This window comes from Cuculus canorus, chromosome 3, assembly GCF_017976375.1.
Source record: "Cuculus canorus isolate bCucCan1 chromosome 3, bCucCan1.pri, whole genome shotgun sequence".
Taxonomy (NCBI): Eukaryota; Metazoa; Chordata; class Aves; order Cuculiformes; family Cuculidae; genus Cuculus; species Cuculus canorus.
The window spans coordinates 96,669,280-96,813,458 of record NC_071403.1 but is presented as its reverse complement, the minus strand read 5'-3'; the positions used below and the strand labels follow the sequence as shown (position 1 = coordinate 96,813,458).

Here is a 144,179-nt window from a genome sequence, read left to right as displayed (position 1 = left end):
TTTGAAATTTAAATGGAAATAATTTATTTATCCTCCTCCAGAGAAGGAAGGCTAAGAGAGAGCTGGAGCTGTTTTGAATATCCCAAAGCTTCTCAAGCTTTCCTGGGTTCATGACTTTCTAGTACGAACATGATTCTATGAGCATGGTGATAGCGGCTTGCCAGCTAAATATTCTGTACATTGCAGGAACATTTTTCTGTGAGGGCAGATGGTGTTCGATTGATAGTCAGAATAATACATGAACAGCAGAGAAGATGTGGGTTGATTAAATAATTAGCATACTGTGACATTCTATTGCTTCACTGTAACTTAAAGCTAGGTCAAAACGTTCGTCTATACTGCACCTCCCTCTCTCCTTTCTTTCTTCTCGTTGCTTTTGTGTTCACTCCAACGGGAAGTTTTAACAGAAATTAAATCCTTTCTTGGTAGCAACATGTAGGAATTTGTTACTTGGCCCTGCATGTTATGGAATAAAAATAATAACATAAAGGAAATGAAATTTTGCTAAGTGAATTTAAGTTGCCAGGCAACCCCTCATACCCAGTGTGGGATCTACTCAAGCATTATTGTGAAAAAGTGGTTTAATATGTGGCACAGATCAGTGTTTAGATGAAAATGGATGATCTCAGGAAGCCAGGGCAATGAGGAATAGCAAGAGGACTGAAGGCTGGTTTTGAGTCACCGTGTCTGTCTGCATAGCTCTTGGCCTTCACAGTTTGTTTGCATGTCCACTAGAAGTCTAATTAGTTAATCTTATCAATGCTACTCCTTCCTGTCCCCATGCTCTGTAATTGTACAATAACAATAATTACAGGCAGTTTTCTGTCAACCGAGGAATAAACACAGAAAACATGCTTCTCTCAGCAAGGATATCATTATTCACTGACTAAATACAACCCACTAAATTACTCATCCTCCTTTCTAAGTCCTGTCATCTATTCTGGGGCTTTGGAGACTTTCTGTGAATAAAAATGAAAGAAGTTGCCCCACTAAGAAATCACCATCCTGTGAAACATTAGTGATGACTGAAAAAAGAGCGGTGTCTTCGGCTGCTGTAAAATCACTGGCCAGGGTGTAGGAGAGAAGTTGCCATAGGACTTCACAGGTTTGTGTGTCTGAGACATTGGATGGTGGTGTACCTCTACTGGGAATAAAAATGAAAGAAATGAAGTCATTGCTTCCCTGTAAGAATTAGTTTTGTCTCCAGAGTAGTCTTCTGGATGTGCCCAGTGGTGTAGCTCTGGTGTCTTATAATGTCCAGGGAGAGATTTACCACAAAGCTGGTAAATCTCATTTTCTTGTTTTGCTATGAAATTAATGCTTTCCTTGCTGCTGTCAGTCTTGAAGGTGAGGGTTAAAACTTCATATTGAGAATAATCATGGTTAAATTGATGGGGGGAGAGAGTTCATGACCTCTTCTAAGGTGGGCTGACACTGAAGAAAGAGCAATAGCACTCATGAAGCAGCTTGAGAGGATGTATGTACTCTCTCCAGCATCTCTCTAAAGAAAAAAATTTAATATTTTTGTGTCAAAGTACTGCAAACCCAAACTATGTAAGAAATGCTTATGTCAATGGGCCCCTTCAGAGATTAAACCTGGAAATCAAATTTCTTGAAGTTCTTCTGCTAGTTTAGAGAAACAATGTTCAAATGTGATCTTGAAACAATCCAGTAAATTTATATTAAGTTCTCTGGAAGATATTTTAATACAAATTGTATAGGTAACCGTTTTTATCTCTATGAGTAAACACAAAATATTTATATTGTGTAGAAGTAGAGTGTCAACCAAAAGTAACATAAAAAGAAATCGCACGCTCCCAAACATGTTTTGGGAAGAAGGCAACTGCCACTATTAATGCCATAGGATTGATAGAGCCTTCCCCTGTGCGACTCACAGCTGAACACAAGACTGATTTGCCACCTCCTAAAGTCTGCAGAACCTTTTGCTGCTCTGGTGTGTGGTGTGAAGACTAGTTGCTACTCCTGAAGACACTTTCTGCCTCACAGATTTCTGAGTGACCCTTTATTTGGAAATTATGTTCTTTGATTCCTGTGCTAAACTGGTAGTACTTGCTTCTTTGTGCTAAGCAGTTGCTTAGTTCTTGGAAGAGATTAAATTCCTCTGCTGGGTGTAATTATTCCAATATACTCCTGTTTATCTTACAAAATATTACATAGCTTAATAAATGCGTATTTTCAGGATCTTTGGGTAATTACTAATATTATTATTATTATTTTTCAAGTAGCTTATTAATATAACTATGCCGTGAGGTTGGAATCATTGTCAATTTATGCCCTCCCTGCTCTTAAACTGAAGGAATGACTTTGATGAAGAAACTGTTTTACTTGAGTACTGAGACACACAGCTGCTTTTCAAAATGTAGGATAAATGGACTTAAGTCACATACCTCAAATTCATTCACTTGTTTAGGTTATAAAATCCACATTGAAAAACGTATTTGCTTAATGCAAAATGTCAAAGTCAGATAAAGAGGACTGGACTAGATGAGAACAAACAAATCAAGACAGGCATCCCTTTAGCTCAGTCACAAGCTGCAAAATGACAGCACTCCTAAAGTTCTTATTTACCAGATGAGTTATTGGATTAATTTTCTTGCTAAGCTAATGGAAGGAAGAAATCCAATTACATTCAGATTCCTCAGCAAGAACAGGTGTAACTTTTTTACCTAGTTTTTAACATTTCCAACTGTCATCCAACAGATTGTTTGGTAGTACAGCAAACCCTTGTTCCTTCTTGAGCTCTGGAGGGCCTGAAAATGTCAGGTATACATTATTTGCTATCAATAAAACATAAATGGAAACAGTAAAGTTTATACCAAGGTGCTTAGATGCTGATAGTGAAGTGCACAAGCTTTGAGTACAAAGCAGATTATTTTTTTTGAGTACATATACAGTTAGAAAATTATGTTTATAGCACTGAGTTGTGATTCCAAAGGTCTGGGAGGGCTATGGATACTCAAATTCAATTGAAAGTCAGTGGAAATGTTGCCATGTCTAGCATACTCTAACTCAGCTAGAGTTGCCTATCTCAATTTTATAACAAAGCCCAAAACAGGGACATAGACTTATATAGAACAACATGCTTGCAAAGATCCAGATGTAAATGACTCTCTGCTCTCATTGTCACAATTTTACATTATCATTTAACTATGTTTTTATAATAAATGTGAGGAGGTATCGTGTTAGAGGGTTATGAGGGTGGGTTAGAACTGAACGACATCACTTGGTTTGAGAGACCCCTGAGACATGCAGTAATGCAGTCATAGTCCACACAGGCAAAGTGGTAGCAACAAGCTTTAAAAACCATAAATGTTTGGTGTTTGAGTGTTATACAAGTAAAGTAAATCATGCACCATATGAAATTTAGCAAGCTCTATCGGATATCTTCCTTTAATCTGAAGGAATTAACTGGAAGAAAATTTCAAAGGATGAGATTGAATAAAAAACTCACAAAAAATACCAGTTACAGTGTACATGAGTCCTGACAAGTCTCCATTTTCCTCTAGATACTGAACAAATTTAAGTAAATCTCTTTTGATGGGAACCTGATCTTGAGATTATTTCCCAGGGCAAAAATACTGAGCAAAGAAACACATGCTTGTTTTTTGTTTTGTTTGTTTGTTTAATAAAATTCCCATTTTCCTTATAAACAAAAGCACTATTTTGAAGCTCCTGTGGCCCTGGGACCCAAGTGATGCTCTTATACTTCTTTCCTAGTGCATACAAACTACAGTGAAAAGGAGTTAATTCTTCTTTGTTGTATCTGCCTATATTTTTTTTTCTCCATCAATTTAGAATATTCCTATTTGGCTACCACAAATGTTCCTTGCTGGATAATCTCTTTCTTATTTCCAGTTAATTGTTTGTCTTAATTATAAAGGAGAGGTTGCTATCTCCTGATACAAAATACATTTGATCAAGAGCATCACTAAAACCTGTTAAAAACCAAAGGAATTTTAAGGTTGCATTCTGGATTTTATCATCCATCTTCTGATCTACTGTGAGAAGGTAAATAATGTGTATGAAGCATATGGATGATGTAGTGTTCTGAAAGATGCTGTGACTACAAGTGCTGAAACACGAGATGCTGACTCAAAGGTGAATTTATATATATAATTATATTTGTTTGGGTTTGTTTCAAATAATGGTGTAATGAATTTGAAAAGCTGCTCTTTCTATCTAGTTGAAAGAACAAAAACATTCAAAAACATCTTCAACTTGTTGCCTTTCTTTGGCATTGGCAAAAACTATTTTTTTCCCAGTAAAATTAGAAAACTTCCTGGTGCTTTAATTTGTGCAATCCAAAAGTCTTTATTGAACTCCTGCTGTGCAGTAAAGTATTCCCCTCCCTCTCTGAAACTGATGTGGGCTTCATGAGAAGCTGAGCAGCTTGATGGTCCTCATGATCCAGTTCTGCTAGAGACCTCACCAGATAGCTATGGAAAGTCTCCAAAGGTAAATTTAACACTCCCCAGTTGTTCATCGGCTTTGTGCAGGTCTAGTCTCCCTGAATAATTTAGAAACGTTTTAAGTTACTCTTGTTGCAAATAGCCTTCAAAAGGAAAACAAGGACTTGGACTGGCTGGGCTGAAAAATACCCGTGATGTGTCCCTGAACACGTCTCCATTCATTTCCTTTCTGCTAGCAGGAAGGAGGTAACACAAGGCTTCCTTTACATGTTTGGGCACAATTTTGTGTTCAAGTAGCAAGTTTATTTTAGTATGTTAGGGTAGATACGCTGATGTCCAAAGGAAAGATACACACTTGGAGGCTGCTCTGCATTTATTATATTAATCCTGCTTCCGTCCAGAAAATTTGCTTGAAAAAAGACAGTAGGTCAGGTCCCACATCGTAGTTGTACTTTGTCTGCAGTTGCATTGTTCTATAATGCCTTTAGCCATGTGGTTTTGTGCATTTAATTATTCATGTGGTGTTCATACATTTTTGGACCTGTAAGTTGGATATAAAATGTTAAAGCCGGACATTACAGTTTTTGTGGCTGTGGAAAATTATATGAAAGCTGTTTCATAATGATAAACTATACCAAAACTGGTACGCTATAGTTACTTTTCCAAGATATAATTATGAGTTTACTACTAGTATCTTCAATGCAGTCTTGATCGATTGTATAAGTTTAGTGTCTGCAAACATGAAACCATTTTCTTACACGAGTTTGGGGTATTTTTTTAAATACCTGTGCATGTGAGGTTGATACAAGTGCTGTGCTGGTGCCAAACTGAAGTTTGAACTTGTGGAGTCTGATTGAAGAAGAGAGATTGAGGCTTTAGGGATTGACGCTATCTAAAATTTTAATTATGTCATATATTTTACTTGTAACATTTCATGTCAGTATTTTCAAAATGTAAGTATGTAGCAATAAAAGCTTTCCATTAATAAATCTCCATAAATCAATAACTTTTACTTTCCTTTATTTCTCATCATGATAATGAGTTTCAAAGATTACTAATGACCTAATTTGTTGATTTTCAAAAAGCCAGGACAGCAAGCAAATTTATTACATTGATTAATTACCTACACAATATCTGTGGATCTTTGTGTTCTGCATATTTGAAAAAAATAATCCCAGGATTTCCATGTTAAGATAAATTTATTTGCAAAGCATTGATTTCAACCACCAGTACCTAAAGGTGACTGGAAAAAACTCCATGTATGTAGAGGTCACTGTGATACAAATCTCTGGAAATACAATCTGTTTTGCAGGATACTTTGGAATATTGAAAACTGTTACAGATTTTCAAGACATCAGTCCCCAGAAATCAATACTTGAATATTATCATAAGACTTGTTTATTTCTTGCTCTCCATAAAGCATTTACTAGAGATCTTTTCAACTTGGGACAGCTCTATAATTAATGTTACCATCAATGATACGCTGTCAGCCAGCAGAGCAAAAGAAAAAACAGTAAACAGCCCATGGCATATGCAGGATCACAGCCACCCATTAATGAATCTATGTCTTCATTATTAACAAATCTTCAATAAGACTGGGAGATGCCAGTGTGTTTACTACACTGGAGAGGGGAGCTCAGGCACAAATCTGTATGTGACACTGCTAATGTAGATGTAAAGATGTAAGAAACCTGTCTCACAAATTCTTTCACGGGCTAAACCTCAGTTTACTGGAGTCAGCATCTCCTCAGGATCTTGCCTCCATTAATTCTTTAATGGAATAGTTGTCTCTATGTTTTTAATTTGTAACTTAGATTAGAAACTATAGGATAAGATAAAGAGGGGAAAAAAGGGAAAGGAAAGAGAGATTCACTTCAGAGTGAAAATCTTTGTCTTGTGCATAAATGATATGGTGGAGCTCTGGAAAAGAGCATTCTCTATTTTTGTGGCTTCTGTTTTGGACTTCAAGACCTATATTGTGTTTGGAGACAATACATAATTGGTAAGATGTAATACTGACTTGATACATTTCTGGTGCTCTCTGTATACTCTGGGTAATTGAGATAAATTGTTTAACCAAGAGCTGGGAGGCCACAAGAGAATTAATGCCTGCCTTGTTCACCCTGAGCCCACAAAAACTAGGAGCTGCATTTTCAGGTATTGTTTCTGTGTGTCTGGAGAAGGTTCACCCACTCACTGTGAGCAGCATGCAGATGCAAGAGCATTCAAAAGAGACCTGTATATGAATGCATAAATTAATACTCTCTGACCACATGGAAGGCTGATTTCTAATTCAATATAAAGCTCTTATCTTAAACAAATACTTTAATTGCAGTAATCTTGGTACCTGAGAATGATAGGTAGCCTTTGGGGGTCATATTCAGCAACATGTTCCCTGCATTACAATGTTGTTTAAATCCAGAGCGGTGCTTGCAACAATTAATGTAAAGGAAGCTTTTTCTGACAAAGTAAATGAAAGGAAGGTCAGATTCAGATACAAATAACTGTCTTATCCCAAAGGAACTGTAACGATTCTTTCAGTTATTTGGTGTCATTTAATTACAAGGGCAGTTGTGTAGAATAACACCTCAGATCACAACTTTTCTACCAGGAAAAAGTGGATTTAAGACATTTTCTGTGAACACCATAAGCTCTTTACAGTAGACTTGTGCTTAGGTTAGGAAGGCCATAGGTTAGGAAGATCGTTTGTCTCCTGGAAGGGATGTTAGTTTTTTGGAGATTGTCCCTTTGTTTGCAAAAAAACAGTTGTCTTGTGATTTGTTGGTGGCATCCTCTACTGTACCCATCTAATTTGTGTCTCTGGCCCTTGATTTCTGGGTGCAGCACCTTCTTTCTGAGTTACTTGATGTGCATCAAAATGCTGTAGAAGATGTGGAGATTGGAAAACAGAGGACTGCATGAGAGGAAATGGACACCTAGGGTTTATCAGCTGGAAAATGGCTGTACAGGATGGACAGGTATGTTGAGGGAAGGATTTGTTCCTATACCCAAAACAGTTTTTGGTGTCCTTGGGGATAGGAATAGGGCACCTCTTCTGTCTGGGAAATAGAAAAAGAGAATCCTAAAAAGAATTACTGCTATATCTAGGGAACTGGAGCTTAAAAGCATTGATTTAAGTACTGCATAGCTTACTTGTGATTTATGAATACATTTCTAGCATCATCTTACAAGCATTCTTACCTTATGTAGACGACTTACCAGTCAGAAACTCGTTATGGAAGTCATTTTACAAATGCTGATGTTTTCTTGTGGGTGTAGCCTTTAAGTGCCTTAGTGTTTTTCTGGAAGTTTTCCATTAGGAAAATATTTACCATCTTAATTCTAATATAATTAGGTGTTTTGTTTGTGAATTTACATGGTTGCTAATTAGGTTTATACTGATCATTAGAACATAAAATTAATTTCCCTTAGTATTAAAATTAACCACATGCTTAAAGCTAAATTATGTTAATCAACAGTAAGAATGAACAATGGCCACATTTCTAATTACACTGTCTCAAGGTTTCCCAAAAAAACCCTTTACTTACATAATAGAAATGGACCACATGTGTGTTTCAATAACTATCCATCAGTAATAAACTAATTAGAGGGTAAAGAAGAACAAGGGCTGACATGCCAGAAGATGTGAGGGGAACATTTTAATCATTTTTTGAGATGCAGAGGGAATTTGTTTTCACTTATATGTTTTTGTTTCTTCTTTGCTGAACAAAAATGACCAAGGACGTCTGAAGAGTTAAACCTCCTCAGCATTGCTCAGCAAATGAGGTCCTCTATGTCTGTCAATGTCCTTGTGCCATTGAGGAGATAGCACTTCTAGACATGCTTTCTGCACCTGGCTATCTGGTGTTGCTTGGACAGCCCTCCACCGTCAGGTTCCACAGAAAAGATAGTGGTGTGCCTTCTACAGCCTTGTCAATTGCCCTGCACCCAGCTTTTATGGCAGAGTTTGAACCCTGGATTGTTTTTATTGATTGGGTCCGGTGGATACATCCAGAGGGGTTTCAGACCGAAGAGGATCAGCAAAGCTAAATATTGTTGCTTTAGTAAAGTTCCTGTCCTGATCCATTCTGATCCTCCAGCTTCCTACAACTGGTGAAATAGGAAAAAACTCAAAAGCCACAGCTTCCTCAGGTCTTCCCCCACTGGAACTGGTATGAGAAAAGCTTTAGAGACCTTTCTTCGCGTGTAGTCTCATCACATGGTTCTTTATCTTGGAGGTGGAGAAATCGCTCTCAGGATTTAATAGAAAATGTAATTAGAGTTAACCTGAATTTAAATAACTGTTCAACTATTAAATAGCTATTAACATGCCCTATCATTTGCTATCAGAGAAATGCAAATACGTGTCACTGCATCAATTCACGAGAACAAAGATTGGAAGCTGATAATTGTTACTGTAGTTCCTCACCCCAGAGACCCAGGAGGTTTTGTTCTTACATTCCAAACCACAGCACATGCAATAACCTCTCTGTTAGCAGCAGTAAACTAAGGTGGGTGTAGCAGAAATATAAAGAAATATTCATCTGCATTTGCAAAACAGATTCACCTTCTGTGGTGCAAAATAGAATATATCCAGAATCAAAGCTCTTTGGGTTTTTTGTATTGTTTTATAGTAACGATCTCATCCTGCTTCTGTCTAATGTTCTATTTTATTGAACATTGGATGGAAAGATCTTTTGGCCTGGGGTCTAGAAAGGCACCGCTGTCTAAAAAAAATCCCCGTTATTAAGAATAACTGCAGTCAAATGTAGGATTATGTAAGTCCCATGCAAAAGCTTGGAAGTTATATGTTTAACTTCATCTTCCCGAGCTGTAAAAGGGCCCCACAACAGCAGTTTCTCTTGCCTTGCTGAGCTATGAAATTAACACCATAAAGCTGTGGAATAGATGATTCAAAATAAAGCAGTGTGTAGAAACATTGTGTCTTGTTATGTGCATTAATTACTTCCAACAAGAACTGACTATCAGGTGATTAGTTATTTCTCTTTTTTAGATAAGAATACATCTGTTTTAGTAGTTCTATAGAGTATTGATCCTAGGATAAAATTCAGGAGGCAAGTCTAAGCCGTGACTATTTTTACATGAAGTCCTTGATTTCAAGAACACTGTCACTGTGTTGAAAATATGGTTTGATCTGCCTCTTTAAAATCACATTTCTTTGAATATAAATTAAATTTCTTTTCTTGGCATTTATTCTTGTGCCACCAGTGTCAAAACAGAAACCACAGGCATTGTGACAAAAGAAAAATTATTTCATTTCTCTGCAGCTTCTGTAATTGCCGTTGTGTCCTTTTTTTGAACTGCCGTTCTGTAACTTCTCAGAACCAGTCCCTTCAGTGAATAGCAGTTCACGGTACTGAACTTCTATGCCCCTTATGGCAACAGGACCTTAAAATGCAGTAGAAAGGCTCTGACGTTTCCAAGTTGTGTGTTAGCAAATAAACTGATTATTTCTCTCCATTCATATTAATAGATTTTGCTCTCGGAGCTTAATTCTGTTCACTGCCCCAAGCAAAAATGTGAGTGCTTAGCAGAGGTACACTGTGTTGGTGATAAAACCGCCCCCGATCCTTTCCCAGGTTGGGCGTAATTAGCATAAGTACTCCTTGCACACAGCTGCAGCCTTCAGTGTACAGGAGCTTCTACATCAGCTTCCCTTTCCCGAGAGGGGATTTTGCCAATGGAATGACACTGGCATGGATTCATCAGCCATACGCCTCCTCTCGCTTCCTACGCATTCTTTTGTACTGTCACCATGGATCAGTGTAGAAGCACAGCTTCACAGGTCAAAGCATGGTTAGACTCTGCTGAACACGTTTCCTAAGTGTTGTTCTCTCCCTGTCCCCAGACAGCAGAATCTATTTCTTTGGGCAAAATGTAAGCCAGATGGGATAATGCGTTTGAAAGCTTGAAAGTCAGATTCTTTGAATTTTTTTTTGCTTTATGATCTTAATTTATGCACATATGAAAGTGAAATGTTTTTTTTTTCTTTCTCTCCTTGTCTCTTTTTCATTCAAAGCATAAAAAAAATCAATCTTTTCCAATAATACTTTTTTATTGTTTTTGAAATTGAGAAAATCTGGAAAGACAACACATGAAAAACTGTTCGAACAAACAATTTTAAAACAAACTTTTATTTTTTCTTTCCCTTATCAGCTGTATAAGGACTATCTGTCTAAAAAATCTTGATTTGTCTAGCATAGTATGAGCAGCATGTGGTAGAGCTGGCAATAAAACACAGTTCTCCAGTGCCTGCCCAGTTCTTTATTGAGAAAACTATTCTTTCTCTCCCTGCAGCTCCTCCTCTATTACAGTATGCATCTTACAGTTTCTGAAATGAAGGATATGAGTTTTACAGAGAAGACTTCCCTTAAAAAAATAAGCAGGATTCTGGTTTAAGAATTCTGTTCAGTCTGCACTCTCAATCGGAGAAGGCTCTAATGAAAACAAGCATGTACCAGGCAACAAAGACCAACTCCCTATGTGTTTTGGTGCCTTTGGTTACTTCAGAACAATGTAGGCATATTTAATGAAATGCAGTGACATTTTCAGAGCAAACTTTCAGATTCTGCTGCTGCTTTGCAAATAGTAGTTTACCGTGACTTCCACAGGGGACCACCAAGGTATGTTAAATTCAGACTTTGATTTGTTAGAAAACCCTGTATTGAATCTGGGAAGTAGTAGACCCAACAGGCAAAGGAAAGGTAAGATGATATTTGATGTTATTGAAATAAACTTTTCCGGCTTCTCACAAACCACAAAAACTTTGTCTAAACTTTCCAAAATTTTACTCTTAAAGCTGGCGCTAAGGATGGAAAACATTGGGCAAATGTTTCATATTTGGCAACTCTACATGCACTTGAAAACAAGATATTATAGGTAAAGTCAGGCAACCAAAATAATTGAGTGCTAAAAGGCTCACCCTATTAGAGTTATTACTAAAAAGTCTGTATGTTCATTTGCAAACAGCGATGGCAAATGTTTACTTATTTCCTTTCCAGAAGGAGAAAATTTTAGAGGATAGCATTTAACTAATAAAATAGCTCAGTGCATTTTTTTTATAGAATGATAGATTTATCACTGGAGTCACTCTGGACTGTTCTCTGCCTTCTGAACATCAGCATGTAATTGCAGACTTTCTGCTCAATCACGTATTACTGGCTCATTTAGGACACAGAGCAGTGTATTATCTTTAAAAATAAATGTCTGACCATTAACTCAGAAGATAAATGATACTTATTTTACTGATCTGACTGGTCTCATACGGTTGTGATATGCTGGCTTGAAACAAATGCAGAATTTTAGACCAGTATGCTTTATAGCCAAACTTGTAAGCGGGACTTTTACAGCACAGATTTTATTTTGCGTAAAGTTGGGTTATCTCTACTCCTTTGGTCTTAATCGTGTCATATGGGGGTGTAATTCTGATAAAATTCCCCAGTATAAATACCTGCAGACAAGGAATAGATCAGTTAAGGACTTTCAACTGTTGAAACTGTAAATCTCTCCTTGAAATCATAGAAATTTTCTGTGTATAAACAGGACACTTAATCCATAGATCACAGTTGAAGCCTTGATCTCTAAGTTGTGGCCAAAGGTCACCAGCTCAGAGTAACTGAGTGGGAGATATTCAATGACTTGTTCATGGTCATACAGCGGGTTAGTGGCAGCAGCAGGAATACAGAGTCTTATGACTCGAATCTTATGCTCAGTGCATTAGGTAACAATTGTCTTATTTATATCCCTGTGGCTGGGTGTTCTTTTTTGTTGTTGTTGTTTTTTAGTCTAATACTTGTAAGTTAAATTGCTGGCTGCAATTAGAAATATATTTATCACTGACTCTGGCTCTCAACCAAGCACACTGTTATTTTTGCAACAGGACATCTTGTTCCTCTAATTCCAAGAAAAAGTTAATTATGAGTGGCAGAAGGGTATGTCGTGATTTTGTTGTGACCGGTTGTCCTCTATTGTGTCACTATTTCAAATGATAGTTCATTTCCTAATTCTCTTTTGGTGCACCAGCATTGACTTCAGTGGGCTATAGTTCAGTATGCTGATGAAACGAAGCAGGGGAGTGTTATGAAGCTGGTGACCAAAGGGAAGAAATAATCCTAATGGGCATGTCTTATAACTGAGAGGATGAGAAGACAAAAAAATCCCCACTGTTTATGCTTCAATAATCATCAGGTATCCTAGCTACGGGGTTTTTTGTTTTGATCAAATAAAAATATTTTGTGGTCTATAATCCACTACTCTGTCATAATATAAGGTTTAGTGTCTGTTTGCTGTGCTATCATTGTAGCAAAACTCTCCCACTTGAATGTTGTCTAGATTTAGGCAGTTTTGGCTTAAATAAGGAAATTGTACTCTGCTGCAAGGAAAAGGTCTGGTAGTACTGGTCATCTTGATGGATTAAATGATCGCAGTGGTGTGCTACATTGAATAAACTGGATTTCTGTCTGTTTCTGATAGCTATGTTAAATTATAGTTGAGTGGCAGTGTTTCCATGCAACATCAGGCCTCGTACGTTACCTTTATCTGCTCTTTAAGTTTGTATATTAACTCATTTAACCTAAGTTTATGAATTTTTGTAAGTTCACTAATTCAGTTTGTGTATTAATTTACAGTTTATGAGTTGTGAATCTTATCAACTTACTTTAATAGTTATATGAATAACTACTTGTTTCTGACCATATTTTAGGTTAGAAACATGTAATAGAAATAGCAGTGCACTTTTCTTGAAAGAATATTAGCTCAAGAGTTTCAGCCACCAGAGAAACATTGCTGAATATGAGATCTGTTTGAAAATAAATTCCCTAGTGGATCATAGAGACAACTTTTCCATAGAGAGAATGAGCAAAGACAAATTGTTTTTCAATAGTCTCATCTTCTGTGTTATGAATTGCCTGGTATCACTGTTGTGTTATCCATACCCTAAAATACAACTTCTAATGGGTAAATTTAGACTACTAGAGTATATCTAGACCACCCAGTAAGTTTATTTTAAGGGATAGAGATCCCTGCTTCAGGGAAAACAGTTCTTTAGCCTCATATAAAGCTTGTAAGCCACTTGTCACACCAAAATTCTTGCCAACGCGTGGTACAGAAAAACCTGTAGCAGGTTCCTGTGCCCTACATAGTTCTCCAACAGATTTCCAGCAGACTTTTCACCATTAACTATGTCTTTGTACCATCATAACGTGCCCGATGGCATGCAGCATGTACCCACATATCAATAAACACCATGAATACACACTCTGATGGACTGCTTGTAGCTCTTGCATAATTGGAGACATTTTGAGTAGAAAAAAAGTATGCATGTAATAATAATATCTTATGGTCACAGAGGCACTTCATGAGACCAAAAAAGAACTGGGATTCCTGCATGGAGTGGAGACATCCAGGCTGTAACAGCTACTGCCGGAGCCACAGGATGGTCTTTGGTCCTGTTTTAATGAGTCATGTGGTTACAACTTCTATATCACCATTATTTATCTGTAAAATAGAAGAAATTTCATTTCCTTAGTTTGCAATGGTATTGTGGGAATCAATTGAGTTAGGATGTAACCAAAGGAACTTAATTTCTCTTTGACCAAAATATCCTGTTATGCAACAAATGGTTATTCTCATTAAATAATTTAAATGAAGGCAAAATCCTGTCCTAAACTATAGTGATATAATTCCAATGGAATACTTTTCTCTTTTGGAGAGTCACACACGCTGAAGTTGGAAGAATATCAAAGGTGAAACTTGGGAGAAGGTTCGAATGAAATGCAGAGCCAAAGAATGACCTACCAAGGATGCTAAGTGCGTGTAGAGGAGAGGGAGTGTAGCACACAGATGATAACCAGCAACAACAACCAATGACTTTGTGAGAACTGGCAAAGAAAATGGTAGTGAAGAACACAGCTTTCACTTGGACCACCTCTCGGACTGAAAACAATTTTGGGAGCCAAAAAGAACTGCCAAGGCAAAGTAATTGTATAGATTGAGATCAGTAGTGGAGAGGTTCCAGATGCAGGGTAACATGTAGCTTGGAAGAATAAAAAATGTTTAATATTGGAAAGGGACAAAGAAAGCAGAAAGTTAGAAAACACCATTATAGACAGCTGTTGCCTCACAGTTTTAACAGTATTGTAATAAAAAACCCAGGACAGTAACTTTTTTGGTGTTTTTTTTTTTGTTTTTTTTTTTAAGTTTTGTAGTTGATTTGTAAGTATTTTTCACATTTCCTCTGAATTTTCCATTACCTTTTTCCCAAAGATACTTGTGTATCTACCTCTTAGAAAACATGGGAGTACTAGATGGACAATTAATACATCTGAAATTAAACATTGGTTTATTTCATTATGTCTACCTTAAGGTTTTTGAAAACCAGAGAGATTAAGATACATCTTCTCCTGAAAAACATTTAGATGGCTACAGTAAATTTATGCCAGAGTCAAACTCGCATCAAGCAGAAATAATAGTTTGAAAGCTATATGGTAAATGCATTACTACCCCATCATATGTTTCTGTACGGTACACACACACCTCCTCCATTCCCCTACTAAACCAATTCTACTCTAATGCTGGCAGCCCAGGGGGAATCATATTTACTTATCTGCTATTCCAGAGTTGGAGCTATTTCTCCATAGACAACCTCCTCAGTTAAATGTAAGTTTGCAGTGTTTGAATTTTTTATTACCTTGGGGTATCAGTAGGATCAGAGGATAATTCAGGCTGGAAGGGAATTAAGGAGGTCAGACTAGAATATGTATCACTGTATTTCTTCTAATGGAAGAATCTGGGCCTTGAGGAAGGAGAAGGGAGGTTGGTTCATTGTAGAATTGTAGAATCATAGAATGCTTTGGGTGGGAAGGAACTGTTTAGTCCAACGGCCTGCAGAAGCAGGGACACCTCCAACTAGATCAGGTTGCTCAGAGCCCCATCCAACCTGACCTTGAATGTTTCAGGGATGGAGCCTCCCCTGCCTTCCTGGGCAATTCATTCTAGTGTTTCACCACCCTCATTGTAAAATATTTCTTCCTTGTATCCTTGCTTAGTTTAAAACCATTACTCCTTGTCCTATCACAACAGGTCCTACTAAAATGTCTGTCCTCATCTTTCTTGGAGGCCCACTTTAAGTACGGGAAGGTTGCTGTAAGGCCTCCCTGCAGCCTTCTCTTCTCTCAGCCTGTCCTTGTAGGTGAGGTGCTCCAGCTCTCAGATAATTTTTGTGACCCTCCTCTGGACCCGCTCTAACAGCTCCGTGTCCTTCCTGTGCTGAGGTCTCACCAGAGTTGAGTAGAGTGGCAGAATCACCACTTCGACCTGTTGGCCACACTTTTTTTGATGCAGTCCAGTTGATCAGTTTTTAAACAGCTTGGGTTTCATACTCCAGCTGCAAACTGAATCTCTGATTGGTTCGTACTGAAGAAGTTTTTTTTTTGGGGTTTTTTTTTTTCATAATTTTTGTCTCTGTGAACTTTCCCATTGATGAGCGCTTGCATTTCAGAAATGGTTGTAGAAGATTCTACTAAAGAACAGCCAGACTGGAAATGAGGCAATTTTCAAAATGACATGCTTAAGCTAGCAAATATAAAATGGTTTTAATGAACTAATTCAATAGCTTTTTATTAATTAGTTTAAAAGATGTAGATAAAGCCCAAGTACTTCATACAAATAATACTTTAATTTTCTGATTCTACAGCTCTTTTCCAGAATTCTTTCTCTTGTTGTAATTGTATAAAGCAGTAATCTTTAAAAGAACCAGGACTATACTTGCAGTTTACATGTAATGTGCTTTTTTCATGGAAGGAACTGTTTTAATAAGGCAATAGAAATGTTAATCAAAAAATGAATTTAAATAGGTTCCTGCATATAACAGTGATTTTAACAATTCTGCAGGTTGCACACATTTTTATTAAAAATGTTTCTTTAGATTCAGTAGTGTCATTAATGCATCAATAGAATAGTTGTAGTGCCATCAGAATGAATGACATATTCTGGAAGCTATTTTAAAAGTAGGAACAGAACATATGTTCAGAAACAGCATTAAGAATAGCTCTGCGAAGTCAAAAAATCGGAGTAGATCATATGTTGCTCTATACCTTTGGAATATTTGAAATAATTAAAGGCAAGCTAAAGAGTCTGTCAGTAAAAAGAGGCATGAAATTAGCTGGATGCAGCTTTTTGAACCCTTATTACTTTTAAAATAACTTTTACAATACTCTTCTTAGGGGCTAAGTCCAATAAGAAAGGAAAGTACTGAGTACTCCACAGGCTTGAGCCCTCAGCTGTGCAGAAGCATACAAAATATAACTCATTGCAATTAGAAAGAAATTAAATGCAGATTATATACTCTGTACAAGCCTCCCAGTAGGAACTGCTAAGGATACCAATTTGTTCCAGAAAGACCCGAAGAGGTCTGGCTGCGGCTACAGCCTTATCTGGTTGCTAAGCAGTTGTCTGGTTTGTCAAGCGATTTCTTTTGTTAACAGATACTGTCATCCTGCTCTACAGAGACCAGTTTCTTCTCCTTTACATGCACAGCAAGTACACGAAAGTACTTCAGCAGCCCAGAAGTGGTGGCTTTGAGCTTACCAGGTTACAGGTGGGAGCGTTGAGAAACAAAGCAGAAGATCAGGGAGTGCACTAAAGGCAACTAAAGGGAGATGAAGAGTGAGAGTAAATGAAGCTGTTTCATGGCAACAGGAATGACTTCGTCAAGTTTAGCCAAGAACAGCAACTGTGGGTAGGTTTGGCCAGGGCTAGTCAATAAAGGGGACTGGCATACATTTGGTAAGTAACTAACACTGTAACCCACTTTGTGAATCTGTTATCATTTCCTATTCCTTGGAAGGATCATTAACTCCCTGTGCCACTGCCACCACCTATGCATCCACCACTTTCACAAGCTACCTGGGCCACAGGGAGGTGTATCTCTTCCACTCATTTTCTTAGCACTAGTTGGTGAGCCATCAGCTTTAGGAACACCTTGACAGAAAACACCTTGTCAGAAAACACCTTATACCATTCAAGCAATTTGAGATTAAGGTGTTTTAGTAACCAACGCTGTGACAATTTTAGCTCTGCCTCTGTGTGCACTATGGTTTTACAGCTTGATGAAGTTTATTCTCCATTCAAACAGTTTGTACCTTCTCATCTCTATCAGATCAGGTCGCGAGAGCAAGATCATTCATTTTGTGCTGGCATGAACCAGACCAGTATGTTCTGTTAATGTCCAGGTTCTTGTTCTTTCTAAAAATAGCCTTCTGGGAGAGCTGGATCACATCTTCCATTTTGATGTTTTAAGTATGAATAATGAAAAAGTGAAATTGGTTTTGTTCCATAGTATTATCTTTTTATGTATGACTTTATTCAAAAGTATGTCTTTTGAATGAAGAAGATTTATTCCATAAAAAAATATCCATGACTTTCTGAATGGCTGTTTGTTCATAGTTCTTATCTGCCTATTTCCATACCATTCTTATGTGCTATGGTTTCCTTAATTAGAAGTCTATAGAACTGTTCTGTAAGAAAGTACCGTAATTCCCATCTATTTATATGCTGAGAGATTCATATGGGATACTCGTCTTTGAACAAACAAGGTTTTTTTGTTGTTAATTTGTATCAAATGGTACGTATTATTTTGCAGGTGTAGCTGAATGGCTCCTTTTACATATTTTTCTGGAAATGTGTAGGCAATTTGCTAAGCTACGAGACTTTTAGCCAGATTTCCCAAGCAAATGAGGCTTATGTGAGCATGCTCTTTGTCAAATACTTCTACCTATCAAAGAAGAGGGAGGCTTTGGCTTCAAAACAGTTGGTCAAGTTCAGCAAGTCCCAGAAATAATTAGGTTTCTTCTAGTTTCATGGAAACTAACTTCTTTGTAGAGGAAAAAGAATGAAATTAGTGCCACGAATGAAGAAAAGGCCAGGAGAATGAATCAATTATGACAATTCATCGTTTATACTTTTTGTTTGGCAGCTTCTAGACTATTAAAACAGCATGTGCAAAGCTCCGGAATAATTGCAATGTACCCCATTATCACTGGGGATATAACACAGAATGTGATGGGGGTGAGCTAGGGATACCCCACTGAGGAGGGGTGGAGATAAGTGGTGAAACACTAAATCTGCAGGAAACCTGCTTCATTAGTTCAGCTTCTCAATGAAAAACTAGCACATCCTCACGGATTTTGGATTAATTTGGCACAGGGTTTTTTGGCTCAGATTTGGTTTATGATTTCTGTGGTTTGTATGAGCACACATACTCATTGATAGGCACATTTCTTTGTAATTACGCTTAACAGTCCTAGCTGTTCTTCATGGCGCATTTGTTTCGGAACAGCGCAAGGCAAGACAGCAAAATAATATTTACTCTGGTAATTTAGGCTAGTTAACATTTTTACTAGTGTATCAATAAGAGTCACTGTCTAATTTATCAAGCTCTGAAGTCTGCATGTGACTCGTGGCTAGCTGAACATTACCTAGAATAATAGGCACCAAAATTAATGGTTTTATTTGTGTTTTCAGTTTTCATTTCTGCGACAGATGAATTGCCCTTAGATTAATAATGTGAAACAGAACAAAAATATTTGCTCTTTGCCTTAGCTCATAGGACCTTTTCCAACTGTATCCTGGTTGGAAATGTGACCTTGTGGAGTCCCAAATTTGGCAGATGGAAGGTGCTGCTGGAAATACTCTTTTCCAGTTTCTCAATAATTTATTCATTAATATGAAGTTACGCACTGAGCCAAATAATTTGCTTCAAAACTCAGGTTTATGATCCTTTTCCAACAATTGCAGACTTCAGGATGTCCGGTAGATCAGTCTTACCAGATGCAGCTATACAATTTCAGACAGAGGGCCCAGGCTGTCTTTCCTGGCTTTCAAAAACTATGAGAAGCTAAGAGTAAGAGTCATGGATTATTTAGTTAGTGCCAACAACCTGATAATGAAAACCTTAATATTGAAGGGTCAGGAATTTAATGTCCTAATAAGGAACACTTTGTGTGAGAAACCAATCTGGATGGACATAGGTTGCAAATCTGATTGGCAGTGTTCACCAAATTGCTGCCAAAAAGTCTTAGGGAAAGACGTAACCTGATAACCCAGATCAGTTAGGGCACAGTGTTGTATTATAATTCTCAGCCATCTTTTCATGTGCTGGACCAATAATATCTTTGGGAGATATCTCCTGAAGATGTTCCAGAGGTCACATTTTAACTTCAGCATTATGAGTTAAGAGCTTTTGAGTTTGTTTTTTCCAACACTGCTGCACTAGATTTTTTTGGAATCTATGAATAATTCGCAAGAATAGAATATCCTAGAACTGCACATCATTCCACTTACTGCTGAGACTCTTGTAAAGCTCCTGGTTAAAAAAACGAGAATTTCAGTTCTGTGGGATTTTTTGATCTGTCCTTTCAAAATCTACTTCATTGCAGACTGAAATATAATCAGAGAAAAGGCATGTACAAACACACACACACACACAGAAGTGCAGGTGCACATATACACACACACTCTTAGAATGCTCTATTCAATGAAAGTTCAACTAAGGTTTGAGTTTTCTAACTGAAAGATTTTCTATTGATAAAATCAAGATAGCTCATTTAAATGTCAGTGTTATGTTAAAATATAACATGAAGTAGAAAGGCTTGAGGTTAAAAGTGGTTTTTTTTCTGAAATGAAAGACCTAGTATGTGATCTCAATTTCACCTCCCTCCTCAATGGCATTTCGGTGAAATCATGTTTCTGCAAAGTACCTACAGCAGAATGGAATGGTAGCATTCCACTGGAAAATTTGCATCCAGCTGTTTGAAGCTTTCTTCCACTATTCATTTAATTGTGAACCCATTTTGTTCGCATCATGACAATTATAAGATAACGTATCTGCCTGGCATCATAATTAGCACATTAGTAATCTAGGACTTCAACCTTTCTGGTTACTCATAGCCTGTGTTTTCCAATCCTCCAATTAGTGTTTTAATTCATATATGCTATGGTTTTCATATATTCTAGGTCTTCATTAAGTATAGGCTCCTTAATAATATCTGTTTTAATACTAAGAGTATGGCTAAGGTGGAACATAGCATGTGGTCATGTATTAAATGTGCACAGAATCAGTTTATAATGAGGATCAGATAACTCAGAATTATGAGGTAATCTCAAGTAAAGTGTTTGCCGTTTTTGAGAAAAATCAGTGCAGAGTTCTACTCAGAAAAAGCAAATATTTTTGTATAATAAACATACACACACAAAATGCATTATGAACAATGGCACCAAGGTGTGTTAAACAGACTTGATCTTAAAATGGAATTATTTCTCAAGATATATATGTAATATATCTCATATATATATAATATTCTGTTACTGTACTTGTTTTCCCAGTTACTGAGATCAACATAGTCTTGAATGTATTTATCCTCCTATGGTTGTCATACCAAAGTTTCCAGCACCTTTCAATTTTGATTGCCAAAGTGGCTTCACACGAGTGCAGTGGGAGAAGCTCCTCCGGTGTAGGCAGTTTGTTGAAAACTTTAGGGTTTACAGGATAAAATCTATCCTGTAAGTGTCAGTTAATTGTATCGCTGTCAGCAAATTGATTGTCATGACGATGGTAGTTCTTCCCTTTGACAGGAAACTCTTGAAAACTTGTGAACCGTTTGTACATTACTGATTTATCACGGTTACTTAAGGTCTTGTGCTGAGCTGTAGTCAGTTTGTGTGCAACTGTCCTCTGCAAATGGCAAACTTGTAGCATCACATGTAAATGATTTCAGCAGCATGAATTGCCCATTGGATTTAGTAGAAAGCCTCTGACACAGCCAGAACTGATCAGCTGTGCTCCGTTTTATGCAGGGAATGGATGAAGCTATAGCTTATATTAATGCAATTCTACCATGGGAACAAAGGCAAGATAGCTGAATTTTGGAAGTTTTTTCAAGATTTGTCCCTGCTGGTAATGTGGAAAGATGAGATTCTTACGGTGGTGGGCAGGAGTATCTGATGTTTGAATAAAGCTTAGGAATTTTAAACATGTGCTTGTGAAAGTAAAGCACATAGAACTGATTCGATTAAGCATAGCTTTGAAAAGTCGTGTTTTGGTTCCTCCTACTTTTCATACCGTCTCTTTGTTGATATGATATTTGTTACTCTTGTACTGAACCTGTTTTCCAAAGAGAGCAAATCACCGTTTCGGTAGAATTTGTGTGTTTCTTCTGTGTTTTTGAAAACCAAAAACCAATCACAATGTTGCTAATCTACAAATATATGTTGATACCTCACCCTCCAAAAGAGTTTGCCCTATTGGACATATGCATCCCACTGCATTAATTGCATACATTAATCACAGGAATGCGATGATATGAGAGGCTCTAAAAAAGTTTTAGATGACTTTTTAAACATCTCTCAAACTGAATCCTGGATTCTGTCTGGGTGAACGTCTGTGCCCTGGGAAGTTTTGCTGACATCAGTGACTGGCAATTCCTCTGTCTGGGAGTGCTGTCAAAAGCAGGGGGAGAAATAAAAAACAAAGTAGAGGAGAATAATAACTCTAACTATGTATTTGATCCCACAAGAACCTTCTTTCCTGTGCTCAGTACAGTAAAGAAAGATGGTTATCAAGACAAATTGTACAGATGTCAGTCCTGAAACACTTTCTAGGAACGAATAGAAAATCATCAGAGTATCTGAGGTAAATGTCACTGCTAGTATGGAGAAATATATTTGCCATTAAGCTCTGTTGACATTTTCTCTTTTAAGAGCCTTTTGTCGGTTGCTTCTCATGTGGATAAACGTCATACAGGCCTTGTGTTTTCCAAGATGGCCATTTTCCTTCAGGCTGACTCCGCTTTTACACTCTTGAGTTTTAAGTTGCTTTTCCTACCTGAGGTGAAGAATGAAATTGAGAAAACACATTGATTTTTCCATATGACAAAACATTTCTGAAGGCTGCTAGGCTCAAGGAGATTAATGTTTTCAGGATTTGAACAGTAACTTAATATTTGGCAGAAAGAATATATTGGTACCACAGATATCCCTCCAGACAATCTGTTGAACTTCTTCCTACATTTGGCCAGACCATGCATGTCTGAAAAACTTGTTTGCGTGTACTAAGGTCTTCTGTTTCCTTACAGCTCCAAATGCCAGCAAGACTTTCCTACACAGCAAGAGAGTTTCATGGGCTACTGAGGACCTGAGGGGTGGAAAGGAGGAGTCAATGAAGGGCGTAGCCAGAGGCAAGTGCCTGTCAGAGCCCAGCTTCAATGAGACAATGACCTGCCCACACCCTCGAAAACCCCTGTGTGAAGGGCTGCAGATCCATTAAACCCTTCTCAGTTCTTTCAATCCCTTTTAGCATTAGGCTCACCTCAAGTATTTACTGTAAATTTGAAAGTGTCAATTTCCTCTGAAGAAGCACGGTGTCCTTCTGAATGAGGCGCCCTTACAGGATGTTGCAGTTAGAAATGGAAGCCAACAAACTGGTGATTTACTGTATCTTTATTCCCCAGAGGATCCCAATTTGTTCTCAGATGTTATCTGTCTACCAAGTCAGTCAGAGGTACTATGAGAGGAAAAAGAGTCTGTGATCATGCAGCACCGTGTTGCATTGCACGATCTGTGCTGTGGAGCAAGATGAGACTGCACAGGCAATGTTGATTCTGACATATCCTCTCTTTCAGCTGCTTTATTTAGCAAACGCATGACCTTTTCCAGCATTTTACAGGGCTGTACTTGCACTCAGTGTTGTTGCACCTGTGAGCACAGGAAAGCTCCACACACTTGACTGCAAGTGCTGGGTGTTCTGGAGATCATAGAATCATAGAATATTTTTGTTTGGAAGGAACCTTGAAGACCATCTAGTTCCAACTCCCCTGCCATGGACAGGGACATCCCACTAGATCAGAGTGCCCAAGGCCCCATCCAGCCTGGCCTTGAACGCCTCCAAGGATGGGGCATGCACTACTTCCTTGGGCAACCCGTGCCAGTGCCTCACTGCTCTCATGATGAAGAAATTCTTCCTTATGTCTAGTCTAAATCTGCTCCTCGCCAGTTTATACACATTGCCCCTAGTCCTATCACTACAAGCCTTTGTGAACAGTCCCTCCCCAGCTTTCCTGTAGCCCCTTCAGATACTGGAAGGTCACTATAAGGTCTCTGAGCCTTCTCTTCTCCAGGCTGAACAACCCCAACTCTCTCAACTCCTCGTATGGGAGGTGCTCCAGCCCTCTGATCATCATAGAACGGTTTGGGTCGGAAGGGACCTTAAAGATCATCTACTTCCAACCCCTCTGCCACAGGCAGGGACGTTGGATCTCAGGCTGTTTGTGGACCGCTAGTCTGAAACTAGCGTTGCCCTGGCTTCGTTTGTCGTTCCAACTACCAGCCCTGGCTAGAAGCCCCACGAAACGGGACCATGGACAGCGACGGGCTCTGCCCTATGACGAGCATCACCATTCCCCCCTCTCCCTCCACCTAAACCCCGGGAGGTGCCTGGGACATCCCACCGCCGCCCTCCTCCAACTCTGGGGACAAGGAGCGGTTCGGGGGGCTCGGGTCTGGAGGGAGGGATGGATGGAGGAGGGCGGAGTCCCGCTCCCCGCCCCGCCCTCCCCGCCGCCCCCGCGCCGCTCCCGTCTCGCAGCCGCGGCGCCCGGCAGCGCCTGCCCTTCTCCTGCGTGCGCTCCGCCCGGCACGGCCCGCCCCGGGGATCATGGCGATTGATGGTAAGTAGGCCAATAACGGGCTCCCCTCGCCCCGAATCGCTCCCCCTCCCCACCTCCCCCCGCAGCCCACCTCTCCTCCCCCAGGGCACGGGGGAGGCGGGCGGCTCCCACCGCGGCGTGGGGTGGGGGCGCATCGAGCCGGGCGGCATCTCCGCCCGCCGTGCCCGCTCGGGTGGGCGCCTCCTCGTCTCTTCTCCTTCTACCGCTCTCCCCGCTTCCCTCTCCCCTCTCCCCCTTCTCTCTCCCTCCCCCTCCCTCTCTCCCTTTCCCTTCATCTCTCTCTTCCTCCCTCTCCCCTCCCTCTCCTTTCCCCCGTCTCCCTATCCCCCTCTCCCCGCTTCCCTTTCTCCTTCATCCCTCTTCCTCCCTCTCTTCTTTCCCCTCCCTCTCCTCTCCCCTCATCCCCGCTCCTCTCTCCCTCTCCTCTTTCCTCATCCATCCCCTCCTCTCCTCTTCCTCCTCTCCCTATTTCCTTCTCCCCGCCCTTCCCTGCTCCCCTCTCTCTCCCCCCTCTTCCCTTCTCCCCTCTATCCCCACTCCCTCTCCCCTCTCCCCTCCTAGCCCAGCGGCGGGGGCTGGAGTTTAGGGGCTGTTCCTTTCCCCGGGGGAGCCGTGAGCGTCGCTGCTCCCTCCTCGGTGCCTGGGAGCCGGGCAGGGGTACATAATCCCCGGCACGGTTGGCAGGCATCCTTCCTCTCCCTCCTCCTCCTCCACCGATGCCGGGCTCCGTGAAGGCAGCCTGGGGAGGACGAAGCCATCGTCTCCGTGCTGCGAGCAGCCCTCGCTCGGGGTGGGGAGGACAACCCGGCTGTGCCTGTGCAGCCTTCTCCATCCTCTCCGGAGAGACTTGGCCAACTGCTTTAAAAGTAATCGTCCCTCCTGGCCCTGAAAACCTCCGGGAACCGATTCCCCAGGCGAGGGAAGCTCCCTGCTCTCCTCGCTGCTGAGAGCTAACAGGCTGTCTGGGAGCTTGTGTCCGCAGATCTTTCTAGTCATCACCTAACAACAACAACAACAGAGGAGTGAGGTGTGCTAGACACTTGTTGGGTTTGTTTTGGAGATGATCATCTCAAAAGGCAGGGCTTCTGAACTTTATTTTGAAACATTTCCCCTTCGTTCTGAGGGTAATTTTACACATGTTTAAAAAAACTTGGAAAAAAAAATAAACCCCAGAACTTTCTTTCTGACAAAAGCAAGTATGCTGCTTCCTAGACCGGATCTGCTGCTTCCTTGACTATCATGTTTCTTTCTGACAGCATCTGTTGTTATAACTTAAAGAATCTAGGAAAACAGTTGTGGAGGGAAAACCAAGCGGTGATGGTTTGTTTGGTATGTGGGATGCTCCTATGCTGTCAATTTCCGTGACTTAGTAATTCAGGCCTCTGTAAGGAGAGCTTGCACTGCGCAAGCAAAGCTTGGTGTTCACCCTGCCTTGGAAGCTGTGCACACCAGGAGTCTTAAGTTGGCCAGCTCTAAGCTGGCCAGGTTCTTTTCTGCTGAGAAGCCCTCTTAATATTATCAAGAAGATAGCAAAAAAATTCTGCTGGGTATGGACTTTTTACGTAACGCAAGCTCAGAAAAAACAGTTTTGCTGTCCCTCAAAAACTGTTTCTGTTTTCGTTTTATGCTGTGATATCCCAGAAATCTGTGGGAATGTTAGATCTGAAAATATTCACAAAAAGTGAAGTTCACATTTAATAATTTCATAGGACTTAGGGTATTACATCTTAGAAGATGAAGCAAATACTTACGAGTGAATTAAGCAATCTAGCCTTTGAAAAGAATGCACACTTCTCATTAGGGCCAGACTTCAGAATAGCCCAACTGTCTTGTAAACACATGAAATCGACTTAAGTTCTTGAGAAAATTTGGTGCATAGAGAGGCAGGATAAAAAAAATACAACCATGATAGTGATCTGCTAGATTTAGATTTAGTGCTCTTCCTGAAGACAGTCAATACAAATGTATTTTTCCACTGTAGTCTGTAGCAGACATGCGGCATTCTCTTTGTTTTCGACTGGGTAGCTGATTGCTGTAGATTTGTTAGTAGACATTACAATTTGTTTTTCTCATCTTTGTGTTCTCACCCTTCTGTTCATGCAGTGATGCCTTGCTTGGACTGTGCTGTACAGCAATACTATTTCCTGGCCAGCAGTGTTATTAAAAATATGAGTGTGATTTGGGTGAATACTAACTCTTGAAGTCAGGATCAAACCATAGGTCTTCTAGTCTAAAGTGTCAAAATAACCAGTTTATGTTGTGTTCAAGTAAATTTGTAAGTGTATTTAATTAAGTAAACAGAGAAAATACTTTGCTCAGTTTTAAAAACCCTGTGGTTATCCAGATTTTTTTTTATTTTTTAATTTTTTTTTTTGGTCAAGGCATTGGAAATAAGCAAGATTGAAAACTTCTGTTTGAAGAATAAGTATAGAATAGTTCAAAACTCCTTCAGAGCAGGAAATGTGCAGTTGTATGTGAAGAGTGCACAAAATTGAAAGAGCTCAAATTAAAATAGGATTTGTTATCTACCAGATATTAAGTGCTTTTGGTTGTTCTTAAAAATCTGTAAGTACTGTTTCCAGTGTCACTTTGTCAGAAGACCAGTTTATGTTGATTTTAACACTAACCCCCACAGTTTTTTTATAAGCGAAGCTTTTTGTATCAAATGTTATAGAGAAGTAAGGAGCCACTGGTCATGACCAGTGACTATTGTTATTTTGTTCAGTGACAATGCTGTGTTACTTTTTTGCATTATGATCACTGATGGACTTTTAAAAGAGAAGTATTCTTCATGCGATCAAGTTCAAAGCCCAAATTTAGTGATTGCAGAATTTACATCTTCTCCTTTAGAAAGTTAATGTCGCATTGAAACATGTTCTTTTTTATTTCTTTAGGAAGACATCAGGTACATAGTTTTGCAGAGGTCAGGCAGTCTCAGATTTGTGAGGAAACAGCAGAGGCCAACCCTGTTGGAAAAGTTTTGGCTCAAATGAGATTAAAGAATTGCATTTACTGTTCTTACGTCTTTGTATTTCTTCTCCAAAACAAAAGTAGTTTTAGTATTAAGTAGGAGCTCTATTTTAAGTTGCAAATTTAATCATTGCATTATATTTCCATTTTTCATAGGGAAAGGTTAGATTAATCTAATATGGAGAGTATCAAAACAGGGAGGATGGCAAATACGGTAGAAAGTAAGGCCAAAGTGAAAGCAGTAGTAAGACCAGAATGGTAGGCAGTCTGAGATTAAGGTACTCTCACCTGCAGCTGCCCAGGCCTCGGGTCTTGTGGTAGTTTGCTGGGACTGTGAAGTGAGAGAGTTGAGGAGTCACATCTGAGAATCCTTCAGCATTGCTGTGGTAATATTCCACTTGGCAGTTTTAATTTGATTTCTTTATGCTGCTTTTCCTCTTTTGAGCAGTACCAAAACTTTGGCACCTACCTTAAAAGTTCTATTGAGTTGAAGTCTGGGTGAGGAGCTAGCAATGGAAATCTGTTGTGGTTTAACTGGGGGCAGGAGGGCAGTGAATGAGTGGCTTTCTGGTGCTTGGTTGCTGGCTGGGGTCAAACCATGACAAGATCACATTAAAGTTGTGTGGAGAAGGGAATAGAAATTTGAAGCTTGCAGTGGGATGCTTTGTAACCTAAGGCAGAATTACCTATCTTGTGTATGTTCATGCGTCTGCTTTAAACAGGGTTTTTAGGTGGCACTTGAATGCGCTGTAACGTGATATAGTCTATACAGAAGCATATGTTTCTCATGGAGGGGAATACATTTACGAGATGAACCCTTTCAGACTGAGTTAATTCCCTTTTAATTTAAACTCTTTACTGTGGTTTCTATTGGGAAGAGTGTAGTGTTAAGAACTGAGAAGTAGTATTGAAGAGAATAATGAGCTGTACAGGACAAAGATATCTTGTAGGGAAGAATGAATTACGGGGTGGTGCTGTCATCTAATAAGTTATTGCTAGAGTAATGAGACTGATGAATGTGGCTTCTCATAATTTTTCCCTGTGATCCTACCAATGTAACACTTGCACTTCCTCATGTAGTATGCCAAGGTCCTCTTTGTGTATCTAGGCTTGTAAATACTTCTGATTTAGTCCCTGCATCTCCTGAGTGTCTCAAAAGTGTCCTGAACACTTTGATGGTTCTGACAAGGTTGTCCTTCCCTCTCTTTCCTCATGGCCAGCTGTTCAGTTGGGAACAGGCAGCTGGAGCTGTGTGTGCTGGCAAAGGATTTGTTGGCTGCTTGTGTGTCCCTCTTCAGTGGGGTAGTGTTTGTGTTGTATTTGGCTGCTGATTGAGGAAACATTAACCATGAAAAATATTAAGTTCTTAAAACTTTTTGTCAATTTTGGCTTAAATTAGCTAGTGAATTAGTAAGCAGTAGAAGGATGGGGCAGGAAAACTAACTGTTTAATTATATAAACCTCATTTATTTGAGACACAAAGACAAGAATTACTAAGTGAACGTACTTTTTGTTTATGGATTTAAGAAGAGAGGATTTAGAAGGCTGCTTCGTATAAGTTATCTGATAACTATGCCTACCTGCAAATTTCTGGAATCCAGAAAGGAAAACAGAAGAGCAACAAGCTGTGTACAGTTCTTCGGTAGTAGTACCATATATGTGGCTCATTGATTGAATCTGGCCTAGGGAACAGTTTTACCTTGACTTCCAAGTTACCTGGGACATAGAGGTGTCACTGTGGCATGTACTAAAGGGTATAAGATGACACAGAGTTCCTCAAGCTAGCGCTGACCTGGATTGATAATAGTGCCTCTGAATCCTCATTGGTGTAGCCAGGACAGAGATTAAAGCATCAAACAGCATTAAATAAAACCTAAACATAAGAAACTGTGTTTTGTACGTACGCCCACTTTTAAATGCATTTGTTAAATGTGGGGTGGATCAAATGTGAGGGTATCGGATTTGATCAGCCACACAGAATCTCTTTAATGCTGTTTGATGCTTATTCACTGTCTGCTGTGGGAAATATTCAGTGAGTGTTATTAATTTTTTATAGTCATTGTAAGGATTATTCCCTGCATTATCTGCTGATGACAGTAAAAACTTATGCCATATACAATATTACTATTTTCCTGGTTGGATTTGTGTTTCTCCATCATCACTGTAGCATTATGGATCTGGTGAAATAAAGCAAGCTGTTGGGTCCTTGTCACCTTTTAGGTAATAGCGGCTACCTTTTTAAAAAAAAATTAAGCTCTAAGGCTGTACAGACTTCTTTTTGACAAGCTCACCATGGGCTGAGATGGAACTATCATACTTGATATAAGAACAGCTGATGCGTTCAGAGTGAAATTCTTATTGAGTTCTGTTTGCTTTTAATGCTTAGCACTTTTGCAAATTAGAACTCTTGGCATTCAAGAGGGGCACAGAGGAAAGCAAACATACAGTCACTACCCGATTAAAAAGGTTGGCTTATATTACTGCCCATCAAAATACAGGGGATCTGTAAGAGAGGGAAGAGGCTTGCTGTCTTCTTCACTGATTTAACCATTAGGTCATATTTTCTTCTCACCTTGTTCTCAGCCTGATTCATGTAGACTTCTTCCAGCTTTTGTAATGAATGATGAAAGGGATCCACAGCTGATACTCTCTGGCTTTTTCCTGACTGCTGTCAGGTTTTGAACTGCATGAGGCAAAGGTCCTGTGTTGCATATGAAACTAAATGTGCCCCTGGGGACTGAAGTGGATTTCAAGTCAACTTTTAATCTTTGTGCTTTCTACAAAAGAGCCTACAGGAAAGCTGAGGAGGGGCTCTTTATCACGGAGTGCAGTGTTAGGATGAGGGGCAACGATTTTAAGCTAAAAGAGGAGGGATTTAGATTAGATATTGTGAAGAAATTTTTTTACTGTGAGGGTCCTGAGGCACTGGAACAAGTTGCCCAGGGAAGCTGTGGATGCCCCATCCCAGGAGGTGTTGAAGGCCAGGTTGGATGGGGGTTTAAGCAGCTTGATCTGGTGGAAGCTGACTAGAGGGTTGGAACCGGAAGATCTTTAAGGTCCCTTCCAATCCAAACCATTCTAAGATAATGTTTGAATATTTAACTCTTGGAGGTAGGAGGTGTTTTCTGATTTCTGTGTAAGTCTGTCTCTAGAGTGACATGCAAAAGTTTGGCAGGGTTTTGAAATTTAATTGCAAGACAGCAAATTAGTGCTGAGTTTATGAACTAAAGGGCATGTTCTGCAGTGGAACATGTTCTTTGATGTGAAAAGTGTTAGGTTTGGTATGATTGACATGCACCTTACAGGTATTTTTGTTTTGCAGTCTGAAATAAGCTGTTTTCCTATTAACTGGAATCTTTTGAAATACAGTCTTCATAGTAATTTCCCTTTGTATCACAAACTTACTGTTTTATCTGAAATATGATAAATCCAGTTACTGATATTGTTTTTGTGAGAATAATTTCCTCACAATGTCTTTGAGTGACCGAAATTATTAAAATGTACAATTTTTAAATAAATTATCCACACAAGTCCTTAAGTCATTAATCATTTAAAAATATTTCTCAGCATATTTTTTGTTTTGAAACTTTGCTCTAGAAGGGTGTTTCACTGGTGTTAACTAAAAACTATAGGAATTAGCTAAAGGTCATAGTAATTTTTTATCCCTTCTTGGCTATACATTTTTGTTGTTGACTTCTTCCTTTTTATTTCCAGAACATTTTTGATAGAAGTGCACATTTCTTGGCAATGTATATTTAATCTTCTTGTCATTTGCGATGAAGTAACAATTCTTGTAACTGCTGGTTCTCTTTCTGCTCTTATTTAAGCTGTATCCACAGGTTTTGTATCAGATTAGAATAATTTATACTCAGCGTTTCTGTTGCTAGTTACATTTACTATATCTCATTAGTTACACTTATTAGACTTATCTGAAGTATTTGACTAAGAACAAGGTAAAAAAAAGTTCCAATCTTTTTTTTTGCTGCTAATTATATTTCAGTTGTCAGAAGAGTGGGGAGAGAGAAAAGTGTCTTGTCATCCTGAGTAGAAAGGAAGCTAAGATAATATTATTTTCATGATGGAGAAGGTCCCTGGGAACCTCTATACTTTTATGACAGCTTAGAAAATCTGTGCTATCTGCATTTCTTCTTGGTTTCTGTAAGCCAATGGAGATGCTTCCATTGGTGTGGTTATGATCAGATGAAAAATTTGATTGAGGAACAGAAATGGCTATGATGTTCTTGATTAATTGTCATTGATTGCTAATTCATTGATCAGTGTCATTGGTTCTGTTGATTACAAATATAATCAAAATGTAAATATTTTCCATGAGAAAAAGAGTTTTAATGTTTGTCACTGTTTTTAAGATTGCGTAATAACAAACAAAATATTCTTAACTTAAGCCAGGACAGGTAGATGACCTTGTCCTTAGGCTAAGAAATTAATAGATAGTAAGCATTTTAAATGGTCATAGCAGAGGAATCAGCCTTTACAGCTGGAGTTTGTATTATAAAACTAGAGTGCCGATTTCTGACTTTTACTCTTGAAAACTTCTGGTCTTGAACATATTTGCTGCTAATTTAATCAGGTACTTATTTCTCTTATTTCTGGGTTAGACAGTTAAGAATTGTTCTTTATTCATCTGCTTATATCCACCGTCTGTTGTATCTTTTTTCCAGGCTCAAGAGTCTTAGTCTGTTAAATCACTCCTCATGTGGAAAGTGTTTCTGGTTTAACCATTTTTATTGAGTTTTTTTCCGCCTTTCTCTGTGATCTCTGTGGTTCTATTTTATCTTTTGAGGTGGTGGGGCAGAGAGGAGACCAAAACTGCACAAAATATACAAGGTGTGGACATGTAATAAGTACATAAAAAGGCAAATTTGATTTTATTTGTTTTTTCACCTTGATGTCTCTTTCCTAATAAATGCAGACATTCAGCTTTAAACATGTCATTTTTTACATATGCAATATTGTTTGGAGACTGAAAATGTAATGAGCACAAAAAGAATGCAGAGGTGATTTTACACCATGGGTGAGGATGGGTTAATGAACACATCAAGCCTTTTCAGGAAAAATGCCATCCCGATGCCAGCTGTATAGCTGTGCTTTTTTGAAAGTCTCTTCAGCTTTGTTTACTTTCCTTTGCAGTTAGCTGTCTGTTCATCCAAAACCAGATTCTTCCTTAAAAATCAGTTCATGATATGAGACTATTTTTCAAGGATTGGATTTGTGGATATATGTAAGCGTGAATACTTTAATTATAGCTGTCTTTTAATTCTGAATTTATGGTATGTTATATGAAGCAGCTTAGAATAAGAACGGGTTCCCTAAGTATCTTATATTCATAGTGAAGACAGAACGTCCACATGCTTCAGACACTTTAACATTAACAGTGTGGTAGGCTTTTTCACTTGTATCCCATTTTATGTTTCTATTTTATGCCTTTGCTGCACAGCACGGTTGTTTTCTTCTTGTTTGATAATCCTGCATGCTCGAGGCAGGTGGCCGTCCTTACCTGGGATCTGTAGATTGACTATGACTGTCTGATGTGGGGTCACAGAGCAGGAGTGAAGGAGCTGTGCTGAAATGCATGTACCTTGCCATTGCTGTGCATGAGCAGTACTGTTCCTCCTCTGGAATTTGACAAGGTGGGATCTCAAGGACTGCAGTGAACGCTGTGCCCCTCACCCTGTTTGTGCTACTCTCTGTGTGGTATTGTTGTTCTGCACTGGAGTTTCATGGATTTGTCAAGGGAAAAATAATTGTCTCATGTTGAATAAAATGTTAGGTAAATGTTTGTTGAATGTAGTCCAAACTTATGAAAATGCTAATTAAAAGACAATCCTCAGCAGGAAAATAATTTATCCTTTAAGAAGTATGTCTCAAGTTATAACTGATGACAAAGACTTCTGTCATATGATCTCATGTTCTGCTGCAGCTACTAACACGGATTTGTTGCTGAACTGAAGAGTAATGTATTTTATTCGCACCACAGTATTGATGCTGGAGCTGAGACTGCATGACAAGTTTGTTGGAGGGATGGAACACACCCTCGCTGAGTTTGTGGGTGGTGCCAGCTAGGGGAGCAGCTAATATAGTGGAGCGCAAGGCTACTATATGACAGGTGCTCAGGAAGTTGAAAGAATGGGCTGAAGGGAACCGTATGAACTTCAGCCGAGACAAATAAAAAGTCTAAGCCCATGGTGCACCGCAAGCTCAGAACAGACTGACCAGGAGAAACTCTACACAAAAGAACCTGAGGATCCTGGTGAGGTAGACTGGTGGACCAGTCATGTGCCTCTGACGCAATGTAGACTGACCCTGCGTCCAGCTGTGTTAAGCCGGTGTGAGAGAGACTGACAGACTGGAGAGAGTCCAGCAGAGTGCTGCTAAGCTCCTGGGGAACTGGAGTACATGGCACATGAGGAGAGTCTTTGAAAATATGTTTGTGAAGTCTGGGTATACCTGAAGGGGACTCTTACTGCAGCCTTTTGCTATTTAAGGGGGGTCTAAGAAATAGACATGGGTTCTTCAGGTGCACGGTGAAAGCAGCTTGGGCAATGGGTGTGAAGTACATCAAGAGGAATCCTGATAACTATGGGAGAAAGTATCTCGTGGGATATGTGAAGTATGTGAGAAACGAGGAAGCAGAAGGGATAACAAAGAAATAAGGTGTACATCTCTAGCTGCAATCCTTGTCTTTATGTAGCCGTGGGAACTCTAGCTGTGGAATTTTACTGGGGTAGCTGTTAACGAGGCGGATTAGGGTATACAAGTCTTGTACTTTCACTCAATAAATGATTTCGTTTGCACCATGAACTGAGTCCAGGCCCTTAATCACCGCAGATAGCTATAAGGAGGAAAACTTCACAATGAGAGGGTGACACTTTCCCCGCCTTCTCCTTGGAAACGGTAGTGCCTGGAGAGGTCATGGAATCTCAGACCTTGCAGAACTTGGTTGGTTGAGGCCCAGAGGAGCCTCCCTTAAAGGTGGTCCTGCTCTGAAGTCTCTTAGAGCACCAGAGGTTGTTCCCAGCCTAGATCACTCTATGATAACGCTTGTGTTCGATTTCCTAGCTAATTATTTTCAGCACCTAGCAGTGGAATTTCAGCTGAAGTCCGAGCATAGTAGAACTTTGAATTTTGAATTGTACTAGTTTTAGAAAGACATAAAATTTTACAATTTTATCAATACAAAACGCAGGTGGTGCTTTATATTCTTTGATGTACAACTTTTCATCTTTTTAGTGTGATAGTCACCTTGGCAAATAGAGACTTGGTATACAAAACATCTGTCTTGTATAGAGAAAATTAAACTTCATCAGGTGTTTTACCTGCCTCTAAACCATCTGGCCATTCTGGTTGTGCTAATTATTTGAATGATTAAGATTTTAGGGGTATGAAATGTTTCTTCTTGGTCAAGCAAATTCAAATGTTTTGTTGAATGTGCAGTTCTAAAATTACATCATCTTTCATTATTTTTCATTTTATTTCCATTGTCTGAAATTATGAAAAGCTTTGTGTCCCCAGGTGGGTTTTCTGTGTTCTCAGATTACATAGTGGACAAAGTATTATGTAGTTTTATATGCAAATTAATTTAAAACTTTAAGCTGTTAAATAGGATATAATGTTCATAGTCAACATGAGAAAAATTATTAATTTGTATCTAAATCAAATTTTATTTAGCTATAAAATATTGTGACCTGCCACTATATTAAAATGAGTTACTATAAAGTAACATTTAAAGACTGTAAAATTCAAGAGGATCATAATGCTGAACCTCTGGGGTTTGTGGGCTGACACAAAACCAGTCTTTTCAGACTGAAATGCTAAATTAGCAGTTGACATCTTGCTGTCATGCGAAACATTTGCATATTTTCAGTTTGGTTTCTTTCAGTGAGTAGGTTATGCGAAGCTGAGGGACTTCTTAGGAGTTGGAAAGACAGAAAAACTCAAGTTCATTTGTTAATCTGTGAGTAAAAGGAAGGTGTCGATAGCATATTAGTTCCACAGTCTTGAAGAGCTCCAGGGAAAAGAAGAATCTGCCCAAGTCACTTGAGGATAATATTTCACGTGTTTGGTAAATTGGTTAATTCAAAATATAAAAATGCTTTCTTCAACTAGGTCACTTGATGTATTTTTATTTATGTTGTTTTCCTTCAAAAAACAGTTTGGAAAAAGAGTGGTAGATTAATTACCTATTTAATAAGAAATAACATTCAGCATTTTGTAACAAAATAAAAAGAAAAATCCTGAATGAATGCCTGTTAAATTATATGGATTTATTATGTGGCCTTGTGGTCAATAAAACTAACATGAGGATTATTGGAAAGGTTTCATTTAGTGCAACGCCATCATATTTTAGGATCTACATTTTTGAAAAAAAGATCTTTCTTTAGAAAACAACAGGTAACTGCAACATCCAATCCTAAAATCAGTATTTTATGATGATTTTTCAAGCTGGTCAATTTCACTGAGGGCAGTATACAATTAAAATATAATGCTGCTCACTGTTTTAGTCATTTCTAGGTGAATATTTTTAACTGTCTAGCATCTGTAATGAAAAATTCTTTACTTTTTTTCAGTAATTTCTGTTCTTTCTTCACTGCTGAACTTAAGTCTATGAGGGGAAGAAAATCTGAAGAGAAGAGTTTCGGTCACTCTTTTAGGTACTCTTTTGTAGTCTGAAGATGATTGCAAAGACTTTAGAGAACATTGTAATCTCCCAATGTTTGCTTTTTTTAAAAAAAAGGCCTTGTGGTCCTTAAGCCAGATTTTTTTAAAGCTAGTTTTTGTTATGTTTTCTTTCCAAAATGTTTTCTGAATGAAAGTTATATTGGCCAGCTTCTAGAATGCACTGAAAAGAGGGAGTTGTTATATTGTTATTGTAACGGTCATTAGTTTTGTAATTGTTACAACTATACAAAACTCATGGGATCATCAGACTCACTGATACTGGATTTCCCATTCAAGAGTGTCTTTGAGGCTTGTGTTTCATTTTACTGAATATGAAAAAAAAGTATGTTGACATAAAATGAGGATTCCTTTTATCTTCATACCTCACAGACATTTAATTTTATTTTAGAAGCTATGTCTTACCACATTTTTGGGGTCCATTTTATCCTTTATTTCCTCTGGAATATGCACTTCCTATGGTTATTTCTTTAAAACTTTTACAACACAATCATTCAATTCTAGTGTAAAATATTAGTTGATACTATAATATCCTTTATTATATGGCATAATTCTTTTATTATAGAATGAAGGAAAGTTATAAGTGCTGTGTAATGTGTTACCATAATTTTGAGACAGAAAGAATGTTGTCACCTGAAGCTTGTTTTAGAGTGTTGTGAAGCGTTTGGAGCCCTGTAGTGATTAATACATATGGAATAGCTGTTTCGTGAGGTTTCGGAACTATCTATTTTGTATTTTCATGAGGTTGCAGAGAACCGGGTACGAAAACCTAGGCAATTCCTTTCAGTTTTGTACTCATATAGAGGCAGTCTTTTGTTGTCAGTGGAAAAAGGCATAGTGGGCGTTCGGGCATGGTTAAGATAGGTCATAGCTTGGCGTAGCTTAGAATGTTAAGTTTTGACTGCAGGGACTATAATTCTGAAGTATATTCAATTAGAAGAGGTTCATGAATACTGCAAATGTATTCAATATAAACTAATCATAATAACAAAAATCAACTCTTCTGATAATTTCTAAATACCATTAAAAGCATCAGCAGTTTGTAACTGCCTGTTCCTCTTTCCTCAAGGCTTAGCAGTAGCTTGTTTCATATCCTGTCCCTGTATCACACCTTCCTCTTTCAACATGCTTAATTGAATGTGTTCTCCTTCCTTTGTGGATTCCTTCATTGACCTTACTAGGTATATTATGTATTAATGTTTTGTTTAGTCCTCTAATTCTAATAATAAAATGCAATATTTTTTTTTTCAAATTTAAACCAAAGCTGAATATTTCTAGCAACAATTCTGTTATTCTCGTATAAATGTCTCATATTCTGTAGAGCTGGGCTTTTTTTAATTAAAAAAGAAATTCGGAGTAAACCCAGCCTTTAGTAACAGGCTTTCTGGAGGATAATCGTAACATTATTTTGGCATTCTATTATGTTACAAATATTTTTGATATTTTGAGGATTCTCCTCTTCCCTTAGAACAGGAAATTATGTTTTGTACTTTGGAAATATTAGTGTGGCTTCAGTCAATTTGCTTATGTTTGTAATTTTATCTTTATAAATTCTTCAAACTGCACCATCATTAGCAATATTAGGCCAAAATTACCTTTATTGTTTTCTCCAAATGATATAATGTATAAATTGAAAACAAGCTAAATTAATCTTTTGCATTTTTATTAAATGACAAGTTTTTTTCAACTTTTACACTGTTTACAAGCCTTACTAAGAAGCCAGATAAATTTTACTTGTTAATATTTTCTAATGATTTATTTTCACGTAGGTGGAGAACGAACATGCGGTGTACATGAGCTAATCTGCATTAGAAAAGGTAAGCAATGATTTGTGAAAGTGAACTCCTTAGCTTGTGAGTGCTACTGGTGAGAAATCTGCTACCTATTGTTACCATCTGAACGTTTTCTGGATCTTCACATTGCATCTTTTGGTGCTGACACTGTCAATGAAAAAAAGAATGAAAAAAAAAAAGTGAAATTCCAAAATAAAACTTGAATTTTCTCAAGAAGGAAAAATGTACTCTTACAATATTCACTGAGTTATTCATACGTGGAATTTTTAATGTTCTTCAGCTGTGATAAGAAACCACAAACACTTCAATCGTTGCCTTGCCTAGATATTTGTAAGATTATTTGATTTTTAGCAGTAATAGAAAGTTGTGAGGATATTTTGAACGACTGATGTAATGAACTGCAATCTCTGCATGTGTTTTCAGTTCAGTCCCTAATGATGCAAACTTGTTTGAAAACAACTGTATCAGTAATGAAACCAGTAATTGATGGAGCATGAAACAGCTGTGCTAGAAGGACTTTTATAGGTTTAAAGCTGTTACAATGACGGAAGTTGGGAGTGTGACAGTACGGCTCAGTTGATCTAATGACTAGGTACAGTTCTGTTGTCTGTCCTCTTTGCCTGCTCTGCGCTCCTGTCTGTGGCATTGCTGTTGAATCTCTATGTTCTGGTCTGAAAGATAGCCTTAACCAAAAAGAAAAAAGTTTCTTCAAGGATTAGTTCCTTGCATTGACTTGCTGTTAGGTCAGGAGAGTCTCAGTGCTTTCAAAAGGAAAGGAGTAAGAAAGTGGGGTGGGAAAGAAAGAGCTGCTAGATGCTTGATAACTTAAGTTTTAGTCTGGCTCAGTAGTATTGTCAAACCACATCATACTTGGTAGGAGGAAATTTTGTTTGACCTCTGAATAGAGCTTACTTACCATTGCATTCACATAAAAGTTTTAGTGAAATCAGGGGTTCCTGAAGCAATTTACTTAATTTCTCCTAACCTTGCCTTAAGTCTGCCAGTTAAGGTGAAAAATAGCTTTATAGTCACAAGTTATCTTTTCCAAATATCTAATAAGAGTGCCTTGTGTGGTTTGACATTACTGTAGTTAAAAACAATTTTCTGCTTTTTTAAACTGTGAATAATTTTATCCTTGATTTATTTTTTTTTTCTTTCTCATTTTGAGAGGAGGTTAGGTTTTTTTTTTTTCTATGTTTTGGGTTTTTTTTTTGTTGTTGTTTGTAGGGTTTTTTTGAAAAAACTTCTTTATTGCTATCTCTGTTTTTCCATTGATGGATAAGTTGATACAGTGCTCTGTATCCCTTCTATAAGGGCTCTATTTTTCTTTCATAAATTATGAAATCCATTGGAAGTTCAGGAAGCCTACTGATAAAGTTTCAAAATCTATTAATCTTGCTAATCCCTATTTATTTCAGGGTACTATAGTGATTTTAAGAAAAACAAATTTTCTACATTCTTGGAGGCAGTGCTGTATGGTTTTGAATGTATTTTTGGGAAGGTAAATTGCAAAAATGTGCTTTCTCTCAAGGTTCTATATTATGTTTGAACACTAGATTCTAAGCTCTGTCATTGATCTGATACTATAAACATTATTTTTCATGACAGGTGCATGGAACCTGTGTTTTAGCATTGGTGGTTATAAATTAGCCTAAGCATAAGTGTGATTAAGAGATGTATCCTCTTAGTGTCATATACCTGCAATGTGTGGGGTTCCTTTTGTCTTCGTACGAGTTCCCATGTGTACTCTAACCTTATGTGCCCCTATGCCCACCCATGTGGTGTGTGAATGCATCTTGTCTGTCCTCTCTCCGTACTTAAGGTGGACAGGTAAAACAAAAGGTGCTTGCCATTGTACTAGCAAATTTTCCAGTCGTGTAGTATTTTGGTTACTTTATCTAAGACTTTATATCATCTGATGACCATCTGACTTTGTATGATATGATCACATTCAAAATGTTTTTAGTGTCTGACTAATGGCCAGACTTGTGAGCATTACTTGATCTGCCAGTTGTCCAGGCCTGCTTGTTTGCCGGGATCCGAGTGCATGCTCAAGATCTGTATTGACCTCCTCAGAATAGGAAGGGACTTCCAAACTGAGAATCCCTGGCTGCCAGCAGTCTGGAGCTGGTCAGATCAGACCTTCCAGCCCTGTCCTTAGGGCCACTGGGTACTCATTCCCAACCTATACAAGATCGACCTGAAAACATTTTGTGGCATAGAGGTCTTCCATTCACCGTCTCTTGGCTGTGCTGTGAAAGCCAAGTCTTTTTCAGTCCGTGAGCTCACTGTGGAATTTTGATGGTCGAAGTATTCACATTGACACATGGATAATTCCCTGTAGTCTTACCTGATGCTAGGGAAGTTTGCCCTGTCCCCCACTCTTTTTTCATCTATGCCTGTGTGACTGTGGCACCAGGAGAGGACACCCTGTCACTACTAGCATTCACTCGCTCTTTTTCATTGAACACTAGCAGTGAAGCTTTGAATTAGCGCAGTGTTTGACAAAATGTTTTTTGCTGTCTGCATTTGCTCTTTGCCCGGAAGCCTCAGATGCTTTCTGCTAGGTGGTGTAGGTTAACTGCAACTGCCAGGTGACTACAGTTACAGTGCCCATGTGGAATCTCTGAAAGAAAGATTAGTAGTAAATAGCCAGCATAAGTACCTAGAGTTCTTAAAGATGTCCAGTGTATGTTTGTGTCCATCCTTCTCATAGTCCTTCCAAGCACATTGTTGCTAAGAAGCAACTAGTATGATAAACAGCAACGTTCCCTCTTATTTATCCTGCAGTGAATAGGGAAAAGGGAAGAGCATGTAAGCAGGGAAGCATGTCTTCTATGAATAATGCAAAAGAAAATTTTCCAGTTTCAAGTGATGGAGGTGATTAGAATTTACGTGGGGATTATGCAACTTAAAGAACACCTGTTGCTGCTGATATTTTTTTCTTTCTGGTTGGCAAAGGAGCACATTCCTGAATTGTCTTTTTCTTGCCGGCCCATTCATTTTTGCTAGGAAAATAGGAACTTTGGGGTATTAGATGATGAAATGTGGAAAGAGACAAGAAAGGTCTGCAAGGCTATGTGTGACTACATCATTTAGCTCAAGTTATATGATGAAGAATTCTTGTCTATATATGAAGATGTAACTCTAAAACCAAAACCCAGAGATTAAAAAGGAAATGGCTGCTCTAAGAATATTCAGCTGTCAAAATGAAAACAACATCACTGTTTATTGTTTTTTGAATTTTGTATCTCTCAAATTAGAGAAAACCATGGAGGATTTTTTTTTACATTCATTATCTTCAAATTTTTAGATTCTCTAGGCTGCAGTACTGAGGACTACAAACGACTGTGTCTTTGTTTAAAAGCATCGTTAAAGCATCTTTGATGTTAACAATACTTCCACTGCAATAAATAAGACTAATTTGGTTTGTAGATTTATTTTTAGCTTTCTAAGACTCAAAGATTTGCAAGTACCCGGTTATAATGTTTATTGAGTGTCTGAGATTATCTGAATTCTAGTATAAATATAACAACAATACAGTGCCAATAGAGAATTCAGAACTGTTAACCAAAGGTGTAGCGATTGTCTAGCAGAGGGCCTGCTCCCTTGTCAAATAATGTTACAGCTTCATAGTTGTCCCAGACACTGTGCTGGGTCCACTTATAGTCTGCACAAGAAGGTTCACAGTACTTTTTATAATGTTTTGCTTGTTCAGTTTCCTTTTAGCAGATTCATACTTTTTTTTAGAAGAATCTGCAAAGAGCTGACCGGTGGTAAGAAGACTGGTAGGGTTTTCTGGAAAGCCTTAAAAGCTGATTTATGTGTATTATTAAATAGAGGCTTTGAAACATGTAAATACAGGAGAGGTGTGTCCTGAAAAATGTGCATATTTTGTGGCAGTTGTATAACAGCTGCAAGATATAGAACAAGTCACTTTCCAGATACAGAAAATAACTTTAAAGAAGTATGATCGGGTATTGCAGAAGTGCAGTAGTACAGCGCTTGAATTAATGACTCCTGTGTTTAAGGTAGCTATGCGGTTGAACTCTTTGTGTGGTTTTGTATCTCCACATTGTTCAAATCTGGAAGCTGGAAGAAGATAGTTTTGCTTTTACTATAAATGAACTTACTTTTTACTTCTATTATTCAAAGCAAGTTTATTTTATGCGCACATACACATTCAAATTCTTACCTCTCTGACAATACGAATTGAAGACTAAGGAAAGAAGAGTCCTGCTTAGTTCAGTTAGTAGCGACTGTCATTTCATTCTTCCACTTAGGCTCCCTGACAGCAAAGGAAGGTGACAGGGTTTATCTGAAATGACTCAGTTAAAGGTTTGGGGTTTTGCTGGTATTTTCCTAATACAGGTGGTTTTGAGAGAGTCACAAGAGTTACATCAAGTTGTTCCCTTGGTTATTTTCTGTGGACATAAAAGAACTGAAGAATCTTATGATCAGACTTAAGAAAAATGTATCTGTTTTGGCTCTGTAGTACACTGTAGCTAGGCTGCTGGTATAACTTGGAATTAGCTTTTGCTAGATGTGCTAATCTTTTAATTTCAGGTTCTGTTTGTACAGGTGAGAGGTACTTGTCATGAGAGTTTATGATACTGAGATCTAACTGAAGAAAACCCCTCTATAATATATTCTGATGTGTACAATACTCACAGTGTGACATGGAAGTTACGTTAAAGCAGACAATACATGACCATATTATTTTTAGGTCTCTTTCACCTTTTATTATTTATCTATGTATTTTTGAAGTAATGGGAAGTGCTACTTCTAACTTAGCAATGTATTTTGAATTTAAATAATGGAAACATAGATTGAGTATCTGAGCAAGGTCTGAGTTGTGCAGATTTTTAAAAATTATTTTTTAAGCCCTTTTTTCTTTTGCAAGATGTTCTCTTCTTTCTATTGTTGTGGCAGTCTTGCAAACAAAGGAAATTATTAAGCAAGCTGCCTTTATGAGTAATAATGGAATAGAAGTGCTCCTTAATATGCAAAAGAAAGAAGTTCCAACAAGACAATGCCTTTGACTGACAATGAAAATTTTGAAAAGATAAGGAGATATGAATTTTTGTTTTGTCAGAAGTATATTTTTAAATGGAACTCTGTCCTCTTTAATGTTCTGGACAACTATCCTAATCCATTTGTATGTAGCTGAATTTTAAGTTTTCACTTACATTTAATTACAGTGGGAAGAAAGAATATATATTAATAAGGTTCATTTTACAAGTAGAAACATTTTATTGCGGGTCAACTGTGCCTGATCTTTAAGTTCTATTACAGTTTTTATGATAGTCTACAATAAGTAAGTTCCTCTGAAAAAGAAGGAAGATGTTTTTCCGCTTTCTCTCTGCTGTCATCCAGTTAGAACTTTTTGTTCTTTGTCAAAAGCACCACAGATAGTAGCAAATTTCTTTAAATTAGGTAACCTCATATTAATGTAAAACACCATAAATATATGTTGTTCCTACTCATTTCAAGGTTCGGGTGTGGACAGTACAAAGTAAAGTGCATTTTCTCTTTTTTTTTTCAGATATAAGAATAAAAACTCTTCATTAAAAAGTATATACAAGTAAAGCTACTTTTACAGTATATGCTGAAAATAGTTATTAATCTGTTCATAATTGTGGACTAGTTAATCTTAAATGGACAAATACATATTGAAAGTAATAATGTTAGAATTAACGATGCCAACATATATGCTAAATTTTCACTCTATTGGAAAGCTAATCTGTATTTATACATTTTGGAGTAGAGAAAATTTAATATGAAGTAAATATTTTTCTTTGAGATTATTGATGCCTCTACAGGAAGTGGTTATATTTCTGTGTGTTCTCCTGTTTGAAGTCTTCTGGAAAGCAGCATCTACTCAAGTCACACTGCCTTTTCTTCCATAGCAAGTTTTGTACGTAGGAACTTTGCTATATCTGAAACCTGGCATTTTTTTTCACTTAAAATGTTCACATAATCATTTTTACTGCACAGTGCTTTGCTACGTATCCTAGTTAATCACTGTGTTGCTCAGAAATCTGGGTCCTGGATTGTCTCACACTTTCTTGTTAATTGTAGTGGCTGATAGGGAAAACATGGTTTTAGAAGATTTTTATTACATAGATTATTTTTTTTCCCCAATAGTGGACAGCTACTACTAGTAGCTATGAACTTTTAAACTGCAAGCTGCTTGCAGGTCTTTAATACTTTTGCACTGGGAATATTATTTGAGAGTGGCATTAAAATTAACTACAAGCACTTCTATTCTCTTACTCACTTCGTGGAGAATACAGTCTTATAATATGCAGTGTAATTGCAACAGATTATTGGGATTTGGAGATAATCAAGACAATTCCATGATCTATGTCTGTTCACAGTAGCAATGTTTGCTTTGCAGTTTCTTTTCAGAGATTTCTGCTGTGAGATACTACTTAATAGGAGATGAATTCCGTATTAGAGAGAAAAGACATTGAGGGACTGGTAAATCAGCAGGGGTGGCAGGCTGACAACTTCCTCAGCCTATAAGGATTTAGGAATTAAGAGATTTCTGTCAGAAGTTTAAATCTTCATCTCAGAGTGTGGCTTCTGTTATTTGTAAATTCTTTCTTAGAACAGTGATATTTAGGAGCTCAGGGTCCTCTTTTTCCTATAATTAAATTTGTCTCCAAAAGACAATTTCTGCATCGTATTTTAAAAGAAAGGGAAAAGAGTCCTGCGAATGACAAACTGCAGAGGCAGTACTGGAGCTGATATAAGTATTTTTGTGCAGTTGTGCATGTGATTAGATAACTTGCCGAACCAAACCCTTTTTAATACAAACTGTAATTTATGAAGTATATTGAATGCTATTTGATGTAAATATTAAGTCAAGTAATTTAATTGCTCATAATAAAATCAAATAAATGTAATTTTTTTAATTAAAATACATCCTAGACTTTCTTCCTGTTTGAAGGAAGTTCTGGAACCTAGATGTTACAATATATGCTTTCTTATTTGGCCCTGTAATTAGATTTTAAGAAAATGGGAGGGGGGAGATGGGGGAAAGTGGAGAATGTCCTGATTTATCTCCGTAGCATTGCAGAATATCCTTCAGCTGTGTGAAGTGACCTAAACCAAACAATGAAAAAAGTTGCTATTATTCCTGATGACTTTCCAATGGAATAAAAGCAACACTGGAGTAGGCCACTGTAGCTGTTGTCGTACAGTAATCCCAGTATTTTTTTTCGTGTAAACAGACACATTTATTTTTCCCTTAATGTTAGGTGTATAACATGTTGTATAAATTAACCTTTTAGTCTCATCATTTATCACTTCAAATAATGCAAGTTTTCCGTTTTCCTCAGTATTACTTTGAAAGGTTTACAAATAGAGTTTTTAAAGGGCATTGTTATTCCAAATAGAAAGTTAAATTAGCGCTTTTATCCTGATTTCATTCTGTCAGTCTTTCAGAACTTCTGAAGGGTTCATGTTACTAAAAATTATTAATAATTTTCTTATTTAGGAAATGCACTTTTCAGTTATGCGTTGAAATTCAGTTGGCATTTCTTGTTTATGTTCATTTAAAATTGCATGTCATTCAGGGTAATATACTGAATATAGATATTTAAAGTGTTGAAAAGCAGGTAGCTCATGTTGCACATTTGTGCCAGAGAGTGAGTAAACTTGCTGTATAGCAAAGTGCAAGATCCAGAGAAACAAACACATAGGGAGGGACATCATAAGACAGTAGAATAATGTGTATTTAACGTAATAAGCACACAAATTTAGCCATTATTAATGAATTACTTTAAGAAGTCTGTATGCCTGAAGAAAATCAAAACACAAATTTGAATTGAAGGGGGCAACGTCTTTATACAGAAAAATTTCAGTTTTAATGTTACCTAAATGTAGCTGAAAAATTAAAAGCATTATTAGGTAAAATGTAATTGTATGTTTTAAGGTGAGCTGAACTACTTTTCCTGATGCTTGTTTGGCAAAACGTAAAAGAAATAGATAAAATTGTAAAAAGGAATTACATAGTTCCAATGTTTTGTATGAGAGAAAGAAGAAAGACGAATACAAAGTAATATGGGAAGCATGGCTAATGTTTGGAATTTTGTCTTTTGACACGTTCAATAAAATGAGTAGAGGGTATTCTGAGTTCATTCTGTCACTGATGTTTAGCAGAAGCATCAGCTGATTAATTTTTGTGGTAAAGTTGCTTCTGTTTGTTTGTTTGTTTGTAAGTATTCTAATAGTCAAGTCAGCTGCCACATAGAGTTCATTGTGTTTGTAAAATAGTGCAGGTAGTCAAGAATTTAATTTTTTAAGACTTCAAACACAACACTAGAAAAATATCGCCCTCCTGTAGGTGTAGCATTCTGTCCAGGTAAACTAGATTTAATTCAGTTGGGATTGCTTCTTCAACTACTCCAGCAAACAAGAAGATAATAATTCTGCTAAATCATTGTGAAAGTTTGTGTACTGAGTTTAGCTTGTCAAATAAAAGCTGTTTAGAAGGAACACAAAATGTTAGGCAGCCTTCAAGTTCAGTTACTGACTTTCAGAGAAGAGGCCATCCTATGTAATTAGCCACAAAAGAAAAGAATATTTACATGTAAACTGACACATACGAAACTACAGTTATTTTTTCCCGTTCAGTAAGCAGTCAGACTTCACTCTTGAGGTGACTTTGAGGTACAGAGGGTTTTTTTTTCTTTGTTTCTATTATGACATGAGTTGTCTGTGAGAAATAAATAAATGCTGTTTGGAGATAAATAATTCGAGCAGGGAGAAAAGGCAGTCAAGGCATGAATCTTATTTTGTGGCTCAGTAACCTGCTCAGCTTTCTGAAAATACATTAATTTCTCACACAAGTCAGAAAGTTGTTGTGAAGTGACAAGCAGTAGTGAATAGCATTTGAATAAAAGTATTTTTTAGCTGGACAGCATAGGTTATTTTCATGTAATGTAAGGATGTAATGGTGTAAAAGCTATTAACAATAAATAATTCTTCTTCAGAACTGAATACAAACCAACCGCTTATTTAAAAGAATTTAAAAGCTAAAATATCTTAGATCAAGTCATAAAAAAGATGAATAAAACAGGTTATAAATTAAAAACAATCTTACATTTTTCATTTCAAATATTCTTGTGCTAGGATCTTAAAGGTAATTGAAGTTCTTTGGGTCATACGCCTTGTTACTTAATTTGTGCACAGAAGAGATAGTGTTGCATTTGTAAATGAATAATTAAAACATCACTAAGATAACAGTGTGGCTTTGTACATTGCTAGCTAAGTGAGTACTATGATGTAGGATATGAGAGCTCCAAAAATAATTGTCTGGATATTCAATGTAATTGTGTATGTGTGGTAGGGTGGGGCAGATACCTATTAAAAACATTTAATGCTTTTAAATTTAATATTAAAAACATTAAATGTTTTTTAATACATTTGAGGATTTCTGTTATTATAGTGACATTTATTTAAAGATGGCATTATTTTCTGAAGATTTTGAATCATCATTTGGGAAAGAAAAATTGTTAAATAAGGAAGTTATTATTTGAGAAAGAGATGCTAATTGGTTTGATATTGAAGGTGAAGTGATGGTAAGTTTCTGTGTTTTAGTAATTCCAAATCTAGTGATGCAAATAGTAGAAGTGTATTAAAGTGATGTTAGTGTAATGCTTCCGTAATAAGCATACCTTTTTATACCATTTCCATAGTGAACGATTCAATTAGTTGTAATAACTTTGTAGTAAGACATTTGTTCTTTTAGTATTCCTGAAAATGTGTTGTATTATTATTAATTTCAAACATTCATTGTTGTTTTCTTAAGAACTGAGGATAATTCTGAAGTTTACAAAAGTAGGACATTTGAACTGGAAATATGACTATGAGAAAGCATTGCTTTTTTACTGGTTTGTGGTTGTAGAAGAAACCACTGGGAACGTCGGAGAGTTTTAAAAATGCTTTTCATTAATTAATACAATTAATCCCCAAACCAATCAGAATTTATGACAATGTGTTTCGAATCAAAATAATTCTAGTGCTGAATGAGGCTCAGATATATTTTACTTGCAAAAAAAAGTACATTTTTTCTTCCTGTCTACAGGGTATAACTGCTTGACACTTCAGCGGTAAGAAATGAATTGAAAGATTAATGTGATGTATAAATCCTTTATTCATAGATGGGAACATGTATACATTTACGTGTAGAAAGTTGAAGTACAGTTTTATTTGAGGGTTTTTTTCCTGGCTTTATGATGGTGATACATTAAAGGACTTCACCTTGATAATATACCTAATCTGTGAACAAGCTTTTGAAGATTCTTTACATGGATGCAAATTGATATGGAAATATAATTTTCAAGTCCTCTGTTCACTCTGAAATACACAAATAATTAATTAGTCTTGCTGCAGCTAAAGTTTCATTCTTTTTGTAAGGTACCAGCCAATGATTTTTTTCACTTGAGAAAGATGTCATCAGATACTGTGTTTCCAGAGACAACCATACAGTTTGCCTGCAGTGCCTTTTTTAACTAATTAGTATCCTGGAAGTACTGGAGAAAAAACCCAAAAGTATGGTGTTTTCAAGTTACTTTTAGGTTGTGGTTAATTTCCTTAAGTACGTATTTTGATGGATCGAAACAGCTTTGATTGCTCAACAATATAAGCATAAGTAAAAAAAAAAATAAAAAAATTAAGCCTACTGTTTTAAAAGATCAAATGTGAAATACTTTAAAGTGAGCTTTTCTCTGAAGATGTGCAGTTAATCTATCTTATTAAAAGTAAACATTCACTCTGCTTTCTGTGCATCAGAAAATGACTGGAATTCAGTTTAGTCTCTTGCTCAAAGCAATGTTGACGCTGAATTCAGGCAGAGTTGCTTAGGACAGCCTGCTCCAATAATACAGCAATAATCCTCATAGATTAATGTCTATGGTCCTATTATCTGTGTAGTCTTCCTAGTCTGTCTTTTCTGCCTTCTACCCACTTTCCAACTTATTCTGTGTGCTCCATCCCAATGTTACACCTTCTTCATAACTCGTACTTCCCATTTCTTCACCAGATGTCATTAGATTGTGTTTAATTGCCCCCTTTCACTTCACTCTGGCGAAGTGTCCCGGTGAATCACAGTTTCTCCTTCCTGCCTTTTCTGCCCCTGACGCTGTGTTTGATAGGTGTTAAAACTGAAAGTTATTGAAGAATAAAGATTTTCAACTCCTGGCCCAGTCTCTAGTCTCACTTGAGCCAGGACCAATAGTTCAGAGAAAACTAGATGTTGTTCCAATGGCCCCAGACATTCTGAGTTATCCATATGCAATCTGGATATGGAAGGGAGGGAGCATGCCTACTGCCAGCAGAACCTTGGGACATTTCATCTGTTAAATTTTGAGATAGAAATTAATATACACAAGCTGAGGCTTTTATCAGATCTCAGAGCTTTTCCATATTCAGGAAGTTTCCATCAAAATGGTTAATGGATACCTAACAAATGATAAAGAACATTTGTCATATGCCGAATTTTCTTTGCTCTAAATCAGGGAACATTAGGACTTCATAAAACAAAAAAAATTAGTCACCACTGCAGCTGTAATTTTTTTTCTTCAGCTCATTCTTGGTCATGGCTTAGCTATCTTTTTTTGAATTTAAACACGAAGAAAACCCCTTCAGTGTGAGGCAAAGTTTCCATAAACTTCCGCTGTAACGAGTGATTTTAATTACATTATGAACAACTCCAAACAGACTTCTGACAGAAATACTAGGTAATCTTGGTAGGATGTGCAACCAAGGTCTTTTGTGAACAAAGAGATTTTTTTTCTCTATTTGTTCATGATAATGAAAATATTTTAAAAAATGTTTTAGCTTCCTTTCCTCTCTGATCCAGAATACAGTTTCACTTTTCTCACTCTGTCGCTCTGCTTGATGCAGCAGGACATCTCATCCTGAAGGACTGATGGCGAACGCTGTAACTCTGTGGGTCTTTATTTCTGCTGTACTATCTGAAATTGCAAATACCACATGCCTGCTCCTCCCTATTCCACTGTTTGCTTTATACTTTATACTAGTAAGCAATTCCTTCTAGCTTTACCTTCAGTTCTTCAGAAGCCAGTGTTCCAAATTTAATTCAGCTGAGAGTTGCTCATGTTTTTTCTAACTTTTCTGGGATTATCTAATAAAACAAGAAAAAAATTTACTCAAGTTTTATATTGACTCAATAGAGGTTCTAGTCTAATTCAGGTTTCTGTTTCATCCGTTTGGGACTTTTTTGGTTGCCTTTCTGGTATTTCTTTAGTAATTTTGTCAGGATGGGTGGTTTGAAGTCATTGACAAGTTCCTTTTCATGTGAAAATTTTCGGGGTTCTAGGCATGAAGCTATATGATCTCTTCTGGTCAGAAGTATAAAGTGGAACAAAAATAATTTTCACCGTTTCAGATAGGTCTTCATGTCCAGCTCAGAATAGGAGTACAAATGTGACAATTTCCTTCTAGAAGGCGGAAAGTGCATTTCTTTTGATCTTCCTTTTTTAAATTACACCTGTGTAATTATTTAAGAATAGCACCATAAACACAAATGTTCCCTGTCATCCTGGAAAAGAAACTGAGATTGTAGAACTGCGTGTGTTTCTCAGTCAGCACTTTTGCATAGATGTATGAGCCCAGATTTAAAAAGGGCATATGTAGACTCAGAGCATAATTTAATTTGGAAAGCTCCTGGGAAAGTAATTCGCAGTTCAGCCCATTGCTCAGAGCACGGTTAACATTAAAGCCAGATTCTATAACTGATCGAGGCAATCTGTTCCAGTGATTAACCCCTCTTATTCTGGAACCTTTTCCCCTGATCTCTAACTGGAATTTTCCTTGTTGCCACTTTGGGCTGTTGCCTCTGTATTGCATCTCTGAGAATGCTGAGTATGTAGCTGATTTTTCCTTAATCCCATTTTCCTTTAATCCCATTTCTTTTTATGCAGTGGAAGATGTTGCCACACAGAATTAAACTCTCAAAGTACAGTACCAGGATCTTGGCAAACAGAATTCATAAAACTGATAAATCTTCATAAATCTTATGTAAATAGAAAAAAACTATCCCCTAATAATGGGATTTATGGTAGTGAGTGAAGGGACACTCAGAGTCTAGCAAAAACAGCAGGATGAAAGAGAGATGTGGAATCCTAGCTTTCGTCCAGATAATACAGCCATGTTCAGTCCTTAAAGATGCACCTCTGTGTGTTGTGACCACAAAAAATGCTCTTGAGTGCCAAGGGCTATTATCTCAAGGTCTTACTCTCACTCTTTAAAATGCAGATTTGAGACGCAACTGATGTAAGAGGCTATAATGTTTAGTTGATCAGCACACTACTAATAAACAAATTAACAATTAATTAATAAACATGCCACTGTTAATTACTTACAGTTCCATAACACTTTACACCATTGTTATTTGCATGCAGTTTTTGAGTCTTCTCACTTTATTCTTATAAATTGCACCTAAATATTATTGAACTATAGTTCTATAACACTTCACTTTAACCTCCCACACTACTTATTGACAACTTTGCAGTTTTGTCACTCTCTAACTTATCACACAAAGTCTTTTGATGTAGACCCAGTGGGGAATCTAGTGGGTTGCCCAAGGGGCTTCCCTCTGACATCCTGGCAGCCTTGGTTAATGAAGCAGGTCAGCTTCATTATAGTCTGTGAGCATGTACATTCCTTCTGTCAAACGATCTGCCCTCTCTTGAGCTGCTTTTATAACTTGTTCATTATTTCTTACATTTCTAGACCTTTTTTTTTGCTGCTGTTATATCTTTTTCTCTGTCTCCTTTCAAATAAATAAGCTGTCCTTTAATTAATCTTTCCCAGTTGGTCCAATTTGCTGCATCCATTCCTGGGTTTCTTATTTCTAAAACCATGCCCCAGGCAATCTTGGCCCTAAATGGTATCGCTGATGTTGTTACTTAGGTACTGATAGACTTGCAAGATTCTACCCCTGCAAAAAATGCCCAATACTCCCTTTAAGTTATCTGCTTAATCACAACTACATATTCTTTGTTTTAAATACTTGTCAAGGAGCAGTGAGAGCCAATTGATCCTTAAGGGAAGAGAAAGCAGGAGCTGAGCAGAAGAAGTCTGGCAGAGACAATGGCCTCATGAGCAAGGGCTTAGTCCCTCCCCAGCAGCACTGTCTTAGAGCTGGCCCTGAGTTCAGGTAGCCAAATGTTTCGCCCCTTCAAGGAAGAGGGGATGCACCTAGCTCCCTTCCCATACTCGTTCTCTTAGATATCCCATCAAAAATCATCAGCCTTGGCATCTACTGATAATCTCCCCATTTTCTGTCTTGTTATGGAGTCCAGTACTCCGACAGAACCTCTTGCTCATGATCTCAGTCCTCCCTTAGATCAGAACAAGGTACTTTTCTGTTCTTTGAAAAAATGATTGGAAGAGAAAAAAAAAAAGATTAACAGTATTAAGCATTAAATCAAATTTAAATGCTGTTTTTTCAGTTGTATCTTGTGTGTGTATTTGGAACTTCAGCAGCATTTATTAATGATCAATTCTTATAAATATTTTAACTTTTATCAGTTATTTTTTACAGGTCTTATTGAAATACATTTCTTTCTGGTTTTTTTTTAGTGTCTCCTGAAGCTGTTGGATTCCTTTCTGCTGTCGGGGTGTTCATTATTCTCATGTTGCTACTTTTCCTATATATTAATAAGAAGATGTGTTTTGAAAATGTTAGTGGTTTCCCAGATCTCGATTCAGGATACACTACAAGAAAGGATTCTCAAGATAAACTTTGTAAGTATATGAAAAACAGTGTACTACATTATAAGAATTCACATTTTTACAAGGACATGTAGAAGTACGCAAATAATCACTTCACTCAAGTGACAAAAACACAGAATTTTGACTTTTCTTGTGATTGTGCAGTAAGTGGAAACAAAGAAACTTTTGTGTTCACAAGCCACAGAAATTCAGCAGCTATATAACCAAAGAGTTGACATTTACTAATGGGAAGATATTTCTCTTGAACTATAAGAATAATCTGGAATGTATTTTGAACATTCTGTAATTGCATATACTTAAGTCTTCTCAAGTAAATTTGTAAATGGGATTATTGGGTTTTCACTTGGCCTTAAAACCCTTCACTGACCTTTTGGAGAAAAGGTCTTGCATTTACTCATCTGGAAAATATTTTTAAAGAAGTAAAGCATTAGAAACTAAAGATGTATTCTCTGAGTAACAGATTATTTTTACACCATTTTAATAAAATATGGTCTTTAAGGCTAATTTGAAATGAAATGAATTGGACCTCTGAAAAGATAGTGAGGGTTGGTGAAATAACCCCTTTTTGCTGTTGGGCTGTGGAAATTGAATGGACTTTTTAGCTGACTTGAGAGGAGACAGGCACCGGAGAACCAAATGGGAAATTTGAGAGGCTTACTTCCCTTCTACCTCTTTAGAAGGTGTGGCTAAATTTTTTTGTTTGTTTGTTTGGAGTCAGAGTAAGTTCTTCACCCCCTGCAAATTAAGTCTGTCATCTTAACTTCCTTTTTGCTACAAAACAAGTCATCATGTTCCGAAATACCTTACGTTGTGTAAAAAGCAACAGACATTTTGGGGTGAAGAAGTCTCTACGATGCATGTTTTTGTGCAGTTATTATGTTAAAAGCCTGTTTTAGTGTGACATTGGTGAAAGGATGTAATTTAAATGTCTCACAACTTCTTCTTTGCAGGTTAGAATAAAAAAATATTTTTGAAAATAGTGAATTTTATTATGGCTAGTTGATGCTGCAGTTGATGAAAGACTATGGTTTTGCTGGTTGATTGTGCCTTCATTTCAAGATAATTACTTAGCTGCTTTCTTATCATTTTCAATGCACGTTGAATAGAAAAAGCAACACTGCAACTTCCCCTGGTAAATGTATTGAGTTTGAGATAGCAAAAGCAAATAGCTCTGAAATTAGACAAATTATCTATTTGTTAAACACAGGACCTTTCTGTATTAGGACTTGTGGAATAGGTTGGACAAATGGCATTTTTCAGAAACCTTCAGCAAAATCTGAGCCTTCCCTCGGTGTCCTCACTGGTGGACACACTTAGCAGTGCTGTGGAGGATCTGACCAGCGTTGTTGGAGAAGTTGGCTATAGTGTAGCTGATTCGGTAACAGAACAAGTAACAAGCATGATAAATGGCCTTCGTGCTGAAGATGAGAGCTCCAAAATACAGAGTGATAAACCAGTGCAAGGGAGAGAGGAACACACACCATCATTAGCTCATTCTCAGGAAATTAATATGAAAGGAAAGAGAGGTGTTGCAGAACATAAAGAGACTCATTATTCTAATTCATTAGATTTTGTAAGAAAAGGTACAAGTCAAGATGGAAAATCCGACCATATCGTGGACAAAAACCAGTGCCAGTTAAAAGGCAGAGATAGTAATAATCATTTAATTGATACAGAAGTACCTCAGGATTTGAAGAATTTAGGAAGACCTTCTAAAAAGGAAGCAGTAGGAGGAAATGAGTGTTTTGCAAATGATAAATTCTTGAAGGATAGTAACCTGAAAAATAACAAATTGACAAAGGAGCAGTCTATTGAGGAAGAAGATAATTGCCTATGTGCAGTGTCAGACAATTCTAAGAATTACTTGCAGAGAAAAATCAAACCATGGTCACCTGGAGTTAATCCTAAGGATTCTGAACACGTGCATAGTACAAAGCCTCCCCAAGATTTAGAAACAAAACTTGATGAAGTACAGAAACAAAAATTATCAGACTCTGGCTTGAAGAAAGCACACAATGACCACGCCAGTTCTATTTATGAAATAAAAGAAAAGAAATCTGAAGCCTTTTTTGACATAAAGGGAAAATCTGTATCAAAGGATGATGACAATGCATCAACTACAACTGCAAAAGCGGTTAAAAAGAGAAACTCAAAGAAATCAGAATATTCAAGAGAGCTATGTAATAAGAAGACTGCAGGAAAAGGTGAGGAGTCCATCACTAAACTGCATTCTTCAGCCTTTCCTGAAGCTTACGATTCTTCCTACTTTTTTCACATAATTTTCAACCTAATAGTGTTTCCTGTGGTTGAAAGTAGGTCTATGTTGTCAGTGCTTCTTTCTCTAATTATGTTGATATTTCTTGGAAGCTAATTATTTTTAAAAATATAACTTAAAAGAAGTGATAATAAATACCTTTCCTATGTTCTAACTTCTCTTTTTCTATATACAGTTTTTCTTACTCTCTCTGCAGTGCCTTGTGTGGTTTCTGTTGAAAACAATTAATTAATACTGGAAATTAACATTTGTTCTGTGAAAGTGTTTTTTAAAATATATATTTTAAAAGCCTTGTATAAAGTGTGATAAGATGATAAAAAAAGAACTGCTGTTTAAAATGTTTACATTTTGATAGCTCTTCGGATTGTGTTTCTGGGATATGCAAGATAGTAATTTCAAGACACAAAACTTAATGACCAGTGGCAACTAAGTGATTTTAAGAATAGAAAGAACTGATTGAAGATTGTCTTAAAGTTGTAGTCTTACAAAGAAAACTCATGTCTTGTTGATGTGAATGGTGTGCGTGCTGTCTTCAACATCCAATCTTAAACAATATGGCAGTAGGATTGCAATAATACTTTGTGAGTAAGAAGTAAAACCTTGCCTTTTTACACAATTGTTTTGCAGGCTACGTAGTGATTTTTTTAGAAAGCAACACAGGCTTTTCTGGAGATGCTGTTTCTGTAGATAAATGAATTCTTTCATAACAGAAATAAATTGGTTTGGTTTGTGTTCGCTTCTTTTTTTGTTTCAGTCTGTGTATTTTCCCTTAGCTGAAATTTCAGTTATTCATTTTGTTGGGTTTTTGTTGTTTGGTTGTTTTTTTTATTCAATTTTATTTAGGCTGTCATTTTTGATGTTTGTGTGATAAAATGAGATCTTATAAGTATATTATCTATCAAAACCAGCATTTTAGGTAGCATAATAAGCAATGAATAGCTTTCAATATGACCTGTGTTAGCCAAATAAAGGAAAGTTTTTAATAAGAACATGAATTCTGTTAGGCGGGTTTCCAACCAACATATAAAAATCAAAAGAGAAGTGGCAAGGAGAGGCATAAAACTCTGAGGATTTTTTTTTTTTTTTTTACTGTGCAGAAAGCTATTTTTTTTCCCAAGAAACTGAAACAGATTTATATTATTCATTTAAAAAAATGGTTATGTGGATAGCTTGTCTTTTAATTTTGATGAGGTTTTTGTGTCCTGTGAAGAAGTCTTGTGTCATGACTTGTAATAATAGTACACATTCTCTTTCTTTTATGCTAAGAGCTGGAAAAAACAAACTGGTATCACCGAGAACTTCTAGATGCTCACAAATGTTGGTGTATTATTAGAGGAATAACTTTCAACGCTTCTCTCAAACATATTGCTACTGTGTTTTATACTATTCCATTCTTGATCCTTTATGCATTCAGTTTAATGAACCTAATTTCTTATTTGTGAATACATTTCATTTAATCATAAATGTGCATCTAATGCTGAAGTCTGGCACTAAATGTCAGTTCTGTTATGCCCCACTTTAATTATAGTTGTGAAAATCTGTACAAGTTTCCTGTGTGTTTGGTTTCAACCTGTTGATGGCCATATGAGATACAAAATTTTACACTGTGTGCTAGCAAAGTTGGCTCCTTTTTCTGGGCAATCTCTTGCAATGAATCTACTAGCCAGAATAAATCTTGCTTGGTGTGATACTCTCATTAAGTGACCAGTGAAATTGAGCTTGCTTTATACCCATCTATACAATGGGAAGAACCATGTCTGTCACACTTGAATTCAAATTGATAGCCTAGAATTGAAAGATCTCGTTGCTCATTACCAGTCTTTTTCCTGTAAATACTAAGTTAAGATCACATGTGCTTTGCACGTAGAGCTGGTAGCACCATCTGCAGTGAAGGTTTCCTGACATTTTCCATTTCAAGACCTTATTTTCAGTTGCTTGTAATTGTGTGCCAAGTTTAAAATATTTAAGATGAGATTTTACATGCTTTCTGTCTGACATTTTTTTTTAAGCCGTAGTTTAAAATCTTTCGCTGTTCCCAGGAATAGAGGAAGGGAAAACGTGGTGGTTATCTGTGCAAAAAATAAGTAGGTTTTATATCTGCTTCACTAAGATGCTTTGTCACCTTTGTATTTTGGAGTATGTATTTGAAATGCGGGAGAGCACTTTTCCCATGTCAGAGATGCCCACATTCTCCTATGAAAACACATGTAAGTTTAACCAAATTGCAAATCTTTGCCTTTGGAAAAGGAATAGTGAATACTTCTTATAATTTGCTTGTTAAATTCATTGACCATCCCATTTGCGCTCAGTTGCTTCATTGTAGGGGTTGAAGAACAGAGCAGGTCTTATCCTGCGTTTAATACTTATGGCTACTGAAGGAAACTGGGAGTTTGAATAAAATAATTGAGAATAAATATGACTTACATTGAGGACAGAAGCTTCCTGAAAAAATATGGGACGATGCAAGTACTAGACTGGGATTTGAAGTAGGGTGGGTGAGAGCTATGCAGCGCAATGATAGTGTTATACAAAGGTGGAGGGACTAAGGGTGAAAGACTAAGGTTGTATGACTAGTTGGTTAGGTAAGGAGAACTTGGGATTGAATGGACAAAGATAGGAACGAGGAAATCCTTGTAAGAAACCAGAAATGGGTGCTTGAAGAAGGAATCTGGAGTGTAGAGCTGGTAGACAAGAACTTAGGATGAGATTCTACTTGTATAAATGTAACTTTGCAAAAGCTGCCTTTCCTAAACTTGAAGCACAGGCTTTTCTGTATGAGTACCGGGGAGAAATAGACCTCAAGGGGAAGAGATTTTGCTTATCTACTCTAGAGGCTTACCTAAAAGTGGGAAGGAAAGAGCTCTGTAGTACAAAGAGGCAAATGCTTGACTGTAAAGGAAACCTAGATGGCTGACATAAGTTGAGTTACTTGAATTCTAAATAGCTGAATTTTGGGTTAGCTGGACTCCTCCTTTAGTTGGAATACCCAGACAGAGGAGTGAGACTAGTTGAGCATGGGGGCAGAGGCTAATAGGAATGGGAATGCACAGCTAGAGCTAGGTCGGGGACTTGGAGAAGGGCATAAAATCAGGGAGGGGAGAAGTAGCCGAGCATGGCTGAATAGCATGTTAGACAGTATTCCCTTGCAGAATCAGGAGCTGAAAACCAGCATTATGGGCATCTCAGAGCTCTGCTGGTAAATGGAGGTGCACTGGCAAATCATACACCATAGGTTTGCTCACAGAGTAGTGCTAATGCTGACCTTTATTGTATTTACATAAACTCTTTTAATTCCTGTTAGATTTTGAGATCTAAAGAACCTCTTTAAGGCGTGTTAAGTTTGGACAGAATCCCTTTGAGCTTTAGAAAAGGGTGGAGGAAGCTTTTCTTTTACAGAAATAAAAATCCAGCTTAATCTTTGACTTGTGGGAGGAAGTTAGACCTGAGACATTGAACAAAGCTGTCCACGGGAGTGGGCATAGTAGAGGAAGTGGTATAAAAGAATTAGCTAGATCGATTCCTCTATGCAGTTATTACTGTTCCCAGATGTCTGCCATGAGAATCTGCATTAATTGCTGTTACTGAACAAGAGGCTGTTTATTGTAAGGTAAATAAAATTGTGCATGCAAACATCTTTCACTAGACTTTTGCTATTTGTTGTGGGTTTAAACAGTACTGACATTTAAACAGTACTGACATAAATATCCTAGGATGATTTTGTTGTAGGCTTCTCTTCATGGATCATTTTCATTTCTGTGTTATACTGCATGCTTACAGCAAAAATCAGCTGGGAATGAGGATCAGGAGGTGGATTTTTGATATGTTACGTATCCAAATGTAATATAGCAGCAGTATTGAATTTAGTTTACATAAATTATTTTGTGCATTTTATTACATAATGATGAAGTTGTAAGAACGCTGCCAGAAAATGGATCCATTTTCAGTTGAACAAGTTTTAGAATTTTTTGGGAGGTGAATTATCTTTCAGTTTTTCTAGGAAATAAAAATGGCTCTCACCAATTACAGAATCACATAATACTTATAAGTACAACAAGATTATATTTTTAAAATATTACAGAAATTATATTTGAAATGACTTAATGATAACCTCTTGTGGTTATTTTATTGTATTCTATTTTGAGCTGTAGTCGATTTGCTTTATTTTATTCAAACAGACAACTCTTATATGAGTAAAGACCAGCATGGTTCATCATCTGAGAGTGAAGATGAAGCACTGGGTAAATATCATGAGGCCTTGTCTAGGACCCAGAGTTCCAGGCTGCCAGTGGTGGATGGCAGACAGCAAAAAAACTATATATGGGAAACCAGACAAAAATATAGTCCCCTGTCTGCAGAATATGATGGATACAGTAGTGAAGCCTCAATAGATGAAGGTAAGAGTGATTTAAAAGCATTCCTTTTATTCCAGATTTCAGAATTATGTTCTGGATAAATGAGGTTTAGATGAGGACAGCTTGACTTGTAAATGGTCAGTGTCTACAAGAAATAACCAGATATCTGTTACATTTGTGCATGCTCAAAAAAAAAATAAATAGCACAGACTTTTGTGCACATTCTTCCATAAATACTGCTAATGATATCTTGTGTAAAATTTAATATAATTTTATATTTAGTCTTTTTATTTTGGGGGGAATTTGTACTGTTTTGATTTAAGAAGGAAGTATGGCAACTCTTGATGAATTCTGTGGTATGATAAATTCGAAGAAGGCCTGTTATTCCTCTATTGGTAAGCTGTCATAACAGCAAAATAGATGGAATTGGTTATTGGTTGTGGTGCACGTGGTCATTGCGGTGTGCATTACTGGAATATTCTATATTTTTTCTTGTCTTGAAATCACAGAAAGAAATTATTACAAAGATTAGATTAATATAACTTTTCCCTGGTGCTAGAAGTTGGTTGTAAACAATAAATGTCTTCTGTGGTATAGTTTCTTGATTCCAAGTTAGGGCGGTGACTTGACATTCGAGGCTGAGAATCCTGCTGTCAGTATTTTGTCAACATGCTTTTTGTGCTTGAAAATAGCTGTATGTGAAAACTGTTTCTTTAGCCATTTTCTAGCATGAAAAGTGAGCTTTGGTTGAAGTTACAGAAAAGTCAGATTCTAACATAGATGCTGTGATCTAGTAAGATATTTGTTGATCTCTTTAATGTGTTAAAATAGAAAGTCTTTTTAGAGATTGATATTTTCTAATAAAAGTGGATGCATGTAATTACAAGATATCTGTTCTTAAATGTTCTATACAGTGCAGAAGTGCTTAAAAAATTAAATTTTCTACTATGTGATGTAATTCAATTATATAAAAGTCTGTTTGCCACTGAACTTTGAAATTAGTGCTTGCTTGTTAATGATTCCAAGTTAAGACAGAAACAACGTGAAAGCCATAATGGAAGTAAGATGTAGAGTAAAAGCATTCTTTTCTGATCATCAGACATTTTGGTTCTTTCCTTTGCTCTTAAACTGTAGGAAGGCTAGGAGTCTGAGTTCCATCAAGTAGGGAAGGAGATGAAGAGATGATGTCAGGTGGTAAGAGCCAATCCTTGGACACTGTAATGGAGGAGGACAACAAGGAAAGGGATAGTGAAAGTACCATGGTTGTTTTTTATAGCTGCTGAGATCTGTCATCAGTGTTGGTTGGGAGAATATGAAAAATAAGATAATTTTTTATATGGCTTATGTTACTGTTGGGAAAGAATGTTTTTTATGAACAGGAAATGGAGAACTCAATTGTATTTGTTAGCAAGTAACACCAGACAGAAATTATACAAGACTACTTGCAGATACCAGAAAATGTATTTGTCTCTTTTCAAGCTGTTGAGGCTGGTTGAATAATTGAATAATTCATGCTGGAAGGAACGTATCATTTCTATTACACTGTTGTGAAGATTTGTTTTATCCTACCTAGTTCATCTTCTCAGTGAAACGTTCTTAGTTCACTGAGCTTTTCGCTTTGGTCCTAGAAGACTTAACCTCCAAAGACCTCGTGTTAGCGTGTATTCATACATTTTTTTTAATAACAGTCTTCCTTATCATCCTCTCAGATCAGCAGGATTCATAGTCACTGACTTTTATCCTCTTCTGAGGAATGAGAACTCCAGTCTGGATATCTATATCATGGTTAGAATCTAAGACAAAAGAACTTTCTTGGCAAGTCCAAGCATTGCATCAGGAAAGTTACAATTGTTTCTCCCCTCCTTTTTAATTTTTAATTCTGTTGCTAAATATACCTGTCACCAGCTGTGATCCCTTCTCAGTACTCTTTCCATTCAGGAAGCTGGGGGGATGTAAGACTGATTTTTATATATGCACACGTGTACTCTTTCTAAAATTAGTATGTAAATTGAATTTATTATAATGAAAGAACATTCAGGGTTGGGGAAAAAATTAAAGCAAAAACTTCTCACATTGGAAACTGTAAATTTTTAACCATGTATTCTACTTGCCAAAAGACTTTAATGTTATCAGTATTTTGCTTTTGCTGCTGCTTGTGAGACCGTTCTCTTCCCACATTTTACAAGGAGAGGAGAATCAGCGATGTTGCTTATTTGATAGCCTACAATCGTTCTACAGTTTTCTGCAAAGTGCTTGCAAATTAGAGTGATGATTTTGTCTCATTTTTGTAATCCATTCGTTTCAACAAAATGAGACAAAATATGTCCAAGATATTTGACATGACACCAGATTAGCAACCTAGTATTTTTCACTTTTCAGTGACTTGAAGGTGGCACACTAGAATGACTAATGTTAGTTTTTATGTTCTCCGTAAATTATTTCAAAAATAAAATAAAATAAAATCTTTGGACAATAATAAAAACCTTTTAGAATAGAGAAAGAGACAGTATAATTATAGGGGGAAGGCTGCCTAACCTAAAACTTTTATGAAAAGAGAAAGTGGAAACCTCATGAAGAAAGCCTACAGTCAAAAATAAATGAGAAACTAACTGTCACTACCAAATAGTTCATACATGTTCAAAGAAACAGTTCACTGAACAGATGATGTTAATCTCCACTGATTCGAAGTTGAGAGCGTTAACATCCTAAATGTTCCAGTGTAATTTTTAAGAATTCAAAGCTTTACTGTTCCTTAAACTTACAAAATAAATCTGTAGAAGACTTGATGCCATAGGAATCCTGACATTTTTCATTAAATACTTATTTTTTGACAGCTGAATTATTGCTATAAAAAATATAAAGGCAAATGATAGAAACGTTTCTTGATTCTTTGTAGTGGAGGGGGATCAAGCAGTGTGTTCCTACGGACAGTTAGTATGAGAAACAATTGTCAATATATTTGATTTTGTGTGGTTCTGTTTCCTCATATGTACTTTATAATTTCTACTTCTATAACTTAAATATTTCAGTTGTGCTTCCAGCTTAAGACACTTATCAGTCCGTGTGTTGAGCGGGGATTGATAGTGTTACAGTGAAGTGATGAGAGGTGAGAATTCATATTTGTCTGATCTTGGTTTCGCCTCTGCTCATTGCAGGTAAATCAGCCTCTGATGGTATCATTAAAAATTCCATCAGAGGTAGAGTAATATAAACAATGAAAATGGTATTTAATTTTCAGAAAATTCTGTGTTATTTTCTCTTCAGCAGTTATTCTCTGTCATGTGTTGCATCTTGCCAATGTGCTGTGTGTTTTCAATGGAGTCAATAAAGAGTTCTACTAATAACTGTTTACTTTGCACTTTAATCTTCACTTTCCAAATTTGTTTGTTTAGACAATTCTGCACTTAACAGTGCACACACAAAATTTCACAAGGAGACAAAAATACAGCCTTGTCTGTATTAATATACCATGAAAGCTTTGTTTGCATTGCTGATAACATGTATAATGTCAATATGTTTGTATTGCTAAGACCATCAGTATTTCTGATCATATTATTTTAAGATTCACTTATTATCAATTCTGTAATGAGTTTATTACATCTGTTTTCTGGCTACATGCCTCTAAAAATATTTTACGCTGAAGCCTGAAAGTGTGTGCGACATGTTTTCACATAACTCTTTTCTCCTCTAGATGGCCATATTAATCTTTCTTTTCAGCATATTTATATAGAACTGACATGGCATTTTGTATAATGCTTTTAATAGTTAAAAAAGCAATTTTTTTTGCATTATATTGGAGTTTGTGATGAAGGGATGTTCTAGTAGCGCTTTAATTCATTCTATGAAATTTAGGTTTTTAAATTTTGGTTCACAAATACCTGCTATGACCAGTGTCTGATTCACTTTATATAGTTGTATAGCATATATGATGCACTTAGATTTTGACAATTTATGTATATTTTAAATGAATATATTATGCCTAATGCAATCTACAGATTCTGAGCTGTGGTAAAGGTATAACTTTTGCAGTGAGCTCCTTGTGGACAGGCTTAATTCCAGAGTATCTCTAAAGGAAAATCTAGTTCATTAGCAAATCAAGATGATAACAAATGTCATCATCGGTTGTAAAATGGTACAGATGGTAAAGTAAAATGGTACAGAAGACAGATTTACACCTGGAATTTCAAATTCTTGCAGAAAAGACTCAAAACTGTTGATCAGAGAAAAGAGAAACATAACTACAGTATTTCTTGATATCTATGCATGAACATAACTCAATCTCTGTACCTAGGCTCAGAATTCTAGAGTCAGCGTCAACATTTGAGATCTTATTTTTGCCAGAAGTATTCTTTGTGTTCTTTCTCATGTTATCCAGTAAAGTATGGATGCCTATCAAAGTGTCTTTTTTTTCCTTTTCCCTGATACATACCCTGATATAACTTCTTTCTCACTTTATATAATGTGCATCCTACTTTTTCTGATATTCCCTACCATTTCAAGTGCTCTAATTTTAATGTTGAATAGGTGCCCCGATATGTTACTGCCTTTATGTGCTCCAGTTATTTGTAATATTTTGGAGAAGGGATTAATATTGGCTGTGATATTACTCATTTGATTCAGAAAAAAAAGAACAAAAGTAAGGAAAAAAAAAAAACCCACAAAAAAAAAGCAGAAATAGCACCATAAGATGTTAAAGAGATTCTGAACCTAAATAGAGATCTAAATAACAAAGTGTACAAACTTTAAATTTAAAGGTGGCATTAGTCTTTGTACTTTGGTAATTGGAGTTTTTTGTTTTGTATCTATATTGGGTTTGATCTTAAGTGGACTGTGTTTTCTTAATAAATTTGATTGCAAAAAAAAGCACGGAATATGGCATTAAACTGGACTCTTTGTCTATAGTAGTGGCTACATCCTTAACTTTAAAACCTCAAGCATTGTACAGGCAGGTTGTTTTTTGTTGTTTTTTCTTTGTTATCTCTATAAGCTTCATAGGCAAGTACAATATATTTTCTTTAAGGAAGCAGTCCCTTAAATTCCTAAAAATGGAAGTTTTAAAACTTAAAAATGTTAGGGCAAATATATTGAAATTAGAGTTTTACAGGCAGATGTCAAAGCTGTAGATTCTTCTTTGCTTTTGAAATCAAGGTTTTGCATACCTGTAGATGAGAAAGTTAGAAGAGGGGAAGAAAACGTTATTATTTTACAGTTAATTTGTGAAGTTCTTAAAGCCCAATTTGCCTCTTTAACAGTTGTGCAAAATACCAGATTAGCAAGCAAGCAAGGGGAACTGATCCCAATTCTGAAGCAAAGTAAGTGACATCATGATGGAGAAAGCGGTAAGCTCTCTTGCTTCCATAGCATACTTAGATGTACTTTATTTACCTATTGTTTACCAGCTCAGTACAACCACAAGTTCTATCTCCAGACTATTTTGAAGTCTTTTTTTGACTTCTCAATTGATAGAGCCCCATGGCTGAAGACATGTTTCTTCAGAGGCTGTGTTTTTGAGATTGGCCCAAGTGCCTTACATTTCACAAGGTTTTTTTGAAACATATGGAAGCACTAAAAGACTGCAGTGAGAAAACATAAGTTCTCTTAAATGAGAATCTGCTGCTTTAGCAGGCATATGCTACTGGATTTTATCCATCTTTTCCATATTGTGAAGGTAGAGTATGATGTTATTTTTGTAGTTTATCTTCCCCACTTTTATTCTTCTCTAGGCTTTCGGCACTTTATGTTGATGTGTCTGTTGGACATATGTTTGCCTTGCTCCTCAGTGTCAATCTTTGCACGTGAAGGCGACTGTTCTTCTGGAATCTCTTGGATCTAATTCTTTATTCAGCTTTTTGCCATTTCTATATCTATTGTTAGTTTTCATGCCCTGGAGTAGATATAGAGATTTTTCTTTAAGTATCTTCCCAATAGAAACACCAAAAGCGCTTTCACGAGCACCTCAAAACTAGTATACAGGTGAATCTGTTATACAGGTGAATCCGCTAAAGCAACCTCGGAAAGTTTTCCTCTGTTAATACGTTCTGTAAAGCAGGATCCTGCTTCTTCAGACTTGTCAAGTTAAGGTGGAGGTCACTGGACAGAATGAGAGAGGAAGAACAGATCCTTCGGTGAATCCCTTTATAATAATATTTTCCAGTTTAGTTTCTGTCATTATTCCTGGTGTATAAGCACGTCTATCATCAAGCCAAGTGTGAATGAAGACTTAGGGTTTCAAAATTACGGAGTGAGGGCCTCAGTATGATTGTATTGTGTTCAGCAAAATAAGGCCACTGGGCTCTCTCAAAATTGGTCTATTTGTCTGTATACTTTAGATCCTGAGAATTACAGGTAGAGGGGATGGCTTATGTGGAATAAGAACTATGAGCTATTATTCAGACTGGAAGACCGAAAGCTCAGTTGAATACTAGATCATAACTTAAATAGTTACTTATTTTTCCTCTAAAATGCTTTAAAGAAATTAATTAGAAATACAATGGAAAGATTATTTAAGAAGAAGGTGGCCACCTATTTTTCTCCGGTATGTCTATCATATTAACTGTGAGATTTCTCTAGTATAGTACCTATTGGAACAAAATACTCTGTCCTGGAGCTTTGGATAGACCTAGTGCTTTAAATAGTATATTCATCAAAGTACTATGAAAGGTTCTGCAGTAAAAAACACTTAAGGCAAGTCTTAAGTAATCTTCACAGCAGTTTTTCCCAAATGCTTCAGAGTCTGTTTTGAAGGCTGAATCATGTTAGAGCTGAGACATTTCAGATATTCCAACATGTATCTCAGCTGATAGTACTTGTATACTATTAACTAATGTCATTCTTGATGTACTTTCTAGAGATTTTCAGGAGAGGAAAAAGGGGGATTTTTTAATTACAGTATTTCTTTAGTTGATCCAGCTACCTATGCTTGTTTTCTATTATGCAGGCATCTACCCTTAACAATTTTTATTTTAAGACTAATATAAATCTTCAGAAGGAGTACAGAAGAAAGTGCAACTATGCAATACTAATGATAGAAAGTTCTAGTCCTTGATTATGTGCCTACCTCCTATTTATTGGTAAATTGGAGTGAGTCTTCATTGGCTCCAAGTGCCTAAAAATTGATGACAGAGAATTTTTTGTGGTTTTGAAGCCCCTGGGAAGTGTGCTAGTTCAATCTGTATCTGTATCAAGAGAATGTTTTAGGGATAGTTTTTGTGATACAAAATATTTTTTTCTAATTCAAGGATCTGGTGTGTACTGTCCATTATTTGCCTTGCTTTACTCTTAACTGCTCTGAGGCTGGTTTTGGAATTTTTTTTTAAGACTTTTGAAGTGTCTTCCTAGTCAGTTCTGATAGTCACACTATTATCTCTTCTGTAATAGTAGAAAACAGTAAATTCTGTTAAGTATTTGAAATTAGAATGTGTGTTCCCCAAAAATATAGTCAACTGAGCATTGCAGAATCTTTGGTAATTTAAAAATTGACCTTTGTTCTGTCTTTTTATTCAGTTTTACAGAATTCAGATTTTTTTTTTCAAAGAAAGTATTACTCTTTGTCTTTTTGAAAGGTTTCTAATAGCAAGCAACCTTTCATGTAAGTAATTCACATATTAGGCTATGATTATGTTGTGGCTATAGTTCTTTACTTGCATGAATGGCAGACAAGCATAGCGTCTGGAGATCAGGAATGGACAGAATTCACAGATTAGGGTAGAAAGTACGTGTGTTGTTCGATGTTATTCTTGTAATTTTCTTGAGAAATTCTCATAGAATATCGCGGAGTTGGCAAGACATAAACATGGGACTTAGGTGCAAAGGAGATCTGTGTTTGAATTTAAACAGAGTTTTAAAGAGTATGGAGTTACATTGAGAACTTTTGATTTGAAAAGCCAGGTAGCCAGTACTGAAGTTCTTCGCAATAATTATCTTGTTAACCAAAGGAATTGCATGAAAGTGTTTGATAGAATGAATTTGAATAATACATGGGTTTACCCCATGATTAACAGCAGAAAAAAGAAGTTAAAGCATGCACATCGTCTACTTCTAAGAGAACAAAACTAGTGACAGAACTCAATCAGTTGTAATGAGAAGATTTTCAGCAGGAAAATTCCTTTTTCAGCTAGACCAGCTGCAAAGACGAGGAAAAACTGTCATCCATTTGGAAAAGGCTTTTTTTTCCCTGATGTACACAAGTGAGTAAAGCAATCTCACAAATGAGGTTCCTCCTGCCACCATTTTGAAGTCTTTGAAGAAATACCCTTTGCATTGATGTGAAGGCTTCGAAGGAAGCCCCCCTTAGTAATATAGTGTCTCTGAAGCAATGTAAATCATAGATTAATAATTACAGGAAAGTTTCAATTTTATTGTAAATTTACTGTTTTAGGAAATCTCTTGTCTATTTGAATCTGGAATTTATGAAAGGATCAAGATTTGTCATTAACTATGAAAAGCTCACATATATATTTGTGGCTTAAGTAATTCCTTGTGGCATTGTATTTGATATAGATGTTCTGCATTAATAAAATGTAGAACTTATTCGATTATAAACAGAAGACAGAGTACTGTATCAACAGAAAAGATCACTTGATGAATTTAGTGCTTTTGCCGATTCTGAGAGTACATTCTGAGAGTACTTGTTGAAAATGGTGTATTTCTTGTACTAATATGATCTAAAAGTTATTGGGTATGGGCATTCATTTTTCTTGGTATTATGCTAATATCTAGTGATACAGGGGAGCAGTTTCTTTGATTGTTATGCATGTGTACCTTGAGTTGTCTTATTCTGAAAGAATCTCACTGAATAGACAGAAGAAGGTACACTTTTCATTGATCTAAACTCTAATTGCAGAAATCTCATGGCTATGTCATGGAATCATAGAATCGTAGAATGGTTTGGGTTGGAAGGGACCTTAAAGATCATCCAGTTCCAACCGCCTTGCTATGGGCAGGGACACCTCCCATTAGACCAGGCTGCTTCAGGCCCCATCCAACCTGGCCTTGAACACCCCCACGGATGGGGCATCCACAGCTTCCCTGGGCATCCTGTTCCAGTGTCTCACCACCCTCATCATGAAGAATTTCTTCCTAATTTGTAGTCTAAATCTGCCCCTCTCCAGTTTATACCCATTGCCCCTCATCCTATCACTACAAGCCTTTGTAAAAAGTCCCTCCCCAGCTTTCTTGTAGACCCTTCAGGTACTGGAAGGTCGCTGTAAGATCTCCCCAGAGCCTTCTCTTCTCCAGGCTGAACAACCCCACCTCTCTCAGCCTGTTCTCATAGCAGAGATGCTCCATTCCTCTGATCATCTTGGAATTAGTGGAATATTTTCCTGGGGGGAAAGGGAAAGCATGGTATGTTATATTAAACAACCTGAAGTCCTGAAGTCCTATAAGTAATTTTTTTTTTTTTTGTGCTCTTTTGGTTTTTGGTTTGGGATGGGTTTTTTTGTTGGGTTGTTTTTTGGGCACTGCTTCTCTTGTTTGCAATTATTTTTCCTCCACCATATTTACAAGTAATCTGGAAATAGGTCTTTAGCTAGTGTAATTGCCATGCTTCTGACCATTTCAGTGTGGCTGAAGGTTATCTGCCGTGATGGAATCATGGTCTCATGAAAGGACATAGGAAAACTCAAAGGGAAAATTATTTTATTATGGAAATTCTGATTCTGTTCCTTAGAGAGAAGCTAGCAGACATACTTAACTGGGTAAGAGATTTTCTATGTGGAGTGCCTATGCCCAGGTCAATTAAAGCTTGATCTTTAACTCTGTAAATAAGAAATCCTGCTACATTCATCTTCCACACAGCTTAATATTCTGCCAGCATATGTTTTTGTGTATATATTTGTACATGATTCCTAAAAAATCTCCAGCTCTCTGTTTGAAACCTTTGCACTCAGTCTTGTTGAACCAATCTAAATTTTGTTCATAAAAGTGTTTTTTTAAAGATTTTCATTTATTTTGATTTTCTATTTGTTTTAATTTTTAAAGATTTATGGCATTCCTTTGCAAATATATCAATTTGTCAGATAAAGGTTAAAAATTAGATATGTTTTGTTCATGTTAAAGTCACACCCAGCTTATTTAAAGGCAGCTTTGACTTAGAGTTGCAAGCCTGAGGATATTGATTTGAATTATGCATGACTGTCTGGTATGCAGTTCCATTAGCCTGCTGGATGGATAATGTAAACATGTTCAGAATTTTAAGTATCCTATATGAGCGGCAGGTTAAAAATAGAGCTGATAAGAGCATGTGTATCTGAAAAATCCAAATCTCAGAGAATGAAACTACGAAAGGTTCATCTCTTCAAGAGGCTGACTTCAGGTGTGATTTTCTTTTCTTTGAAAATGCTCAGCCTGAACAAATACATCTTATGTATATGACTAGAACAGGTGACACGATTGCTGTTGTTTACTGCAAAGAGTTGACGTCTGTACCAGAAAAGACACTCGTAACTGAAAGGTCAGGGCTAATTCTGCATCTTTTGGCAAAAAAAAGAGTGACAGCATCTGTTCTTGTTTAAATTGGTCGAGATTAACACTAGTGATTAGAGTAGTTTCTTCATATCCTCAAGGAACCTTGTTTAGAATGTTACTTGAATTTGCTCAAACTTCCTGTGGATTCCAGTATCCCCTAGTTCTTGTTTCTTTAATATATTTGATCTGTTTGGTTATCCCTGTATTTTAGCAATCGGTAGTTTGCGTAAAGGCTTCTGAAACTTAGATTTTAAACCGTCAGCACTAAAAACACCTGCATCAGGAAGATTTAAAACAGTATCTTTTAAGAGTTTTGCCCAAGCTCCTGTGACTTTTAATAGGAAAAAAAGAGAGTTCTGAAATAAAAAGTACAGTGCCACCTATGTTATGTTTTACTAAGTTTTATTATACTTCAAAGAGTTTCTGTAGCATATGTATAATTTGTGGCAATTTGATGAGTTGAGTGAAAATAAAAAAAATCCATTGCAACTATTTTCAGGATTTGGTGGATACAAACCAGAAAACTAGTCTTACTTTTGCATTAATTTTTAACTACCATCTGAAAATTATTGCACTTGGACTGCTTCTTATTTAGCTGTGTTAAATTGTGTACGTAATGCCAGAATAGAACTATTTTTTTGATCATAGAATAAAGAGAGAGAATAATGTTTCCCCCATGAAGCTTACAGTGATTATTTGCTTACATCTTAGTATAGAAATAATAATGTGAAAATATGCAAGTACATGTATGACTTACAAACTCTTCTTGAAGATGAAGCTGATTGCGATGCTCTGGTATATTTTTTTCTTTTCCTGTCAAATCTTGGATCATACATTTTATGCCCACAGAAAATTTGGCTGATAGATGGCTCTTGATTTGGTCTGGTAGAATTTGAAAGGTTATTTTGATTTAATGCTAATTTCTCTTTATATCTGAGGAATAATTTGTGTTGAGACTTGTGTCTAGTGTTCTCCTTCAGAGAAACTCATCATCCTAATGGCTGTTACCTTTGTTTTGAGAGCAAAATTCATTCCCTGGCAATAAGAACCACTGCTTTGAACCATCTGCTTTTCCTGTTACTATTTCCTTTCTGTTAATAGGAAAGGGAGTTAAAAGAAAAAAAAGAATCTTTAGAAATAAACACATTAGCTATCATTAGTTTTAAAGACAATCTCTTGGCCTCAGAGGTGTAGGAAGCAACTGTGGCCATTTACAGAGAACTTTGAGATTCTGTGTAGGAAGAACTTACGCTTTTTTATGAAGGATGGTAGCTGTAGTGGTGATTTCTTAAAAAATACTAGATTGCACTTTTATTTCTACTAAGAGAGGAACGGAGATAGCTTTTGTGCACAGTTCCAGATAAACCAGGAGAGTATTATACAGAGGAGTTACATGTGTAAAGGTGAACGTGATGGTGGGAGTAAGAGCGTTATGTGGATGGGTTTTTTTTTTCCCCAAAAGAGAGTATCATAACCTGAGACAGTTCAAAGTTAAATTTAAAAGTTAAAAGAAATACATCTTATGAAATCCATGCCGCTGTTAGTCTAACCTACAGTGACACTATTAGAAAAGTGAAAACATTTAGCGTGTTATTAGTTCAGTGTTTGTGAAAAACTTACCAGAATGGTAGGGGTTTTTTTAACATTAAAACAAACAAGCTTAAGAGTTTGTTTTATATTCTTCAGTGTCTCTGGGTCAGATAAGCTTCAGAATCTCTGTATTTAAAAGCAAAGCTGAGCTTGTGGGTATGAACAAGTCAGTTAAGTTTTTATTTTTGTTTTGCTGTAATAATTATAGAAGTTTAGATAACTGAGGAAAGGGGGTAAGAAGAGCACTTGCCCACCCTTTCTTTTCTCTCTCATTCTACCTTTCAGTTGCCTTTGTGGCACTCATTTATGTAGTTGAAATCTTTCCATAGATTTAATGGAGTGAAAATTGGCAGACAATTCTGAATGAATCTATATTGAGTTCATATTACAACAATTTATCTTTCCTTCTGGTTATTCTCCTTACTTCTCATACATTAATTCAGATTGTGTTAGTGTCAGCACTTGGTTTTTGAATCCTGGGTTAACTTTGCTCTCTGACGGGTCGAGAGTTTTATTTTTAAGAAGAGGTCAGAATACAGAACGTAATGGAAAAATCACTTTACTAACTGCCCTCTTCTTCACCGATTAGTACGAATTATTCCCAGCTTGTTGGAATGCAATTTGCATTTGAAAATGCCCATAATAAATTGGTGTAAAGAGGCTTAATAATTTCTATTTAAAGGGAGTGTTACTCACTTTAGTTTATGTGTAATCTCAGAGTTGCATACAATGTTTCTGCAACTGCTTTCTGAAATGGTAAAATCTGCTGCGTTTTAAATCTTCAGTGGACATATTGGTCTAGAAACACTTAAACTCTGTTAACTCAAAATAAACAGGCAACTCAGAATGGTTCTGTGTACTCCCATTTTTATTTTAACACTGTTTCAGGGTTGATCAGATTAAATCGTTTTATGCCTGCACCTTTTTCGTTTTGTTTTCCTTGAGAAATGCACTGGATTTTAGCTAGAAAAGAGCCCGCTTGTTTGTTTTATTACAAATGTTAGTGTATCACGTACCTAAATTGGTTTTGTTCTTTGGGTGGGTTTTTTTTTTGGGGTGTGTGTAGAGCCAGCACGGAGAGGAACGCTTCCAAGAGGTTAGACATTCATTCTGTATAGATGGCTCGGATTCCTACTGTGTCAGTTTTCTGATGTTTGATAAGGCACACAAAGCAGTTGTGGGAGAAAGCATTTCACTTGTATCCATGGTAACTCAAAAGATACTTTGGAAGGGATAGAATAAGCCAGAGTAATAGGTCTCATTATAAGGGCAAGACACATAAAAGGTTCAGGCATATGCTTTTAATTAGTTGCCAAAAATAGCTAGAATCAGAGATGATGCAATGAAACAATAATTCTTAGTGTAAGAAATGGGCAACATTTGACATCTAAAGATGTGCTCAACTGAAAGGCTTTTATCTTACTATCTTACGGGTATTCGGCCCATGAATACTAATAGATATGCTATGGTTTCTTAATCATGCTTAGAACATGAGAGCGCATACTGATAAAAGCTAGTGCAAGTCTCATGTGACTACAAGTTTCAAAACTTCCATAGTGATGTTAATTGTCATGACTGAGATGCCGCTTCTTATGAATAGCACATGCAAAGCACTCTCTTATGTTTTTCAAGTGCACTGCTGGAAAAATAAATGTAAGTGCTTCTATGTAGGGATCAGAAAAAAAGTATTGAAAATGCAGAGTAGTTTGAGATCGAAGACACAGTATTTTTCAGAATAAGTCACTTCAATTAATTTTAAACTAGGAAGGTAAGCAATGGAGGAAAGTGAAAATGTATTAGGAAACTTGAATGGATGGACAGAATTGAATCTTGGAGAATGAAAATAGAACAATGTATGAAGTACAGGGTATAGGATATTTGAATAACCATTTTAATAGAAATATTTTAATACAGTGAATAATTTTAAAGTTTTCTATTTCAACAGCAGTGTTTGTAAGGAATCCATCTTGTATTGCAGTGCAATTCTCCACATTATTTCCTCTGTTGCTATAGAAACTAATTCTAGTGCAGCTGTGATCGCTTATCAAAATTCTAATGTTTCAATACCCGTTTCTTATTTTGAGTTATTTAAATAGCCTTGTCTTACTTTGAATCAAACTGCACATTTCATCACTGCTGAATTGTTGACTGGTCAAAATGTTAATGCAAAGTGATAACAAATGCTGGTTTGTTTTTTTTTTTCTTTCTGCCATCTAAGCTATCATACTTATTGTTAAAGTTTGAATAACAAGCAAATTAAGGCTTTTTCATTAGATAAATTGTAAAGGTCAATATTTGCTGTCTAACATCAGCATTTTGTAATGGATATTACTTCCTCAGTGTAATCTTAATTATATTTAATATTTCATAAAGCTTAAATTGTTCCTGTTACTGATATGTGGCCATGAGGTGTGTGTATATATATGTGTGTGTGTTTAAATATAGGTCTCTCTGTGTGCGTAAACTACTGTTAGAATGTTTTTAACTTCAAAGTCTATATATTAGCATGTTCATTTTATTAAAGTAAAAATTTCGGTGAGATATTGTCCAAACCTCGTCAGATGCAAGGTATACTGTGGCAGGCTGTCACTGATGAAGAGAGTATTCTGAATCTCTTTTGATTCTTGTATTGATTTCTCTGGTTTGGGGTTAGGTTATTTTAATTGTGGTGGTGGTGGTTTTCTTTTTTGTTGTTGGATTTTATTTTGTTTTTAACTATGAACGTACTGTTGGTTAGGTATATGTAATGTAGGATGTAGCGATGTAACTAGCATGTACAGAGGAGCTATACTTGCCTGTGAATTAAGCTACTGTATTATAGAAGGAGCTTTAAAGAGTTTGAGATACCTGTATTTGAGATGATCTGTATCCTTGATTATTAAGTAGTTAATTCAGTTTTTCGATATATATTGCAGAATCAGTGAATAACAGGTTGAAAAGGACCTGTGGAGGTCATCTAATCTGATCTTCAGACTGAAAGAAAGCTAACTTCACAGTTAGACCACATTGCTCAGGGCCCTAACCAGGGGAGCTTTTAAAACCTTTGAGCCTCTCTGGGTAACCTCTTCCAGTCTGTAGTCACTCAAAGTTTTCCTTATATTTAATCAGAATTTCACTTTTTGCAATATGCATGTGTATCAGTTATATCGGTTATAAAATATATAGACATATTTATAAAGTATATATAGCTTAATAAAGTAGATAATTAAAGTAGTTTAAAGTCTTAATACTGAGATTTGAAAAAGTTAGCATTCTAGTTCTGAACCATGTTAAACACCATTCTGTTGAGTATGCTTTTAATTGTAATGTTAAGATCTAAAAACTTTGCTGACACCAAATTATGATAAAGAGTGGGATGGTAATAGTTCTGGAGACTTTCTGATATTATTGCAAAGCCACTGAAATGTTTCAGTTTAATCACTGACTTTCTAATGAGCGTACACTAATTTCATGTAGATTTAAATAAATAATTTTCAATTTTGAAATTATCATACAAGCATTTTGCAGCTGTAGCTGTCAGGCTTAGATTACTAATTAACTGCTGTGCATCACCTCTAAGTCTCTTATTCAACAAGCAGCATCAAACAGTAATTTCAAATTAGGTATATAAATTTTTGCTAGTATAAGAAAGGTCCATAAAACAAATCTGGGGGGATATCCAGGTTTTTACTCTATCAAAACAGCTAATAAGTTTAATATTGCAGGTGTAACACTCTGTTCATGGCAACACATTTTTTTCTAGTGTTTTGGGAAGTTAAACGGATTGAGCATGATACGCTGCATTCTGATCCTTGGTTGTTCAGCGCCATTGTTTCCTTGGGTAGATGGCCTGAAAGACCAGTTTCCTACTGTTTGAGGTCTGAAGCATCATTATTAGACCTTACGAGCCCTCCGTATGCAATATGCTGCTTGGCCATGCTCGCATCCTCATAAGCTCTTGCGTAGCTCTTATGACTGGTACTATGTCTTAATAAAAATATCTTCACCAGCCAGACTCAGATTCATCTAGTCCTGTCAAAATGCAGAAAATTACCTGCTTTGTGAATTATATGACAACTATGGAAACATAGCAACAACTACATCATGTATTACATATAAGCCTCGTAAAGCAGCTCATCTGTGGCAGTGGGAAGTCTCAGAAGTGCTGCACAGAAGTGCAAGAAATTAAGTTTTGAGTAATTGTGTTTCTTTATGCCTGGAGAAACTTGTTTGAGGCCTTGCTGGAATGAGTGGAACAGACTGAAATGCTCCCTGCTGCTTAATCCGTGCCTTTTCTGTGAATTCGTAGCCCTCTTACTGGGTGTGTAAAGGAAAGATACCTTGGTTTGAAAGCACGTCCGTTTCCTGTAATTTCACAGTGTCTATTTTGCCTTTCTTTTTGTGGATGCTTGACTCCAAAAGTGGCACTAATGCCATTATTCTAAGCATACTTTCTACAGGCACCAGTAGTGAAAAGATCTTAGAGGAGCTCTTGAACATATATAGACAATTTTCTTCCATCATTGACCTCTTCGGTGCTCCTGCTAACTGAGACCATCCTTGAATGTTCTGGGTTCTAGCTGCTTTTTATTAGGTAAAGTTACGAGAGCTGTTTCAAAAGAAAAAAAAAAAAATCTGAGTTTTCTAGAACCCTTTTTATAAGAATACGCTAATATGCTGCAGGAAATACAATCCATTTTACTAAGACAAGTCACTGAGCTGCTGTGTCAAGGCAAGAAGAGGGAAAAGTGTCTGAACGGATAAGAGACGTTAAGTTCCTTTGAATCTCAGGATTTCAATAGATAATTACCACTGTCTCCCACTGAAAAGGGAAAATAAAAATAAATCTAAAATATAAACGTAAAAATAAATGCTTATTCTGGGAAACGCCTCTCCTGGAAAGTAACTAGCTGCATTCTCTAGGTTGTGCAGATTTTTACCTACAAATATAGATATTCTTACCCATCAGACATCACTTTTATCTTTTATCTCTTTGCTCTGTTGACATTGCTTTTTTCTCAGATCTGAACCACTTTTTTTGCATGTCATGTGTTGTTTTATTTTCTTCATGCCTTCACCTTCCTCTGTCATTTTTCCTTTGTTATTTTAGCTGTTTGTAATTTTTCATTCCTGTTTGCATCTTGTCTGTTCTTTATTCCTCTCTTTGCTCTTTTTCCCATTTTCTATGCAGCTCTATTAAACTTCTCTCTCTTTATTTCTTTCCTTTGTTCATTTACCAAGAACCTAGCAATTTTTTTTCTGAATCATTGCACCTACTTTTTCCTATTTTCTTTTTACTTTTCTTGCTTTTTTTTTTTCCTTTATTTTTTACCCACCCTAATATTGTATTTTTTGTTTTCTCTTCCTTCTTTTCCACTACAGAGCTGATGATAATGGAAAATTCTGAGAGGGTATATCTCTTAAGAAGCTAGTGGCTTGGAGGTTTCCATGTTGGTGGTGGTACACTATTCAGGTGAATTTTAGATGAATAATAATTTACAAGGCTTGAAGTAAAAATAATAATAATAATGATAAAGGAACAGAAGAAACAGCTAGCGAACTAGTCTTAAAAGACTTGGTTTAAGTTCCACAATTCTTTGAACGCTTTCTGTAATTATGAGCACATCTGAGCTGGACGCACACCAATATTTTACCAACTTACTTAAAGCTGTACTTACTTCTCCATCTGTAAAATGCCAAACGTTAACTTCTACTGTTATAGTAACACCATTATTCACCAAAATAAATATTTCACTTATGTATACTAGCAGTTACAAACTGGGATCATATAGATATCTTAAGTAGATGGGCAGAAAATTTAACTCGTGTTCTACTGAAATGGTTCATGCAAACTCATTGTGGTGCTGCTCTGTGTTACTGAGTCACTTCAGCAAAGTATCCTTTACACTCAAAATTTCTCTGAAGATAAGGCAAAGGAATCAAGGCAAGCTTTGTGTTCCTATTTTGGAAGTAGTTCTTGATGGAAAGTGTTTTTCCTGGTTCATTTTCACCTGTTAGGGTAGTAATAAATACAGAGCTGAAGTACTAGGGAATTTTACACTATTTTTTGAAAAATATTATGAAATACAGGTACCAAGGGGAAGCTGTTTTTAAGAAATTGTCAAGATATTTTAAGTTGCAGAAAGGGTTCTTATTAAAAGTAGTACTTGCTTCTTGTTTAAAATAAGTATGAAATAAAGAATGATGGAATTCTGATAATTAAGGAACAGATGTAAGTGCAGTATATACTGCTGATTAGACCTTGTTTATATCATCAAACGCATAATTATTGAGATCTTAGAAGGGGTTTCTGCATCATTTGGAAAACTTTGTATTTTGTTTTTGTGAAATAAAAAATGAACGTGCTTGAAATAAGCTGCAAAAATATTAAAGTGTCAAGAAAATTATACAGATAACGCAGTCATTCTGCTTTCTAATCGTGCTTCCTTTTCTCATTTGAGACTAAATAGAACGAGATCAGGAGCATTACAAGAATATTAGCTGTGTGTTGTAACACTTGACTGGGAATTGATTTTAGACCTCTGTGGAGTCTTTTCAGCACTATCCTGTTACATAGTTCTTGTGCTTAGTACTGTAGCTGTACTAGTAGGGAACTGGACTGGAATTTGAACTATTATTTAAAGTGAAAATTGTACTCAAATAGCAGTGTCAGAAAATTCTAAGTTCATACCCAGCTGCTGTGGTCCAGAGGTATGAGGGGACACTAGTATGCATGCACTGGTCAGAAATAGGGATTCTTAGGGGCCTGAGGTAGTTTGCAGTGGACTCTTCAGATATTTTAGCTGTTAAGCTCTAAAGTTATGTTAAGCATCTCTGAGATAGCCGAATTTGGGTGAATTTTCACAGAGATGATAAAAGGCATTTCCTTTTCACTGAGACAAGGATTTCAAAGTTGGCTGTCAATCACCTTCAGCAAGCAGGACTTCTAGCGTATTTTAAATGGGAGAGGGAGGAAGATTCTGTGAATTTATTATCTCTTGGATATTATGTTTTCTCATAATTCTTGTTACTTGGAATAAATAACAATGAACAGGGGTGCAAAGGAATACCCGTTCAGTTATGAAGTCAGCCAACACAGCTATCTGAAAAGTAGCGTATAGGAAAGTTGGCTGCTTATAAAAACTGCAATAGTGAAACCAGCATCCAAATGCAACAGAAAATAAATTTTTCTTCCTAAGAAGGTGAATGAAAATTCTTAATACAAATGTTTTACCTGAGGAAATAGAATTATGGAAGGCAAGGTAAATAATTTTACAATTTCACTTCTTAAAGTTCATTGCTTCATAAAAGCTTTAGAGCTGATTGTAGTCTCAGAAAAGAAGAGCTTTTGAAGTGTTATTTAAAAAAAAAAAAGAATATGTTCTGGAAAGCTTGATTTATTGATATTTGCATCAGTAAGAGATTAAAAATGTCGAGCCAATAGGCTTAAGCAGTATTTAGAGATATTTTGAACAGCTGTAAAATATAAATACAGAACCAGGTAGTCCTTCCTACTCAGATTACTAGAAATACTATACAAAGAATCAAAGAATGATACTTAAATTGAAGGAAAATTAATTCAAGAGATGCTAATGTGTAATTTTCATTGAAAGAGGACCAAAATATTTGGGGAGGAAACAAAAGAATGTCTTTGACAGTTAGTTCACTATAATGTTTTAACAATGTATTTGTAGTTTAAATGCTCTAATTTGGGCTAATTTGGAAAAAGAAAGTTTAGAATTTTTCACTGGTGCAGTGCTTTTCTGTAGTGCTCTGTAAAACAGAACAATAAAATCTTAGAAAACAGAAGTGCTCTAATAAGTGCAGAAAGGAGCAAATTTATTTTGGCAGCAAACAAAACCAAGCTGCAGTTCCGCAGGCTCATGATGTAAATAGACAAATAATTTTAAAAAATTACCATGCAAGTACCATAACTTCAATTAGTCTTAGACCTTTCTCTAGGAGGAAAATTGAAAGTAGCTTTAAGGACTTTACGTAAAGATAATTAAATAATTTTGGATTTTTTTATTAAGAAACAAGACAACTTTTTTATTAAATTAATGACCAGTAGAGTTAGCATTAGAAAATGCAGTGCTGAGGACTTCATGTAACTTTACATGTAAATTTTTATTTTCAGAGGTCTAAGATTAAGCTCATAGTGTATGGAATGTTCAAAATATTAGGAAACAAATGAGTACTGTTTTGTATTACAAAAAAAAACCCCAACCAAACAAACCCAAACTAAACCCAAACAGATGTAATTACTTTTCTTGTTTACTGGTGGATTGTTTAACATAGAAGATAGTTCAACTGTGAATAAAAGCCTGAAATGTGGCAAATGCAAAAAAAAGAAGCTGATACAGAATTTTTTTTCTATTGTCCATAGACACTCTTTACCACTCTTATATTCCTCTTTTTTCATTAAGCAAGACTTGTGCCGTAAGTCTTTTGGAATAGAAATAGAATAATGCCTAGATAATTTGTTTTATTTTGAAATAATATGGATTTTTTTCCTCACAAAGATGCATGTAAGCTTTTTATTTTCAAGGAAGGAGAGCCCTGAGGTCTCATTCAATATTTAATGTTTATATTTTATAGTCTGTGTAATGTGGGGTAATTCCGTCAATGTAATATTTTGGATGGTAGAAAAGTTCAAACATGAAAATTCCATTTGGACTGTCTGCACTGCATACCGGAAATCTCTGAGGGTATTTAATCATTCAGAATAAGAAAGGTTTCTTTAATTTTTAAACAAGTATTTCATTTTATGTTTTATTTAAATTGTCTTAACGTTTACACAGAACCCCTTGAAGGCTTGAAAACTTGAAATTTATGTTAGATTAAAAAAATAAATAATTGTGAAGCATGGTGTATGTGGAGATATATTAGAGGAAGAAAAGGTACTGTTTGAGTATGAAGATATTCTGATAATTACAAAATATTTCTTGCAAATATTATTAATTTATATATTGATTATTTGCTTTAAAGGAACTGGAAAGCTGATTCCTGAAGAAATTTTGCGTTAATGCCGACTCCCACAATAGTATGAATATTTAAAGAAGTAATATATATGAGAAACTTTCAGTTATGAAAGTGTTGTCAATTACTGCTTATGAGACAGGAGAATTGCAGCCGCAAGGATACTTTCCATATGTTGAGATGGATGTTCTTGGCATTACTCAGGAAATATGGGCTATAGAAGGCTAGGCTTGTGCTGCTGCTGACAACCTTTGGGAAAATTAATTAAGGTACCAGAGTCTAAACATTGTAAACATAGAAAGGAACATCACGAGCTCTGTGGTGAAAGGCGGTACAGCGTAGGGTCATTCGCAAGGAACCAGGACAAGAGAAGAAGTGAGGAACACTGGACGTAGAAAGTTCAAATAGTAACTGAAAACCTAAAGAAGCTGGCACGTCTTTAAATTGTTACTCTACTCAGAAAAATACTGAAAAAGCTTGTGTATTTTCTAATAGCTACCCATATGTTCCAGGAACGCTCATTTTAGCATAGGTTGCTGTGTCAGGTTTTGCTGACAGTCCCTTGAGGTTGATGGCAAGGTATGTTTCGTCTCGACCTTGGCTCTGTCAGTCCCCTGTACAAGGACTTAGGAAAACAGATTAACCAGCGTCATTTAACCAACACTACTAAAAAGAAGGTATTTATTTACTTCTGACTTAACTGTGCTAATGAGAGTTTATCTGCAGTAATTTCTGAGTGTACCAGCAAAATGCTAATTTGCTTGTGATTGTAAGGTATTTTGCTTATAGGTCTTGTTTCTTCCGCTCTTGAGCAAGGACTTTATTATTACCACTGTATGAGTGTTCTCCCAGCCCTCTAAAGAAGAATGAAAATTTTAATTAAAGCAGTTAACCCTGAAAGGATTGATTATTCCAGTCTGCCTATTGATAGTAATACATTGTATTAATAAATATTTATTACTAAAAAAATTCATTTCCCTCGTGTTCTGAGAATGCAAAGTTATTTTATGTATTTTGGGTGGAACATTAGATGTGGGATATTCATCCTGTTAACTTTCTTTTTGTCTTTCCTCTGATCTGGCATTTTCTGGCTGGTAGGAATTTCAGGCTAAACTGGATTTGGGTTTTTTGTGATTATCCCTATCTTCCAGGTTTGGAATATATTTTGGCTTGTTTTGCACGCTGTTTAGTCCAAAATGGTAAAATAATTGAATATGATCAATTCCTTTGGAGGAATTAGCAAAATTTATTTTCAGTCTGGTTTTAGAGCAGGTTTCTTGGGAAACTTGCATAGAAATGGTGCAACAATTAATTTTAGATTTTCACTGTAACCGTTTGCTTGTTAAGTAACTCATTAGCAGATATTAGCCACATTTAGTGGTCTTTGGGAGGTATTCTTTGGCTTTGTCACCAAGAAGGCTTGGTTTATACCTTAAATGAAAGGTACAAGGTATGTTATAGACAGTGGTTCTATATGTACATATGCAAACACTTTAGAACATGCTTTTCTTTTGGCTCCAATCATTTTTCTCCAAGACAATCAGCGATAGGCCAGCAGGCATTAGTAGAGGGTTTTTTTATTTCAAACTTTGTTATATATACAAAAATGTTGTTGACTGTTGTTCAAGTTAGTTGTTACTCCTGTGTAATATTTAACAAAAATCTCCAGTGTCAGATACTCAGTGTTTCTGTATTCACTTCCTTCTGTGATATAATTTGGTTTTCATATCATCAGTCATGAGAAGGTCTTAGTTTAATTCAGATTGTAGTATTTTCAGAGAACTATAATATGAAATCATTATTTTAATGTATAATTTACATGGTGAGGAGGAAATTGATTTAAAATGAGACAGTTTCTCTTTAAAAACTAATTTGAAAATTCTGACATGTTTTTATGTAGAGAAACCTTTTGTTCAAAAACATTTTAAGCCTGTTTAGGTAGAGGTGCCCTTAGATTTTTAAACCTGGATATTTATTTTAAGAATTTATATGCTGTTTCTTTCTGGTAAACTAAACTTTAAAAAATGAATAGTTAAAAGCTGAAACACCGGGGCAGACCTTTTGGAGATTTCTGAATCACAACTGGTTAATCAGAATTTCTTCTCTTTACTTCTTCCCTGCCTACATTAAAAGTGACTTTTCTGTCACGCAACCTGTGTAGTTTTCCCATAGGGACATATAATGGAGTTCATCAAAGTGAAAAAAGTGTGTCAGTCATTTATTTACTCATGTAAGACAATAATGGTGTTGATAGTTACCTGGACACACTTTCATTTCTGTAGCTTGTGGAAAAGCTGGGAGTTTAAAAGTCTTTGCAGACTACAAGTGAAAATAAAGAAATTAAGTCACAGCTACATGGTGGTTACTGTCTCATTTAATGCTGTTTGTTGCCTTTTAGCAACAATGAGCAGAAATGTTCTTGCTCTAGTTTTGCTAGAATATTTAATGATCTAAATAATGAAAAAGGAAGTTCTGTTTTCATGGTATAGAGTCAAAAGATGTTTATTATTATTTAGTTATTATTAAAATATCAGTTTAGTTTCTAAAACTGTCTATCTAGTTTCGTGGGCACAAGTTATCTAATGTAATTTTTAAAAAGTGCTTCCTCAGATCTCTCAGTGTTTTGCAAATAAAGCTTTCTCACTATTCCTACATGGCGATTTCAATATTTTAACTGTCCTACTTAACTCTGTTTCTTATGTAAGGTTTTATGAGTATCTGCTAGACTAATGACTGTGTTTTGAGTATAGGATTCCCTGCCTGCTCTGTTTTCCTTTCCAGCCCCATGGAACTGGAGTTTCAAGAGTTAGTGGCGCTGGGCTCACTAACAGCAGAAGAACTTTTGCATGAGTGCTGTAAGAGTTACTCTGAATGGTAGGCTGGCTCTGATGGGTTTATCAGGAAGAGAGTTTTCCTGACAGTGTTATCATCTGGTAGGAGTGCTTTGTGTTTTAATTACTCATTTGCCTTAGCTAAAGCTAGGAGGAGTTCCATGAGGAGTCCAGTGAAATAGAGAAGAGCCCTGCATTCCACGGTTATCTTTGAGGCTTCTGCCTGTCTGTGCAGTAGATACGATCCCTAACAAGCAGTCCTGTCCATGTCCTCCAGTTGCCCAGCTTTGGGGGTCAGCAATGCACACTGGCTCCCTTCTAGCCGACATGCCTGGGTTTGCTTCCCATGAGCAGTGTGCACTGAAATCTTGGTGGTTTGTGCTTGCATAAAATGCCAGAAGCTATGAGATGTTCCTGCATGCCACAGTCAGATGCAACTTCCAAAGGAAAGGAGAACAAAAGGGAGCCTTTTGCTGAGACTGTTTGTTTCCCAAGGGAAATAAACCCTGTGTTTTCACAGTATAACTCTTACATATAACCTGTTCATGTGATATGTTGAAAAACTGGTAATTACCTCTGAGGCAGTTCGAAGGTTGATGTACTTGGTGAGAATTTAGGACACAGGCAGGGCAATCCTGGATACAAAAAATTGGTGATGAGACTGGAATGTACCACTATTGTCACGTGGGAAAGGTTAGTTTCTTTCTTAGATGAATCCGAAATCAAAGCTTATATTGTTCTAATGATATTACTTTCATTAACTTCCTTGTTTGGTAGATTTTTTTTTTTTTTTCTGTGAGTGAAAGTGGTATGTCTGACACTGGAAGACATTGTTGCTTTGGTATTGTGGTGTATAAGTTAATTCTGCATGAGAGGCATTGAAATCTTCATTAAAACTTCTACAGAAGTTGTAAACAAAATGTGATACAGATTTTACTTATGCTTGTGTTTTTCTAACTCCAGTCAACTGTATAATGCTGTGTAGCAAAATATGAGATCAAAAATTGGAATATAATTATTATTAATTAACTTTGTATGTCCATAGCCATGCAGCCTAGGTTTATTTTCCGAGATGTATAACCACAGTTCTATCTGTCTAGCCAGTGTAAATGAGAAGCAAAGATGGTCATCATTGAGTATTCATGCCAAGCACAAGATTGCTCCTGGTCCTTTTTCTACTGTCTTTAGTGACTGCACCTAGTGGCTGACTTCTAGGCACTGGGTACATACTCTTTAGCTGTCCTTAAGAAGTAATTATCTGAGATGCTGCTTCCTTTGTTAAATTCACTGGTGATCAGAGTTCACTTGTGTGAAAAAGCTGTGTCTGCCTTTATTAGTACCTATTGGTCTTCAGAGTTTAATTTAATATCTCCCTGGGTGAGCAACAGCATGGTAGGTAATGAGAAGTTTGATGTCATGGCTTTAGGGAGTGCATTTTGTTTCCTTAATTGGTATACATTCCACCTGCACCGAGACTGACTTAAGATATCCAAAGGTTTTTGCAAGGTAAGCATCCTTGAAATTCAAGCCTAGAATTTTTTTTCATGCCATATTTGTGCTATATTTATTTATATATGGTTTATGCAGTCCATTGTGGCTATGCATTTAGCACTTTGCTTTTTCCTGCATCTCTTTCATCTGGGAGATCATTTCTTTCCATTTTTAAACAAATATATGTCGGTTATCTCTGTTATCTAACTTAAAATGTAAAGCAATAAAGACATTTTTACGTTTTAAATATTCTATCCAGATATTTAGACTTGTTATTTTCCATGGAACTGTTTTGACAGTAAATAATCAGAAAGTAAGTAAAGAATTTTCACTTATCCTCAGCGAACTGCATTCAGAGGATGAGAAGAACACCTCCACTAGATGAACTGCAGCCGCCTCCATACCAGGATGACAGTGGTTCTCCTCATCTGTCATGTACGCCTTCTGAAGTTGGAGATGGTAAATGTGAATTTTCCCAGTGTAGCAACAGTCCAAGATGTTCATATAAGTGTCCAAGTGAGGGAAGCACGGGACATGAAATAGAAAGCTTTCATAACAAAGGATACGAAGAGGATGTACCAAGTGATAGCACAGCTGTCCTTAGTCCAGAGGTAAATGAAAACAGCTGAATGTTCTGAAGTGTTATGCAGTGCAACCTTTTGAGAAACTTTTTTTTCCTAAACATCAATGTACACATGTGAATGCTAATATTGTAGCTCATTCATTAAAAAAAGTTAGTTTGTCAGAAAATATTACAATAGGATTTCATTATGGTTCTTTATAGTTAACTTTATGGCATCTTAATTTTCAAACAATCTCCCAGTAAGAGTGAATATTTTTTTTTAATATGAACAGTAGGTTGACCTGTATACACAAGTCTTGTAAAATCACATTAATAAAGCCATGATATTGTTTTGGGACGTTTATAGAACCATTGTGGGCTCTAATGTTAGACCTGTGTATGCAAGTAGGGGTTGTAATTTCTGTATGATTTGCTGGCATCTCACTGTGCTCATGGTCAGTAGCCAACTTTTAAAGCACTATAATATGTTAACTTAAAAATAAGTGTATGCCTGCACTGAAATAATGTAGTTCTATCTTGTAACAAATATGTATGTATTTTAACACGTGGAGCACAGAAGAAGAGATCATAACTACAGCCTAATTTAATCTGAACTCTGTCTGATAGGCTCCTGGCTTTTGGCAGAATTGGCCAGGTGAAGTGTTTTGATTTCTTCTTGGCTGCTAGTCAGCCATCTCCTCAGGCTTTCAGTGTTTAATTACCTTGTTTATGAAATGAACTAAAAGATCAGTTACTTCATATTGCTTAGAGAAAGCCGTGTATTTCCACGATAGATTTAATAATAGAATACAATAAATAAATAAATAAATAAGCTGCTTTTTCTTCTTCTTCAGGATATGTCAGCTCAAGGATCATCTTCACAGCTTCCTAAACCTTTTGATCCTGAGCCAGTAGCTAAATATGGAACGCTGGATGTGACTTTTGACTATGACTCACAGGAACAGAAGCTTTTGGTGACAGTGACAGCTGTCACAGACATTCCCACATACAGCAGGACAGGTGGAAGCTCGTGGCAAGTACACCTAGTTCTTCTCCCTATAAAGAAACAGAGAGCAAAAACCAGCATCCAGCGGGGACCGTGCCCTGTCTTCACAGAGACATTCAAATTTAATCACGTTGAGTCTGAGATGATTGGGAATTATGCAGTTCGCTTTAGACTGTACAGCGTACGTCGCATGAAAAAAGAGAGGATTGTGGGAGAAAAGATTTTTTACTTAACAAAATTGAATCTTCAAGGGAAGATGTCAGTGCCAGTGATACTGGAACCTTCTTACAGTCTGTCTGTGAGTATTAAATGAGGCAGAATAAGACTACAGTGATACACAGTGTCTTGAATTTTTATACAATAATGTGTGTATTTATAGAGTCATCACATCCACTTCATTTTTTTCAACAGTCATAGCACTGCATTAGCACAATGGTAATTTCCTTATAGTTTCACTAAGTACATTCATTTTCCACCTGCAAAACCTGACCATATTTTTCCTTTTAATTACTTAGAAATTTCCAGTCTCTAAATAGAAATTTAATTATGAATATATATATATGTATACATGCAAATACATACATGTCTGTAACAGTGCAGTCTTTACTCTGCTACCCACAGCATTTCAATTAAAAAAAAAAAGTCCCCCTATGCTAGCAAGTGACCTCCATTTGTTGCAATTAAATCTTGGTGGCAATAAGTATTTTCTTTTCAAGAAAGAAAAATAAGGAAGAGAATTTTCTGAGCACAAAGACATTTTTAATAACTGTGGATTAGAACCTTGTAAATAATTGATTTCTGGTTCAGTCTCAACTGAAAAATAGTGTGAAAAGTAGTTCAAACTGAAAAGGAATTTTGTTTGCTGAAAAAAACCCTACCTATGGGACGAACAAAAATTCTTGTCCCCGAAAATAATTTAATATTTTTTATAAAGCAAGGAAACAGTAATTAAGGGTAAATTTAGATATCACTATCAAAACCCATAGGCAATCTCGATATGGGCAGTGATCAGCATATCCTTTTCCTTTTTTTGTATGTTTTCAAGTATGCTTTTGTCCTGAAAGAAAATATTTATGATGTTGCAGTCATGACTAGGAGCGTTTGACTGATCTTTGCTTAAGGTCTGGATATGTTCTATATAACGGACTTTTGGTGAAAGAAGGTGATTTAGCAAGGACATCCTTGTTCGGATGGATGTTGTGTGTTTTGTGGGGATTTTTTAAAGTATCAGTATAAGAAAAAGAAGAGGAGAGAGGAAAGAGGAAAAGTTTTTTTCAGATGAAACAATGCCATTCATTTGTTCTGCGTTGGTCAGCTTTGGTTGATTGAAATCACATGTTCTATTGTACATGAGTGTTACAAAAACCACTCAAAATGCCGTTGCATTTAATGACTGAAAATATATTAATTAGATTAGTAAAATCTGAGATTAAAACTTCGATCTCATGGAGGAGCAACTGGCCATAGAAAGTCCTTTTTATCATTCCTTAAGAAGTATAAATGAGTCTATTCCAAGGATGAAGGTGTGTACTTACTCAGTGTGAACTTTGCTAATGCAGAGTTTGCTAGTTTCATAGCCAGTAAAAAAGCACCCACGAAACAAAACAATGAGTATGCTAAATGTACTTGTTAAATTTCTCTGTGTTCTCAATATGTTCTGGAATAAAATCTACCAAAGCCAGTGAAACAGGCCAATGAATGGGCCAGGCTTTTGATTGATTGGTATAACCCATATGTGTGTTGGTTATTCTGCTGTGTTATATTCTTGAGATTCTGTGGCAGGGAGAGTAAAAACAAGTTCCAGAATGCATCAAAGATAAGAAGATTGTTATTTATTTTCTGCGTTGATAAGGGATGCCATATCTGCATTTTTATTTCCCCCTTATTTTTGGGGGAAGGAACAAGAATAAGGAGTATTGGTAGAAGATAAAAGTATCTTCCAAAGTTTGTTGCTGTAATGGGGTTCAGGCAGATTTATCATAGCCATACTTGTTGCTGGAAAGAAACCTTCATAGTCTTCATAGCTTGAATGAGGATCTGTGGGTTTTTTGGAACTCTGCAAATCAGTTTTTAAACAACTGGAAATTCATTCACATCTGAGTTTATAGGTACCTTTACATTATTATTATTTAAAGCCCATATAATATTTTTTCAGTGAGCAGATCTATTAGAGGATTTAACTTCTAGTTATTTTGCAATGTTAAAATTTATGTTAAAATTTATTTCAGTTTTAGGATGTGTGACTGGATGTGGGGGGGCGTCCTGGGACACGTGAGTTCAAGTGAGTTGTTGCAAACAGCCAGGTCATCCTAATCACAAATTTGTGAATCTTCATCTGAAAACATCAGGTTGTTTCATTTCCAACTTGAATTTCCTCATGGCAAATTTATAACTATTTTTGTTCTTGTGCCAGTATGTTCCTTAGCTTAATTAGATCTTAGCCTTCTCAGGTATTTGGCTCTGGATCTATTTATACACATTGGTGGTACTCCTTTTCAAATGTCTTTCTGCTAGAATAAACCAACAACAATCTTTATGTCCAACTAATCATAAATGCCAGGCAGGAGTTATTTAACAGGAGAAGGTAAGTGTTATTTCAGTTTGTAGAGATCCAGCTGTTCAGGAATGTTTGAATTATAAAATCCATGATGAAGTGCATTGTAAGTTCTGAATTAAATGTGCCCTGTTTAGTTGTAGAATGTTTTGTTGCTGTGAAGTGTTTATATTTGACAGCTTTTTTACGAAGGATGTTTCTTGGACACATGACAGTTGCCCTATTTTTTTCCACTGCTTCTTATTAAATGGATTTTGTATATTAAATACACCTCTGTCACTGAAACTTCCTAATCCATTGAAGCACCTATGCTAATCTCTTCTGCAGAAACGTATTTTATTTGCTTCTGTCTGTGCCTGATATTATTTTAAGTATTTTATTAGCAAATCTCCTGCTTTGAGATTGGATAAGAAAAGTTCATATCCTGTGAAGCTTCGTATTTTTTCAGACATACATTAAAGATGTTCATAAGGGAATCTGGTTAAAGGTAGACCAGTAAGATCAGTGCCTTCAAAACATAGCGGCATGCTCACATGAGCGGGCCTGCAGCTCTCTGGTGATCCCTAGAATGTGTATAAGTATGTGTTGTGGTAAGTACGTGATAGTGGTATGTTCCTTAAATAGATTTCAAAGCTACACATGGCTTATAATTTATATATATATTCCCTAGTGTTCTTCCTCACCCAAGATTTCACCCTGCCCCTCACCTTCCTGCAATGTATATAACCTCTTGCATTAGCAGCTCTTATTCGCAGTGCTGTTGCTGTTTGTCTTTAACAGTCCTGCGTTGCTGAAGTTCTCACACATAACAGGGAATTCCTCCTCATGCAGTATCCTGAGCCTCCTTATTTATCACACCCTCCTTTCCAAGTTCAGTGTGTTTGTGTGAAGAAGTAGTGACAGAACCACTATGGGCTAACCGGAGTGGGGTTGTCCCGATGATCAGAGACTGTCCCTTTCAGATTTGATAGAAAATGGCCATTGCATCAAAAATTAATTGCAAAATTAATTGTACATTGTGGTTTTATCTGAGTATTGTTTACTGAGGAAGACCTTTGTTAACCCTTTTAGAGACTTTTTCCTTTTAGTCTGCAATGGTAGACAAATTATTATTCACCCTTTTTGGAGTTTAGAAACCATTGTGATGTTGTTTGGTTTTCTTCAAGAAATACCTGTGGACCTGTTTTTAGTTACTCTTCATTCTTCTTAAGCAAAGAAATTTTCCTGACAGTGAACAACAGCCTCCAGTACAATGTGATTATAAAAACATATAAACAGTTTACTGAGTGAAAAGCTTTCAGAGTGTCATTTCCTCGTTGTGAATTCTTGGCCATTATAGAGTTCAGCTGTCAGGTTTTATGCAAATACTAATATTTTAGGCATAACGGTAATTTTACACCTGTGTTCTTACGGCATGGTCTATTCAGGATTGTATTTGGAAGTCTAAATACTAAAATTCATATATATAAACATACCTAATGAATAAAAGCCTAAGACTTGCCTAGAGGAAAAAAAAGACTCAAAAAGATTTTGCTGTAGTATTTTATTCAACTAGAATTTTACCTAAAAGGATCAGTTCCTATGTGGTGGTGCATAAATGCCTTCAGTTAGCTTGTAAAAATTATGCCCATCAAAGTAAAGGGCAATTATCTGTAAACACTGAGCGCATTCTAATCTCAGGAATAGCTTGCTGAATTCATTTGAGTTAGTGGTGTACAACATGGAAGATCAGAATTAGTCTTTTGACACAATAGAAAGATGACTCTTGCTATTTCTTTGAAGAAAATTATTAGGTGATTGGCAAATGGTGATCATGTTGCTGACGCTGCAGGAGAACTTCACAGTACTTGGGAAATGAAGTAGACTCCCTATGTTTGGCTAGTTGAGAGGGTTTTCATGGTGATATCAACAAGCAGCAGCCGTTGTCTTCTCAGTGTTGTGGCTGCTTCAACTTAAACACTGTTCCTGTCAGGTGAGAAGATAAGCACTAACTCATGGCACCCTCTGCTCACATCTTCCCAAAGGTATGGAGCGTGAGAGAATTCAAAGTCGACTGTGGCTACTGTGCTCTAAAGCCAATAGTGCAGTGTTCCAATAGATGGAAGTTTCAAGAACTCAAATAGAATCTGACCAGATGATAAGGACCTTCCACTAAATAAGTTCAATCGTCACAGCTAAAAATTAATTAGCTTTCCAAATTTGTGCCTGAATTTTTATTATGTGCATACATCTAATCATTCAATTTTTGGCCTACAGTTAATCTGTTCATTCAAGAAGCACTGGACTAGGTGTTGAGACTGAGGGTATTTCAGTTCTGTATAGAATAAACTTTATACCTTGTAGAACAGTTTTAGATAGTTTTCAAGATTTTTTTTTCAGAATCACAACTTGTCTTGGGTGACTGCAGCCATTCTGTCACCTCAGGAGCAAAATGGTTGACCATCTTCAACATATACCATTTGTTTTTGATAAGCGATTACTCTCATGGAAGGTGACATGGTTATTTCTGTCACAGAAGCTATCCAGAAATGCTAGAATGATTCCTCAACCTGTACAGAAATTCATATCCAGTTATTTGAATCGATCCAGAGTAAGAGGCAATAGTGTTTGGAAGTTGCTGTGAACTCTATAACTAAATTCAGTACTTCAACCCTTTTATGGGTTTTTCACTGTCTCCACTGTAGGATCTTTGTCATAAGGATGCTCTGCCTTATACCATCATATGTGTGGGCCACATTGATGCTGTTTGTTCATTAAATATTAAGTCCAAGATCAGTTCAGGAAGCTTTCTACAAAGCAACAATTCAGGATTTGTCATTCTGCCATGATTAAGCTAGCAAGGGTTGCGGTTCCTGTTCTATCAGTAATTTAAAGAGTATAAAGCTTTTCTTAATAAAAAACGTTAATTCTCTTGAAACAAGGTTCTGATTTCTTATGAGATTCTGAGAGCCCTTAGTTGAATCTTGTACATCCACCGAATCTATCAATTAGTTTGCATTACTAGCCCTTATTGCTGGACTTTTTTGTAAGATACAAGAAGAATAATTTGATTCCAGCTATTGCTGGCAGTAATAGATAGTAGAACTAAAAAAAAAATGCTATCAAAGTGGTACTTACATACCATTTCTGGGACATGCTGACCAGTGTGGATAGCCAAAGCATTCTGAATGTAGATGTCACTGTGATGGTAGAGATGAAGAAAGCCCACTTGGCCCTCAAGTTTTCAGAGGTTTAAAAAAAAATGCCAGCATAATACCAGGGCTTTCTTAAATACATTACCAAAACCAGAACTTGAATTTGACATTAACTTTCAACTACCTTGCCGATATCCTTGCTGATGGGAAGGAAGTTCCTACTTTGATAATTGGATCCATTACCATGACCATGAAGGGAGGATACTGGGGGAATTCTTTGAAGTCAGCATTGTGAAGAATTTCATCTATTTGTCAGGAACATCATTTGGTCATGTAACCAGAATAAAGATTGTTTGTTGTCTCTCTATCTTGATATCTGTGCTGTTAGTAAACTAACAATTAAAAACTGCTATCTTTTGCTTTTAACCAATGAGTTGCTTGAAAAAAAGTTGTTTACTCAGTTTGCTCCCCCCAGTCTTTGGTATTTGGGTCAGCAAATAATGGAAACTATGTTTCAGGCACGGTATTACTATTTTGAGTGTATGATGATGCTTTTTAGCCTCTAAAATTCCCCTAGTCAAATGACAGGCTGTGAATGACTGTTCTAGATTAAATCAAAGTAATCCTCTTTAGCAATATTCTTGTTTCCACAGAAAGCCGGTCCATCAGTAAAACAAAAAATTGTTTAGAATTGTATGTCTAGTTTTGGTCGTCTTAAAAAAAATAAAACGGAAAAAGCTCATCAATGCATAAAGCTAGAAAACTGAGAATTTCATGAGGTGTCTGTGAGATTCTCAGACTATCATACTCTGTAGCATAAGTATGAACTTCCAACCTAGATTGCAATTCAAAGAGCAGTAAGAAAAATAATAGTACTGTAAAAACATACTGTAAATTTCCCAGAAGTGTCTTTGTAGAGACTTACAAGAGGTTATCAGAGTTGTCACTAGCATGAAATTTCCACCTTTGAAGACTACAAGCTGCTGCTTAAATCTTCCTCAAGCAACTCTTGCAGTGAAGATATATTCTTTAACTTAAAAATTCAAGTGAAATTTGTTTCCCTTAGAGATACTGAGTTTCCCAGCTATGTTATGTTCTTATGATTTGATTTCTTTCTTGTTTGCGTGTATGTGTACACACAAACATCTTCTCAGTTCTGTTACTGTCTTTCAAGGAAATAGGAAAACAAATCAGAAACAGTTCTGTTTGCGGTTTTGAGAACTCTTCAGGAAAAGCGTGTGGACTGTTTTCTTCTTAATGTATTTCCATTGTGGGAAATCCTAATCAGAGACATTGCACAAACCGATGAAGTTACCTAGTTTGCAAATTCCTAAGTTTCACGTTTTTTGGAACTCAAATTTTAGTTCTTGGTTTACTTACTGGGTGATTGTTCTTCTGGGCTTTGCAGTATAGCATGAGTGTTCTTCATTCGCGATCTTCATTTCAGAATTGAGGATCTCCGGGTAATCACTTATTTTTTTATATTCAAGCAGCCTGTATTTGGTATCAGATAAACATTTCTGTTCATTATAGAGTACCTTTAGCAAGGGATCCTTTCAGTCTTAGTGTATTAGCCTCTTGTCAGGCTTGGCCCTCATATTGTCTGACGCTGAGCTGCATCTTTCACAACTCTTGTCTTTCTGTTGGGTTTAATCAGCTGTCACCTGGTCTCAGGAGAATCCAGCTTATCTGAACCTCTTACCCTCTTATGATAGCTCTAAGAACTGAAGCGCATCCTTTCCAACTGCAGACACCTGGCAATCTTCTGATCGTGAGATTAAACATGACCTGAACAAATCAAAAGGGGTACCACTAGCAGATTAAATTGCAGCTGGGAGAACGATTAATTGCAAATAGTTTAACTGACAAATGCATTATAAACAAATCTTCGATGTTATAGATTTGTTCAATGTGAGAAATAATTGTGTGACTGTTTATGCAATCAAATACTAGTCCATAGATTGACTGCTTACAAAATTATGCTTACTCTTTGATCACTGAATCTTTTTCTCTTTTCCCACTTAGAGTGTAATCAAGAGAGAAAAGAGACAAATGAAATTATTTGCATTGATCTCCCCAATGAACATAGAGAGTAACTCCATCTGGACAGAGCATTGTCATTTAAAGGAGTCTGTGGTCTTAGAAGTTGTCCATCAGTAACATCTCCGTGGTCTTAGAAGTTTGACAGGGAGTAAAGAGAGTGGGAGGTGAGCATGAGCCTGGGTAGGAGCTGTTAGCGTAGCTTCATCAGGAGTGCAGGTAAAATGTCTGCATTTTGTGTCAGATGTTCTTAACAAAATTGGTAGTACAAACATCTAACAGCTTTTAGTACCTGAATGTTTCTTTATGCTACACGACTTATCTCAGAAAACAGAATTCAGTAATGAAAAGCTGGCTGCCTCTTTTCGTTCCCCTTGCCTATGGCTGTATAAAAACCTTGTAGAGTTTTGCAATGTAAAAACAGAGTGCTTTTGTAAACGCTGTAAATTCCATGGTACATTCATTTCCAATTGCTTCCACTGCTGCCCGGGTTTGCTGTGCAAATTTCAGGCCCATTAAGTCTATGGAACAACTGGGTGACCTTTTGTAATGTGGCAAAGAAGCCAAAGGTGTAGTTTCAATGGGGACAAATAGAAGTTAGAGAAAACTTAAAATGTTTCCCTTTCTGTAGAGAACAAGTGTTTTGTTCAGCAGAGCTGATAATTTTAAAAACTTTTAGACAGAAAGTCCTGGTAACAAGTTCTCATGAAATATGAAAAACAACACAGAAATCTTGCTGTGAACTTGTTCAAAATCTGTCAGAAAAGTGGAATGTTGTTTTGCCATTAAGAATATATACTTATAATTTTGTCATTTTCATTTTATGACTAAATTATGGTGTCCTAAAGTTTGAAAACAGATCTTATTTTAATAATACTGTATTCTTCTTAGTAGAAAATCCACAAAGATTTTAATTTGAAAAAAAATTAATTGATTCTAAATTACTTTAAAATTGAAATTTGTGTAGTGTCATCATGTGTCTAAAGAGGATTTATAGCTCTGTACATTATAACATCTATGGTAAATTAAAGCTGTGCATAAAATTTTTATGGTTTTAGTCTCTTGACTATAGTGAAAGAATTATTATTTTTCTTTTGTTTTCCATTTTTCATTGTTTTATGGGTGAGAAAACAAAACAATTCTGCATTCAGAAGTTTTTTATTCTTGAGAGTAAAAATGAATGCAGAGCAGAAGCTTTCGATGAGAAATGTGAATTCTATCACTTCAGATAATCGGATTTTCAACTATGTTAGTAGTAGTTTAACAGTGAAAACAATTCTATATTTGATGTGAATATCACCAGTCTTGAATATATTTATTTGCTAAAGATTTTTAAATTGGAATTTGTGAATAGGAAAGCCTAGTAATTTTTATAGCATGACGTCTACCCAAAATAAATATGTTTTTTTTTCCCTAAAATCAAGTTGCATAATGGAAATATTATTAGAATATTTACTTTCATGTTTGTGATTTAAGTTGACTTACATATTAATACTGTAAAGTGTTAGGTAGATGAATAAAAATGCACATTATACTTAATTGGAATATACTAAGGGAAGCTATTACAAAAAAAACCCAAATAATTACTTGTTGTAAATAACAGTGCTTTCCTAAACTTGAATCTTTATGAGATGCCTAAAACTGTATGTTTAAATATTTGCAATATCTGCTATTACTTTGAAGCAAAAGAGTGATAACTCTATGTTATCTTAATATTACTATTCAGGACGGGCAGCTACAAAATGAATTGGAATTGCCTCCATAACATGTTGTGAAGATAGGTAGCTTTGTACAATTTCAAAAGTATTTGTTTTCTTCAAGAAGAAACAAAGAAAAAAACCCCAAAATTTACAATCGGGTATTTTTCTAAAAATCGCTGAGACCTCAAAATGACAATTGTAGTCAATACAGAAAGAGACCTTTTTCTGGTTAAGAAAAGACCTTTTTTTGGCAATTGCTTCTTCATTTAATTCTTATTTTGCATAATTTTTGCTAAGTATAATTATTATTAATCTAATAAAAAGAATCCTATTATTTCAAATATGTAATATTGTTTCAAGCAATATTGTAACAAGTTCTACCCTTAGAAACAAGAAGTTGATACTTCCTGCAGGTATTAGTATACAGAAAGTGTATCAATTGTTTACTTCAAGGAACTGTTTTGTTAGGAGTATGGTATTTTTGAGGGCTTCATTTTTTTCAAGTATCTCAGTATATCAGTTCTCCCAGTTCTCTCATGAGTTAGGGGAAACTGAAAGAGAAATGATGAGGAACAGAGGTAAACATCTCTGCAAAAACATCAAAGCATCCATTGTAGCACGTAAGTGGGATTTAGCTGAAAGGATTCAAAATCATGAAGCTCCATTCTTTGACATTCCTAATGATTTTACATCCCTCTGTTTTCAGGGTGGAGTTCTTCAGGTGCCTTAAGTTCTCTTTCCTAGGAATTATCTTGATATTGTTTCCAAAAGTATTTTAGCTTTGAAATGTATTTTTTTTTAAAGTGTCTAGTGCTTAAGCCACTCATCAGGGATGTGGAGCCTCCAGTTTCAGTTTCCTCCTTCTTTCTAGCTCTCAAAGCAGAGAGAGGGAATGGGCTCCAGGCTAAAAGCTGGTCTGGAGCCTTTTTGGTGCCTGGTTGGTCTCATCACCTCAGCAAGCTTTTTGCCTCAAAGTGGAATAGTAGCTTCAGGGTTTGGCACTGGACTGGTGACTAAGAAAAGTTAATGCTTTTATCTAAACTTTGGAGACCTGGATCCAGTTCCCTCTTTTGCCTACTAGGATTCAAATTTCCATCCCTAACCTCTCAGTTGTATTGATAAAGAAGTAGAAGAAAGTAATGCGCAAAAAAAAAAAAAATTTAAGAGATTACTGGTATAACATTAACATTTGAAATATGAGAGAGACATTTTGACAAGTAACATGCTGTGAATCAGATTTTTGTTGCTGAAGGATTGCCAGCAAGGTTTCATCTTTCCTGTGTATATTTTGAATAGTCAAGAGAATCAGATGATCTTCTTCCGTAAGCCTACAGAGACATGATTTTAACCTGTGCAGTGAGAAAAATGAACTTTTAACTGCCCTCAGAGAATGGCCACTTTATTCGCTGTGATTAACTCCAGTTGGCTTAAGAGCAGAATTTATAAGCAGAACTTGAGGGTACAGAAAAATAACAGTAGGAGATGAATATGTAAGTAACAAATGCCCTATTTGCATGGATTTATACTGAAGGAAGACAAATATATTATCATTGTTGCAAACAGAGGATTCTTTATGTTGTCAGAGAGCAGAGAAAAAGATTGTTGAAAATACTTCTTAGAGGTTCAGGTCTGAGATCATGCATTGTGTGTTTGTTCAATTCTATTTGCACTAGGGAAAAAAGAACGTTCTTTTCTTGATTGCCAACTTTGTACAAGAGGAATATGTGAAATACAAATACCGCTTAATAGGAATTTTTTTATGATATATTTATGAAAAAGTGATGTTTCTTTCCTAGATATTATATGCAAGGAAGGCATCAAGTAGTTTGGAGAATTAGTAATTAAGTTTTTGTATAACACACACTGTTCTTATAATCTTGTGAAAAGCAGGGATTCTCGTAAGTGTTGATCAAATAAAGTCCTCCTAGCTCTGTAATAATGTACTCTCCTTTGGTGTATAAAATTGAAAAGCTGAAAATTTGTGATTTACTGTAGTAAGACAGACCTTTGAACTAAATATTTGGAATAGACTCTAATTTCTTTTTTTGCTTGCGTTTACTGTCAATAATCTATTTTTGTTATGGCTAAATTGACAAAAACGGGTTAGAGATTTAGCCTTAATATCCTGGAGACAATCTCAAGAGACAGCTCTTTGCACTATTGCTTGATTGTCAGTACCTTGACAGTTATCTAAGGTCTTAAATGTCTGCTGCAAAGATTTACAACAGTTCTTACTAGACTAGTCTGGTACATCAGTGACTTTGAAAGGCTTTTGCTCTTATGTAACCTTAGTCCTTTTTTCCCCCGCTTATTAAAATACACAAAGTGTTTATAGAAAAGGAGAGGGAAGAGTTATAAAAGTAAACCTACATAGACAGATTATTTGAAACAAATAGTAACTTTTGGTCTAAATATTAAATTTTCCACAGTGAAGCTGCAGTATCAGAGAGATTGAATGCAGATCTGGAGATGAAAAGCATCTGGTAGCACTGTAATGTTGTCATGCGATGAAAACTTCATAGTAGCTAAATACATATACATGTTATAACAATTAGCAGTTTCAGTGTTAATATTTTATAATTTGGCACGTGATCATGAAGCTTATATTTTGAGCAGATAAAAACGTAACTTCTTGTCATGCTTTTTTGTTGATGAGTTTGTTAGTACTCTTGAATTTTTACTATGTAAACAGAACCTCCACCCCGCCTAAACAGTCCTGAAAAAAATGTTCTTTTCAGTTCTAGTGCAGTTTAGGAATTTCACACAATGTCAGGTTACTTTCCAACAGACATGATTATCACAGATACCTTACTTAAAACAGTGAACGGATTTTCATAATGTGAACAATCAACTTGCTGGAGAAATATACTTTTGAGAAGACATTTAATAATACTCAGTATCCCTTATTTTAACTTTGTCCTGCAATTAATAGGACAAGAGAGAATGGCCTTAAGCTGCATCAGGGGAAGTTTAGATTGGACACTAGGAAAAATTTCTTCACGGAAAGGGTTATCAAGCACTGGCAGAGGCTGCCCAGGGAGGTGGTTGAGTCACCATCCCTGGAGGTGTTGAAGAGGTGAGTAGATGAGGTACCTGTGGATATGATTTAGTAGTGGACGGGTACGGTTTGAGTTGATGATGTCAAAGGTCTTTTCCAACTTTATGATTCTATGAAAAGTCTGTCTTATGTTGTTGATCTGAGCCCTGTTGATCTCATCTCTCTCTTTAGCTTCCCTGATTCTGTTTCTTCAGACCTCACAGGATCTTTCTGTTTTCTTTAAAAAGCAAACTTACAAAATACAACCTCACCTTCTGCTTTTCTCATGTGTTTTACCTACTTGCCCCAAATTCTCTGGTTTATCCTCATCATAGACACAGAGCTTATACTTTATTTTACAGCGGTTAACCCTGTTTTGACCCAATAACATCCATCTCTCTTCTAAGCAGCTTCACATCTCAATGCTTCATTTTTCTTCTTAATGTTTCACTTCCTTAGGATTTTTCCATTCATAACTGAAAAGCAGAGCATTTTTTTAGAATACGTTTGGGCCAGCATGAAGCAAAATGGGCTGGAGTCCATTTTTTATGTGAAATAGAAAACAAAGCAGTGTTTAGATTGGGTTTTTTTGTAAATTTGATTGCTTAGTTTTAATACCTTTAAACTTCTGTCACTGCAACATTTTGTAGAAAGGAGATTCATAAGTTTATTATACACTAAGTATTAAACAATATATTTTGGTTTGTTTCAAACCTGTCTCAAAGCAAACAGCAAAATATTTTTGTATAGAAAATATTGTACCAAAACATTCAAGATAGACCCTTCCTCCAGATTTTCATCAAGGCTACATCTACCAGTTCTTTCTGTGCAACACAGCCACTTAGTTACATTTTCATTCTCTCACAGAACTGAAGCATCACCTTGGTCTTGCCATCCCACCATTTAGCTGGTGAGATCCTTTTTGCGGGCCTTGACAAATGCAGTCTTGTCCTTCTCACTTCCACTCAGGATTCTGTTATAAAGGAATCATATTTCTCATTATCCTTACGTAACTTTGTAATATCACGTTATTTTTGTTTGTTTGTTTTCTCCCTTCTCTCTTATGTAAAACGGAAGCTACTTTTCTTCCTTTTCCAGGTACTTCAGAACACATTCCCTCTCAGTCATCACTCATTTACTGTCTACTGTTTCTGGCTTCCTAAACCTTACCCTGATAGCCACTGTAATCAGTTTAACTCTGTCATAAACTGATGTAGGCTGAGTCCTTATTAGAAGACTTAACATCACTAAATTGTACAATTAAGTCAGAATTAGGAAAAAGTGCTAGTGTCTTCTTCTCCTAATACAAATGTCAGAGTCCTTTGATGGTTTGCAAGGGATTGTTCCCCAGCTGCTCACTTTGTATTCTGTCTTTTTCATGGACTTGCATCGTGATCACAATCAAATTTGAGACCTAAGCTTTCAGTACTATCAGGTTGACTGTGGTTAAATTCCAGGCCCTACAAAATAAAATGAATAAGCACCATAGGGATAATGTATTATATTTTTTAAAGACCAGAAGACTTAAATAGGGCTGAGGCTGAGCTTTTCAAGTGTGCAGTGTGCCCTGTGACTGCTGAATCAAGTCATCTTTCTTTTCAACGTTCCATTTTGTATTCTACAGTTGAAATAAGTAATCAAAAGTTTCCTGTTATGTGAGTGCCAAGAACCAGCGAATGAGTGTATACTTGTAATTCATTTTCCATAACTTGCAATTTGCAACACATTTGAAATTTATGCTTGGAATTGAATAAAGAAGTTTTGGAGAAATAGCCAAAGATTTAAAATACAAAATTTGTTGAGGTCCTTCTTTAGTAGTAAGAATACATTTGCTAACATCAGTGGATGTTTATTAATGAGAAACTATTTCTACGTGAACCTTATGCCAGACTTCTTGGAAATGTTCTGTTGAGAAGAACTGGTTAAAATGTCAATATGAGGATATTACTGTAGCTTCATGATTTCTTCTTGTAGAAATCATGTCTTCCATTATTTGAGCTTTTGTAATGTGTTCAGGCTTTATGTGTCAGAGTAAGTTACTTGCTTTTAAACTTAACTTTAATCTTGATGAGGGTTTGTGCTATTTAGGTTTTAGGATCTCGGCTCCATGTCAGCTGTTGCTGGAAATAATAGAGACATTTGGAATCTGGAAGAATCAGCTTCACAAAATCATCATGTCTCCTTGAAAGAGTGCTGCCAGATTCCCAAATGAGTCAAGCCATATTTGAAAAATCTGTGGATCCAATTTGTATTTTTTTTTGAGAGTATCATAAAGGGATATACTGATAATTCAAAAGACTGTTCCCAGCTACCAAACAAATTGCCCTGCTGTTGACTAGATTCTGTTCAGTTTCTTGCTTTCAGTGGTACGACTTTATATGCCAGTGCATGGACTCCTGAAATACAAGTAGAAACAACTATGGTATGATTAGCATTAGTCCCATTATTATTTTTTTAAGGCTAGTAATGAGGGGTTAAAATTATAAAAATTAATGTAGAATCTCCTGTCAAAGATGTGACATGGTGAGAATACATGAGAGATCTGAATTTTTTGGAAGCTTGTGGAGTGGAAATTAAAGCATCACTTGCTGAGCCCTAGGATGGCATTCTTCCTTTCACATCCAAGACAAAGGCTTTATTGCAATTCTGTATCCCTGGACCAATTAAATTCCTTGTAAACTAATTTATTCTAGACAGAATGCATTCTTCCATTTGCATGTGTTCTGTTATTTTGCTACTCATAAATTCTCAGTGTAGAGAATAACCTTTACAAAGGATGAATAAGAATTTCCTGCATTTTATTATCTTCACAGTTCCACTAGTGTTTTCCATTTCTGGAAGGTAAAAGATCCAAGATTTAATGTTCTCCAGGATTCTGACAAATGATATTACTGGTCTTATCTTAGCAATTGAAGTATATAGCAACCATAAAGGCTGCTCGTCATCTTCTGCTATTGTTTTTCATAAATTATGAAGCAACGGAAACAAAATTAAGAATTATTTTAATTCCAAACTGCTTTATTCTTTGTTATCTCTAACATGTGCAAAATATGTTAAGGATTTATATTACTTATTGGGTGATTGAATGGAACTTCTGTTATTGTCAGTATGTTGCTTTCCTAAATTTCTATGGATTATTCTAAAAATTAACTTCCCAGTAACATCATTGCAAAAAAACCCATAGAACTTTTTATCTCTTTTATAGGGTTGTGACTCTCAAATGAGCATGTCGGAAGTGTCCTGCAGTGAAAGTACCTCCTCTTGTCAGTCTCTGGTACATGGCTCAGCTCCAGAAATCCTCATTGGCCTCCTTTATAATGCTACAACTGGAAGATTATCAGCAGAAGTGATAAAAGGCAGCCACTTCAAAAACTTGGCAGCGAACAGACCACCCAGTGAGTGAAAATCTTTTTTCATCCTAATGCTTCTGCACTGGTAGCGCTCTCAGCAACAAGGACTTCAGTCCTATCATTTAGTCTTACCCATTCAGAATGAAATAGAGCAATCATCAACTAATCTGTTTTATGTTTTATATTTCTAGTCAGTTGGGAAATAGCAAAAATCTAAAATTCAAAATATTAATTGTAAGTTGACAACACCGTTTTAATTTTTCATGATGACTGACTAATAAATTACCTTTATCATAATGATTAACTACTAAATTACTAATGTCTTACATCACAGGCCAAGAATAAAAAGTTAGTGCTTAAAAAGAAAGTACATGCCAGCTAATATTAATATAAACACTCCGAGCAGTTATTCCTGTTCCTAGAGGGGCTGATACCATAGTCTTCAATTGCTTATGTAGTATTCAATTGCTGTTTGTGGTAGTAATATATGGCATTTGAGGATGTCAGTGAAGACAACAGAGAAACAAATGGAGACCTTTGGCATATTTACTGTGCAGAAGGAATATTCATCATCGGAAAGGACTTGAACTATATGTTCAAGCATTTGTTCAAAAACACATTTGTCTGAAATATCTGTGAACTTTATATACTTCTAAATTGGAGGCAGATGGAATGTCACACATACAGAATGCTTTTACTGTCTCTAATTCTTCGATATAGCTTGAAAAAGTTCAGTAATGATATTTTAAAAAACTTTTTTTTTTTTAAATGATGAGCCTTACATAAGTTGTAGCCAGACATACCTACCTGTTCCTCTTAATTTTATCTGGAGGCTCATGTTTTAGTCCCTCTTTCTGCTTCTTAATCCCCAGATTCGTATGGGGGTCAAACTAGCAGATTATCTGGCACTACTGGATTATGTAGCAGGTTGCCAATATTTTATAAGTGGTTTGCACATCTCGCTTTGTCTTCAGAGTTTAGGAAGTAAGCCAAACAACTTGAGACTGATGCTGTCCTCTTTCTTTCTTGCCCCATGTTTTCTTCCATTTATTAATTACATTTGGCTCAACCTACTCTGCTTTGCTTTTTCTATACTTTTAACACTAATGCAGTCAGACTTTGTTGATATGGCCAGAGAAAGAAGGTGAAAGAAGAATCTCTAATACTTTTATATAATTAGGTAGCTGCCCCAGAGTCACCTATTTGGAGATAAAGCATAGAAATAGATGGGGAAAGCCAAGAAGGCTCAAGGGCGCTGGGGTGGGAGAAGGAATGAACTGGAAAGACCTGGAGAGAAGGCACTATGTGCTCCCTTAAAGCAAGAACAATAGGTGGCTTATGCTTGTCTTTCTTCAACCTCTAGAGAAAACCATGTTTTTCCTTATTATTTAGAATATACAAGTTAGATGGGGGTTCAGCACATGTTTTGAAGACAGATACGTTCATTCCCCGATATATTAATTCCCAAAATGTTCTCTGTGGTCCTAGTGCTATCTAGCTAACAGTTGAGTGTTTCACTGGGGTCAAAAATCTGTTTCAGATTGCAAGAAAGCAGCATAGAACACAGCATATAGCCTCATAATACCACGTTATGTCTGTCCTTTCCAGAGGGAAGATCTTATGTCTTACATTTTGTCATCCACTGTGAAGGATAGGGGAAAGCTTTTATATTACTCATAATAATAGTCCAGTTCTGTTTAGGGGAATGCAGGTTTGGATTTACATTGTTTCTAGAAAGCTGGAAGCTGATGCACTTTCTGGGTCTGATAAGACTGTGCACAGAATATTGCGGAATCCACATTTTTCCTGTGGGCTGTTTTGTGCTGTCCCCTTTCTTTCTGGCAATGGTAGCACCTTCTTGTAAACGCCTGAACCCAGGTGCATACCACTGCCTTTTCCCAGCTCCCTGTCAAGTGTATTTGGACAATACCAGCCTCTCTCTGTGCCTTCATTTCCACAAATGAAAACTAAACCATATGGATGATGAAATACTCTTTTCAAATTTGTTGTTTGAGCCATCAGTGGTCCAAAATCCTGAGAAGTGCTGTGAAGCACATGAACAGGTCCGTTTTAATTCAGGTATTGAGAAAATATGAGAGGAAGGGAAGCAATAATTCTTTCCTATGTGTGATCCTTTCTGTAGTCTAGGGGTGGTAAACATACACAATTTTTGTGAAATGCTTCTCCAGCAAATATGGACTAAGTCCTACATTTCTAGGTAGTATATACTCCTCTGCTGCTTATTCACATCTTATGTAGTAACTCATTTAACGCTCATTGAGTGCAAGCAAATAGGCCAAATCCCGCAGGCAGTAACAGTGGATTTAGAATGTGTCTTAGTTTCTCTATGTGAGTTCCTATTTTGTGTGAGAAAAAGATGCTGCTTAGTAACCTTTAAAATTTTGTTGAAACAGACTATGAGCTTTTGCATACTGAATGCACGTGTGTGTATGCATTGACACACATTAAATCCACAAATACGTGGATTTTCACAAGTGGGATCTTTACATTTTAAATAGAGACCCATTGCTGAATTTGAGATGTAAGCATCACTCAGCTATTTTTAGAGATTAGATCAGTAATTCTTGTGCTGAAGTCCATCACTGCTCAAGAACTAAAGTATTGCAATTAAATATTTGTACCTATAAAAGCAAAGGGCAAAAACAGCTTAGTTTTCAGTGCAGTGATTTTTTTTTTATTTTATTGCTTTTAATATATGAAGTGTAATTACTGTGTGCAGTTTTCCTTAGTATGCTGGAGTTTGCATGAAAAAGCGTAAGGTTTGATTAAAAGGATACAGAGATTTTTACACAGTCTTCTCTAACCTAGTCATTTGCATGATTCTTTCTATGTTGAGTGTGCTTTAGAACCCAGTAGCTATTAGTGCTAAGATGACCCATTACGTAAGAGGTGTAATTTTTGTTGAAGATTACACAAAAACTGCACAAAATTGTCATTTCATTAAATTTTACCCAATGATCCTTTTGTTCAATCCTTTTTCTGATCTATGCTGCTAATACTTTGTGTTCTTTCACTGCAGTGAATAGTGTTTCCTCGTAAACTTTAACCTTTGATCCTCTCTCACCCAACTATTGACATCTGGTCATTATTTCTTTTACTGCTTTCCACCCCCTGTTGTCAGACGGACTGTTCTGTTGTCTAAAACACTTGATAGGTGGACAGGTTTATATAATCCGAGGTGAGTTCCTGTAGAAACTAATTGGATGTTGTCTTTTTCATGCAAAAGAAAACTTGCCAGCAGTAAAGCTATCCACGGCTGCCTACCATATTGGTTTATAAAAGTATCTGTTTATTATTTCTGTCACTCTCTAATGCAAAAATTGTGTTTATCTCTGATTATGGATGTTGGGATTTCAGTGTACCTGTGAAGTGGAAATATTCAATATGTTTCTTTTTATATAAGCTCCATTCTTTTAATAATATTATTCGTTAACATGATTATGACACAGATAAAGAATGAAATACTGCTTTTTTTACTAGTTTTATATTTCTTAAAATCAGATAGCTTCATGAAATGTGCATCCTTCTACAGGAGCATGGCTTGGTGCTTCTAGTCAAATTAAAGGAGCTTTAAAAATAAGGATGTATACCCAAATACTAACACCCAGTGTGTGCTAACCATATTTACTTCCATCAGCTTCTTGAATGTACTTCCTAAGAACACTGTACAAGCTATGTTTTAAACAGCAATCTTGAATTATGCAAAAACTTATTTCCTTGCAAAAGTGTATTAAATGTATTCCTTCATGAATCTAGGAATTAAGAGGGTTTTTTGTATTGCATAAACCTCCACCTTTGAATGCACTTTGCTACATTTCAGTCTTTAAAATAAATAAAATGGAAAACCCAAAGTGAAAACCACATCCATGCAGAGGTTATTCTTAAGCATTTCATTCTGGCTGTTCTGATATCATCACGGCTTATCAACATTACTTTTTTCTCTTCCTTAGTTGCCTTCATTCCACTTTGTTTATTCTTATTCTCTGAAAATTCAGTGGTATGCTTTACAGTATTGTGGCTAGTCAGAGCTTGCTAAGTGTTAATGCAATTTAAGTTTGTTTAGAACAAATAAGGGGGGTCAATGGGAAGAGGATTATAAGGTATACCTATAACTTAACTTACATTTACACAGTACTGAAGTTAGTTAATTTGTTAGTGTTTGCAATATTTTGCTTACTTGTCATCTTTCCATGTGTCTAAACTAAGCTGTGTTCAGTCAGCCTGGTATACACCATATCCTTGCATCTTGTAAATACCTCATTCTACAAAAACCTTTGTTCTAAGATATCTGACATTGCAAAATATGATTTATTTTGTAGATACATATGTTAAGTTAACACTGCTGAACTCAATGGGGCAAGAGATGTCCAAATGCAAAACGTCAGTCCGTCGAGGACAGCCAAATCCAGTATACAAAGAAACCTTCGTTTTCCAAGTGGCACTGTTTCAACTTTCAGATGTGACGCTTATACTCTCTGTATATAATAAACGCAGCATGAAACGAAAAGAGATGATAGGGTGGATTTCCTTAGGCCTCAACAGCTCAGGAGAAGATGAACTCAGTCACTGGAGTGAAATGAAAGAATCTAAAGGACAGCAAGTATGTAGATGGCATACTTTACTAGAATCGTAATGGACAGTACAAAGAGCAGTGGTGGTTTTAAGAGAGTTTGGTCTCTCAAGATGATGATCGTCCCTGGTCACAATCAACAGTTCTGTTGTGGAAGTAAAAAACTAAAATTGAGGTCAACATTCCGTCGTAAAGAATGCACAACATGCAAAATGGCAGGACTTAATATATAGTCTTCACTTTGTGTCAGACACTTCCTTGGTGTCAGAGAAGTCTTGCTGTACACAGATACGTTAGTGGTCCCTCCCCCATCTGCCTGATGCTGTATTTGTTCGTGTTCATTTTGTGTTTTTCAATTCAAAAGCATTTTATGTAAGGTTCTCCAAATTGATGTAAGCTCCTCCTTGTGTACTTTTTGTACTGATCTAATACTGTAGCTTCTGACCTGCCTGAGTTCAGATTAAAGATCAATGGTTTGCACTTTGAGAAAAAGTTAATGATCTGTAGAGCGAAACAAAACCAAAACAACAACTCACTGGTGGAGAACACTTAGTAATATAGCAAATATTAATGTACTGTTGTTTTACGCTGAGTTTCTTTCCAGGAGTCTTAGTAATAGTAAGTTTTCGGGTTTTTTATATGCAGTTGGTTTGAAAAATACTAGCATTTGGGCATCAGGTGAACTTTGACATCAAACTAATGTTTCTTCAATCTGTGACAGGAACGAGCTCTATATATGGCATAAAGTGGGTTTTTCCCTCTTGCCTGTACTTCTGCCTAATCCAAAGAGACCAGATCATTAGTTTGGTCCCTTCCAAATCTCCTTAGACAGGTTGTACTGTAAAACTGTGTAACTTTCTGTTGAAAGCACTTCCTGTATTCATGTATTCCAATGTAGGAAGCTCATAGAGCACGACTTTACTGAAATATATTTTCGTTAAACAAATTGATATGGATTTCTTTAAAATGACGTCAGCTGGAAGTTAGGTTGAAGGACTGTGAAGAAAGTGGCAGCAGTTGAAATACTCTGGACGTGAAATTGGTTGGTTGAACTAGATATCGATTTGAGTCTCTTCTGAGCTGTTTGAGGGATTACCACATGCTGTTTTGTTAAAAGTAGAGAGCAGACCAGGAGTTTTTACCTTTCTTCTTGGAGAAGAGAACATCAGTAAGTTATTTTTCTAGTGATTTGCCAGCAATTGAATGAATGTTCACACCCAAAATAGAAGTTTGCTTTGCTTATGCTCACACTGGGAAACACAGCTTTCTAACAACACAACTGAGAAGCTGCAATATTACAAGAAAGTTTGCCTTCAGATAAACACTCATGGCTTCCACGGAAGTTAGGAAAATATCAGTGCTTCTGAGATTCCTGTTTGTCCCAAATACTTTAACTGGAATTTACAGAATGATGAATCTGATTCATATTACTGAGATTCTGGATATTTTTAAAAAGTTTCCCAATTCAAATATTCTTTTTGCCTGTAATTATTAAGTTTCATTTACTTTTAATTGTTGCTGTATGGAAAGTAAGTGGTGTTTTTCTTATGAATTATGGTGATGTCTTACTAATATGAGACCTCACTGACTGTTGTAGCATTTGGTGTGTTGAAGAGTGAAGTTTTGGATTTTGTTGAAAGAATTAGTGGTAGCCTAGAGCATTTTGATTAGGACAAAGTATTTCCTCTTGAATTTCTTTATAATACCTTTGAACAATCCCGGCGTTAGTGTATACAGACAGTCAGGTATAGTGAGATTAGGGACTGTGATTATGCTATAATAAAGATATTTCATGTGGTTCTCAAATTCTGACAGTACTTAACAATTTCATTAAGTCCTTTTCAAAGGATATTATAATTCCACTTCTTGGTTTATTTGGTGCCTTTTGAGGGGTCTATTTGCAGAGCTAGGATTTCAGTTTTCACTATTTTAAAACATTATTACAGGGCTTTTTTTTCTGATGTTGCGCTGCTGCTTCATTTACAGAAGTTTTATTTACTAAATATAAATAATGCAAAAAAAATCTTTAAATAGGAATGATCTTGCAGTAATACAAGTGTCTTTTTCAGTCCTTTTTGTTGCTCAGTTTGTGAAATGTAATGTTGAGTGTAGAATTTAGTAAAATTCAACCTAAATTTTATATGCATAAAGAAAATGCTTAGATTTTCCCAATCCTTTCAACTTTCCATACAATAGAAACGTGAACTTAGAAGCTGTTTAAAAGCAATTTTTCAATGGATGTAGAAGTATTTTTTACTCATTCTGTTTGTGGGTATTTGGATGCTCTTTCCTAAAGCTGAAAGTTGTGTCTTGATGATTGCCTCTTTGTATAGGTTTTGCTTTATAAATTAATGTACAGTATTTAACAATAAGAACTAAGCAAATTAATTCCAGTGGTGAATATACTTAACATCACCACTGAACAAGTGAAGAAGTTAGTTTAGAAGGTGCAGCAAATAACCTCTTACAGAACCAAAATAAAACTAAACTGTGTTACAACTTGGGTTTCTGTTTGTAGGTTGCATTGCTTCAGTTTTACATCTAACCGCTCAGATTTATAAGACACCGAGATCTTAATTTAGGCCCAGCAGAGATTTAGTGTAGTCTCTGTTGGGCACATCTGGGAAGAGGAATCTCTTTCTAGATCATGTGACTTTTCTCCAGCTATCCGGGCCCAGTCTGTGCTACATGGAAGGGCATTTAGCTTACGTGGTTTTACACTGTACAAAGGCTGGGAACTGAATGTGTAAAGAATGGAAATTATGTTTAATTTTGAGACAGTAGAATATAAATTTGCCATGCAAAACCAGTCACACCAATAATTGGATTTGCCTTGGGATTTTTAAGAATTACTTATAGTATCAATAGCTGTCATGTTGGGTTTTTTCCTAGATCCCATTCCTATGAATTGTTTGTCATTTTGTTTTTCTTATTGCTTTCTGCAAAATTATGCTTTCATATTTGAAATCTGCCTTTAGAAACTTTTTTTGAAACCCTGCATAAGGGCTTATACATACAGTGTGATTTTGTGCATTCAGTTAGGTCTTAAGCATGAAACAGAATTTCTAAAGAACAACGTATCAGAAACAAATTAGAGGCATTTGTGTTTTCCTCGGAGTTGTCTGCTTTCTTTTTCATAGCTTTTTGTTGTTTACCTTTGTTCAAAATTACAGAAAGTACTCGGAAGACTTTGTCAAATTACTTTTCTGTATGCCAATATACCATGTAGAGATTATAGTTCTTGAATTGAATCTGTTTCTTGTCAGTGTAGCCTTAAATAATTCCAGAACAGTGATGTTCTTACAGATTCTATTCTTGAAAACATTGCATCCTTTCTGTATATGATCTATTTCGTTTAATGTTAAGAACATTTCACATAGGTCTTCTTAAAGTATTATAAATATCAAAAGGTTGGTTAGTTCCTTTCTGCGATAAGGGCAAGATTCTGAAGGGCAGTACAGGCAAGCATAAAATCACCGCACAGAAAGATGAGAAGTTGTACACCATCTACAGGACATTGCTGTCTTGCACAAACGGGGAAGCAAGGAGTCAGCTCCTTTTCCCCACTCAGTCAGGTGGCAGAGGGAAGGATGAGAGTGCTGGTAAGATTCAAAGCTTGGTCCCTGTGGTGCTCATACTTAAGACATCCACACTGTAGCCACACAGAGAGGTCTGACTGCATGGGCAGAAATTAGGAAGTTGTAAGTTCTGCTACTGGAGAAATATGACATAATTTCTAAATCCAAGTGAAATTCCCTAACCTCATTAGTAAATTGAATTTCAAAATAAGGTGAGTCCTTGGAATATATACATATACTCTTACAGGAGCTGAACATTGTTTATCAACTAAGAATATTTGAGCTGAAAAACTATTTTTATGGCATTTACTGTAGGAGATATTTTCATCAGTAATTTTTTGCAGCCATTCCTGATGGCAGATGCAGTGCCAGCATGAATACCTTCCTATTTTTCATACCTTTAGAGCAGTTTCTTCTTGTTGTCTAAGATTTGTGTTTGTGTTACTGAATTATTCTCTTTTTTTCTCTAATAATTTGCTACTGCAAACTCCCCAGCACCCTGAGAAATGGTCTGTGGCAGTCATCAGACCTTAGAAGTCAAGGGCACTCTGCAACTCTTATAATAAGGTACTGGTGCAAAATTTCTGTGACCTGTCCAACACCCCAGGATTTCTGAAATACAAACCATACATTTTAATATAGCAAAGCAGAAGAAGAAAACCTTTTTTTTTCTTTGCAGAAGACGTTTTAATGTAGGGATTGAATACAGATAACTCTTACGCATGCAAGTGCTAACAAAAAGACTGTGGTAAAATCAGAGAATGAGGTTTGAGGGGAAGCCTTTTGGACTGAGCTGTTCTGACTTGAAACTAACCCCAGAAAGCCCTTTCATTTAATTCAGAGTTGTATTGAGCCCTTTGCTTATTCATCACACTTTACTGGAGGGAAAAAAAGCTGTCTTGTTTAAAGCTGTCTTGTTTAAAGTCTGTAATATTAAGGCTTGTCACATGTAAGGCAGACTGACTTCCTCCTGAAGCTGAATTCTCAGTAACAGATAAACATTGATTTAATTCTCCCACTGATGTGCACGCCTGCCTGCCATTGATGTTAATGAGAGGAGCCCACAGGAGAATCGACTTGACCCCAGAAGTGTGAAGTGTAGTAGGGTCGGTAGGCTAGAGCAGTGATACAGCATGGCACCGCACCTGCAACCCAATGAAATGTGATTTCAGTTATGAATGGAAGTAAAAAGCAAATACCCAGAACAGTCACAAACTTGCTATTTAATCATTATCTCTTCGTTTTGTTTTTTCATTTCCTCAGCTCCTGAAATATTTTTGAAACCTAATATTAAAAATGTTAAAGCAATCCCCAAACATCTTTTTATCTGGAACACTCAGCAAAGTTTATTGTTAGAACAAGCCATCAAGAATGTTCTGTATTTTGGTCTATTTAGCTAAACTGCCAGATTTTTAGTGCATCACAGCTGGATTTCAGACTTCTTTGTTCTGATAGTGGGTTTAGAGGGGAAAGTCATAGAAGCGTTTTCTTGTCAGTGAATCAACGCCTGATGAAGAGATGTCATCTGAGAGTGAGAGCATTAAAATCAGAGATGGCTCCATATCGTGGACAGTTACTTATATTCCACTCTTGGAGCCTTGTGGCTCTTGGAGTGCCATACTCAGAGAAACTGTGATGTTCGAATTGTGGGAGTTTATACATTCAAAGCGGCACAGGTCTGTGTCAGCACTCTGTGGTTTCTAACCTAGTGTATTTTACAAATGTAAACAGGGTAGATAGATAGTGTTTATTTCCTTATTGTGAGTAGTTACCAACTGGCTTACAGTGACATTGATTAGTTTAGCCTTAAGAACTTATCACTGCCACTCCTTAAGTTCAAGCAGGGTTTCTTCCTTTCTGCAGACTATGCAGAATTCTTTTGCACCCATTATATTATGCCTACCTGAATATGGCACAATTCTATTAGTACTAGCAAGCTTAGTTCATATATAACGTGGTGTGACTGAGTTAATCAGTTGGTCAGATACCTGATGGATTAGGTTTTTCTGTGCAGGCTTCTGCTAGTATAATATAGAGATAAGATCCTTATGCAGAGGAATGTGCCAGGAGTCAGGGAAGTGGGTAGTATTGCTCCTGTAGGGATGAAGCTGTGCCTAGAAAATGGGCAAGGCTAGCCAATAGCAAGAAGAATTCATTCACTTCCTTGGAAGCATCTACTAGTAGAACTAGTATAAAGCCTCCAAAAGCTGCCTGTCTCTGAAGACCCTACTCGGGACAGCAGAAGCAGTAATACCATACCATTGAAGGAATACCTCATGGACATTCAGGGATGTAATTAATGTCATCTCTTTTCTCTTGTATCTGAGGACAGGAGTCTTGCCCATTGTAGCAAGTTACATTTTTGGGGATGTTTCGCAAATCATGTGGACATCCGCTGCATGCCAAGGGTCTAAAGTGAATTGCTTTATGACTTATGATTCATTTCCAAAGCATGAGTTTGGATGAATTTATGGAGTTAACTAGAGGCATTATCCTAGCTTTGAGATGTAATCTCTAGACCATAGCACTTGCAAGGAACAGGGCTTAGAACAAGTTTTGATAGTAGATTTTGCAAATGGCTTATTGTGACATTTTAAGAAAATTTCTAAGGAATTGAATGTGTTAGAGAAAAAGAAAAAAAAAAAAGGAGACAGAGCAATGATCTTTCCTTACTGTACAGCTAGTTTGCTGTCCTTTCCAGTAAACCACAAGGTTCATTAGTGCTCAGTACTGTTTCGTTTACAATAACTGTTTTTAATGTGATTTTCATGACAAAGTGTAATTAGTGAAACCTTTTATTCAATTTTTCCCTTTTGATTTTTTTTAGGAGATCTTTCTCCTTATATAGTATATATACTTTCTTACAGAGCTTTCTTACCTATTTTTATATAAGATGATTTAAAAATGTAAAATGAAATGCTCTATGAGCAAGCTTTATCACTGTTACACAATCTAAAGTGCTAATATAATTACTAAGGGCCTGAACCTACTGCCTTTTTACTCACTCAGGTCCTCGTTCAACCACGTCTTTCATGGTGTGTAGTACCTTTCCCCATAAGCAATTCCGTCTATTTCTCCAGGATAACTCCAAGAAAGGCACTAATAACATGAATAACAGTGGTAAAACTGAGCCTTCTCTCCATTTTAGCGGGACATCTGTCATGAGTAAAGGCTGCTGGCTCTGTCCCAAAATTGTAGTTATAGATTATAGTTCCCTGGTTCTTCAGTAATTTTGAACTTGTATTCTGGTGACTATAAGCTAACGAGTGATCTTAGTGAATGCAAATATTGAATCGTGCTGTTATCAGCAAGATTATTAAAATGTGTTTCACATTTTAATTCAATCTTTCATTGGAATATAAGGAATTGGATTTGTGAAGCATTCTGTTGCGTAGAGATAGCACACATTCACTGCATTTTGAAAAAGTATGAAATACACAGTATGTAGCATTTTCTTGCATACTTTTATACTGCCTGTATGCCACCGACACACTCGGTGCCTTCTCTCTTTTGTATAAAACTCATACATAGAGAAACTAAAGTTCTGGTGTGTAAGCAATGTCACTGCAACTGAAGAGATGTCTTAACCTGATTATTCCTGGTACAGGAGGTTTCAAATGGTAGTTCAGATTAACACAATGCATTTATTTGAGTTTGATGTTTTCCCTTTTCCTTCCTTGCCCACCTCCTTTCCAAGAAACCTCCCCATACGACTGTTTATTCTTAACTTATTCCTGTGTCTGATAAAAGTCACATGGTGTTAACCAAAGAACCAAGTCTGTTTCTAATTCTTTGGACAAATAATGTTTGGACTTGCTATTACTTAAAGATAGAAATGATATAATGGATCTCTTTGAACAAATATAAAATAGACTTCTGTAAATGTGACTCACACTGAGAATTCAAGATACCTCCTTTCTGACTGGTTGTGTGTTATTGTATCAGTAGCAAAGTGTTTGAATTGTATTTCTTTGTGCATTTTAATTGAAATCCTGTCACAAGGAAAAATATAAGTCAGTCAGTGCTGTCAAATTAGCTTGTTTTATCCATTTTATATCTCTATCTGAAGTGGGCAATTTTGAGAACAGATTTGGCTTTTCTGCCTCTGAAGTCCTGATATTATATAATAATTGTCTAGTGTATACTGGTCTTACAGAAACAGACTCATGCTGCATTATATGTACATTTCCTACCAGGATCCCTTCATTGTATAATTTATGTAATATAACACAGTTTTCAACTACTGTTTCACCTTGAAATTCCTTAAATTTCAGTGCATGTATAGCCTTAAACATTTAAGACACCAAGCACAGTTTTAAAGGGAGTAGGTTATATTTGAAATTCTCGTTTGACACAGAAACCAGAGAATTATTTTTATATATCAGTTGAAGATTGTAGAAAATGGGTATATTGCAGTCATGTTATCAACCATGCTCCTAATTATATGCATTTTCAGAAAAGCATTTTTGCTGAAGTTTTTAGAAATGAAGAATCAGTCTTCATTTTCTTTCCGGCATTTGATTTTTTTTCATACTTCTATTCCTATACGAACCTTGGACCCCCTAACTAATGTCCATGACTGATTTCACCCCTATTTTCAGAATTTCTTGAGCTTCTTTTGTTTTCTGCTACATTTTAAGTTGAACAGTAGTAATTAAAATTCTCGGGGGAGTTTTTTGTTTGGTTTTTTATTTGTTTTGGTTTTTTTTTTTTACATTTTAACAATAACAAAATTAGAGCAAATGACTGTTTGCAACTCTTTATGCAACTTATTAAAGTCTTTGGACTTTGAAACTGTCATTATAATCCAGATGAAGAAATAAGTTTCATGGTATTGTGGTCCACAGGCAATTCTGGCGATGAATGTGCAGATCTGCATATTGGGTGTCAGATTGTAAATCCTCAGAGGGATTTATAATTAAGTGTCACATTGTATCTAGAGTATCTCCAATTGTGTATTGTCAGATACTTTTTGGGTTTTTTTCTTTATTATTGCCTAGCAAAAAACTACTTCTATCATTTTGTGCTACTGTATATTAACCTTGAAGGTTTCCAGTGTGCAAGATTAGTTTAATATTGTCAGTTCTCTTTTTTTCATAAAAAGCTGGACTTTCAGCATACACATCCCATTACTGTTCTAATTTTGGGGAGAGGCAGAATGCCATCAGCTGGTTTTAGTTATGTTTACCTGGACAGCACAGGTAACTTTACTACCATGTTAGTTTGATTAAAACGTGCAGTAATATATTTTCAAACCATTGGTCTGTCACAACATTAAAATAGTCATTTTGCGTACCTGAAGCTTTGCAGCTGTGGATTTGTGGTTTTGTTTGCTCTATTTGTATTGATTACTCTGTGAAATGTATTTTTGTCAATTTGAGGACTGGAATGGGTATCCTTTGGTTATTTCAAAGTATTTTCTGTACATGGAATCAGCTTTTTGCATGTAAACTTAATTGCTGGAAAAGTATTTGAAAAAAAAGGAAAAATCACTTTTAAAACCAGTTGTTGTCACTTTCTTTTGGAATTCATTGGATCATGAACAAATGTAACAGACTTCACTGTTTAGAACATGGTAACGCTTGGTCAACCATTTGAACTGCTGTCTGCATTAAAGAGAAGAAAAACTTCTTGAATTTTGGCAAGCTAACTAATCCTAGCCTTAACACACTCTTTGACTCCATTTCCAAATTTACAATATTTCCCCAATTCCCTTTCTGTTCCTCACAGTCTTTGTTGATGTCACAAATCTTCTACTTAAAGAACTTTAAATTAACCAGCGTGATAACGTTCTGACAAATATGATGTGTATACTGGCAAATAAAGACACTCAGGTGATCGTTCTGCTTGACTTTATACAGTTTTATTCTGGGGTCATGTGTTAATCTCTGCTTCTTTGTCCCACATATATTTCTCATAGAAGATCTCATCTTACATATTTATGCTTAGCTTCCACTTTCTAAAGAATAAGTAGGCTGAAATAATTGACGTTTGATTTAAACATGAAAGAACATTTTCTGTAAGTAACAATTATAATTTTACTGTGACTTAGCTTAGATTTTCTGTACTACCCTCTAATGATTTTTATGGTACAATATTAGAAAAAAGCTTTCTGGGCTGTGCTTTAGGATGTGCCTGAATATATGTATGTTTTAATGCATATTAGCATACATGAAAAAAAGAATTGTCACAACAAATAAAACATTTTTTCTTATCCTAAAGATAGGAATACTTAGTTATAAAAAACTTATACCATTTCTTCCCATTTCTGCAGATGAAAGGAGCGTAGACTTTCACCAGATGAAAGTGGAGAGAGGGGTGCGTATCTTTGCTATGTGATCCCGATCATCTCGGCCCATCCTTGTCACCTGTGCAGATTCTAAGACTTCTACAAATAAGAACATGGTACTTGCTGCTGTTAAGGCTGTCATTTTCAAAAGGCTGTACACTTAAAACACTTAAAAATAACTTGTCATTCCATATGGAGAGTGGTATGTACTTGGTACTTGAGAAATTTTGAGAGGAGCACTTACGTTGTGTCCATATTCTTTAGATGTCACGAGACATTTGATACCCTTGTCTTTCAGAAAAGACTTCCCACAAATGTTTTTTCTCCAGATTATGAGAGATCTGTTAAAAAGTAATAGTAAGAATTATTAGATATTTTTTTAAAAGTGAGGATTCATGAAGCTGTGAAAACATGACAGAATAAGTGAAATAGATATGTTATCTTTATGGTGATAGTTATTCACCAGTTACGAACAGCCATTTTCTACTCAAACATCACCAAAAAAAAAGGTGAATACACCTGTGAATCAAACTCAGCTTTCAGCTGCACACATGGCACCTTTCAGTCACTCATGTTTCATGCTTGTAGCTGAGCAGAATTATATGTAGTGCTCACAGCTGCTAAGTAGTTTGTTGCGCAATATTAATTGCTTCAGACAGGTAGAGCCAAGTTATATCACTTCTATGTAGATACACCTTTACCTGTCAAAGGTTTACTCTGAATAGTTGTGTTCATGTGGCAAATTCCACGCTAGATAGTATTTAAAGTCCCTTTGAATTAACTCGTTACTTGTTTCCAAAAATTCCTGTGGGTAAGGGCTATTGAGCATTTTTCCTGCGGAAATTTGTAGCATGCATTTTCTTTCTGTAGTATTTGCTTTTACAGTCCAGCAGTGCAGTTCTAATTTAGCGTTTGAGTCATATTAGATGTTTCATTTTACTTGTAAATTACTTCCCCCAAATTAATAAGACCATTAATAAGGTATTTTGTTACCTCCTAATCGTTTTGGGAAGCTACATTTCAGCCCAGGGATTCTAAAAACAAATTTACTGTTGTATCAGCATTAAGAACTGTAAGACAAGAGGAAGCAAAAAATGCAGAAATGAAATAAACTCTTATCAAGTAAGATCATACAACAAATCAGCTGGGCTTTAGATAAATGATTTATTATTGAATTTAAAACCTATTAGGTTTGTGTGTTCTGAGTGTAGTTTACACTGGTTTGTTTTCCACTTACTAAGAAGCCTTACATTTCATCTCATTAATAATGAAAATCCTCTTGTCAAATTGTGTAAGATTGTGTTGAACTCATATGTATATTTTAGAGGCAGAAGAAAGTCATAGCCTTTTGTATTATTTCATTGCATTATGCAAAAATGATATTCTACTTTTAATTTTTTTAGTGCAAAATATGGAAACTTCAAGTTGTCCTTCATTCCTGGTTAAGAAAGTCCTGGTTTCAAGAACTGAGATGAAGATAGTTCAATCTCTGTAGCCCACTATTTACAATTAAAGGTTAACTGTAAACAGAAATTCAGAATACCAGGCCAACGCAGCTTTATAAATGTAAGGAATAAGAGTACAAAAAACCAATAATGAGTCAATAATCAAATCTTAGGATATATTCTGTCATATCAGTTCTTGTTGCAGTGGTTCAACAGTTGACAGAGGCAGCAGGCTAAAAAATGCCAAAGGAGACCAGATTTGTACCCCATTTGTTTATTGAAGTACGCATTTTCCATGCTATCATAGCATTTTCATCTGCCTACACAGAGACCTAAAGTACCAATAGTCTAAAATGTCAGTCACACAAGCCTTTGCTAATTAATGCCTTCAACAGAAAATGTCTGGCATTCTTAGGAAATTAGGGAGATATAGAACATAGAGATCATTCATATTTATATTTAAAAAAAAAAAAGGGCAGGAAAAAGAAAAGGCATTTAATCAGCTATTTTAGAAAGCTCCGAATTGGTCAGCTAGGCTAAAGGTCATGAAAATGTAACTAGATCTAAGCCTCAGCGACAAGTCATTGCACAACTTGTTGCAGGTGTCTTAGACAGTGTAAAAGAGTTCGGAGCATGCAAGCCAGGCCAATAGGCTAAGGAATAACATTACCCGTTCAGCCTTCACCATCTGTTATGCATGCAGCCAAGCTGACAGTTGGGATGAAGTTGTCCTATGTTTCTTTATTTCCAAGCACATGGTTTCTTAGCTGAACTTCACAGAAGGCTTGACGGCAAATACAAACTACTGTCCTTGACAGCACCGGTATATGTTGTAAAGTAGTAGCATTGATTGGTAAATGGCAATCAGGCTGTGTCCAGAATCTTCAGCAGACCTGTTAATAAAGCAGGGTGAGGGATGTGGTGGTATTTGTTGGCCTAAGCGTGGGACTGGGAATTGGGACTAGCCTTTAATTTCATTTTTGATGCAGACTGGCTTTGTAGCCTTAGCTGATATATTTGGCCCTTATTGCCAAACTTCCCATTTTCTTCTATGTCATTGATATATCCAGGCATTAAATGACCTGCAATACTTCCAAAATAATCAGTAAAATTAATGCACATCTTCTCTTCTGTTGAAAAATTGTATGAAATGGTCTCTCAAAAGCATGACTATCTAGAAATTTCTTGCATGTGGTGCTACATTCAGAAAAATGCATTTCTGCTTATGCTTAAACATTTTTGCGGATGACACTAAACTGGGAGAAAGTGTCAATCCGCTGGAGGGTAGGGAGGCTCTACAGAGGGATCTGAAAAGGCTGGGTTGATGAGCCAAGAAAAAGGGATGAGGTTTAACAAAGCCAAGTGCCGAGTCCTGCACTTGGAACACAAAAAACCCATGCAGCGCTACAGGCTTGGGGAAGAGTGGCTGGAAAGCTGCCTGGCAGAGAAAGACTTGGGGGTGCTGGTTGACAACTGACTGAACATGAGCCACCAGTGTGCCCAGGTGTCCAGAATAGCCAATGGCATCTTGGCTTATATCAGAAACGGCGTGGCCAGCAGGACCAGGGAAGTGATTCTGCCCCTGTACTCAGCACTGGGAAGGTCGCACCTCAAATACGGTGTTCAGTTTTGGGCCCCTCACTATAAGAAATACATTAAGGTCCTGGAGCATGTCCAGCAAAGAGCGATGAGCGACGAAGCTGGTGAAGGGGTTGGAGAACAAGTCTTAGGAGGACCGGCTGAGGGAACTGGGGTTGTTGAGCCTGGAGATGAGGAGGCTGAGGGGAGACCTTACTGCTCTACAACTACCTAAAAGGAGGTTGTAGAGAGGTGAGTGTTGGTCTCTTCTCCCAAGGGATATGTGATAGGACAAGATGGAATGGCCTCAACCTGCGTCAGGGGAAGTTTAGTTTGGACATTAGGAAAAATTTCTTCACAGAAAGGATTATCAAGCACTGGCACAGGCTGCCCTCAGAGGTGGTTGAGTCACCATTCCTGGAGGTGTTTAAAGGGTGGGTAGATGAGGTGCTTGGGGATATGATTTAGTAGTGGACAGGTATGGTTTGAGTTTATGATCTCAAGGGTCTTTTCCAGCCTAATGATTCTATGCCAAATATCTATGCTGAATACCTCAGTTATGCAGTGTTTTTGTGATTTTTTTCTGTCAGCATAAGTCACTGAAGGATCAGGATATATCCCAAGAAGATTTTAAAAACTTTTTCAGTGGGATCAGTGCCCCAATGTGACTGAATCAGAGCCTAAATGAGTGCCAGAGCCAGCGCAAGTTGAGGAGCAGAAGTGTACAACTGAACCTGAGCTGTCCTTTCCCTGGCAATCCACTTTATGATGCTGAAACCATTAGCTAAGAAAACTGTTATGAATACAGAGGCATTTTATATTGCTGACTGTTGCCTCTGAGGAATCTATCCAAGCACTTCTCATCCTGTTCTGAAATAATCTTGTAAAATTTGTTGGATGTGAAATTCATAGGGGCAGGCAGAAATTTTTCTAAATACTTTGGCAACACCATAAAGACTCATTTTGATTGGATAGAAATTGCTACTTGGTTCTGATGTAACGCATTCTTTCAAAAGCATTAGAAAATGTATAGCAATGTCATCAGTTAAAATTATGTACATTTATTGTGGCTGGTGGTATTATTATAGGTGTTCTCCTAAACATCCAACAACACTCTCTGTTTTTTTCCCCCTTCTTCCATTCCCATAATAGTTGTTGTACAGCAGGACTCACTTCAAGGACATAGGCTGTCCTTGTTAACTGACACAAGAGTCACCGTAGAAGAATTGCCGCTGTCAGTGCTTGGACCCCAGGGAGCCCTTTGAGAGGAAGGAGGGTGGTATGTGACATACATGGGAGCACCAGGACCACTAGGAAGCTAAGAGCGCAGATTTGCTGATTTGAAGGTGATTTGAAAGCAGGCATTTCCAGACAATCTGTAAGGATCTAAGGATGCTGGTACCCAAGCCACCACACATCTCGCAGACAGACTTGCTCCTCCAACTTCCTTCTTGGCTTTTCCATGGAATGGGGTGATCTGCCCTTAGGCAAGCTTTTCACTGCCAGAAATATTTCAAGGAATTGTTCTTCTCTGTGTGCATATCCCAGCCTCCCTAATTACGCATAATATTTCACTGAAAGCTTTCTCAAAAGGTAGACGTGCGGTGTAAGATCTATTACATCAGCAGCCTGAAATACAGAATACACTTAAACTGTTCATTGTAACTCTGGGCAATCCAAATTAAGCATTCCCAGTAAATGCTGCAATCAAAAGAACAAAAGCTGTAAAATGATTCAATGAATGTATAGTCCATGTAACCACTGGATGATAAACATTTCTGCCTTGTACAGAAATGTTGTAATTTATGCGAGGGGTGGATCTGAAAATATGTTAATGCATCACGGTGGCCTGCAGTTAGATCTTCAGCCGTTGCTTGTATCCACTAACTCCATCAGTCAGTGTATTTCTCAGCAAGTTATAGTACATGATCTTACCTGGTTTCTTTCTCGATACAATGTGGAGCTATGATTTTTACTTTAATATTTGCTTTTATAAGTGCACATGGAAACATTTAACAAACACTAATTGTAGTATATAGTCCTGTGTCAAGTCAGTGTATTGACATTCTTAACCAAACCCTGAAAGGAGCCAGTTTGAAGATGATACCCAGAAAGCTCTTAGCAGTTCAAGTAACTGCTGCACACCAGTTTAAAGGAGGAGACAAATACATCAATCCTAATTTAATGGGAGAGTTTTTAGGTAGACAGTAATTGAGTTGGAATTTGGCCAAAGTCTTGAGGTTAAAGAACCTACTCTTATGAAATGTATTGGAGGATCCTTAATGAATGCAGACAACTGAGATCACAGTTTCATCTCTTCTGCAAAGGACATCAGAAAATGCTCATATGCCTCCCGAAATACTATGCTGCCTGTAGTCAGGCTGTGGCATTGAAAAAAAAAATATGCCGCCTTCTGAAACACCAGAACCATTTTCTCATCAACAAAGAGATCAAATACAAATCAAAACGTATTGACCTGTAGGAGGAGTAGCTGGCTCATGTATTTTAGTAACAACCCTTACATCAATGCTGAGAAATAGCCACTAAGCAACTAAAGGATCCTGAACTCAGTTGAACTGAACTATATTGAATTCAAATAAGTTGGTTTTTTTCTTTCTTTTGTCTCAAAATCTTGCTGATTTGCAGAATAATTTCAAACAAGTTTATTAAGCTCTTCAGATAGACTGATCAAGAAGGTCTCTTTTTCACAGACAGATATTTCCATATCCGTTGTTTCTTCTGTATTTATTAGATATTTATTTCTGAATATAGCTAATGGTTGGGAAAAAATGAAGCATGACTGAAGAGTCACTGGCAACATAAAAATGAAGGAAAATTGATGCTTTACAGATGCTTAGAATTGTTTGCCTTTGAAGTTCTCTAGGTGAAAAGAATCGTGTCAGCTTGCTGAACCCCAGAATGTAAGTTACTGCCTGCACAAAGGGCATCAGGTTTTGTTATTTTAAACAACCTTTAGTGTGTGATATAAAACTCTATCAGCTGCAGTAGAAGTCCCTTTAAAAGCAACAGCCTCTAAAATGCATATGAAGGTATTTACTTCAGAGATTTAAAAAAACAAAAACAAAAACAAAACCAAAAACAACAAGTCAAACTTTACATGAGTGCTTAAACCTTTCAATATGGAATCTGAAATGCTGATGCATTAAGCTGCTTTGCACCAGAGCAGCAACAACAGATAACAAGCTGGGTCACTTTCATTGTTGAGAATGAGAGAAGAGCAAATCCATTCATTTAGATTATTTTAACGCTATCTGTTAAAGCTAAAATCTTGCTAAACTAGTAGAGATAATGGTTTGTTTGTTCCTTCTTTAACTGTGCATTTACTTTTGCTTTTAACGTCATAGAGGGTGTGTACTTCCTAGCACTCAGACACAGAAGGGCCTGACATTCCAAGTACCTGGAATTATTAAAAGCTTTAATGTTTACGCCTGTGAGTGGAATTGCTGAAGTGGTACCAGGTGAATCAGACTTAGGCTAACTGGTACCTTGCTGCAGAGTAGAGTGGCCCTGAGAGAACCCCAATTGTAAAATCTGCATTCAAATTTAAGTATTTAACTTCAGGTTTTTATTAAAGTGATTACTTAATTTTTACAAGTTTACTTTCAAACATAATATGTGCTCTGTATTACCCAAATCAGATTTTGGAGGACAAAATCAACTATATTTAAAAAAATATACCTATGTAAACTGAGTAATAAACATAATTTCAGTGCCCTGCCTGAAATTCCCTGCATTCCCCTAATGCTCTCCTCTCCAGCCTTCATACTTAGAAACAAATAGAGAGCAAAACCTGGATGAGTGGTTAATTCCTTCAAGATGACATGGACTTGGAATCCAACAAAATAATATTCTCGCTTTTATATTTGATTTTTGGTTTGGATTGTTCAAGGATATTTATCCTTCACTCTTGGAATTATTTTGCTTTTGGAATAATTTCAGACAACAAACACAGTCTACGGTTTAACTTACTGTGACCCATTCTGGCTCCCAGAATAATTTCTCCTAACAATTTATTTCTCAATTGTTGGTTATGCCCTGCTGGTTTTTAACTCCTTTTGTGCCCCTTGGATTAGTAACTGCTGCCTAGATATTTTTCTTGAGGACCTTTTATTTCTGATTTACTGTGCTCCTTTAAGTGAAGAAATTGCTCTCATTGCTGTAAAGTAGTAGGATGCTGCTAATGCTTTTTGAGAACAGAACCACACACAGGAGGCTCATATAATTTACTTTGTAATTGAATGGTACATTTCTCAGCATCCATATAGCTGTTGGGATTTCTTTTTTAAGATGATATATCATTCAGAGGTTAAAATGTACTCCTATTTAAGACAACTGGGGTGTGTTTCCCTAGCTCGTAATAATAAATTGCTTGAGCTGACTATCACCAGAAAAAGTGCCCTTCCAATTCTGCATAATCGTGCGGTAACCTTGCGCAAACTTCTCCCAGGCTGTAGCAGAAAGTTGGCACCTTGCTTCTGGCTAGCCTTAAGTTGGGCTGGTGCCTCTCAGAGCTGTACCCTGTGATGTTGCTGCAAGCTTGTTTTTGTCTTTGGACTGATTGGATCTTTCTTCTCAGGGCCAGGTTCTGCCAGCTTTATTCAGGCTGAATAGTTCCACTGTGCTCAGTGAACCTATTCATGGAGTGAGGTGAGCTTGAGGAACTGTTCAATGGGAGCTGGGCTGGCACTGTCTGGTCCTTGGAAGCAAAGAGAGGAAAGTCTTTTCCTCCTTCTGTGAAAAGCAGAAAGCCATGTGTAACAGAGAGGGATGGCAAACAGGAATCCTCTGGGCAGAAGTAGACTTGGGAAGGAAATGAATCTTTATGGAGCAGCAGACTAGCTGGAGCTAAAAAAATATTTCAGAGAATTAACATGAGATCTAAATTTTATTTTAGCGTTCATATTGCAATTCCATTGCAATGACAAAAATGAATCAACTGAATAATTGAACTGAAGCTGATCATTATTCCGTTTTTCTTGATGGTTTGATGGAAAGTTTAAAAATGTCTCTCCTTTTTTCCTAAAAGGAAAAAAAAAAAGTCACTGTTTAGCTCCAGAGCGTGTGTTTGAGAAGGATCGGATGTACAGTGTCTCTGCTATTGCTGCTAGACATCAAGGTGAAAGTGCATATAGGCACTGTGGTGTATAAATATAATGTACACAAAGTGAAAATGTAAAGGAATATATAAATGCTTCCCCATATCTTCCTCTTTCTATTTTTTGGGTTTTGTTTTTTTTTAATTTAGGGAATACTATATTCCACTGTAACAATGAGTATTGCTGCACGGTTTTGTTTAAACTAAAGTGATTGCATGTCCCCAGCCATTACTCATACCAGTTAGAAAAACTTCATAGGACTTAGCCTGGGCATCTCTCCAGTCTCTGGAGTTTAGATGTAGTCCAGGACACGCCATATGGATAAACAAGAGGTTTGACACAGCTGTGCAGTAGCTGCATGGAGATTTTGGCACAGGAAAGCAGGAATGCCTTTGCGTAATTGCCATTGCACCAGATCCTACTCTTAAGATGTTGTCCCTCACACATATCAACACTGTCTTCCTTTCTGGGCGTTAGACACTATGCAGGTCTGTGACAGAGGAAAGTAAATCCTCTTCCATAGTGCTGGGCCCAGCATTTGGTTATCTGCACTCCTTTTGCCTGAATCTGCCTCTGTGTGGAAGAAGGGGTAATTCCCTGCAGAGAGCTGGGTTGCTTTAGCTTGACTATACCTGTGTTTTCCCCTTCTCCAGACCCTCACCTGCTCCTTCTGCCAGAAGCAAGCACATGAGACTGTGCCAGGAAATGTGGTCCTTCCCAGTCCCTGGGAATGTCATCCACGTTGGACTGCACTGTCCTTCTAAATAGTCCATACTCACAGCAGCAAAAGTACTCCTGAAAAATGAAATGTTAATAAAGACCAACTTCAGTGACTGAGGAAGAACCACTTGTGTGGATCACAGAGCTATGAGTCCCAACCTTGATGAGGACACATGCCTGACAACAGTTCTCCAAATGAAAATTAATTCTCAGAATGACTTTAAGTTGCTGCCGTTCAAGTAAAAAGAATAATCACTTTCTGTAACAAGAGCAAAATAATTGAATACAGATCTTAACAGAAAGTTATTGGTCCAAGCACACTGGAAATGTATATCTCTGCTTTTACAATGACAAATTGTGCAGAGGCATGTTTTTCTTATAAATGCCTGTGATCTGCTTATGTTAACTCTCTGATTACCTCAGCTGCTTGTGTCACCTCAGTTTTGCCTGTACAAGATTTCTTTTTTCCTCCTCACTCTCCTTGGTTGCGTAATTATTTTATATGCTAAAAGCACCCTATGTTACTTTTCCCTGGTTCCAAGAAATGACTTTTTACTTAACTATTCAATCTATAGGTCGGATTTAAAATGAAAGTTGAACTTAAAATGTTTTCTTTTTTAAAAACTTAGTCTTTTTTTAAAACTTAGCATTGTAAACTGAAACATAAATAAAGCCTTTTCAATTTTGATAAAACTGATCTTTTTGTTTGCTTGCTTGCTTTTATAGATCATAATGTTGAAGTCTGAAAACAGGGATATGGACAAGGAGATTAAGAAATGAGTGGACAAAGTCATGTTAGTAAGAGTCAATCTGAATGCAGTGAGTCTTGGAATAAAAACCAAAATTCAGTCAATTATGCAGTTCTACATCAAACTATGATATATCCTCTCAACACTGTAGTTTGTGACACTACCCCAGAAAGCCTGTCTTTGGGGAGATGTCCACAGCACTCAGAGGTGAATGACTAATCCACTCCTGCAAAAAGTGTCTCTTAGCAAATACAGATCATTCGTGCTGCCCGGTAGCCTTTTGAGCTACATCATGCCTAAAAAAAATAAAGGGTATTCAACAGTACTGGTATCATAATTTTTTAATAATTATTTAGACATTTCTCTTTTTTCCCATGCATTTTATGTGCATTGCAAATATTTATTGTTGAAAGAAAATGTTTTAAAATGTTTTTAAATCCCCCCTCTGTGTGCCACAGAAAAGTGGGCTCTCTTCCTTCTCGTCCCTTCCTAGCTCCTCAATACAGGCGTGCTGTGCTGTTGCATCTGGGAGACTTTTATCCTGCAAGTAAACTCATTTTTCCTAACCTTTACAAAATACATGAGAGTGATTCCCAGTATGTCCCATGGGGAAGGTGCTTCCTGCTGGTGCCTGTACCCAGATGTTAGGTCAGCGCTGTTTCCCCTCATGTAGTACTTGCAGAGTGCCAAAGCGCAGAAGCAGCAGTGTGCAGGTGGGATCAGACCCTGGCTGGCCTCGGCAGCTGTGGCTGTGCTGGCTGCTTCACGGAGGCTTCTGGAAAACAGGAAAAACTGAGCACCGTAACAGGCTGAGTAAGGGCGTAGGGCAGTTCATTACAGTGATTTTTTACTTGTGCCTAAGTAAATGTTTATTATCATGTGCTAGCATAATGAATTCATTCTTAGTGACAGGTAATTTCTTTTTCTTTATGAAGTCCATAGATTACAGGATGAAAAGCCTGGGGAGTAACAAAGCTCTGCTACCTTTTGCCTTTCTTCCCTCTTTCCACTCTTGTTTCTGTTTATCCTCCTCCTTGGCTTGGTGTTCATCCCTCTGCATCTCCTTTCCTGCAGCAGCTGCCACTTCCCAGCTGATCCCTCCTTCTCGTCACTAAAACAACCAGCCGTTCAATTATGAATATTAATATTCACCCACTTACATAGCAGTGAGTAGGGTCTGAGGCGCTCTACCTCCCAGCTTGCCATGCCACCCTGCAAGCAGATTCGGGAAGGCGACACCGCACGAGTTTATCCTGGTTTTCTTCCCAACCCTGACAGCTGGTTATAACTGGTTGAGCAATGGCTGGAGTTCAGCACAATTCAGATGTCTCAGGCAGTCTACATAAACACCAATCCTACTTAGAGGTCCTGGAAGAAGTGTCTGTTGGGCACTTAGTGAATTATAGGCTTAAGAAACTACCTGGCAATGCTGGAGACCTTTAACCTGATGCAAAACTTCTATTAATGCAGCCTTTAGTGTCTTAAGTAGGTACTTGGCTGCCAGTCGGTTTTGGGCACGCTGTAAAGGGACTTTCTAAATAAAAACCTGACTCTGGACCAGCATTCCGATTTGTTTCATCCCCATTTGGAGTGGTTGAATAGGAATTTGCAAAGGAAATGAATAAGGGGACCAGCTTCTTTCACTTAAAAGGCTTGTCTAAGTAGAACCAAGCAACAAAAGAATTCAGTGTAAGGTTTGCAATTTTTGTCGCTCTTGTCTAACCAGATTTACATCGTCAAAAACAAAACAAACAAACAAACCCCCCAAACCAACATGAGAGAGTAGGAGCATTTTAGAATGTGTGCATTACAAGTGATACAAATATGCATTTATGATTCAAAATTTTAAACAGCTGAGAAATAAATATGCAAAGTAGATTGTTCTGTTTGCAGATGGTAATCCTGCCACACTGATTTTGCTCAGCTGTCTGATTTTTCAGTGTCTGCATTCCTGGTTCCTGGGGTTCCTGATTAACAAATAAAATATGAGTCACGGTGCATGGTTACCTTCTGCAAATCTGAAAGGATAACTCAGTGACTGAAAACAGATTATTAGAGGCTGATCCCGCCTTGCTGAATTCGATGCAATGTCAGGGGGGTGGGGGGAAATGCCTTCCCTGCTCTGCCCCTCATTTTTACAGCTGTAGGATAAAGGTTCCTGACAGCTCTTGTGGGTTGGCTTGCAGTAAATCAGCTGCCCAGCCCTGCTCTACTGGGGGTCTCTACAGACACGGATGGTGAGCGGGCAGCACACTGCTTGGCAAAGTGAGGCGCATCCCTCTCCCGAGGATGACTCAGTTGGTTATTAAAAATTTCCAGCTCCCAGCTAAAAATGGCATCAGAAGTGGTGCCCCAGAGGGAAGGGGAAAAGACACGAGAAATGGGTTCTGTTCCTGTCTCTGCTTCCTAACGCACACACACAGGCGTGCAGGGCTGATGTGCAGCTCGTCTGGGAAAAGTTTATTTTGCAATAAGACGAGTTAGTATTCTGCTAAAGGCTTTTGCAAAGACTGGATCCAATTTTCGGAGCCTGTTGCCAGTGTTTGTGAGTCACTTCCTTGGAATCTTACCTTTGGTATTTATTTCCCTTAGAAGGAAACTTGTAAAAGAATAATAATAGCTCTCATTCTTCGTGGAAAGTAGCACACAGCAAAGTGGGAGACAACTTACTCTTTGTTCAAAAACACTTTTTTGTTTATTTATTTTCTTCAGCAGACAAAAAGTGAAGAAAGCAATATAATTAACCCCATAAACCAGCTAATTTACAGTGCCAGTGACATGCATGTGCTGTTGCACCGGAGTGAAAGTTAAGTGGGGAAACAGTTTTAATTGGTACCTCTTTTAACAGAACAAGTGGTGAAAACTGCCTTGTGATTTGGGGAGTCTCCTTATGGAACAGAAGAGCTTTGCTTTCACAGCCCTGCCTGACTCCTGGGAGACCTTTTTTCCTCTGACTTCAGTCCCAATAACAACATCTAGCACCTATTCAGTGTCAAAACCCGTTGCAAAGGTTAACTAATCAGGAACATTGTCACTTACAGTTTGCAGCAACAGGGGCACCTTTTACCCTCCGGATACTGAAGTGTTTTGCAAACTAAACTTTCCCTGAGCTAAGTGGATCCTGGATGGAGCTTTATATGTTTAGCAGGGCCGTGCAGCCACCAGTGGCGTGGAGACAGACAGCATATGAGACATTTTGGCTCAGAACACTGGAAAAAATATTTATGCTTACTGAAATAAATACCATGAGGCTTTATTGTTCTCCTGGAGCAGGCAGGCAAAGCAGCCTTTAGGAGATGGCTACAGTAAACTTGATGCTACCTTTTTTGATATCTGCCAGTGGCTTGTGGCAAAAAAAAAAAACCAGATTACAAATCTGCTTGTATCTTCTATATTTGCATAAATTCTAGTGAAAATTATAACTGTTAGAACCACCACTTAAGAGTTCATTACATATAGGCTACCAAGAGTAATCTCAGGTGAGAAACAGAAGAGGAAACTTCTGTTCTGTCAGTACAGAAACCTCCTCTAGTTCTGCTTCATAGAGACAAGAAGCAGGAGAAAGCAAAACTGTTAATAATGCAAAAGAGCATCTTCTCTTTTCATTTTTCTTTCTCTGAAAAAATGCTTGCTAAGAAAATTGGGGAAGCCTAACAAACTGGGACAGAGTAACTCCAAGAAGCTTTTATGGGAAGAATTCAACTGAAAAGTATGAAAAGGAAAAAAAAAATAGGATGTGGGAATTAGGAAAGTTGGAGAAATATTTGCCTGGAATTCTATCTTGAGAAAGTGATACTCGAGCTTCTGGAGTTGTATAATCTAAATTAGGACAGAAGTTAAGCGAAGATACCTTTGAAACACTTCCATGGAAGGCTGTAGCTTGACACAGAAATCAGTTTCTGATGTCAAGTTAATTCCTTTTCCACCAAACAATATGTCCAGTTCTAGAAAAAGAAGGGGAAAGAAAGAAGGCAAGAAGAAAAAGAACAGTGGATTCCTTGAAATTCCCTGAAGTAAGGGCCAAGAAATACAGGAGAAAATACTAGACTTGGCAGATCTATAGTTTTTCTATACCTCAGAAGGATGAAGAGCTGAACTGGCCCTATTGGCACACAGACCTGTTTTTCTACATGCCTAGTTATTTCAGCCAGCCTTAACCCTTTCACTTCACCCCCGTATCATGCTTATGCTAGATGGTGTCATATGTGTTTCTGATATGAGGTACAGTTGAAAGAACAGAAAAACATCATTACCCAGGGCCCACACTATCTCGCTGCCACCTGTCCTGACTCCCGTCTTCCCTCTGCATCTTCCCTGCAGTTTCCAGCTTGTGGCTCAGCATCTCCCTCAGCACATACCAGGGACCGCTCTGCAGTGGCAAAATGAGATACTGCCATTCTTTTCAGCTATTTTATATCAACAAGAGATGGAGGAGATATCTCTGTCTGCTCCCAACCCCTGGCTTCTCTCTTGGAAGTAAAATTTTCAGTTTAAATCCAGCATGGCCAATTCCAGATGCTCTTTCTCTCCTTGCAGGCTTGCTGCTCGCCTTGCCTGCAGAGCCCTAAGCAACACAGTGATCGTGACTGGGTGGCCCCACTGTGCTGCAATTCAGTGTCCCCAGTGTTTCCAGTGCTTCATTCATAACATTACTACAACACCATAAACATCTACCCAGTCAATAAACACTTTAATCGAGGCCCTCCTTATCTCCCATCTCTGTTTGTAACTTCCTCCTCCTTGAACTTGTGGTATATCAGCCAGTTTGATCTATTTTAACAGAAGTTCCCAACATTCTCTTCCCTGTCCACTGCTGTAGTCAGAGCCAATCTGCCTCCTGTCTTTCTCTTTCCTCGTTTGCCTCCATCTAGTCTTCAATTTTCACATGCTACGTTGTCATAGCCCCCCCTTAGCTGTCATCACTCCGTCATCATCTGTACAGTTTGGCCCTGCTGTCTTCACCAGTAATGGTGGTGTCATTGTGCATTTATCTGCTGCTCCCAGGGGAGCCTTTATGCCCTCTTCCATGATGCCTACAGGATGTCCTACCTCCCTCAGCTGAGTTGGTGATACCAAACTTTGTTGCAGAAACCATAAAGAGTAGATGGTTAACACTGAGGTTATCCTGGAATTGTTTACGTGTGATATAGTTGGGTTTTGTTGGTTTTTAGTGCATATACAACATCTGGGTAACTGATTAGGGGTTTGCCCTTCCTCTCTCTGGCTGTCACTTGCTTACTTAGACTGGGGGGGGGGGGGGGGGGGGTGTCTGCACAGCCTGCATGCAGTGCTCATGCAGTGGAATCTCTGATTGCTTCTGTAGTGCAAATTTTAGATAGCGTCAGAAAAGCAATGGCTACCAAAAATGACAGCAATTTTATTTCCTAAGCACTGCAATCCAGATGTTAACAATAGTATAGTACAATTAAGAAATGCCATTCTCTGCTCAAGTCAGGTTGTTAGGCAGTGGAAACACTCCAGAATATATGACAAATGCTGAAACCGCTGCAGTAATTGAGTACCAACACAAGAGTAAAGAAAGGAATAGTCGCCTTAAGTCTATCCCCATGCCTTTATTGATCTTGGTCAGACCTGCAGCATTATTGTCACAGGCATTTTATATTTAAGTTTGGGGTTTTAGAGGCATTCTGGAACTGTATAAAGAGCCCTTTTCACTGATGTGGCATCAGGCTTGTTATAATGTGAATGGCATCATTACAGTTCTCTCATTAACATCATAATGGCTCTGAAGGAACAGTGAGTGCAAACCCCAGCAAATGGAGTTGCAGTAGCAATGTATAGTAGTCTTACTGTGTAAAACTGCAGATGGAAAAAAGTTCGACTTTTTAACCTTCAGGCTGCTGTAGATGCCTCAGTGTGTCCTTGCACTGCATGCATTTGGCTGACAAAATGGAAAAAATTGTGGCAGCCTAAGGATGTAGGGCTGGGTTCAATAAAAAACTGTGCCTGGCTTCCATGCCACTGAAGCCCACACAAGGTTCCCAAATGGATTTTTCAAAATTGAATCCAGTCCTAAGTGTCAAACTTTTGCTGTAATTTTATATAGTAAATGTATTGTGTGCTCAAATGTACATCTTTCATCCTCTATTTCCAGTGGTGTTAATGGAAATGTAACAATGCATGTGCTGTTCTGCAAAGCCTCATTGAAACAAATGGGATTTTGGATGAAACCCCTTCATTGCATATGATAATGCAATATAAATGGGTTGGGCTTACGGCTCAAGGACGATGAGGTCTGGTTCTATTTCTGGCTCTGACGCTGAGTTGCTGCTGACTTCTGGCTAGATACTCAGGAATTGATTTTGCCACCCTTAATGTTGAGAAATGGTAAGTTGTCTCTTCGGGAGCAATGCCAGAGGTCCCATTTATGGAGCTAGGTCCCGTAGCGCTTTTTCTGTAACTTTCATCTTGTAACCCAGGCTTTCAGTTTTGCCATGTCCAGCTTCAACTTTGAGAAGGCTGACTTTTCCTATGTGCTCCCAGTTCCCTTCCCACTCATTTGCAGCAGCTGGAAATCACAGCTTCTGAAAGTCAAATGGGAACAAATAGCATACCTGGAGTCACAAGCCCTTTTAACAGAGTGGTTCTCAGCTTCTGTGCACTGAAGCAGTTCCTTTGCTATAAAATGGGGCTTATTTTGCAGCTTACTGCCACCTATGCGGCTTCATAACACATGCTGAGACGTCTACAAGCTTGGTTTGGGCTTTCGTTTTCTGGTTGTTGGGTTTTTTCCTCCTAAGGAAGCTCTTTTATTTATGCCTTGTTTTCATACAATTTGGAGACATGGAGAATGCGCATGGACAATAACTGTTCATAGAAATTAACTGGCCTGACCCTATTAATTTTGCATGTTGTAAATAGCAGAAGCAGTTCATTTACTTTACCAGCTGTCCAGAAAACTCAATTTTTCAAGATAAATCAGCAGCACTCTGTGCAGAAAGAATCCCAACACTTCCTTCCTTCCTTCCTTCCTGTGTGCTTCTGCTTAAGCACAGAAAGATCTATTTGTGATGAAATATCGTAAAAGAAAAAAAAAAAGCACAGTTGAAATCTCCAATTCTCATAAAAAAATTCCATAAAGAGATGCTGAATTCATTATGAGCAAAGAAATCTTGACTTTCCCAAAGAAGCAGCGAGTTTCTTCCAACTCTTATTCTCTGAGGACAAACACTGATGTTGACATCATGCCAACATCAGAAGATTGATGTCTCCCTGTGAGTGATTTCCCCATGCAGATTAATGGGTGCTTTCTAATGACTGTGCAATCTTTTCAGCCACAAAATATATGACTTTTTAGCTGGTTCTTGGGCCATTTTTTGGCTCTGTTCTTAAGTGAGCAGACAGACACACTTGTTTTGACCAGTCTACCCCACGTATCAATACTCAGCTGGTTACAAAAGATGGGGGGAATAAATAATATATATCGCCTGTGTCAGAAATAACTTCCAATGGGCCAGTCTAGTGGCTTTCCACCACCCTTGTTATTGTTTCTTTGCCTGGGAAAAGCAAGATAGCATTAATGGGTCTACTGCAAAAAAATAAATGACTGAGGGCCACACGCAGTGCATGACTGATAAACCAATTCTGAGGAAGGGGCTCGGGCACCTTTCAGTCCAATTGCAGTGAGGTCTGGTGGCCTTTTGCGGGCAAACTGCTGAGAATTCCAGCTGACTTCGCCTCCCATTTTCTGCCTCAGTGAGGAGTGTGGGGCAGCCCCACACATGTACGCATCCAAGGAAGCGAAAGTTAGCATATGCTGGAATCCCAGTTCTCAGGAAAGTAGCAGCCTCGTGCATTCTTCCAGGACCGACCAAAACAACGGGCAGATGTGAACGATTTATTTTTTCCTTCCTTCTTCTCCCGCGGTTTATTTTTTCCCCTCTTGTTCGAGAGCGCTCAGCTGCTAACACAAACAAGCACTGAAATTCCACCTGCCCACCTGCAGCCCCTCCTTCGGGAAGGCTGCGCCGAGGGGAAACTACATCCCGCTTTCTTAGAGAGAGAAGAGGAGGAGGAGGAGGAGGAGGGGGAGGAAGGAGAGGGAGGGGCCGGGCAGCGTCTGGGCGCATTGTTCCGCGGTCCTCTGCCAAAAAGTAGGTGACTATGAACTCATCCCTTGCCCCTCGCAGAAAGTTTGCTCCCTCCCCTCGCCTCCCGCCCGCGGTGGCGGCAGGAGGCAGCGAGTCCCCGCTCCTGCTTAATATTCCGCCCGTTCCGCCGATGTTGTGCTTGGCTCCGGTGGGACTGCAACTCACGGCTTGAAACCGGAGCCAATTTTCTGTCTTTAGCCTCGCAGTGTTTTGACTGGAGGCAGATCCAGTTCAGCCCGATCGGGGCTAGTGGAAACAACTACCTAAGTCTCTCTCGCCTGGCTGTCTCGTTTGGGAGGGGAAGAAAGAAGAAAGGAACGCGATCCCCAACTGCTGGGCGCGCTCACACACACACACACACACACACACAGAGCTTCGCACACCCGTCGGTGCGGAGCCAACCCCGCCGGCAGAACATGGGAAGCGAGTGAGCGGATCCGTGCCGGTGCGTGAGCGCTGCCGGGGCCGGGGAGGGGGCTGGGGGGGCGGCGGGAGCGGGGACCAACTCCGGGGGTCGCGGACCCCGCGCCCTTTGTGGGAGAGCGCGCCGGTCTTTTTCCCTGCCGTGAGAAGGTGGGGGGGGGGGGGGGAATGTTGGTCTAGGTGAGGTATTCCTTCACCGAAAAGGGTTATCGTGCGCTGGAACGGGCTGCCGAGGGAGGGTCGAGCCCCCTTCCCCGGAGGTGTTTAAAAGACGGGGAGATGAAGCGCTTCGGGATGTGATTTAGTGGCGCGCAGGGGTCGATGCTCTCGAAGGTCTTTTCCGCCCAGACGATTCTGTGCCACGCATACGCGTGTGCTTTCCCTGTCTGTGCGCGCGGCGGCGGGGGCAGCGCACGGCGGGGGGCTCGGGCGAAGGGGCCGCCGTGCGCTCACCGCGCTGCTCCGCTCGCAGGTGCCGCCGCCCGCGATGACCCTGGTGCTGCCCATGCAGCGGCTCGGCCGCCCCATCGCCGCCGAGGGAGCCGCCGACCTCGCCGCCTACCGCGCCCTCTGGGAGCCGCCCTGCTGCGGCCCCGCCGCCCCGCCGGCCCCCGCCGGCCCCGCCGCAGGTAGGCAAGCGCCGTGCCGAGCCGAGCCGGGCTGATCCGCGGCGGGGGGAGCCCGGGCAGCCTCCTGGAGGGGCTGCGGAGAGAGGCGCGGGGAGGGGCGGGGGGGGGGGGGCGTGTGGATGCTCTGTCGCGGGGATGCAGGGGTGGATGCTCCCGTACAGGCAGCTCCCGCGAGCCAAAGTTATCCCGAAGCCGGGCATCCCGAGGACCGCAGCGGATTCTCCCCGTGAGCACAGCCCCGGGAGAGCTCGGTGCGAGCCAGGTGAGGGTTCGTTCTCGAGGGCTGCAGATGTTATGTGGAAATATGCGGTGGAGTTCTCCTGTAGCGCGAAGGGAAATGAGAAGTATTTTGTTTGGAGAACCTCCGGCAAACCGCATGTCATTTGTCATGTCTGATTTATTACCCGCAGGATCACATTACAGGGGAATTTCAAATCCTGTAACAACATCCAAGATCACATACTTTAAAAGGAAATATGTGGAAGAAGAGGATTTTCATCCACCGCTCAGCAGTTGTACACATAAAGTATGTTTTCTAACAGTCGTTATTTTTACTCAGGGTTTCAGATGCTTAGTAACACTCGATTGACCCATTTCCAGACAGCTGAAATACTCCGCCAAAATTAGAATGATCCAGCTGTTTGCTCAGAAACAAATAGTTGTCACTTGTGCACATTTATTGTTTTATTGTCATCGAATTGCTTAAGAAGCTAAGGCTTTTCCTCAGTTACAACAACTGTAAATGGAAACGCTGAGAATAACTTCCTTTTTCAGATTATTTTGTTCTTAGATAGTTTATGTTGTGTTTACAGAAACAGCTCTGTAACGGCCTTTGAACAGCAGGAATGAAGTACATAAATAGAAAGGGCCCATGATTCCCCACTTCATTCAAAACTTTTTCCAGGGGAGAAAATAGTAATGGGTTCCATGTACCCCAAATGCATTACAGATTCGCTAGAAAACCAGAAAGATTTGGAAAGTGAGTACAAGCTCCTTCAATATTTAATCCTGTTTATTGAAAAGCTAATAACTGCAAAAGACTAGATTAGTAAATGAAAGAATATTTTTAAATTATAGCCCTCAAGAGAGGGATTAGATCAAACCTTTCCTAGGCCAGTGAATACAAAAATTGAAATCTGACTTTTTAAAGAGAGATTTTATGCTCTTGTTCACTAAGGGCTCGGTTCAGTAGGAGATTGAATGCCTGAAGGGGTGTGCTTAAGGATAGTTCGTGCCTTGAGACACCATCCTTGCCTTGCTGGATCATAACTGGCTCACGGTAGTCCAGTGCTACCCAGGTACCATTGGCGACAGAGAAGACATAATATGATTAAAGCACAGCTTATGGGAGGCAGTAGTGCCACCAGAGCCCCAGAGAGAGAAACCTAAAACAGATCAAGATGCAGAGCAAGTTTATACATTGTCTTTACCTGCATCTCAGAAGCAGCCCTCTGAGGTGCGAGGAGAACCTAGTGCCTCATCCCTGCCACAGACACTGGGTGGGGAGCTCTGCCCAGTGGAATCCGGTTTCTCTAGAGGGATTTCTGCAGAGGAGAAGCAAGCAGTAACACTGAGCTCACTTCCCAAGGACCTTAGAGTTGCCGAAGAAATTTTCAGCTACAAATAGCGTTGGCTGAAAGTAAGTACCTGGCTGGGAAGGTGAAAAACTGTCCCGCCGTTAGTTCCAGAAGGTGTCTGGTCTGCTGCCAGAGCAATGAATAACTAGCATCGAGGGTACTGAAAAATGTGCTCTGGTTGATGAGCCTGTCTCCCACATGTCACATTGGTCTCTGGTTTCAGCCAGTTTTTTTCTTGGCTAGATTACTGGATTTTTGTATCAATGATTGTTTTCCTTGCAAAGAGGAGGAATAATTACTTATCCCTTTCTAGTAGCATTAAAACCTATTGCAGAAGTATTGGTGAGATAGACTTGTCCCAGGCATCATTTTGTGCTGTCATAGAGGTGTATCATGTCAGAAGCCCCGGGTCACCAGTTTCTTCCGTTCAGCACAAATGTGATTTGTACTTTGCAACGCTGAACTCTGGGGAAGGGAGGACGCCCACCAGATTGATTTGAATTTCTTACGTCTGCTGCCCAGTAAAGAGAGAGTTATGTTCTGAGAGGCCTGTTGGCAAACATTTGCAGTAGAAAGCCTTTGACAACTTGTTCCTACTGGTAGCCCTCCAGGACACATCTCCAGGAGAAACATAGTTCAAGACTTACTGGTTTGCTCCAGGCTTTTATGGCTTCACTGACTATTGCAGCAGCAGGTAGAAAGGACACAAATTAACCTATAGGCTTAATATAATTTAAAATGAATCATTTATTATAGAAAATTACTCATTCTAACAAGAGCTTCAGCTGTGAACTCACATGAAAGCACGGCCAGTTTTCATTTTTATGAGGCACTGTGCTGCTTCTAAGCACTGCAGGCAGGACCAGGCTGTGGAAAGAGCTAGAGGGCTGAGGAGAGCTGAATGAATGTGAAAAGCAGCTGTGCTTTAAGCTCTTTCAGTCCTCATAGCTACGACTTCCACTCTACAAAAATGCTGTAACCATGTGGGAAAGGGAATGATCAAGCCACAGATGGGGGGGATTTAGAGCAGTCCCTCTTTGTGCTGTGCTGCTCTCCTCCTATGCAAACCAAATTCTTACTAAAAATGAAAATTAGTTAATACTGCTTACAGTAGCATGCATTGCCCCCTCTCGTTTTGATTCCCAGGGTAGCGATTACAGCACAGAATCCAGTGCCTCCCAAGGGCAGTAACCTGCTCATGCTGCCAGTGCTGAGAAAGGGAGTCCTGGAAGGACCATGGGAGAACAAATCTGTGGACGTCGAGCCAGGATTTCTGCAAATCCCTATCCTGTCTTTGTTTCCTGACCTTGTCCCTGCCTATCTGCGTTCCCACCAGTCCTGTAGAGCACAGGGTGTAGTACACAGGCCAACAGCTGCTCTCCAGATGCTGTGATGCTTTGAGAAGAGTTTCTCCCTGCCTCCCTCCCTACATGCACTTTTGTGCACGAGAGCAGTATAGGAAGCTTGGCAAATTGAGACCCCCCTTGCTGGAGGGCCTCTTCCACTGGCATCGGATGAAATGCTCCAACACTTGCTGCGTGAGGCGATGGCTGCTGTCTGCATCTCGCAAAGCTTGAGGCTGCAGGAGGGGACCTTCACTTGGCTTCAGAGCTTTGTAGAAACCCCGTAGGGGATGATGGAATTGGGTCCGTTTATACCAAAAAGATCCCAGCCATCACTGGAGCAAAACTGCATAACAGTTTTATGTTTTAACCCCAAATGCAAGTAAAGAGCCAGATCTGCGCATCTGGATTTCGTTCTCCCATCCTGGATTTGTGCCATGCAATTGCCTCAGCAACTTACCTCCTAAACCTGAGTGAGTGCTGTGGCCGAGAAAAAGCAGGTCCCCAACTACGTGCATGTGTGAAATGAAAAGCCAGCTTTGGGTGCCTCAAAAAGAGAATGAGAGAAGTGGTGGCACAGGGGGGTATACGTTGCTTTGTTTTCTTCTTGCCTGGAACAAACCCGTTTGCCTTCAGTTCCATATCTTGTGTCTTTTGCATTTTCAGACAATCTCCGTGTTTGAGGAGCGGGCCCATATTCTTTACATGTCTTTGGAAAAGCTGAAATTCATTGATGATCCTGAAGTCTACTTACGGAGATCCGTCCTCATCAACAATCTAATGAAGAGAATCCATGGAGAAATCATTATGCAGAATAACTGGTGCTTCTCCACCTGCTCCTTCAATGGCACCTCGCCACAAGAGTGGTTTGTGCCTCAGGACTGTCCATACAGAAAACGCCTTCGGATGGCAAAGGAGGAGTATGAGAAGCTCCACACGTGCTATTTCTATCAAGAGTGTGGCAGTCACTATTTAAATCTACCCTACTCTGTTAATACGAGTACAGAAAATACTTCCTCCTCTTCCTCCTCCTCTCCCATTTCTTTGCCAAGCTGTTCTCAGCAGGTGGATTATGACATTGGCAGTGGCCCTTCTTATAGGAGTGATGACCAGATATCTGCTAACGAAATATTTGTCAGTAACACTAGGTCTCACAGTAATCAAGAAAAGGCAAAATTTAATGACGACAAAGGAGGTAACGAACCTGAGCGAGAGAACATCGCCCTAAACTGTGAACCTGTAAGAGGCACCCATGCTCTCGAATGTAAAGGCAAATTTTATGACTATTTTGAGACTGGATGTAATGACAAGAGCAACGTAAGTGAATCTTGGAAAAAATCCTTAAGGAAAAAGGAATCTGTACCAAGTAATAAAATGTGCTGCAGCAAAGGAAATAAAATATGAGGCATCTTTCTTGCTCTCTTGAAGCATGTGCAGCATGTTTGTTCGTCTATCAAATTTTTATTTTGAATTGATTTTTTTATAGTTTTCTACAAATGATACAATCATGCCACAAACATTACATGTAGTTTTAAATGACTGGAGAGCGGATTGCTTAAAGTATCTCGATGATGTGCATCAACGGGCTATTTATAAATATGGAGACTTCATAAAGAACGCAGTTGCGTTGCTGCTTAGCACTATAGTCTGTGCAGCTATGGAGTAGCTTTCGTTACTGAAAATACTGATCAGCCAGACGGGGAAACCATATTGTTTTCTATATCCCTGCCCCCAAGAAGTCTGCCATTAATTAAGAAGAACCTCCATTATGTTTACCAAGGAATTAGAAGTCTGGTAAACAAATTGATGCTGCCAGCAAGGGTGATGTGCTCTTTGTAACTCAGTGTTTGTTATGACAAAGGACTGTCTACATGGACTGGGAATAAACCATCCTTTCATTTTGACCTGATACTCTTGAATACCTGGATTCAGTGTCTTGTTCAACTGACAAAATAGGACATAGCATAAAGAAATAACCTGTTTCTGGAATCTTAATCAGAAACACAACATGCAGTTCATGTACATGCATGTTTTCACCTCAGCTGTAATAACTAATGAGGCTTGTTGTTATACAGGACAGGTTTTCTTTTGGTGCCTTACTTTTTTGTCTTAATTTTTGCCAGCATGAAAATTAAGTATAAATCAGTGATACAGCAGGGATTTGACCTAAGCAGTGGAAAAAAAACCAACAAACCCAAACCACAGGGTGGATCAATATTATTAGGAACCTTTAACCTTTGAAGTACTGAGTTCAACTTCCTATTCAAACATCTCTGTTCTTCCTTTTTGATGCTCAATTGCTTTTTGATTTGCCATCCTTAGGAAGGGATTTAAGAAACAATAGAGAGATGTCTCTTGTAAACAAGCATTCGATGCTTGAGTGTTTCTATGGCAACTGTCTGTTGCTGGGGCTCTTTTTTTTCCTTCTTCGTATAATGAAGTTCATGAACCAGTGGCATGTTTTATACTATATTCTGTTTCATTTAATTTCTCTTTTTTAGATTGCAAAAGCATGCGGGAATTTTTCTATGACTTTTGCAGTTGATTTAAGAAAGACAAGAAAAGAAAGCAAAAAGCACAATAATAATAATGTGGCGATAAACGTGATTTTATCTGAATGAATGTAAGGAGTTTAATCTTAAAAAAAGAAAAAATACAAAACATTTTGGAGAAATGAGCTGAGATTTCAGTGGCTAAGGACAACTTTTAGTCATCCTGAGGTAGACTGTTGGCAAAAGTGTGCTGTTTAAAATGCCCAAAATACATTAACCGGGGTTAGACCCAGAGTATTAGATCCACCAAATTAATTGGTTCCCACAGTCCCCGTAACAACTGGCAGGATGTGCTTGGCAAAATAGCCACATCGAAGCTACAGCTGACTCATAATAGCTGCCTGTTGCCACAGCATCATGCATCCAAGTGGCATCTTCTCCACTTGGTTCTTATCCAGAGGATGAAATTCACCTCTGTGCTGGGGGGGAGCGGCCAGCTTGGTGCAGGGCATGAGGGTCCTTGGGGGAACACTGCCCTGGGCTGTCCCCAGCTTGGTGTTGGAGTCAGCCAGGTCTTTGGGTCAGAGACCTCCCACTCTGGGTGTCATGGGTTCAGCCTGAGTCCTTCAAGGCGTTGTTATTTTGGGATAGCGTGCACACCCCACAGTCACATTTGCAGACTGGACAGTTTTCATGACTAAGCCCACTGGTCACAGGAAAAAGCTCCCCCGGAGCCACAGTGACCACAAAGAGAGGACATAATCCAATGATAACCTTTATGTGGTCAGTTGAGTTGGACCTGACAAGGTTGTAAGGGTTATCATTGTGACGAATGACAAATAAAGAAAGTATAAATCCCACCTGATTTCTCCAAGACAGAAGCTTTTTTATTAATAATAATAATATTAAATATAGATCTCATTCATACAGTGTATGAGTAGGATCATCATTTAGACATTTGTCCACAAGGACCAATTTTTTTTAAAAAACTGATTTTTTCTTGTGTTATACCCAGGTAGTCTAGTAATGTCTGCTCTTTTCCAATATTTGATAAACACTTGATGTTTAAGCTTAAATACTAGATGCTTGTATACTAATGTGTTGTTGTAGTAAAGTGAAATTTCCTTGATATATATTTATTAAATTGACCAAAAGTCATTTTAATTTTACATCTCCAATGGGTACTGGGTCCTTTCTGGTATGTTCCCCTCCCTCACCCAAGGAAATGCCATTTAATCTAACTACCCCCTGCTAAAGAGGTTAGGCTGCAGCTGACTGCAAACCTCAAGTTGAGTCTGGGACAGAGCTGAGCCTTCTCAGGGTTTCAGAAGGCTTCAGCACAGTCTGAAGGTGCACTGAGAAGCAACAGATTTCTCTGTGGGTTTGCACGGTCAGCCAAGCCAAATGCTGCCCAAGCCGCAAATCAGCTAACACTTTTGGGAGGGCTGAAATCTTTTCAATCCCAAGGGGTTCCTTCTTGTTTCAAGAGCAAGCCTGCACATACAAACCATTGCAGAGCCTTCTGGGGTGAATTTGCACTAGCTGAAGTGGTGGATCAGCAGAACTCTGTACACTCTGGCCTTTCCAACAGCTTCTTCAGTTCCAGGGACACCTAGAAATTAACCTCTTACAGCTCTGGACAGTCATATTGAGTGTCATCAGGGCCTGTAAGACATGAAGTCTTATTTAATATATTAAGGCTCGCCTAAGGGCAAGTGGTCTTCTCTTCCGTACCCCGCTTCACAAAATAATGGCCAATACTGAAAGTAGGTGTGTTGGACTCGAGGCCACTGGGTTAACCTGTTTCCTTCAGAAGAGACAGAGGTATTTCATGTTAGAAAAGGGAGCTGGAAACGCCCTTCTCCAATTGCCAGAAATGCAATAGACCTTGACAAGATTTTGAACCTGGGCTAGGCTGAATGGATTTCATGGTTTAAGTTTGGTTTGATTTATGGCATGTGAAGAGTGTAAACCTGATAGGACTTTTCCCCACTGCACGTTCCAGTACTAAGGGCATTTTTCTAGTATGACAAATTTTCAAGAAATAATTTTTCTCTGAAATTATACTAATGCCTTTCATCCCTATGTCCTGCACATAACTGCTGAATGAATGCGCCTGAACCTGATCCTGGTCTACCTACCTGGAAGAACTGTATAGAAGAGCTTCTCCTGAGGGAGATTGTTATACCCTCATAAGACACTTTGCTCCTAGAGTCTAGCATTTTAAAGTACTGTGCCTTTCAGCAAGCTAATCCCTGCTTATAATGGTACTTCAATAACCCATGGAAAACAGCAGCAGAAAAAGGCATTTCTGTTGTCAGTTCTATTTTACTGTCACTAAGAAGCGCCATTTTATCTTCAGGATTGCTTTCCACCAGGTAATACATTTTCCTTGGAAAACTATGCTTCTTTTTCAAAACAGGTGGCAAAATCACATTGTGCTTTGTAGATACTTTTGTTAATACTTTCGGTAAAATTTTACTATTTTTACTGGATTAGCTAAACTGTTGAAACAGCTTAGCACGGTTGCTTAAGCATCCCCAGTACTCAAATACCCTCAGCTGGCACCAATTTGCAATGCCAGCGTAGCAGTTGGCTCCCACAGAGAAAACAAATGCAGGGTGAGCCACAGATAAAGGCTATAGCCAGAGGTGTAGCAAATGCAATTGCTGCTTACTCAAGCCAGAAACCTTGATAAAAGAAGTTTCTTAAGTTTTATCACAAAAAGAGCCAGCCAGTCACATCAGAGAAAGGCTTAAACCGCTGTGGGGTAAAGGATTTCATCTGGCATTTTATTCGGTGGATGTAACGCTCACATGGAAGGCCCCCACAGGGACCTAAACTTTTTTCATTGCCTGTCCCTTGCTTTGCAACCTCGAAGAAATGGGCAGCCCTCACTTTCTGGATGTAACCTTTTGGGCTTCTCATTACTGGGCCGAGTTTTTCTGCAGCTGCATAAGCAGCCGCAGAGGATTTTCCTGGCAGGGTGTGCAGAGCCTGCTAAAAGATCGCAGCCAGGGAAGCACTGCAAAGGATCTTGCTGGAAATGTTAGGAGATCTGAATCTTCCCCAAGGCATCCCATGTAACAGCCAAGCCGCTCAGTCACAACTACTTGGAATACACAGTAATTTCCTGTGTTTTTTCAATCTCACTTTAACTTCTCTGACAGATGGGGAAAGATGACTAAACTGAGGGAGTTTACAAAAGTTCGTCTTGTGGTGTTTGCAAACTGTCTCTGTGAGGTCCATCTTCTCTAATATAAACACAGCCGTGGCAGGGTGCCGAGTGCATTTGCAGCAGTTAATCCCACTCGGTTTAAGGCTGCTAATGCGAGGTACACCCAGCCGAAGGGGTCTGCACCCAGGAACTGAACGCAAACCAGCTCTGAGACTGGAAGTACTGGGATGCGACCTTCACTCCTCTCCACAGAGAGCATGAAACAAAGCAGCTGTGGCTGTAAGACTGGGCTGGGTTTACCATTCGGGGTCAGTGCCTTTCCATGTCAGGGGGCCTGGGGTCAGGTGTGGAAGGTTAGGTTAAACAGCAGGGGAGTAATCATGTGAAAGCAGTTGCCTTTGGGGCTGTAGTTGGCCTGTTGTTGCTCTCCGTAGTCTTTAAGACACAGTAAAGAAGCGAATGCTTCCTGGTGAAAGTGGAATTTCAGTTCCTTAGCTTTGCAAAAGTGGTGCAGACTGCAAGGCATGTAAAGCTTTCTCACCAGATCCAGCTGAAAAGCCAGGTAGGCAAGTATGTTAACTTCTTTTAATCTGTCTTCATGTTTCCCTCTGAGG

The 144,179-nt window shown here is 37.6% G+C and overlaps 2 protein-coding genes across 7 annotated transcripts; both read left to right on the top strand.

Moving 5' to 3' along the window:
- The first annotated feature begins 24,079 nt into the window (after positions 1 to 24,079).
- Positions 24,080 to 125,721, top strand: SYT14 (synaptotagmin 14). Of its 6 annotated transcripts, none has more exons than XR_008449286.1 (9): positions 24,080 to 24,169; positions 37,603 to 37,650; positions 52,246 to 52,410; positions 58,849 to 59,067; positions 84,705 to 84,973; positions 85,779 to 86,228; positions 101,601 to 101,790; positions 116,189 to 116,319; positions 124,997 to 125,113. XR_008449286.1 is itself a non-coding variant. In XM_054063441.1 (9 exons), the coding sequence occupies exons 1-9, from the start codon at positions 24,157 to 24,159 to the stop codon at positions 125,105 to 125,107; spliced, it is 1,509 nt and encodes a 502-aa protein (XP_053919416.1). In that variant the 5' UTR covers positions 24,080 to 24,156; the 3' UTR covers positions 125,108 to 125,721. The 6 variants fall into 6 exon arrangements, 5 of the variants coding, with proteins under 5 accessions (XP_053919416.1, XP_053919414.1, XP_053919417.1 ...); XM_054063441.1 differs by having other exon boundaries at positions 116,189 to 116,232; positions 124,997 to 125,721; XM_054063439.1 differs by lacking the exons at positions 116,189 to 116,319; positions 124,997 to 125,113 and adding exons at positions 104,888 to 104,944; positions 106,086 to 116,168.
- Positions 125,722 to 133,911: 8,190 nt separating this feature from the next.
- On the top strand, positions 133,912 to 141,556 carry SERTAD4 (SERTA domain containing 4). The gene is made up of 4 exons (XM_054063968.1): positions 133,912 to 134,368; positions 134,819 to 134,975; positions 135,386 to 135,501; positions 138,562 to 141,556. The coding sequence occupies exons 2-4, from the start codon at positions 134,834 to 134,836 to the stop codon at positions 139,297 to 139,299; spliced, it is 996 nt and encodes a 331-aa protein (XP_053919943.1). The 5' UTR covers positions 133,912 to 134,368; positions 134,819 to 134,833; the 3' UTR covers positions 139,300 to 141,556.
- Positions 141,557 to 144,179: the final 2,623 nt, after the last annotated feature.

Excerpts from the sequence above, each read along its gene's own strand:
- SERTAD4 (XM_054063968.1), top strand. The coding sequence starts at position 134,834 with ATGACCCTGGTGCTGCCCATGCAGCGGCTCGGCCGCCCCATCGCCGCC. Across the intron at positions 134,976-135,385 it reads CCCCGCCGGCCCCGCCGCAG|GATCACATTACAGGGGAATT; the intron begins GTAGGCAAGCGC and ends TATTACCCGCAG. Across the intron at positions 135,502-138,561 it reads TCAGCAGTTGTACACATAAA|ACAATCTCCGTGTTTGAGGA; the intron begins GTATGTTTTCTA and ends TTGCATTTTCAG.
- SYT14 (XM_054063438.1), top strand. The coding sequence starts at position 53,645 with ATGGCATTTTTCAGAAACCTTCAGCAAAATCTGAGCCTTCCCTCGGTG. Across the intron at positions 54,603-58,848 it reads TAAGAAGACTGCAGGAAAAG|ACAACTCTTATATGAGTAAA; the intron begins GTGAGGAGTCCA and ends TTATTCAAACAG. Across the intron at positions 86,229-101,600 it reads AACCTTCTTACAGTCTGTCT|GGTTGTGACTCTCAAATGAG; the intron begins GTGAGTATTAAA and ends TCTCTTTTATAG.